General features: G+C 47.5%; 3 protein-coding genes and 1 long non-coding RNA gene across 13 annotated transcripts; 3 read left to right on the forward strand and 1 right to left on the reverse strand.

The window, feature by feature from the left end:
• Positions 1–2,043: 2,043 nt before the first annotated feature.
• On the forward strand, positions 2,044–97,232 carry ATP2B4 (ATPase plasma membrane Ca2+ transporting 4). 6 transcript variants are annotated; one of them, XM_064477066.1, is made up of 22 exons: positions 2,044–2,448; positions 45,076–45,743; positions 59,555–59,752; positions 60,377–60,634; positions 61,106–61,231; positions 61,669–61,791; positions 62,954–62,989; positions 64,534–64,695; positions 67,407–67,621; positions 67,961–68,203; positions 68,734–68,975; positions 69,913–70,141; positions 72,502–72,681; positions 73,385–73,472; positions 74,111–74,217; positions 79,022–79,213; positions 80,324–80,537; positions 81,143–81,354; positions 82,309–82,416; positions 84,374–84,550; positions 88,146–88,226; positions 93,417–97,232. In XM_064477066.1, exons 2-22 carry the CDS (start codon positions 45,551–45,553, stop codon positions 93,729–93,731), a joined length of 3,699 nt encoding a protein of 1,232 aa, XP_064333136.1. In that variant the 5' UTR covers positions 2,044–2,448; positions 45,076–45,550; the 3' UTR covers positions 93,732–97,232. The 6 variants fall into 6 exon arrangements, with proteins under 6 accessions (XP_064333136.1, XP_064333135.1, XP_064333134.1 ...); XM_064477061.1 differs by lacking the exon at positions 88,146–88,226 and having other exon boundaries at positions 2,046–2,448; XM_064477062.1 differs by lacking the exons at positions 2,044–2,448; positions 88,146–88,226 and adding an exon at positions 44,532–44,570.
• On the forward strand, positions 52,007–52,750 carry LOC135318746 (large ribosomal subunit protein eL34-like). The gene has a single exon (XM_064477002.1). The coding sequence runs from the start codon at positions 52,022–52,024 to the stop codon at positions 52,496–52,498; it is 477 nt and encodes a 158-aa protein (XP_064333072.1). The 5' UTR covers positions 52,007–52,021; the 3' UTR covers positions 52,499–52,750.
• A 134-nt stretch (positions 97,233–97,366) lies between the features above and the next one.
• LOC135318775 (uncharacterized) lies at positions 97,367–106,418 on the reverse strand. Its single transcript, XR_010377100.1, has 4 exons — positions 106,254–106,418; positions 105,099–105,340; positions 100,245–100,362; positions 97,367–97,530 (listed from the first exon to the last, which is right to left on the reverse strand). It is a non-coding gene; the product is annotated as an uncharacterized LOC135318775 (long non-coding RNA).
• Positions 106,419–106,581: 163 nt separating this feature from the next.
• LAX1 (lymphocyte transmembrane adaptor 1) lies at positions 106,582–119,955 on the forward strand. 5 transcript variants are annotated; one of them, XM_064477069.1, is made up of 7 exons: positions 106,582–106,837; positions 107,192–107,386; positions 109,811–109,968; positions 112,799–112,909; positions 113,574–113,659; positions 115,590–116,345; positions 119,370–119,955. In XM_064477069.1, exons 2-6 carry the CDS (start codon positions 107,238–107,240, stop codon positions 116,334–116,336), a joined length of 1,251 nt encoding a protein of 416 aa, XP_064333139.1. In that variant the 5' UTR covers positions 106,582–106,837; positions 107,192–107,237; the 3' UTR covers positions 116,337–116,345; positions 119,370–119,955. The 5 variants fall into 5 exon arrangements, with proteins under 5 accessions (XP_064333139.1, XP_064333138.1, XP_064333137.1 ...); XM_064477068.1 differs by lacking the exon at positions 119,370–119,955 and adding an exon at positions 118,307–118,599 and having other exon boundaries at positions 106,583–106,837; XM_064477067.1 differs by lacking the exon at positions 119,370–119,955 and having other exon boundaries at positions 106,584–106,837; positions 115,590–118,599.
• The last annotated feature ends 21,473 nt before the right edge of the window (positions 119,956–141,428 follow it).

The following is a 141,428-nucleotide window of genomic DNA, read 5'->3' on the forward strand; positions in this document are numbered from 1 at the left end:
GGCAGGAGCCTGATAAGCCATTAAATCTGAAGCTCTGTTCAGCTGATCCCTGTCCTTTTATTCCCCTGTCTTTCCCAACAATTGATCTGGGCTCCTGAAACTGACATTTTAATGGGAACTTCCAAACTCTAACAAGGTACCATCTCTATCCCAGCCATCAGTTCGTCCACTGAAATGCTCTGGGCAGTGGGGGGGGATGGACCAGGGGAGTTAAGGGAGAGGCAGGGAGTGAATGAGAACAAATCTCACGTTTGGTGCCCTCTAAATGCCAAGGAGAGTGAGACTTTCAATCCCAAGGAAGAAAGGAAGAAAGGACTGCATGGAAAACAATCCATGATGGCTTCCACAGAGGGTGACCCTAAACCCTCCTCTGCACCCCTGTAACCTTCAGCTGCGTGGGGCTGGGCTGGGCTGGGAGGAGAAGCACAAGGGCAGGCAGGGGTTTATTTGGGATTCGGTTCCCAAAACAGATGGCAGCAGGCGATCTCGAGCACCACATTAGGAAACTCTGAGCTCTGAGCCCAGCCCAACCACCCTAAAAAACTTTCTTTACTTTTGTCTGCTTAACTTTCCCTGGCTCAGAAATAGGACGTGGATGAGTTGTTGAGAAATAGCAGGACAGGAAAAAAAAGAGAGGAAAGAAAATACCCAAATGTTAGGAAATTGGGAAGGGTGCTCCTAAGCAGAGGGAAGCCAGACCCCAAGGGTCTAACTCACAGCTCTGTTTTACCACGTGCATGTGGTTCTTCATGGGGGGTAGGAAGGATGCATGGTAAAGGAGTGGTGTGAGGTGCTGGGTCAGGATGGGAGGGTCAAAGAGGTGTCTTCCCAAACTCCTGAAGCTGTGGTTGGTCCCTTCTAGCAGCACAGTTTACAACTCTAATCTGCGAGGTGTATGTTAACCGACTTTCCATTAGCCTATGAACACGAGTTTGTGTGTGAGTGTGTTGTGTGTGTGCGCGTGCGCGTGCACGGTGAGGTAGGTGTGGGAATGCATCAGTCAATGAAGACACGCAGGGTGAACCAGTTGATGGTGCATGTTTGCACTTGAAAGCCGTAAGGTTCTGCGCAAAATCTATGGGTGGCACTGTTGCACAATGCTGGTGGGTGTGTGGCTGCTGGGGTGTGGTTAACAGTTTATAGTCGGTGTATAAGTGTGCATGGATGTCTGAGTGTGCGCGAATTAAAATGGAAACATGTGTTGGAGTTATGATACAAGTGCAGGAAAGTACACCAGATTTGGAGTCAATCTGACTTGGCCTGGAATCCTTGCGCTGTTGTTAAGGAGATGCGTAACCTTGGGCAAGTTACTGATCCTCAATTTCCTCATCTCTGAAATGAAGATAATAAATACCTTTCAAGATTGCCACGAGCATTGTATAAAGCTTTTTGTGTCACAGCCCACACATAGTAGGACTCAAAAGTAGGCAGCCCTCATCATGTGCTGTGGATGTGTCCCTGGTGGGTACAGAGGCAAGGGGGCGCTTGACCCCCGGGGACTGTGGGTGAAATCTGGGTGAGGACTGTGAACTAAGCTGTGTGTATAAGCAAGCTGCCCAGGGCGGATGCACCCAAAGCAACTCCTTCTCTTCCTCCAGTGAGCCCCCTATTCAGACAGGGGCGGGAGGGTGGCAGGAGATGGTACAAGTTTCCGCAGACACCTTGGGTTTCTGGGTCCTGGGTTTAAGTGAGTAAGAGGTTGAGAGGAGCTGCGGGAAACCAGCTGCCTGCAGAAGCTTCCTTTTCCCCTCCACCCAGCAACCGTTGAATACCGCCACCCGCATCCCCTCCCACCCCCACCCCCCACCCGACTTTCCGTTCAACGGTGGAGAGCAAGGGCGGGGAGGGAACTCCCGCAGAAAAGAGGATTCCTCTCCTTCTTTTCCCATTCCTCCTTAACAAACCAGGAAGCGGCCGCGGCTCGCCCTCGGGCCACCTTAACGGTGGAGTAACGGTCGGGCCCCCCCCCCCCCCGCCAAGCCCCACCCCCACCCCAGCCCTCGCCCCTCCCCTTCTCCTCCCTCCCGGCAGAGCTCGTGTGCTGGAGCCCGGCCCGAGTTGGCGGGAGCCCTTGCCGTGACGAGCATTTTCTTAAGAAAGCTCTGCTGTGGAGACCGTCTAAAGCCGGGAGTTGAAGGGGCGGGCTGGGGGGCACGAACCTCCTGGGGAATAACCCCTCCGAGGAGAGCAAGGTCGGAGACAGCCGCCGGCTCCCCCGCGCCCGTTTCTTCAGGAGCCTGAGAGGTCCTTCCCTTTGGGAGGGCCGGGGGAGGAGACCCAGCCCACTCCCGGGCCGTAGCTGGGAAGGCAGGAGAGACCAGCCAGCATCTCCGGCGTGGTGGCCACACTGGGGAGACCGGTGGATGGCCATCCCCACCCTACTCCTGTCCACGGAAACCCGGAGGGAGAGTCCCGCGCGGAGAAGCCTGGATTTTGCTGGAAAGAGAGGTAGGATTGCAGAGAATGAATTGAATCTTGATTTGCAAACTTAGTTTCTTTCTTTTCTCTCCATGGCTTCTGAAACTCCCTGAATTTGCTCTTCCCTAGCGTATTTCTTGGGACTGGGTTTCGGGGGGGGGGGGTGCGCGCGTGTATGTGTGCTTGTGCACAGATTTGTTAAAGACTGTTTTCTCAGTTCTGAGAAACCATGTAATCAAACAAGTGATTTCTTCCCCCCTCCTAGTTTTTGTCATTCCTTGGCTGTGGGGGTAGGGAAGTGGAGGGACTGTATTTTTCATACCCAAACTGAGCTTTTGGAAAAAGCATTTATTTTCCCCATCCGTTCCTGCCCTCCCGCTCCCCCTTGGCTTGGTAATGAGACGCAGAATGGAAAACTGTTGCAAAAATATTTTCCGCGTCTGTTCCCTTTCTTGAAAGCCCCAAAGAGAGATGGAAAAAAAAAAAAAACCCCAAAACAACTGAGTAGGAAATCTTCAACAGGAAGGAGGAGCCGCAGTGGGGACCGGGAGAGGGGCTCACTGGGGGGTGGGTGGAGGTAGGAGCCCTGAGAAGTTGGTGGGGTTTGAGGAAGGGGAGTGCTCAAGTTAAATTTCTTTAGCTTGATAGAGAAACCTCAGCAGATTCTCTGCCGCTTGCAAAACGTCCTCAGACTTTCACGTCTATAATTAGCTGTGGAAAAAGCTGGGAGTTCCCTCCAAAGGCTGTTGTTTGAGTGTGTGCGGAGCGTCAAGAACCAACTGTACGAGTGTCTCTGAGGGCACCATCCCATACATCACTGGTCCCAAAGAGGAGAAAGGGAAGGGGTGAAGTTGGAAAGTTTGCAGTGTTAAGGCTGGTGACTGTGGGGCTGGTGAGTGTTTGGCGGCTGGAGGTTGGCCACAGGCATCCTCGGGAGGGCGCCTTGAGTCGTGTCGGGGGCGGCCGGGGGGAATCTCCTCGCAGCTGCGGCCCGGCCGGCGCTGCAGCAAACCCGCGGCCGCGTGACCTCGGCGGGGCCGCGTGCGCTCGGCGGGGCCCCCTCCCCTCGGCGGGGCCGCGTGCGCTCGGCGGGGCCCCCTCCCCTCGGCGGCCCCGCGGCCCCGCCCGGGCGCAGCCCTCGCGCAGCTTTGCTCCACCCTCCGGCTCTGCCCGAACCCGAGTACTCGGGGCACCGGGCGCTCGGAGCTGCAGCGGAGCTTTCCTGCCTCCGGGGGACCGTGCTGAGTGAGCCTCAGTCCCTTCCACTTCCAGTTACCATCCCCGTGTCCCTGGCTGGATTCAAGGTCAAGTCCAAGGAGCCCAATGCCGGGGACGATATAAAGCGCTTAGTCCATGTTTGTTGGAAGAAGGCGGTGGCATCAGGGAGGAGCCTGAGAGTCAACATCTGGGCATCCGCCTCATCCCGGGCTGATTCCGACCTTGCCCTGTGGTCTTCGGTTTCCCCCTAGCACAGTGAAAGCCCTCCCACAGTGATGGTGGGAGGGAGTGGCTGAGTCAGATTTGTTAGACTTCTGTTGTCTTTGGTGACAGAAGAAAGTCAAAATGGGAGGGCCCAGTTAGAGGGCAGAAGTGCAGCAATTAGAGTTTGCCCGAGGCGTGAGACCTGGAAGGGGCGGGGTCGTGTGGGGGAGGGGCGGAGGTCCTTGGGCGAGGATTTCGGGGAACCGTATTCTTCCCCGGTCTCACGGACTGCAGCGTTTTGAGAAAAAAGAGAGGTCCTGGGCTGCTCAGCCAGCGCTGACCTAGCTACCACCTGTCAGGAATTCGAGTATTTTGCAAGAAATTGCCTTTTACTTAAGAATTTAGCTTCTTTCAGTAACCCCCATGGGCCTCTTTCTCTTTTTTTCTGTTCCCCTGGCCTTGGACCCAGAACACAGAGACACTTACCCGCGAGGGCATTCCGGATCCACCAGGTCTTGGAGGGAGGAAGGGAGGATGTTCGTTCTCGGTCCCAGGACCTTAAGAAGTATGCTTTGCTGTAACTGACCCGGGTGTTTGATCTGACCTTGAAGAGAAAAGTCCTACCCTGGGCCTCACTGCCTTCCATGGAAGGATGAAATTCTTCCTGCCTTCTGACCTCTTTCCCACAGCCTACCCCCAGACAGGGCTCCCCTCCCAGCCAGTTCCCTGCTCCTCAGACGTGCACTGACTCCTGTCAGGGTGGGCAGGGGTGAGAGAGGGGGGGGGATGAGAAAGGTAAGGCCTCTGGGTCACAGGGAAGCAGAGCCCCTGGGCCAAGTCAACTGGGATGACATCCTTTCCCCACTCATGTCTCCACGTTATAGAATGCGTCATAGGAATAAAGCAGGCCCTGGGGTCGGAGTCCAAAAGGCTGATGTGGGATGTTTTGTACTTGGCTTCCTCTCCCAGCTTGTCTCTTTGTCTCCTCTTTCCCTTGTATGAGCCATTCTTGTTCCACTGACTTATTTCCTCTTCACATGTTAAAACAGAAATGACAGGGGACTTCTGCTTCCACCTTAAGCCAGTCCTCTGTTCAGCCAACGAAAAGAAAAAAAAAAAGTGGATTGAGGAGGGAAACCAGGCAGGATCTACTTGGAACCAGAGCCAAGGGCTCCCAGTCTGGGGAGGAGCTGGTGGAGGCAATTTGCACTGGGGGGAGGGAGGTCGTAGAGAGGCCAAAGCAGAGAAAAGGGAGGTAAGAATATGGATGTCAAGGGGCGAGGGTCCCCTCCTCTCTTCTGCCTCTCCCCCACTCTTGTTCTTTCCTGGCTGCAACTTTCAGCCTCATCGCTTCTCTCTGCCCTGGTTTCCCGAGTTAAGTATAGAAATCTCTGGGATAATTCAGGGAAATGGACTGGAATGGAATCAGTGAGACCCCTCTGCTTGCCTTCCTGCCAGATCACTAGGGCAGAGGGAGCTTGGGGTAGTGTGTTTATTGGTGGGGAGGTTAAGGACTGTCAGGTAGGCTTGGGGACACTCTCAGCTCAGAACACCTCCTAGCAAGATCCACGGGGGTTGCAAAATCAATTCCAGAAGCACAAACCAGTGCAACCCCCATGGAGGGGAAGTTAACGATATCTAACAAAACAACATATGCATTTACCTAACAGTTTTATTTCTAGGAGGTATCCAGAAAATGTGCACAAGGTGATTCTTTAAGGTGTATTTGTAATAAGAAAGGAAATCATTGGAAACTATCACTGCCCGTCCTTAGCAGACCAGTTGAATGAGCGGCAGCACATCCACACAGTGGGATACTATGCAGCCTAAACAAATGAGTAGGAGCCTTATGAACTGATATGACATGATTTCTAGGATATGTTATTAAGTAAAAAAAAAAAAAAAGCAAGAAGCAAAAGAGTGCATATAGTATGCCACCTTTGGGTTAAGAAAACAGGAGAAATAAGTTTTTTGTGTGTGCAAATTTACTTATACGTACGTATATACACAGGAAGGATAAAGTAGAAATTAATTAAAATGATTACCTATAGAAGGTGGGCAGAAGCAGGGTAAGGACATAGAGGTGGGCGTGCAGGTTTACTGATTATACCTTTTCAGACTGTTTTGATTTTTAAACCGAAATATTTTACATATTTACAACTTAAATTAGATCCAAAAGAAAGAAAAAAGCGAACTCTAAAAGCCAACCATTACAGAAACAATGAACCTAACTGAATATCGATTATATTACAAAGAAAAGAATTAATTCAAGTATTTCTTGAGTTTAACGCCCTGACTCTATATCCTTAGTGGAATCTATGTTCTAAGGATTAAAAGAATTGCAAAAAAAATCTTGAACTTTATTTTTTAGATGTGTTACTGATTATGGTATTGGTGTCATAAAATGGAAACTTCTGCTGATTGTAGAATAGATCAAAGGAATGACTATGCTGGTATTTTTGGAAATCAGGGTTTCACTATGGAAGACCAGAGACAAAAATGTGGAATGGGGGAAGGTGAGGCAGAACCCTGTGGTTCTTTATCCATCGAGGTCTAGAAGCGTCTAGAAGCAGCACTATACAGTAGCACTGATTGCACTTAGTGCCTGGATTTTTATTTCGAAGGACCACGTCTCACTAAAAGGAAAGTGCTCCTTGGAGAAATGGCTGATTCCAAGTGTGGGGCTAGGAAACTGCAAGTGAGTCATATCATTGCAGAAAGCTGGAACATGCTCTTTGACAAAAGGACATAGGAGTTGGCTTAAAGGAGCCACTGGACAAATTTGGGACACACTGAACATCACAAAGAATTAATAATAACAGATTGTAAGACACTGAATCAAAGGTTCCGTGAATCCATGCTGACAGATAAAAGGGAACAGGGAGGAGCAGGGAGACAATACCCTTAACAGATAGATGCCAGCTAACGAAGTGTAGAAGTGATGACAAGTGATGACAGAACTTTTAATTTACCAGCTTGCAGCCCTAATGTAAGAGCTGATTCAGGCTGGACTTACTGCTAATGGAAACTAAGACCAGTGGGTGGAAGTTTGGTCTCCATGTGCCATCTCGTGATTACGTACACCTTACAAAAGGAAAGACCTGTTTTTACGATGAGACGAGTCAGCTCAGACCAAGTAACCAAGTAGCCAAACATAGTAGTAATGGGACCACCTGGCACTAGTTCTTCCTGATGTGCGGTGAGGGTTCAACCATCTCACCTGTATTCATGTCAAAAATGTTGATCATGAATCCAGTCATGAGGAGACAGAAGACAAATCCAGAATGAGAGCCATTCTACATGGCAACTGACTGAGACTTTAAAACAGTGAATGTCATTTAAAAAACATTAAAACTGTGTGTTTGAAGAGAAGGACAGGGAGGCAGAAACCAGTCTAGATTTAAAGAAACTAAAGAGACATTATAGCCAAATGCGATGCATAAACCTTAATTGGATCTTGGGTCCAAAAAAAGAAGAGAAAAAAGACTATAAAAGACATCTTGGGACAACTGGGGAAGCTTTAATATTGATATTAGATGACGTATAGTTATTGTTAACTTTGAAAGGTGTGCTAATGGTCATGATAAAGGTTTTGTAAGAGAATGTCTTTATTTAGCAAAAGTATTTAGGGGCATAGTGTCTGCAAGTGATTTTCAAATGGTTCAGGAAAAAAATGTGAGCGTATATATACATTAAGGGGGCATACAAAATGCTGACAGGTGGTGAATTGAAGTGAAGGGTCTGGAGTTGCTTTTTGTACTCTTTTTTTCAAACTTTCAAATTTGAAATTATTCCGAATACTGTGTTGGGGAAAGGAACCCGTGCCGGGAAGGGTTCCTAGACTCCTCTCACTCATCCCCCTGACCCCTGACCCACAGGGACGCCTTTTCTCAGTTCCCCTACAGCTCACTCCCTGGGAGACTTCGTTCTCACTTCACTGCCATCAACCCCCAGCTTTTCCTTGTGGGTGGGAGCAGCTGGGGCACGATGGGTGGGCCAGCCAGGCCAGGAGCAACAGGTGGAAGCAGGCCTTTCCCCACCATGCTGTGGGCCTAGGGACAGAGGGTGGCCAGGATCACCCTCCTACCTTTGGAGGAGGGTCCCAGACGGTAAGAGGAGGAATCCATCAATAGTCCAGAAGTTGTTTCTGACCACCTTTCACATCCCTTCTTTTTTTAAAAAATATTTTATTTATTTAGTATTGTATTATTTTATATATTTTTTGGCAGGGGGGTAGATAATTAGGTTTATTTATTTATTTGTTTTATTGAAGTATAGTCAGTTTACAATGTTGTGTCAATTTCTGGGGTACAGCACAATGCTTCAGTCATATAGGAACATACATATATTCATTTTCATATTCTTTTTCACCGTAAGTTACTACAAGATGTTGAATACAGTTCCCTGTGCTGTACAGTAGAAACTTCTTGTTTATTATATGTATATTAGTATTTGCAAATCTCAAACTCCCAGTTTATCCCTTCCCACTCATTTCCTTCCCTGGTAACTGTAAGTTTGTTTTCTATGTCTGTGAGTCTGTTTCTGTTTTGCAAATAGTTCATTTGTCTTTTTTTTTTTTTTAGGTTCCACATATGAGTGATCTCATATGGTAGTTGTCTTTCTCTTTCTGGCTTTCTTCACTTACAATGACATTCTCCAGGTCCATCCATGTTGCTGCAAATGGCATTATTTCATTCTTTTTTATGGCTGAGTAGAATTCTATTGTATAAATAGACTAGTCATCTGTTGATAGACATTTAGATTGTTTCCATGTCTTGGCTATTGTTATTTATTTATTTTTTAATGGAGGTACTGGGGATTGAACCAGGATCTTGTGCATGCTAAATGCTCTGCCCGCTTCACATCCCTTCTGGATGCTGTAATTAGGAGATTCCGAGAGAACCTGGCTGTGCCAGGCTTGAGCCTTCATGTGTGGGCTAAGCAAGGAGCAAGGCCTTCTAAGCCCTCCCTTGCTGGAGACTGCATAGTGGCTGTACTGTCAGGGACCCCAATCACCATGCTGTCCACCGCTGCCTTCAGCCTGGTCCTAGCTCTGGAGAGAGATCAGATTTCCAGGGCTGCTCGCCTGTCTCTCTCTCTCTCTTTTCTCCCTGGAAACCCGGGGCTAGGCCCTGTGTAACTCAGGGCTCTTGTCATGTAGGAGAGGGCTATTGATCCATTAGTCAATTCCCCTTCTATCTTGCTTAGGGAGCCTGAAAGAGTGGGAGCCTGGAAGTTGGAAGGGGGCAGACAGGGCGGAGTTTGTGCTTGAGCACTGCCAGGCCTGCCAGAGGAACACGGGACTGAGAGTCAGAAAACTGGTGATCTGGGCTCCTGACTGCTGTGTGACCTTGACCGAGGCAGGTGATGTCTCTGGGCCTTCGTCTCCCCCACTGTAAAATGAAACCAAGCTTGGGCAAACAGGTATCTCTGGTTCAAGACTCCTTTACTACAAAAGAGAAAAACTCTCAATGCCCAAACCAAACTCTTGTTTACCATGGAATGTCATGGAGCACAATGTAACAGCCTGTAGCTAAGTTCCATCCCCCTTCCCAGGATGACCAGAAGTAAGGAGACCCAAAAGGATCTGCCTGGTGGACAGCCATACCCTCAAGGTTTGGGAGTAGAACAGATTCTTAGATTCCCCATCTCCACCTGTCTGAAAGTTCAGTTAAGTACCCGCTCAACACAGTCCAAGGCCACAATTCTGCTGTGTCCTAAGCCAGAAACTAAGAAAGATTGGCTCGAGATACAGAAATCTAAGGCTTCAGGGAATTTACTGTCTCCTAGGGAACTTGGTCCTCCAAAGAGTCATCAGGTCCGACAGTACGAAATTGCCAATGTGCAACCGCTTTTGACCTATAAAAGGCAATTTCATGTGGTTCACTTTAACGTTAACATCATTAGACATTGGAAATCAGAAACTACACTCAGTGCTGTGGGATGGAGATGAGGTTTCCGTGTGAACAATGGATTGGGTGTAGAGAAATTTGGGTAAAGCCACCAGCTGCTAGGCTGGCCTGCCCTCCCTCTCAATCCAGACTTTTGGCCCCTTTGGCCGAGCCCTTGTCCAGACTCTGGTTGAGATTTCAGCGTTAGCCTTTCTGGTTACTGGCCGGGGCAGCAGCCCATGGGTAGAGAGGAGTGTTCTGTCCATTTATGGCCCACCATTTCTGTGCCCTGAATGCCCTGCTTCACATCTTGGGAGCTGAGGATGGAGGAAACGAAGAAGGAGAGAAACAGAAAATACCCACCCTATTCTTTCCCCCATCTAGTGGCAGAAAGAGCTGGGACACACACTTGAAGCCTCATCTGGCACAGGGACATACGACCTAGTGATGCTGGGAGCTGAAGGGGTGTTGGTAGGAATGTGGGGACCAGAATTTGACAGGCTCACCTGCAGATTATTCTTGGAGGTGGTGATTGCCAAACAGGATTTGAATGAGGAGAGAAACAGATTTGATGGCAGAGGGGCATTGGGAGGAAAGGCTGTGCTGCTGTTTCTGGCCTCGCAGAGGGTCAAAGGCTCAGGCAGGTGAGGGAGGCTGCCTGCCCCGCGCCACCACCCCCCCCCCCCCCCGCTGGAATGCCTCCAGCCTTTGAGCCAGCACCCGGGACTCAAGCAGGACGGCATCTGGCCTCAGCAGCCGCAGGCTGCCTGCCTGCCTGCCTGCCTGCTCTCCTGGTGCTCATGGGCCGTTAGGGTGATTTTTTGATGTTTCCTCCCCACTGTCTGTACCACAGCCTTCTTTGTGGGGAGCACTCATAGGACACCTGTTAGAATGCTAGGATGGGCACAGCTAGCGTCCAAACTTCAGGGGCTTTCTGACCTTGGTACAGGGGATGTCGGTCACCAGGCTTTGGGCTGGTGGGAGGTAGCCAGAGCATTTGAGATGAATAGAGTTGGAGAAATGGTCCAGTTTCCCTTTATCACAAGTGAGAAAACTAAAACCTAGAGACTTGCCCAAGGACACCAGACTGGTTGGAGGCCGGGCAAGAGCTAGAGCCCAGTTCTCCCCACTCCGAGTTCGTGACGGGGCCCCTGACCCCTCACTGCATCACTGTGTGACCCAGATCAATGCCAAACCTCCTCAGTACCCAAATTTCTCTACCCACGTGACAGGGAGACTTATTCCAGCCCCTCCAGGGATAATGTGCAGCAGGCTGACCTCGTGTGCTAGAATCATTTTGGAAGAGAGAGGCTAGAAACCATAAAAGTGCTGTGCTGTGTTGCTATTGTTGCTGCTATGATTAACAATTAAGGTCATTAGTGCTAGAGAAAATGCAAAGGAGAAGCAGTCTTGGCACCACCCTCATCACTGTGTAGCTCCTAATGGACCTGGGTTTCTTCTCTTGGTCCTTCTCCCAGCCGCTCCCAGCCAGTTGGGCCTTGAGCTGGAAGAAGCAGGGTAATTGAGAGGGGAAGCAGGAGTCCTGGAAAGGGGAGGGCAGGGCCTTCCTCCTGCCTGGGTGCCCCTAACCCCGCCCTATCCCTGGTGTGTGGCCCGTCTGAAAGTCAGAGGGAGGAAGGAGGCAGGGCGCCTCTGCCCTTCATTCCTTCACCGGTGGCTGACTGACCCAGGTTGGTGGTGGAGATCTGGTTTGGGGACTGAGCATCAGCAGGGCTGGGCCACTGTAATGGGACAGTGCCCGTCGATTTTATTCCCAGAGCCAAACTGTCATTCATCTGCTTGTTCATGTATTCATTTGTTCATTCAGCAGACCCAAAGTAAGCACAGACTGTGTGCCAGGCGCTGCGTAGGACTGGGGGAGAAGCGGTTACCTAGAAGGCAGGGAAGGACTAAGAATCGCCTCCTTTCAGCTCAAGGACACGTGTCCTGAGCCTGGGTGCTCCCAGCAAGCCCTGATTGCAGCAGCTGTTACAGGGAACTTGCATTTGTGTCCTTGGAGAATACCATTAAGCCCTGCCCTCAGGAAGATAAGGCATAGATTCCAGACAGGATTAAGCTGGGAGGGGCCTTGGAGACCATTGCAGGGCAGCCCATGTGCAGCCAGTGAGACTGTGGCCTGATGGTGAAGGACTTGCCCTCGTCCTTTGCCAGAGGAAGCCTCCTCCCAGGCCAGGGCTTGGTGCTGAAGCTGGGTGGGTGTTCCTCCAGCCCAGTGTATCCCGTCCTTGGGCTGGCATCCCAGTGTTGTCCGACTTTGCAACCCCTTGCTTATGTTCTGGAGCCCCTGAATCTGATGGGGCAGAGACATTCTGTTGCCGGGAATTCTGTTGCAGAGGGCTCTGAATGGAACCTTGGAATGAAAAAATAAACTTCTGGAGAAATCCTCCAGTTTCCCCTCCAATCCTCATTTTAGCCCTTGCACCCTACTTTCCACAGACAGTGTGATATTGAAGGATAGAAGAGCGGATTTAGACTTGGTTGGTACACGTTGTATGCATCTTTATTGAGCCTCTGAGTTCCCATCTGTAAAGTGCCTTTCCTTATCTACCCTATGGAGTGTTGTGATGGACAAATGAGATATGGTAGATGAAAGCATTGCATAAACGCTGCCTTTCTTCTCGGTCTCCAGTTCGAGTTTCAGTCCCTTCTCTTTACTGCCCAGCCCTTTGACCCCACTTTCCAGCACATCCTTCTCTGTTCTCTCACTGTCCACTCCAGATCCTGCTCTGTGTCCTCTCCTTGCCTAGATCAAGACCTAACACAACACTTACTGCATCATAAATAATAAAAACAATAATGGAAATAGTCCAAGGTTACATTCATTAATTGCTCGGTATTCAACTTGGATTATCTCATTTAATATTCTCAGCAGACAATGAAGTCAATGCTAACATTATCTTCATTGTACAGATGAATAAAGATGTTCATAAAACATAAGGCTGAGGTCTAACCCTACTCTAGCCCGTTTTTGAATTTCCCCTTTCCGTTGCTGAATGACTGACTGGTTGACAAGAACATGGAAAGATCAACAGCATTTATTGAATGTCAACTAAATATCAGCCGCTTTCAAATTATGTCATAACCACCACCTTCTGAGACAGGTACTGGATTTGTCTTAGAGTTCGTCTGGTGGCAGAACAGAAATCAACTCAAAGAAGCAAAAGTAAAAAGGGGATTTATTAGAAGATTACAGAGAAATAACACATAATTTAGCATCGGGAGTGTCGCCCCGTGCAGACTGTGTCTTTCTCTGGGACTGTGAGCCCCCTCTTCTCTGCTCCCTTGTCCACGTGTGCAGCGCCCATTGTGGTTAACCAGGCAGCAGGCTCGGTCTGCACATCTGTGTGACCTTCCTGCCTAGCTCTCCAAAGTAAATTCACTCAGTTCCTCAGTCCAAATAGCAAGAGCGGCTGCTTTCCAGCTTGGGTCCGATGTCCACCCCTGCTTGAGGGGAGTGTGGATTAATTAAACATACCCACCCAGGCCTGTCCCTTCAACAGGGGCTACAGGTGTGCACAGGTGTTTCTGGAGGGGACACCCGTGACTTTGGGTGGATGCAAACCCGAGTATGCTTTTTACTGCACCAGCCTTGCCCTCAGGACATTGTGAAGATGATGCCCTGTTTGCAGCCCCTAAATAAGACAGCATGAAAAGAATATGAGAACGAATATATACGTGTATACGCATGACTGGGACATTATGCTGTACACCAGAAATTGACACATTGTAACTGACTATACTTCAATTTCAATGAAAAAAAAAAAGAACTGGGAGTTATCCCAGAATCTGTACATTCAGCTGGGCCTGGAAAAATAAGAATACCATTTTGAGCCCTGCTATATGCCAGGCCTTTTTTTGTACATTACCTTTCATCCTTAACAATGTCTCTCCAACAGTCATTGACTCCAATTTACAGATAAGAAAGCTAATCAGTGGGCTAAGTAGCTTGCCTAGAGGTCCTCCTGCTGGTTAGGGTTGGGCCCATACTTGACCCCGGCCTGTCTGACAGCAAGGCCTTTCTGTTAACCAACACTCACCAAATGAAGACTATTTTACATTGATTCTGCTGGAATGTATATTCCATGAGGGCAAGGTTCCAAGTCTTTTTGTTCACTGGTACATCAGAAGCACCTGGAATGGTACATGGCACATAGTGAGTGCTCAGTAAAAAATCATTGAGTAGATATTGTTTTTTGTTTGTTTGTTTGTTTTGTTTTTTCTTTTTTTAATGGAGGCACTGAGGATTGCACCCAGGACCCCTTGCATGCTAAGCATGTGCTCTACCACTGAGCTATACCCCCCCGCCTTAGATTTTGTTTTATCATCTTCTGTACCCTTGGCTTTCCACAGTCAGAGAAAAAAATGGTAATATTCTAACTGTTGGAGAATAGGCCACTGGAATAACTGGCGGAACCCTCTAGGTGTACCTCTGATCCCCACTCACCTCCCACAGCCTACTTTGATGGGAGACATTCAGAACAACCCCTCAACATGGAAGAGTCTAAAGGAAAGTATGGCTCTAGCTGTATTTCTTGTCTTGTACACCTGACCTCAGACACTTAGCCCTGTGAAGGGAGCAGGTGAAAGGAGATTTCTGAAATACTGGAAAATCTACCTGCTAGAACAGGAAATAGGATGCCAAGGTCCTCTATCCCTAGAGAAAAGAATGCTAATTTCCATTGGGTTTTCAGCCCCAGGGCTCAGAGTTTACCAAATCCTGAATCTTTCCCATGCCTTTCTCTATAGCAGTGCCCTGTGTATTCAATCACCCAGACAGCCTTCTCAATCCCAGATTTGGGAGAGTCAAATGGAACTGGGTTCCAGTCTGCCTTGCCAGCCATGGGACCATGGACAAATTCTCCATGTGACCAGACTCAATTTTCTCTGAAAATGGGTATAATACATTAATAAAGAGTGATACTTGTTCTGAGGGCCTGGCTTATAATAGATGTTAATTGAATTTTTTTTATTTTTATTTTTTTTAAATTTTTTTAACATTTTTTATTGATTTATAATCATTTTACAATGTTGTTTCAAATTCCAGTGTTCAGCACAATTTTTCATTCATGGACATATACACACTCATTGTCACATTTTTTTCTCTGTGAGTTATCATAACATTTTGTGTATATTTCCCTGTGCTATACAGTATAATCTTGTTTATCTATTCTACAATTTTGAAATCCCAGTCTGTCCCTTCCCACCCTCCACCCCCCTGGCAACCACAAGTCTGTATTCTCTGTCTATGAGTCTATTTCTGTCCTGTATTTATGCTTTGTTTTTGTTTGTTTGTTTGTTTTTGTTTTTTAGATTCCACATATGAGCAATCTCATATGGTATTTTTCTTTCTCTTTCTGGCTTACTTCACTTAGAATGACATTCTCCAGAAGCATCCATGTTGCTGCAAATGGCATTATGTTGTTGGTTTTTATGGCTGAGTAGTATTCCATTGTATAAATATACCACATCTTCTTTATCCAGTCACCTGTTGATGGACATTTAGGCTGTTTCCATGTTTTGGCTATTGTAAATAGTGCTGCTTTGAACATTGGAGGTGTTAATTGAATTTTAATGTTTCCTCTCCCTTCCCTCCAGTTCTCCCTTCCTCCTCCATGGATCCCGGCATGAACCTACCTGTCTGCTCCACTCTCTGCTACCCTTTGGGCTCAGTACATTTATAAAAGGGTCACAGTCCATTGTCTCCCAGTAACTGAAAGGCCCAGAGGCCCTAGCTTCCTGCAACTCTCCACCAAAGGGCTGCGGGGGTTGACCAGGGATTCCCACTGTTTGCACATGGCAGGTTATACCCTCTTGGTGCCAGTTCCAAGACTGTGTTTGATATTTGCACAACAAGAGTCCTGGCAAAATAAGGCAGTGGCAGGTGGAGAGCTGCAGTCACCTCACCTTGTTTCATCCTGCCCTGCAATCCTCCCCCGGGAGATAGATGCTGTAAGAGCCAAATGCTGGGAAATCTCTTGCTGATGCAGGGAGCCAGACCAGGTGACGATGCTCTACTTGCTTGCAGAAGCTGACGCCCGAGGATGTTGTTGCTATTTGGTCACCAGATCATCTACCAGCCGCCACTGGAAGTGAGCAGGCTACTTGATAAACAGGCAGGAGAGTCTCAGTCTGGGGTCTCCTCCTCTCTGCCCTCTACACACCCGCACAGAACCATTAGCTGCTATGAAGTGGCAGCTTGGCCAAGCTAATGCATGAACCAGAACTTGCCCTCCCAGAGCTGGAAGGGGCCTGGCAGTGAGAGCCTGGGTTCTTGCTCCTGCTTCCTGTGGATGACTTAAGTGCTCCCGGCTCTCTGAGATTCTCCAGCCCCCTCCCAGTTTCTCAGGGATGGCATCCAATGATGGGAGATGCTCTCAGAAGTGAGCACGTGAGCATTAACTGAGTTCGTGGGGGCAGGCCTATAGCAGTGTGGGTTAGTTGCCGGGATGCATCAGCTTGTCAGTGGGTCATGGCTATAGCATCAGCCCAGCCCACACAGCCTGTGAGCTACTTGAAGGGAGGAGTGGTGCCTTAGTCATCTGTGTTTAGCACAGTCCGTGGTTCAGGGAATGATCATCAGTAGACATTGGATGGATGGATGAACAGCTGAATAAAGAAACAAGAATTTTAATTTATTTTCATATGGGGGAGTTAATTTGGTTTACTTATTTATTTTTAGAGGAGGTGCTGGCGATTGAACCCAGGACCTTGTGTACGTTAAGCATGTGCTCTACCGCTAAGCTATACCCTCCTCACCTAAAGAAACAGAACTTTTTAAAATTAGAGTCAAGATCCCAGCAAAGTTTACCTTCTTCCTCCTAGGGTCACCATCCCTGTTCAGCACTTCGTCACCTCATGCTGACTAGTGGCAAAGGCCTCCTAGTGACAGGCAGGTGGTCTATAGGAACGAGTTCTAGATTAGAAGTTGGGAGACTTGGGATTTTAAACCATTTAAGTTGCTGTATCACTTTGGAGAAATCACTAAATCTAGGCTTCCATTTGTTCATGTATAAAATGAATAGTTTGGCCTAAATATACTTCAGGGACACTTCAACTCCCAAATTCTCTGCCCCTTCCTACCTAAACAACCCTGCAGATTAATTATAGCTGGTTACCAAATTTTTAAAATAAGATTTCCCATAGAAGTCCAAGTTTTCTTGCTTCTCAAAAATCTGAAGCTCTGACAATACTGGCCTACCTTTTTGCCATGGTAACGGTTAGCAGGAGCTAAGTCACTGCTGCCCATTCAGACAAGTGTATGCTTTCCTCCTCCCCCTGCTGCCCAGTGCCCAGCCTGCTTCCACCATGCCTGTGCCTGCCTGGTCCAGGTAGGCATTTGAATTTGCACACCTAGAACAGGGAAGACAAAACCACTCTAAGGGTGGAGGGAAGGGGACCTACGATGGGGTAACAGCCCTCTCTTGTTCAGCTGGGCTTAAGTGGCAGAGACTTGCGGAGGGGGGATCTTCCTGGGAGGTTGGTGACGGGTGTGAAAAGAAATCGTGCGCCAGGAGACTTAGTTTAGGGACTTGGCCTCCAAGAATTGCTAGGCCCCGGAGTGAAGAGGTGGCTCCTCCTTCGTCTGTTTCCTCTTCCTTGGACCCGTGTCTGTTTCCTTTTCCCTGGACCCGTGCTGGGAGTTTGTGAGGCTCCCTAGGGCCACCTCTGTGTAGCTTTATGTGGCCACTGTGGAGGGGCGAGGGAGCCAGGGCAATGGTGACAATTCCCTTTTCACCCCTTTCTGTTGTCCAGCCTCTACTAGTGTTTTTGGCACCAAATAGGTCAGACCATTGGGATAAATAACGACATGAGGCAATCCAGGATCCTAGCTATATTCAGATCGGCAAAGTGCACACTCCCCTGTTAACTTGTGCAGCGTATCTCGTGCACCTGTTGCTGTAAACAGCTGCACTGCAGGGCTCCCCGGGGGTGGCCGATCCCAAAGTCCCTTGTCTAACTGGGAGCTACCTCGTGCCCCAGTGTAAGTCAGAGCTGTTTCTCATTCAGCTCCTTAGTCATCCTGCCTGGGCCCTAGGCAACTCCGCTGCTGTTACCCTAAACAGTGGAACATCCCCTACATACCCGCTCACAGAATCTTCTTTCCATAGTTTCTGGTTTGCATACTTTTCTTAAGGGATAAGTAAGATTTCCATCAGTCCAGCGATTACTGTTAACATTCTGGTGTATTCTCTTTTACTCTTTTATATATAAGTGAGTCCATACATTTTTATTTTATTTACTTATTTTTATACTTTTATTCTTGGGCTTTCTTTGAATTGTTGCAGAATTCTTGGGAAGCCTCTAATTAGGAAATTTTATTTTATTTTATTTTATTTTATTTATTACTTTATTTATTTATTTATTCATTACTTTATTTATTTATTTATTTATTTATTTATTTATTTATTTATTTATTTATTTATTTACTTACTTACTTACTTACTTACTTACTTATTTACTTATTTATTTATTTAAATGGAGGTGCTGGGGATTGAACCCAGGACCTCATGCATGCTAAGCATGCACTCTACCACTGAACTATGCCTCCCCTAATCAGTCCGTACATTTTTTTTAAAACAAAATTGGGAATACGTTGAATATCAAATTTCTGATTCAAAAATTTTCCCTATGCAATACTATGTCATGAGCATTCTCCTACATCGTAAGGAATTGGTCATATGTCAGTCACAAGGATGGTCCGTGGAATCCAGTAACAGCAGGCAGCCAGGGGGGGAAAGGTTGGTGTGGTTTTTGAAAGGAAAAGAAAGATACCGATGCCTGCACCCTTTGCCTTGAAAGTTGAAAGTCTGGTGCCCACCTGGACGGGGCACAGGGTTCTGACCCCGGGATGAAGAGGTCAGAGGGGAGAAAGCTTGGAACCTTTGAGCTGCCTTCCAGGGTTCCTTCCCTCCCTCTGTGTGTCTGGACCCCACAAGAAGGTACAGGCCAACTTGTGTTTGAAGTGAGAGTTAGAAATGGTGGCAAGGTGGCTTTTACGCAGGCTCAGCTGAGGGCCAGGCTTTCTGGAAGAAGATGTGGAACCCCCTAAATCAAGCCTCCTACAAACCTGTGAGTGGCAGAGAGGCTGGCTCCTCTGCTGGGTCTCCCAGCCTCTGGTTGGGAAGAACCATGTGGCTTTCCTGCCTTCATTCTCTTAAATGTGAAAGAGGCTGAGCATATTTGTCTTGGGCTATATTTTTAAAGAAAAAACAAACAAACAAAAAAATCATCCAGGAATAGAACAGGGAGGGGCAGAGAGAAAGGAGTTAGGAGGAGCAAGAGGCTGGTACCACCCGGAAGAAAATTAGCAAATGTGGGGTGGGGACAAAGACAGGGTCTGGTGTATATGATGGAGACAGGGTGCCTGTGCTTTCAGTAGGCGACTCTACACTCCTTAGCAGTTAGGATGCTTTGGAATGACAGCCTGAGATGCCAGCCTCTTAGAGGTTGCACCAACCAGCTCTTATAAATCCGAGAGTGACAAAGAGTCTTGGTGACCTCCGTGACAGATATAAACTTGTCCAAAGAATGCTGGCTCATGTTCAGTGCAGACTTAAGGGCTGGGACGTGAAGTCTTGGGTTCACCCGTGAGCTGCTACTACTTCCCTGTGTGACTCTGGGGAAGCTTTCCACCACTCTGCCTGTACTCTGCCCCTGGGCCACAGGGCGGTTTCAGCCCTGTACCTTCCTCATTCCTAGGCCATCTTAGGGAGATGCTTTGGGTTTCCATTATGAAGCTAGAGGAATCTTCATTATTCCAGTGGTTACTCCAGAACCTCCTGCCATAACACAGGAAGATAATAAACTGGGTGTTATCCTTGCATGTGTCACCTAACTGCTAAGCTTCAGCCTTTTTAGCCTCCTTAAAATATCAAGTAATATAATTCTGAGTGCCTTACAGGGTTATCACAAGAATCACATGAGATAATGGATGCGAAAGTGCATTGTACAACACAGAGTGCCTACAAACATATAGATTACAATTTATGAAGATTCTTGAATGGGGAAGCCTCTCCTCACTCATTTGAGCCCTCTTTCTTGGGTAGGGTAGGTTCTCCATGCTGTAGGAGGAGGATGAATCCCAGCAGCTGTGAATGACTTGCTTAAAGTGGATGAAAATGCTGGGACTCTTGAGGCGTTAGAAGAGCCCCCTTATAATTGAGTTCCACTCTTGATCATGCCACTAGCTAGCAGCGTGACCTTGAGCAAGTCCCTTTTCCTCTGAACCTCAGTTTCCTCATTTCTCCTTTGTTTGAGGATTGTTATTAGCTAATCTGGGGTGAGAGTGTGCAATCTAAATAGAAGTGTTTTGAAAAGTTAAAGCACTGGACATGTGTGAAGATTAGAGCTCAGAGGTGCTCCAGTGGACCTTGAGATGAGCCAGTGTTTAAGACTAGAAGTCCTAGAATCCCATTATATCAGAACTAGAAGGGGCCATAACTCAACTCCCGCAATTTTACAGACCAGAAAAATTGAGTCCCAGGAATCCACATGGTCCCGACTTGTACTCCGACCAGGTCACGCTCCACTCTCTCCTCTAGGGCTCAGGTTCCCCACGTATGTGGGAGGGGGGGGCCCAATTTATCTCTCCGGCATCCCAGCGCTGCTGAGTGAGGACTAATGAGATCATTCATTCTGTCTGCACTGTAATGTCCTGTGTTAAAGCCTCAGATTTGCCACAGCCTTCTCTTCCGCGGGGATGTAAAGTGTCTTTCATGCTTGACATCTCAGAAATCACCCCAGTTTTTGTCCGTGTCCTCTGACATCATGCACTCGCTGATAATCAACATTCAAGACGCGTGCGTGCCAGGCAAAGTGGGGAGCTGGGGCTGTGCCAGGGGCCACGGCGGCGCAGGGACGGGGCTCTCCGGAGGAAACTGCGGAGAAGCCGGCTGAGCCATGGAAACCACGGGGTGTAGCGCTCGGGGTGTTCGGGAGGCCAGGTGAAGGGCGGGGGTGAGAACTGGAAGGGTTCCCGCAGCCTCCCGGGGCTAAAGGGTGGAGATGCCTCCCCGGGGTGTGGCGCGGCGAGGATGAGGGTCCTAGGGGAGGAACGGGGGCTGCCTGGCCTGCCAGGCACTGATGAGTCACTGCCCGCCCCGTGAGCAATCGCGGGCTGCAGGGTGGAGCCGCCCCCATCTTCTCCGGGCTTTGCTGCGGAGGAGCCAGACTTGGAAAAAAGGGCTGCGGCATTTATGGCCCTAGTGCTCTCAGGGCCCCGGGGGCCGGGGCCGGGCTGCGCTGGGAGCTGAGCTGCCCGGACGCGTAGGAACCTGGCCGGCCCCGGGCGAGGGCGAGGGCCAGGGTGAGGCGGCGCGGAGCCGGGCGGCCCGGCTAGCTGAAGGGGAGGCCCCGGGAGCCACGGAGAGCCGCCACCCCGGGGCCCCGCCCGCCCTCCCACGGGGCAGAGGCGGCGGGCAGCGGGGCGGGGGGCCATCGCCGGGGCCCTCGTGCCGGCTGGAGGCTCGGGCAGCTCAGCTCTGGCCTTCGGAGCCCAAAGCCTAGAGCTCCCTGTCTGAGTGGGGTTGGTGGCAGCAAGAGGAACCAGGAAGTCTCAGCGGAACGGGGTTAGGATTCTGTTCTCCCCGATTTGTTTTACTTTGGATCCAAGAGGAAACTGGCGCTTAGCCGTATGCCCCCAGGTGCTAACTGCGAGTCTCCCTTCCTTGAATGCATCTCCCTACCTTTCCCCACCCAAAGCGGGGGACAGGGTTGCTGCTGACTTCTCCCCCCGCCTTCCTTCTGTGCTGCTCTCCACTTCTGGCTCTCTGGTCCCTGGAGGAATAACGCAGATTGGCCCCTCTGCCCTGCTTCCCTTTACTCCCACCTCTACCTGCCCCGCCGCTCCAACCAGAAAATCAGAATGTCTAAGTTGGTTGTTGCGTTCTTATTAATATGGTCACATGCAGTGTATTGAGGACGTTGCTAAATGGCGATTTTCAACCATGAAATTGACAATAGGAGTTCTCATTTAAGAGTCTTGCTAACTTTTGGTGGATCCATGACTATCTTTGATCATGCAGATCGAAAAATGTTGCTGGCAGAAATAGTGGAAACCTGTTTTTCTTTCTTCTCTTCTTTTCTTTCTTCTCCTCTCTCTTATCTTTAGCTCTGTCTTTTTCTTTTATTTCTCAAGTGTACAAATTGGATGAATCAAAATCCATGGTTCATGATACATTTTCTTCACTGGTTTATGTGCCTCTCTCTTTTGCTACTTATTTATATAAGTTATTTATGTATTTTAATAGCCTGATGAAGACACCTGAACTCACCACTCAGTCCAAAAAATGAGATCACTACCATATTTTGCATCCACCTATAAGCCCTTTCTAGCCTGTCACCTCACCTTATCACCCATCCCAACCAGTATATGGAATTTTGTGTTTACCATTCTTTTGATAAACATATGGATGTCTAAACAAATATATTCTTTAATCTTGCTTTATAGTCTTTGTTAAACATACATACTGTGTACAGCCTTCTGGGGCTTGCTTATTTTCATTCAATATTATAATACTAAGATTTATCCCTATTGAGTGTAGCTGTGGTTCGTTCATTTTTCACTGCTGTATAATGTTCCATTAGTGAAGATATCACTCTTTTTCACCATAATGAAGAGTATTGCCATAAACTTTCCTGTTCATGTTTCCTGTGCAAGTCTCTCCTAGATAAAAATCTCAGAAGGGAATTGCTAGGTTTTGGCCTATGAATGTTCAATTTTACAAGATAATGACAGATTGTTTCCCAGTATGGTTGTAGTGGTTTTGCCCCTACCAGTAAAGTGTAAGAGATGCTGTTGGTCCATGTCCTGTCAAATACCTGGTATCATCAGACTTTTAAATTTTTGCCAGCTGAATGATGTGAATAGTATCTCTTAATAGTTTTGACTTGCATTTCCTTGATTTGAACAGCAGAAATAACACTTCACAGATCAGACCCATAAAAATTGCAGACATTGGAGTTATTGAATGTAGACAAAATTTAAATATATTTTAATATATTAAAAAAAATAGTAGGATATTGAAAGAATGATGCAGGGATAGAAAACTCAGTTAACCAGGTAGATATCCAAAGAGAGCTTCTGAAAATGAAAAAAATACAATGAAGGAGGTGGGGATGGGTAGTGCTCAGTGGTAGAGCACATGCTTAGCATGCAAAAGGTCCTGACTTCAATTCCCGGTACCTCCGTTAAAAAAAAAATACAATAAAGGAAATTAAAATTTCAATGAATAGGTTAAAACAGTATTTTGCGGCTGAAGATAAAAGTAATAAGTTGTAAAATATTTCTGAGAAAATTATATAGAAGATGGAAGAGATGAAAATGGAAAGTGTGGAAGAGGTACAGAGGCATAGAAAATAAAGCAGACATTGGCAATTTTTTTTCTGTAAAGGGCCAGATAGTAAATATTTTAGGCTTTGTGGCCGATATGGTCTCTGTCATCATTTCTCAGCTCTTATTGTAACATGAAAGCAGCCATAGACAGTATATAAATCGATGGGCATGGCTGTGTGCCAATAAAACTTTATTTATAAAAACAGGCAGCATGCCAGATTTGGCCCAGGTTGTATAATTTGCCCACCCCTGGAAAAGAATAAAAAGATCCCAATATATTCTTAATTAATGCTCCAGAAGGAGATAATAGAGAGGAGTATGACAGTGTTTGAAGAAGCAATGGTCAAGAATTGATGAAGTATGATTATAATATTTGTGAGGCCTAATGAATCCCAAGGGGGATAAATAAGATTCAGCATTAGACACACAATGATGGAACTATAAAACACCAGAGATAAGTAGTTTTAAAGTAACCCGAAAGATAAGTTACCTTCAAGGGAATGACAGTTAGACTGACAACAGATTTTTCAGCCTCAACAATAAAAGCCAGAAGATAGTGGAATAATATCTTCCAAGCACTGAAGCAAACAACTGCTGACACAGAATTCTGTCATCAGTGAATGTCCAAGAATGAGGACAAAATAAGGCCCTTTGCAAACAAAAACAGATTTCTACGAAGAGGTCTTCTTCCACCAAAGCAACATCTAAGGGAAATAGTTCAAGAAGAAAAATTACCCAAAAGGAAGATTCAAGAAGGAATGATGAGCAAAGGAAATTGTAAACATGGTGCTAAATCCAAATATGGATCACAAAGAAAATAAAGACAGAAATGTTTAGTCTATGACAGTGAAAAGAAGCTATAGTTTAAATCCCCAGGAATGATAGCATAAAAATTGGGAGATGGGTGGAGGTTAAGTCTTCTAAGATCCTAGTATTGTTTGGGAAGAGGTTAGAGATATTGATTATCAGAAGTCTTCAAGTTCAATATACAAGCTAGAATTCTTAAGATTTCTAGGCTAACCCTAAAAAACTAGGAATAATGTAACTTCCAAACAAGTGGAGGAGAAGACAATGGAAAGAAAGAAAAGAATGAAGACAACAGGAAATATGACAGTTAAAAAAGGTAAAGGCCCTGATATGGAAGAAAATAATAACCATGACCATTTCTTGAGTAGCTGCCATGTTAGTCACTCCGAATCATTCATCTTCACAATGTCGTGTAATATACGTAAGAGTGCCAGGCACAAAGTAGGCATTAAAATTTATAGTTTCTGTTACTGTGTCTCTGTGCTTAAAACAAGATCTGGAACTTAGTAAACACTCATTTACTGAAGAATGAATTAAATGAGAATGAGTACTGATTCCTGTCTAAAGATAAGCAAACTAAGGTTCTGAGAAACAGCATGATAAAAGGAAAAGACTCAGACAGCATGAGAATGAAACTTGCCTCTTCTAGTTAGAAACTGTGGTTTTGAGCAGAGATGCCCCTCAGTTTTCATATCTGTAAAAAGAAGTCAAACAGTGCTTGACACATAATAATGCTCATTAAATGCCAGAAGCTTACTAAATGATGGATGCTATTGGTGAGAAATTGGTGCAAAGTCACAGAGCTTGGATTCCAATCCAGCTATTTGGAATTCAACTGCAGCTACTTTCCCCTCTACCATGGGTCCCCTTTCCCTCTCATATAATTATATACAGCTGAGAGCATGAGCTTTGGAGTCAGGCAGACCTGGGTTCATGGCCTGGCTTGACCACTAGTTCACTGTAAGACTTTGGTCCTCAATTTCTTCAGCTGTTGAAAGGGGATAACAACAGCTATTAAAAAAAGTTGATTGTAAGATTGTGAGAAGGCATGCCAATCACTTTGGTGGTAGAGACCACAAGTTAGGTCCCAGTTTACTATAAGAGAGAGTAAGAACTAACGAGTAGTGCCAAAGCAACAATGAAGAGAAAGAATGAAGCTGGAGGACTAACCCTCCCAGACTTCAGACAGTACTACAGAGCTACAGTAATCAAAACAGCAAGGCACTGGCACAAAAACAGCCATATGGATCAACTGAACAGAATAGAGAGCCCAGAAATAAACCTACAGGCCTACGGTCAATTAATCTTTGACAAAGGAGGCAAGAATACACAATGGAGAGAAGACAATGTCTTCAGCAAGTAGCGCTGGGAAAACTGGACAGCCCCATGTAAATCAATGAAGTTGGAACACTTCCTCACAACATACACAAAAATAAACTCAAAATGATTTAAAGACTTAAATATAAGGCAAGACATTATAAACCTCCTAGAAGAAAACATAGGCAAAACATTCTCTGACATAAATCTTAGCAATGTTCTCCTAGGGCAGTCTACTCAGGTAACAGAAATAAAAGCAAAAATAAACAAATAGGACCTAATTAAACTTATAAGCATTTGCACAGCAAAGGAAACCATAAGCAAAACAAAACAACAACCTATGGAATGGGAGAAAATACTTGCAAATGATGCAGCTGACAAAGGGTTAATTTCCAGAATAGATAGAGTTCATACAACTCAATAACAAAAAAACCCCCCAAACAACCCAATCCAAAAATGGGCAGAAGACCTAAACAAGCAGTTCTCCAGTGAAGACATACAGATGGCCAATAGGCACATGAAAAAAATACTCAGTATTGCTAATTATCAGAGAAATGCAAGTCAAAACTACAATGAGGTATCACCTCACACCAGTCAGAATGGCCATCACCAAAGAGTCCACAAATGTAAGTGTTGGAGAAGGTGTGGAGAAAAGGGAACTCTCCTACACTGTTGGTGGGAATGTAGTGTGGTGAAGCCAATGTGGAAAATATATGGAGATTCCTCAAAAAGACTCAAAATAGATTTACCATATGATCCAGCAATCCCACTCCTGGGCATATATTCAGAGGGAACTTTAATTTGAAAAGATACCTGCACCCCAGTGTTCATAGCAGCACTATATACAATAGCTAAGACATGGAAGCAACCTAAATGTCCATCGACAGAGGACTGGATAAAGTTGTGGTATATTTATACAGTGGAAGACTACTTGGCCATAAGAAATAAAACAAAATAATGCCATTTACAGCAACATTGGATGGACCTGGAGATCGTCATTCTAAGTGAAGTAAGCCAGAAAAAGAAAAATACCATATGACATCACTCGTATGTGGAATCTGAAAAAAAAAAAAAAAGAAAAAAGAGGACACTAATGAACTCATCTACAAAACAGAAACAAACTCACAGGCATAGTAAACAATCTTATGGTTACCAGAGGAAAGGGGGTGGGAAGGGATAAATTTGGCAGTTTGAGATTTGCAAATGAATGATAACCACTATATATAAAAACAGATAAAAACCAAACTTCTGTAGAGCACAGGGAACTATATTCAATGTCGTGTAACCTTTAATGAAAAAGAATTTGAAAACGAATATATGTATATATGTATATATATGTGTGTACACACACGCACGCACACACACACACACACACACACACACGACTGGGACATTATGCTGTACACCAGAAATTGATACTTTGTAACTGACTATATTTCAGTTAAAAAAAAAACAGAGCTAATGAGCAGGCTCTTAGGAAGCAGTAAGAAGAGAACGGTTTCTAATATTGGAAAAGAAATTAGTCTGGATGACCTTAAATCCTTTCCCACCGTAAGGTGTTCATTTCTTCCTTACGCAGAAGCAAGGGAAATACTATAATACTTCTCCACTCACCTTCTGACTGGTGAGCAGTTTCCTAGTGATTCCAGAACCCAGTAGTTGAAATGGGCTGATTGATAGCATTAAATCATAATCACAATAATTATGTTTGAGTGCTTACTGCATGGCAGCACTGTGTGCTTTTCATGGATTATTTAATTATCTCAAAATCTCATGAAAAATTTTAAATAGAGTTACCAAAACAGAAGAGCAGAGACATTAACTTTCCCAAGGTCAAACAGGTAGTTACGGTGGATCTGGGATTTGGGTCCGTCTGGCCACAGAGCCAGCACTCTTGATCAGTGCCCTATATTTTCAAGGCGACTCGTCCCTGAGGAAAAAAGCCCCCGTTCCCCCTTCAGGACAATATTGTTTAAAAAGTGTGGCCTTTGTCAAACTTGGGTTTGGATTCTGACTCTGCTTTACTCTATGGTCCTAGACAAGGTATTTCCTAGTTTCCTTCTCTATAAAATGGGGGTGATGGTATCTGTTTCCCAAGTTTGTTGGGAGGATCAACTGAGATCATACATAATAAAGTGCTCAGAAAGACTGGAGACCACGTTTCCATCGTCCATCAGGCTGTCCTCAGCAGACGCCCGTGGGCTCTAAGCTGATGATGGGGTGACTTTGGGAGAGTGAGTAAATGAAAGCTGACTTTTTCCTCTGTTCCTTGAAAAGATGACTTGTCCATTGCCCTCAGTGCCCTTCTATCCCCCTCAACCCCACGCGCACACACAGACATACAGAACATGGTATTCAGAAAGCCCAGTCTGTTTCCCCTCCCCTTGGCCTTGCCTCTCAGCCTTGCCAGGTCACCTGTTGAGTTGTTTGATGTTGTGCCAGGCCCTCCGTGGGCTCTCAGCCCTGGGCATGTCTGAGATCACTGACCTCTGTGCCACTGGGCCTCCACCTCCGCCAGCAAGATGGGGCTGAGCTCCTGGTGACAGCCGCAGATGGCAGCTGGGTTCCACAGTCCTGAGCTGGGCTCTGTTCTCCCCTTCTCGCTTGTCTGTGCCAGCACTATTCCATTAGCTTTCCCATCTTCTTCATTAAAAAAAAAAAATATATATATATATATATATATACATATATATATATATAGTTAAAATACACAAAACGTTAACGTTTATCCTTTAAACCATTTTTAAGTGTACAGTTCAGTGGCATTAATTACGTTCACATTGTTGTGCTCTCCATTTCCAGAACTTTTTCATCATCCCCAATGGAAACTTCGCCCATCAGACCATAACCCCCATACACTTCCCGCCACCCCAACAAGCCCAGGCAACCTTTACGCTACTTCCAGTCTCTGATTTTGTGCCTGAAGTTCTTCATATAAGTGGAATCACACAATACTTGTGTTTTTGCTTCTGGCTTCTTTCATTTAGTATAATGTTTTCAAGGTTCATCCACGTTGTGGCATGTGTTAGAATTTCATTCCTTTTCAAGGTGGGATAGTATTTCATTGCGTGGATATGTGATGTTTTGCTGATCCATTCATTTGTTGATGAATGCTCTTCTTTTCTTTAATCAGACTTCTTTGGGCCTATGGTAATTTGCAATAATATAGAGAGGACAGTCTACTGTTTCCTTTGCAGCAGGACACGAGGGAGGGTTGCTGTCCAGAACGTGGGGGAAGGCGCAGCCGAGTGTGCTGTTTGTAAACTCTGCTCTTCTGCCTCTTCTGGGATTTCACCCTTCCAGGGGTCTCTCTTCCCAATAGATACTTACTGTGCGTGACGTCACCCGAACCCAGAAACGCTAGTGGGAGAGGACAGAAGGGATTACCTGGGGCTACAAGCTTGCCTTTGCCTGCCCTGCAGGTTCAGAGTTTACTGTTGCCCCAGGGGTGCTCTGTTCTCCCTGCTGTAGGCGCAGGGTCCAGAGACTCCATCCAGAGCAGCTTTTGTTTTCCTGTTTGTGTCTTTGAGATTTTGTTTGTATGTTTCTGTTTTGTATATTTCTTCTCATCAGTTGCTGTCATTTCTGGTCTCGTGCTTGGCACTTCAGGATGAACTATACTGTAATCATAGGGTTTCCTAACAGAGACGTGTCCTGTCTTCTTTATTTAGACTTCTGTGTCTGGGAGTTCCCTTAGGGAAGGACTCTCTTTCTCTGAATCTTCCTCCACCCCTTTTTTTCCCCTCCCTTCTCAGCTTCTCTCCCTTTTACACCCCCTCAATGCACCAGAGCTTCTGAGCCTCTATCTGGACCACAGTCTCTACTCTCAAGGTATCCACGGCTAAGACGATGACACACACCGTCAGCACACACACTCCCAGCGTGTCTCACGGTTACCTCTCAGAGGATGTAGGCGAACCTGCACTAACCCCCTGAGCTCATCAGACAGGAATCCCCCGTGAAATTACCTGCTTTACACAGCCTGCTCTTTCATTCTCTCGCTCCTATTTGTCTCCGCTTTCTTTATGGGAACTTGTAGCATGTAGGATGCCTGTTCTTCTAGGCCCTTCCCTGGGGTTGCATGGCCTTCACTGAGTCATGTCGCCTTTCAGACCACGTGTCATACAGTCTGTGGAAGGAATAGTATCGTCGGCCCTGTTATCTTCAAAGGCTGTCTCAAAGATCACACGTCGAAGTGCTCTGAAACTGAGGCAGTGCCCGGATGGGAGTTCTTACCACAGTCTTCTTGGACTCTCGTGAACTTGTCTGCCTTTCTCCTCAGTTTTCCTGATGTCCTGATGCCCCTTCAAAGAGCACCTCAGGCAGGCAGATTTCCCCAGATGTAGCTGCAAAAATTGGAGACGCTGGGATGTCCATGAATGGGAAGAACCAGCGTCTTCCTGGTGCAGGGAGCCAGGTCCAGATCCAGTACTGGGAAGTGTAGAAACAAGGTGGCCAGAGGCCCTGGGAACCTCAGGCAGAGGGCAGCCTTGATTGCCTCTCTTTGCAACAGCTTCTTTTTGTTTTGGGGAGAAGTAATTAGGTTTATTTATTTACTCATTTCTTTTAATGGAGGTACTGGGGATTGAACCCAGGGCCTCATGCATGCTAAGCACGCACTGTACCACTGAGCTATTGCAACAGCTTCTTAATGCAGTTGATCTCCATCCAAAGGCAAAAGAACTTCCTTCCATATGAGGCGGGTTACTCTCATTATCTCCTTTTTTTCAGGTGAGGAAATTGAGGCCTAGGAAGAACGGACCTGGAGGAGGGTGTGCTGAGGGGAAGGCAAGCCTAGTGCTACTTACTTGGGAAGAACTGTCAAGGGCGAGCCTATGAGCCGTGAGGGGCAGGAGCCCGGCCAGCAGTGGGCAGACCCGCCCCCAGGCAGAGCTCCAGCTGGGCCTGGACCCCCTGGGCTGGCTGCTTCTGGTGCATCCTCTGCTCAGAATAGGTTCACTTCTGGCTTTCTTCCTTTGCTGTTTCTTAGGGTCTCATGACCCAAGGCAGTGTGCCAGGCTGACAGTTAAGTGCAACGGCTGGCCCTTCAGGCCCCCTTGTTAAAGACGTTAGCAAGATGCCCCCTTCAGATGAACACAGCCCACGGGTGCGTAGCCTACCGGCAAAACTTAACGTGTTTCATCTCCCAGTCTCCTCCTTACCATGTGCTCACGTTCAGGGCACACCCTGCACACCTGTATGTAGAGCTCTGGAAAGACCTGAGAAAGCTCCCCTTTGCTCAGGATGTGGGCTGAGCCCAGAGTTAGGGATGTGGGTGCAATGAGCTCTCCCCGGCAGTTGCTTGATGCTCCTGGCTGGCTGCAGGGCAGACCCTGGGGGTATCGGGTACACACAGGTGCATGGGTAAGGGAGGTATTTCCGCCCTTCATTTGACTCATAGTACAGATTTCTTTGTATCACCTGCCTCCTCCTGTGTCCTGCTTTCCCATCTGGATTACTGTGTAGCGTTTTTGTCCCAGTGCTTAGCAGTGTTTGATTCATGGATGCTTCTCTGTAAAATGAAGGCGTTTGTATTGGGCTTTCCGCAAAGTTCCCTGCGGGGCTGTGACTCTGGAATTCTATGAGATGTTTGATATCGTTGGTAGGAAAAGGAGAGGTTCTGCTCCTTGGAAAGGCCAAGAACTTACTGGCGAGTGCATAACGAGTGATGAAATTGTGATTCGGTCTGGCCTGCCTCCTAGCTTGTGGCCAGTCAACCCCTGGCCTCTCTCTGCTTTGAGAAGGTAGCAGGGCGGCCGTGGTGATTCACCTACAAAGGTGCTGCTTCTGGGCAGAGTGGAGTCCTGAGGAGCTCTGTGTCCTTTCCATGTCTCCAGTGTGAGTCAAGCTGGCAGCAGCTCTAGAAGGGGCACCCAGGGGGCTCTTGTACAGTGCAGAGGGCTGCCCGTGAGCGGGAGAGGGAATTCCTTGGCCAGGTGGCCCCGTTCAGCCGGCTGCTCCTGCTGGAAAGACATGCAGCGTTTTGGCACTTGGCACTGTTCTGCCCCATCTGGCTCCTTTGGAACGAGAGTGAAAGAGCCCTGAGCAGGGCACCTGGGAAGGCAGAAGGATGATGCCAACGCAGGGCGTGGGCAGTGGGGGGGGCCTCAGTTCTGGGGAGCAGCAGCTCTGCGCGCCACTGCTGGTGAGTGGGCTCACCTGTCCTCTTGCAGACAAAACTCAGAGACTGGAGGTCCTTGCCTTTCCCAAAGCAGCTCAAGTTCAGCCTCTGTTCTCCCTGCCTCCTGGGTTAGGTTGGCTGCACGTTTGACATAGAAGCGAGGTTGCTGGTGTTCTTGTTTAAGTCCTAGGTTTATCTCCTCCCCTGTGCAGTCCCTTGTCACCCCAGCCTAGCCCCGGGATGGATGGGACTCTCAAGACTGTCCATTTTCTTTCCCCTGTAACCTTCTATAAACTTCTCTTCACTTTACCCCCTCTTGTCTTGACTCTGGAAACTCTTCCCATAGGAGGAAAAAGGCAGTTCACCCCCTACCCCTCTTTAGGGCCACACCTCTGTTTGTTCTCTTGGAAACCATGGCAACGTGGCCTAAGAGGCCACTTCTGCCACCTTGGAAGTTAATGTTCCAAAACCTTGTACTCACAGCTGCAAGCTCTCAAGCACTTTTTTTTTTCCAAAAGGGGCCAAGAGCCTCTGAATTTTCAGATCTGCTGAAAGTAGAAAGTCTCCAACCAACCAACCCCTATGTAATCCTTCTGCAAGCAGGTTAGGAGCGGGAGCCACGTGCTCTGTGGGACCTGGAGCAGGACCACGGGCACTGTTAGCTGGGCGTCCTGGGGAGCGTTCTGGAGTGTGGTCTACACTGAGATTTCTTCTTTTCCTTCTCACAATTATTCCGTGACTAAGCAGACCAGTGCTGGAGGTGGTTATCTTTCTGCTTTCTGGTTTTCCTTCTCCTTGACGTCTTTGCACTCCTTGCTCCGATGCTACCTTTTAAAGCCCCGAGTCGGGAGTCGGGGAGCGGTGATGATTAAGTGCAGGAGCCCGGCAGAAGAATTCCACAGCCTTAGACGGCAAAGTTTCCAGAGCCTCACGGCCATGGGACTTCCCCCGCAAAGGAGTCCTCTTTCTTGAGTTGGCTGTTGCAGGAGGGAGGGGAGAGAGCAGGCTGGCGTGTCCTCAGCTTCTCTTTGGACTTGGCTGCTTGCAGAGGGAGGGTTCAGTGACTGAAGCCCTGAAGGGAAGGCACTGATGCCTGCCCCACCCCCCCAAACTGCAAAGGATTGTTCTCTGGTGAGGGCGATCTGACTGCTTGGGAACAGCTGGCCAGGGCTTGTGAGCCTGGGGAAACTGGGACAAGAGCACGCTTGCAAACCTTTGCCGAAGCAGATGCTAGGCAAACAGTATGAGGTGCCTGCGAACGTCTGTCTCTGCTGGGTTCTGATGCCTTCTGTGACACCTCCTCTGGTCCCCTCTGCGAATCCTTGAGTACTTGCGTAGTGGTGGGGAGAGCTTAGAAGAAGGCAGCCATGTCACCAGGGAGTTAGTTGGAGGTGAGCCTCCATCTGTCTATCCCCAGCCCTAGTTTTGCAGGCTCAGAGTGGAATTCAGGGGGGACAGTGGAGCCACCTTGCAGCTTGTAGTTGGGGACGACTCCCTTATCACGTTCCGGTCTGAATTTTCAGCTTCGGGGGGCAGCGCTGAAAGGAGCCGGAGTCAGACTGTAGCCCAGGGGTCTTTTTACCACTCTGTCTAATCTCCCAGCCTTTTCCTCCCTCAGGCCACTTCCCTGTTTATGCCAGACTGGGGACTTGGCTGAGCATACTAAATCCCGGTGTTTGTAATCCATAGCAGTAGTCTTACATCCTTCCTCTCCCCCCATCTCTGTTAGGGCCCCTCACTTCTCAGTCCTCAGTGTCTGCCTCTGCTTCAGGCATAGTTAGATACTCCATATGTGGCTTGGCCAGGCAAGCTCCAGATGGATTTGGGAGAATTCAGATTGGTTCTCAGAGTTCATCCTGTGTGACCCATCATCCGTGACCCCAGTGACATGGATTGACCCTGTGTTGGTGCAGGCTGTGGCTGCCCCACAAGTGCCCGGTTTGCTTCTCAGCACTTCATACCCTTCACTGTCTGAGCCAGTGTGAACTAGACAGGGCCGACTGTGTCAGAAGTTACCGAGGTGGGGGGGAACGGAATTCTGTCCAATTAGGTTGTCCCTGGAGATGTGACAAAGAGAATGAGACAGGTTTTGAGATTGAGATAGATAAATAGATAGACAGACAGACAGATAGACAGGTAGATAGATTGTGGGGGTGAGAGGAAGAGAGAGAAAGAAGGAGGCAAGAAGAGAGGGAGAGATGGGGAAAGGGATATACATAGATAAGAACAAGCAGAAGCTTGGAGATGAGGCACACAGGGAAAAATGAGGAGGTGGAAAGAGATTAGTACTAGGTATTTTTCCCATGATTGCTGGCAGCTCAGTACTTCAGAAATAAACCAGAAAACATCCTTTTTTTTGTCACTTCCTACAGACCTCCCTCCCTCCCAGCTCCACCAGCATCACCGTGGTCCTCCTCCCAGGTTTTTCGTTGGGAGGTACAGCAGTGATGTTTAAGATGCTATGAGTGGGAGTTTAGAATCGAATGAGCATTAGGAGAGCTTAGATTCTTTATGTTTACCTTTGCTTCTCCCTAGAGAGGGGATGATTCCTGCCATGATGGCTGGTCTCCCTTCTGTCTGCACGAAAAGCCCTGGGACTGTGTCCTGGAGCACAGGGGTGATGTGCCTGCAATCCACTCAGCCCACCAATGTCATAGCCCCAAGAGGAAGGAGTGCTGGGGATGTGGTTCTGGGGACTACAAGCTGCAAGGTGGCGCCACTGTCCCTCCTGAACTCAGATGACTGATTCTCTGGAGACAGGGGTCCCTTTGGGTCTCCTCTCCTTCTCCTTCTCTTAGAAATGAAAGCACCCAGCCCAGAGAAGCGTGGTTCATTCATCAATTGCACACGTGAGGTCCGGCACGGGGGCAGACGAGCCGGGGAGAGGTGATACGTGCTTTCTGCTCACTCAGGAGAATACATGGTACCTTCCGCTCCCTCTCCCCTGAGACGTCCATAAACAACGACCAGCTGGGGCTGAGTCACCTCTTCACCTGCCCTTTGTCTCTTTCAACAATGGGTCCTGTGTCCGTCACCACGGATCTGAGCCCTTTTGAATAGATGCTCCTTCTAGCCCATGATTTTTGGAAGCTTACTCTGCCTTGGTTCTGAGATGTGTCTGCTTCTCTTTGTCCTTCTACATATTCCCAAGTAATGGCCACTCAGCCTGAGTAAACACCGTGAGATTTAGGAACGGAAGCACTGGGGTCGCCTGCACTAGCTTGCACGGTGCCTTTCTCTCTGCCTACTCGTGGCAGCCCAGGGCAGCAGTCCAGGGCGGCAGTCCAGGGCGGTGTTGAACCCTTTCCCGCCTCCCCTCTTCTCCCTTCCCACCCTGCAGGAACGATGGGATGCTGATGACAGTCGGTCTGACAAGCCTAGAAACCATGCCTGCTCTGCTCTTTTGACCTCAAGGTGCTGCCAAGGCTGATTTCTGTCCCAAGTTCTGATTTTCCCAGCAAGACTCTATCAGCTAACCGGGGCTGTCAGTCAGGACTCTGACCTCTCCTGGGGCAGCAGAGGGTGCGTCCCTCAGGGAATCCGCAGCAGCTTCCCCTTTCTGCCTCTCTCCTCCCCGTGGGGCTGGTTCTCACGGCTACCCTTCCTGAGCCATGGTGGCATCTGGGGGACATTCAGTTATAATCTGAGTTGGGAGGAATTGAACAATCTGTGGGATTTGCTCTTCTTAACTTTGCCCTAACTCTATTGCTAATCTGGTTAGTATGCCCATCGGCAGTGAGGCTTGCCTCCTACTAAGGGGATCTCATCCCGAAGGAACTGGAACGAGGAGGAGAAAGAGAAGCGATAAAGCCCTGCAGCATCCTTTGTGCTCCAACCAGCTGTTTCTGGAAGGTGACTCTCTGTTTGGTGCCTGGCTTATTTATCGGTTAGCGCACACTTCTGCTTAGTTGTGTGTGTGTGTGTGTGATGACTACAGGGGCTGGTTCCTCCGCTCTCCTGCCCGCCTTGAGTGGCCTATGCTCAGGGGCCCATTTCTTTCCTCTCACCTGTTGCTTCGTGTTTGGCTGGGCGAGTCGGGAGGGCAGAAGGAAGGCTGCGGTGCCCTGGCCAGAGCCTGACCTGACTGCTCCCCACTTCTACCAAAAACTCTTCTCTTGTGCCTGACGCCCTGGAGACACAGGCGTCCAAGGATGAATGAGCCTTCCTTTTGGTCATCCTTCAGCATCTGAACCTTGCATGGTGACTCCTTGGTGCTGGCCAGGGGTCCTCACCCCCCTGACTCAAACCTTGAATCTTGTTGAGAAGGCGTATCCCTTCTTCCCGGAGCTCCTCGAGGAGTAAGGATTGGATGGAAGGTCTCTGGACAAGTGGAGGAAACGTGTGTCCCTTCAGAGGCACCTCAGAGGCCACCTCCTGCAGACGTCCCGCCGGGGGTGGCCGGCTCCATGCCGGTGGCCCTGTACCCGCGGCGGACGGAGGTGGGGTTGCTTGGAGGCTCTCTTCCCATGAGCCTTGGTGGGAAGCCTCAGCGTCTTCATCCTGATGACACTGGCAGCCAGTAGGGACCGGTGGGGAGTTGGGGGGTGAGGAGTGCTGCTGGCTGGAGCCTGGCTTGGACAGGAAGGAAGAGGACAAAGCGGCTTTGTCTCGTCTCAGTGATGTGATGATGCAGAGGTGAGAAAGCCGTGTGTCTGGGCCTTTCCCCTCGGCGAGCTGAGGCGGAGGCATGCACGGGCAAGAAGCCAGACCTTCCCTGCTCTGAAGGACCCGACCCTCCTCCTCACTTCGGGTTTGCCTTTGCTGGCGCAAGTCCTAAGCTCTACTTTCTGGCTGTATATACCCTTTTCGTTCCCGACAAAGTTGTGGTGGGTCTTTTTTTTTTTTTTTTTTTTTTTTTTTTTTAAAGCTGTTTGAGGGGGTTGGGAAAGGAAAACTTTGAAAGTAAAATAATAAAAAACAGACCACTCTGCCTTGACAGGCACATAAATAGCTTCGCCACGGCCGGGCTGCGCACTGGCTTCGCCATAGCAACCCAAAGCCAGTGTTTACAGCAGCCCGTCGCCCCGACTGGGAAACAGCAGCTGCTCCTGCTCCGCCAGCCGCGCCACACTGCTGCCTTGGCCTCAGAGCAGTGGGCAGGCGCCCCCGGGAGGTGATGCCGAGAGGTGATGCCAGGCCGGGACCAGCCCTCCTGCGGGGGCTGTGGGAAAGGGCAGAGCGAAGGCAGCATGGGATTCAGATGTGCCAGCGGGGTGGTAATACTTGCAGAGCCTGGAGTGAGTGGGGGGGTGTCTTCTGTGTCCGCTGCCCCCCTCCCCTGTGAACTGCCCCATCCTCTGTCATCTCCTGCGGAGGTCGGAAACAGGAGGCAGAGGGTGCTTAGTTCCTGAACTCGAAAGGGGTCTGGGTGTTCCCCTGAATCTCACAGGGACACCCTCTCAGGCCTGTTACCTCAAGGACTCACAGGAGGGGGGCTTTCCTTGGGAAGATCACGGGTCTTTCCGGGAAAGCGGGCTGCCCTGAGATGAACAGAAGCAGACATCAGCATCCCGGAAGGACTACAGGAGGGAGAGAGGTGACAAGACCCTCCTGCGCCTCCCCTGACAGCCTGGATCCAGGGGCAGTGTCAGGAACAGGCCCCCACTCGAGGCTCTCAGTGCTTTAGCCTGGTGGGGTTGCAGCTTCTCATGATGTTGTTACAAAGATGCGTTGTCACCTCTGCGTCGTTCTCAAAGGGAGAGTGAAACTGGGGCAGGGAAGTGACGGGTTACTGGGGCGTGCGCCCTCTCTCTTTCCTGATAAACGTCATCTTCTCAGAATGGAGCCCTTGTCCATTTGCCTGGGACTTTCAGAAAGTAGTTGGGCTGAGAGATGGCTGGGCGGGCGGAGCTGGAAGGATGACTCTGTACTCTGTACAGGTGAGATGCTCGTGGAGCGGAGGGAGGCAACAGGAGGGCCCGCCAGGCCTGGTGTCCGGTGCATGGTCCTCTGGCTCATGCCCGGGTCACACAGGAAGGTAGTTTTGCTTCCTCTCTTACTGAGCCCCTGGGACAGCTGCCCACGGCACTCCCTTTTGGTGGATGGCCTGTGACCTCCTCATTCTGAGGCCGGGCTGCTTTCCTCTTTCCTCTCACCACTGAGGACTCCGCCGGAACCTGGGCCTGGGAGCCATGAGATCCTGACTCCAGCAGCCAAGGGAGGTTGACGCCCCGTCCCTCCCCATGAGCGAGGCATGAGTCTGCTGAAATTTGTTTCTAAAAACAGCACAGGATCCAATCCAGCTGTTGAAAAGCCCCTTTGTTCCCTTGGAACCAAAATGTGGGAAAACCGCGGCAGCCCCAAGAAAAGGCAATCTCTGTTGCCCCAGAGAGTGTGCGTGCTGCCGCCCCAGGGGCTGCCTCCTGTCTGCTGACCCAGTGGCTAACCATCCCGATTCCGAGGAGCTGCGCCTTACTCAGCGTGAGGCAGAGACCCTTGCTAACCCGTATCCTGAGCACTTCCCGTGAGCTGGTGGGAGGGATCAGGCGAGACTGCCAGCATCTCTTTCAGTAGGCAACAGACCTTCTAGCTGGCACTGTCACTCCCACCTGAAGTCGACTCTTGTCCTTAATCAGCTGAAGGAAATGATCAGTGTTGCCGTTTCATCCGCCACCTTTTTTTTTTTAATCTCTAGTTTGCTGTGAGCACTCCCTCTGCACCCCTTGACTCATAGGAGGCCGCAGAGGTGACCCGGGCCAGTATGACTCAGATTACTTGGAATGAGGGTACATTCCCTATGGCTCTGGGCCCAACGGAGTGCCCTTTTTTGTCTGGATATGTTAATACTATTTTAGGATGGAGCTGGGGTGGTGGTGACAATGCCCTCCTAGACACATTCCTGCTTCAGTTTCCTGACCCATGCCATGCAGATCCTGTCTTCATCTCGATGGTGCCTGGGGTCTCTGACATGGGCTGGATCAACAGGCCAGACGGTCAGGAACAGACTATCATCAGCCTTGGGTCAATCCTTGGTAACACTGTTTAGAGAAAGTATGTGCTATCTGTGTACCTGACCGTCCTCTGTCGCTGAAGGCATCTGGCCAGGACTGATACATTTTGTCATCATTGCCATTATGTGTCTTAGAAGGACAGCCTCTCCAGGTCTGAAAGGCTTTAGCACCATAGTATATTTTATTTTATTTATTTTATTTTATTTTATTTTATTTTATTTATTTGATTTTATTTTATTTATTTAATTTTATTTATTTATTTATTTATTTATTTATTTATTTATTTATTTATTTTATTTTATTTTATTTTATTTTATTTTATGGCCCTCAGGTGCAGACTACTGAGTCAGCCATAATAATGGAGTCATGGCCCAGGATTATCACTGGTCCGTGCAAGGCCCTTCCTGTGCCCAGTTTCCCCAGATCCCAGGTCTTTTCCTTTCCTTGCCTGTGAGCAACATTCTAATGTGATAATATGTATCTTTTTGGTTAAATACGTCCCTTAAAATGTATAGTATTGCTTTAGATGGGTGTGTTTTTAACTTTTGTTAAAGCACCCTTTTCACCCCCAGTAAGCACTGTTTTGGAGATCAGCAGTATTGCTGTGTGCACGTCTGATCTGTGCTTTTTATGGCTGCATAATATCCCCCGTTACCAAGCACACTCACTTTACCTGTCCATCCCTGGGAGGAGGGTCCCAGGTTGTCTTCTATTCCTGTCACCACAAATACTGCCCCAGTGAGCATCCTTGTACACTCCCCCTTCTGAACCTGTGGGAGCACCTTTGGGAGATGCACCCAGTAGATGACTGGGTCCAAGGTATGCATAGACTTGGTTCAGCCAAGTGCAAGGTGGCTCTGGGAAGTAGAGAAAAATTCTGGATCCCTAAGGCCCAGGGGGTTGAGGACGACACATTTTCTCCAGGTAGATGCTATGATTCTGGCACTGCATTTCTGCTGCTGAAGTGAAGGAGACACCTCAGGACAGCAGACTAGAGGAGGGGGAGGGCAAGCGAGGGCGCCTCGTGGGTACCACCTAACCAGCAAGTGACGTTCTCTGTGCAGGAAGGGAGTACTCACCAGAACCCAAGTCCTAGGGGCTGGCTGAGAATTAGCATCGGGTTCCAGGACCAGGGCCAGAATCACAGGCCACAGTGTGCCATCCTGGGGCCAGTGCAGAGGACTGATTTTGGTGCCTCACTTGGCTTCCTGGCATGGGCCTGGCTGTTGCTGATGACAGGTGGTGCCGCCCACCAGCTGAACTTTAGCCAACGTGCTCTGCCTCTGACCTTCTTCCCATATGCCTCCCAAGGGCCTGAGTAGATTGGAGGAGAGAGGATATGCTCAGGTCTGCTCTGCGAGCCAGCAGGCATCAGAGGAGCAATTAGGGCAGGGCAGGCATGGGAAGGGAAAGAACCTGGTTCCACGAGGATGGCTGCTAGACCTGAGTGGGAGGGACTGGCGCGGGATTGGGGGCGGGGGGCTAGAATCTGGGTCGTGGAAATAAGGGGCTTGTAGTGAGGAGGGAGCGGAGCAGCCTCTGTGCGGAGTTTAGGCCTTCAGGGAGAAGGGCCAGCCAGGGATGCGTCATGCTAGGCAGCCGGCCGTGTTTGATGCTTGCCGGCTTTCTTGAAAGGCCCTCTCAGAGGCATGGGAGTGCCCGCGAGAAGGAGTGAAGCTTAGGACACTGTAAGTAATGGTGCAGGAACTGCCCATGCTGGAGAAAGGAGACAGAGTAATCCAGGGCAGGATCTCTGTGCCTCTCCCAAGTCACTGCGGGTTCCACGGCCAGGGGTGTGAGATAGCAGAGTGGAGGCAGCCCTCATCCCCACTCCTGGGATCTCCAGGTGGAAATTGGGTATGTTTGGAATCACACCCGTCCAGAGCCAAGGGCATTCTGGTTGGGGGGGATGCGCACGTGGGGGCGGGGATGGGATGGAGCCGGAGTGTCAGCTGATAAGCTGTGGACCTACCCCTACACCTGCCGGGGAAGTTCAAAGAGGTAAGGAGGTCCTCTTTTAGAGCTTTTAGGGATCATGGGCCAGGAACAGATAGATAGGTACACGTGGGCTTTCTCGTCAATCCATAGCTTTGTTTCTCATAAGATTGTCCCTGTACTCGAGGCATGGTGGCTTTGGATTCAGACTAGGGCACAGACCCCGGCTCTCCGAATCTGTATTTCCCTACTGTAAAGCAGGGCGCCCTCCTTTACAGGGCTGTCAGTGAAGATTCAGTGAAACAGTATATGTAATAGTGACAGTAGCTTCTATGTAGGGACCCACCACTGCACATCCCCCGCCAGACGAGGCTGCTGCCTGGATAATGCGCACGTGTGTGTGTGCGTGTATACATATATGATCTCTCTCCGCATTTTCACCAAAAGTGCCTGCTGTGGTGCCTGGCTCATTGCAGGTGCTCCACAGATATTATTTCCCTCCCTCCACACCCCCACTCCACTCCCACCCCGACTCCTTCAAATAGGGAGCCACGGAGCCTTATTTGGGATGTGGAAGCCTCCGGATCAGAGAAAAGGGAACAGGTTTTGTGCAGGGAGGCGTAAGGATGGGGAAGGGTGAGCTTGAAGCAGGTTTCATATTTCAGTTTAGTGTTTCCTAAGGCGGGGCCAGCCTGCTCCCATGTGCACACACCCCACCTCCCCACCTCCCGCCCCCACCAGCTTTGCCCTTCTTTGCTTTCACATCCTCAGTGGCACTGACACTCCAACCAGAGCATCAGCAAGTGCTCCCAATTCACTTCTGAGCCGAAGTCCCAGCCCAGGGGGGGAGGGCAGGCACAAGAGTCTGCTCCACTGAGCAGCTGTGTCCGCAGCTCGGAGGCCACGGTTTAGAGTGGTTGCTTATTATTCCAGGCAGGTCCGGCTGCACCAGCCCGAAGCCCTCGGCCCCTGCCCCCTCTTTCCTTTCTCCTGTTTCCTTTCATACTTTATTTCCCATGCAGCCGCCAGATTCAACACGAGAAGGCAGAGGAGATTCACTGGGTGGGTTCCTTTCAGATTCTCAAAATCCCCCCACTTTAGCCCCTGCGGAGGGAGCACCCCTTTTTCTCCATCGTCTAGGGGTGTATCTCGCCTTCAGCACCCAGGCAAGTTTCTAAGAGTAAAGGATTTTTTTTTTTTTTTTACAAAATCGGGGGAAACTGTCTGACTATCGTTTACGGTCTGGTGGCTTAAGGAATGAGGTCTCCGTTCCTGACAGCTCCCCACTTGGGAGCTTGCTAGCGGGACCAGCTGCAGGCCGAGGTGTCGGGAAGTGCAGGGCGGCCCGCTTCTCAGGGGTGTCTGGGGCTCCCCTTCACCCCCATCGTCCGGGGTGTGATGGGGTTGATTCTGAAAGAGAAGGAGCACGTGTGAGAGCCAGCATTTCCCCTAAGCGGAGATGCTTATTCTCTGCACCCCAGAGACACCTGCTGTTAAAAGGCTTAACTAGACATTTGTCAGAAAATGAAGAGGTGCAGACTGGGGGAAGGAGTGCAGTGTGACGAACAGGCCAGCAGGCAGTCAGGGCCGCTGACTTGCCAAAGACCAAATTACTTTAAAAAAATTTTTTTATTTACTTTTTTGGGGGGGGTTATTATGTCTATTATATTTATTTTTAGAGGAGGTGCTGGGGATTGGGCCCAGGACCTCATGCACGCTAAGCATGCGCTCTGCCACTTGAGCTCTACCCTCCCCCTCAAACCGCTTTTTGTCTCCTTGGCCCTCAGTGTTTTCATCTGCGAGGTGGGAATCACAGCCGTCCCGTGTGACAGTGCTTTCACACGTCAAGTTGTAGAACAGATGTTACAGGACTTTAGGAGGGAAAAAAATTAAAATGATTTAATGATCACGTGAAGTATTCTGATGTCTTGCCCCTGCAGGAAGGGATGAGAGTTTGAACTTCCATCCCGTGGTCACTAGGCTGGCAAGATGCTAGAAACGGGCAGTGAGAACATACCTTACCCAGAATGCCCTGAGCCGAGTGACTAACCCTGACCCGCCTAGAGGTGGGACCTCCCAGGCCGCTGAGCATCGCGGCTGAGGCTGAGGCCATGTGAGCACTTACAGATTCTCCTTTGCCAGTTGCCTAATAAGGTTAGGGGCTAGGCAAGCCTAGCAGTCACGGAGAGCTCTTATTCGAAGAGATCAGAGCTCAGAGAGAAGTACTGGCACCTGCTACGCCTTTGAACTCCGGAAGAATTTTCACGGAGAGCCCACCTTAAACTGGGGTTCCAACTGGGCTCCGCCCCTTTGACTCTGTGCCAGAAGCTTAGTGCCTGACCTATGTACATGTCTGTAGAGCAGCCTGAAGCAGACAAACTTCATTCTTTTCCACGTGTCCCATGGGTTCTAATCTTAAGTGACCTTTTCTGATTCCCTGTGTGAGTGGAAGAATCTTTCCTATTTGATATCTTGAGCAGGGGTTCGAAGTAAGGAATTCTGACTCAGACTGCCCCTACTGTCTAGAGATCCAAGGCCGTGTAGTCTAGTGGTTACTGCTAATGGTTATACCCTAGCTAATGGTTATTGCTAATGGAGCTGCCCTGGAATTTTCATTCCCTTCGGGGTGCTAGGAGCTCCCCCCCGGCAAGGAAAGCTGGAGGGGCGCATGGGGCTTCTTGGTCTTCTGCTTCAAGGGCTAGAAGTTCGTTAAGATCAAATCAGGCTGTTTCGCCCATCACTTGAGACACTGGTCATCTTTCATTTAAGATTTCCAAGCACTGTTTCTGCTTATAACCCAATTCCTTTATCGCTTTCTTAGGATGGTGTGAAAAGGCAGGGTAGATTCTTTCCCCAGGTACAGTGGGAGAATCTGAGTCCTAAGAAAACTGAGTACTAACAAAGCGAAGTGACTTGTTCATAGGGTGCCTGGGAAGACGGTAAATCTGGTTCTATATCTACTACTGTTTATTCAACCAAAAAAATTAGCTGATACACCGGTTCTCTTCAAGGCACAGGGCATAAAGCAGTGAACTAGACATGCAAAAAATCCCTGCCTTCATGGAACAAACATTGCAGTGGGGAGAGATTAAAAAAAAAAGTAAAGTCTGATTTCCACTTCAGCGCTCTGTCGGCACTGTTCTGAGCATCCTCTTCAAAGGTTAAGGAGTTCTACTTAAGAGTCAAATGGGCTTCTTGCTGCTCTAGTCCTTCCCACTGCTTCTATGCCTGAAGGTGCGGAATCAGAGAGGAGACTCTGTGGTGCTGCCTGCCCCTCTGGCAGGAGGATTGAAGGGAGTTTGACTCACTGCCTCAGGTTCTTTATTGACCTCTTTGTTCCTCAGGATTCTCTGATGACGTCTAAAAAGAAAGGGAATGTGATGTTTAAAACAAATTGCAACAACAACAAAACTAAGTCCTGCTTGCATAACCCTTTGCAAGTCTGAGTAGCTCCAAAAGTGCAAGGTGAGAAGGAGGCGGCAGAGGGCATCCTGGGAGAGGAGGAGGTGTAACTGCCTGCATCCCAGGGCAACCTGCCGCGAGCAGGATGGATGGGAATCAGCAGGCACTCAGGCCATGTGTGAGTTTTGGAAAAGTGATGGATGAGAGCGTCAAGCCCTCATCCGATGGTCCGTGTACTTCCGTGTTTACCCTTTAGAAGCAAGGATGTCATCTATTTATTGGAGAGGGGCTGCTGACCAGAGAGACTTGGCTCCCCCAGTAACTGAACTCAAGTTGGTGGGGACTGTTTCACCAGAGCTGGACCCGCCGTGTTCGGGTGCCTCTTCCCACTTAGGTGGCTGGTGTGGGGCAGTCGCCCGTGCATGACACACAGCAGCCCCTCTCTGAAGCGGAGAGCAGGGCTCAGGATCAGCTTTGCCACCTTCAGTCCTCCGTATTCTCACCTGCACAGACTCCGCCCTCTCCCCCTCATCCACCTGCCTTCCTGAGGGGAGAAATGCTGATGTGAGACCCTCTGGTGTCACTCACGCACAGGCTAACTTTGCCCCCTGGCGACCTTGTGGTGGCCCTAGGCTCTAATCTGAATGACAGCCGTCTTATTCTGGCCACCCCAGAGAGCCTTTAACACTCATAGGCTTCAAACTCACTATCCTTCTCAGAGATCCCTCTGTGTCCTTTATGTAATGAGGTTCCACCCTGTATTGCCAACCACCGGAGGCTTTTACTCACTCCTTCCCGCTGACAGCTTTTTGGAGGCGGGTGGGGCTTGGCTCCAGGATCCGAGCTGAGCGCCTGACCTGTTGATAACCACAGCAGGCAGGCTGCAGACTTTCTGTACAGCATCAGGCCGAGTACTCAGAGGGGCCACAGGGGATTTGGGCATCTTCTATCAGGTTGGCCTTCTGGTCTGTAAGTGTGTGTTGGGGGTAGGGGAGGCTGATGGGGTGGGGGAAGGTGGCGGACCGCCCTGCAGCTCATTCTGGTCTGGGCTCCTTCTCCGCGCTCTCCTCACCTCTTAGAGGTGGGGTCAGACCAGAAGGCTCCGTCGCGGGCCCCTCAGACAGACAGGGAGAGTAGGAGAGCCCTTACTTCCAAGTTTCTGAAGCGGTGGGATTTGTGTTGCTAGGTTTGGAAGAGGTGAGCTATGAAGACTGCGGTGTATCTGAAGTTGTGTCTCTGCATTGGAGTCTACAGGCGGCTGGGGCCTCACAGGGAGAAAGGGGCCTCTCCTAGGTCAGTTCCCTCAGCTCGGGCCTCAGCTATCAGCTCGGCTCAGACATCAAATCAACTGTCACCTAAACCCTTATGCCAGAATGAGTACCTCTTGCCCGAGCAGATGCTGGCTCCCCATGCTGCTCTAATTGTTTCTTTTTGTCTGTCTTTGCCTCTTTATTGCAGAGATCCAGTTGTCTTCGGTATCCAAGGAGCCCTCCTCTTCCTCCTCCTTCTCCTGCCGCCTCTCTACCACGGCAGTTGCTGGTTGTTGCTTAGGTTGCCTCCATGGTAACGTGCACATCCTGTTTACCCCTCCATCTGGGCAAGTTGATCTCATAAGGAACCTACCTACCGTGGACAACCGCTGCCATCACCACCTGGGGACACCACTCATTGTGACACGTGGTCCGGCTTCCATTTAGTTCCCCCATCCTCTTCCTCCTCTCGCTGCCAAGCTTTTCACACACACCAAAAGGATCTGGGCTGGAGGCTGCTACTCTGAAGCTTATTGCACGAGATATAGTCGATCTATTTCCCAGCCGAGCTCCCAGAGAAGCAAGAAGTAGGAAGAAGTGAGGCGGAGAGTCAAGAGACCCCGACCAGTGGAAGGCAGACCTCACATTTTCTCTGGTCGAGGGGCTTGGTAACAGCAGGCAAAATGACGAACCCATCAGGACACGCCTTGCCAGCCAACTCGATAGCTGAGAGCCGTGACGGGGATTTTGGCTGCACAGTAATGGACCTGAGGAGGCTCATGGAGCTGCGGTCAACTGATGCAATAAACCACATCAGTGCCCACTACGGAGGTGTGATGGATCTCTGCGCCGAACTGAAAACCAACCCCGTGGAAGGTAAAGGCCATAGCAGGGGGTGGGGAATCGGAGGAAGATGGCTAGTGTTAAGGCAGACTGTTCTCCCAGCTTCTAGAAAAGGCGTATTTCCAGAAACCTGGCTGGTATGTCTGTGTCTGGTGGACAAAGTACGGATCTGAAGCACTGAAAGGGGGTGAGGCTCTGGAGGGAACTTCATTTCTTTCCCAGAGATGATGTTTAGGGACTGTGGGATTCTCTGAAGATCATTCTTTCCTCCTTTTTTCTATATCAAGGTACAGAAGAGAAATTATATATCTCTATTTTATAAATGTTTATGTTAGAGGTGCTTTTATCAGTAAATAATCATCAAGTCCTTTATTCTGTATCAGTCTTTGATTGCAAAGTGTTAAAGATAAAATTCCTCCCTGCACTGATCTTACAGTGTAAGAGGAGAGGATGGGCACAAAAAATGTGGATACGTCCATCCACCCAATGGAGCACTTCTCTACCAGACACAGAAATGGGACTGCAAATCAGTTGTACCCACCGTATCTTTGAGTTACCCACTCTGTTTTCTGTCAGGGAATTACTGATGACTTTTTCAGCTCTGTCTGATGTACTTTTAATACAGTTCTTCTTAATCTGTTCTTAATAGAGAATGAACAAATCCAGCTTCGTGCTGACCTGGCTCTGCCCAAGTGCCCAGTGAGCCGCATCACCATCAAAATGAAGAGCGAACAAAAGGACTCTTACTTTCTTACTTTTTGCCTGGTTCCAGCTTCTCTATTACAGGTCCTTGCTTGGTCCTGTGAGTCAGGCAGGCCATGGCTGAGTAGCTTGAGATTGAGCAAAGATCTTAGCCTTTTGAGGTAGACCATTTCTGACCGTTTCTTGGAGGCCACGTCACATTTCTTGCCAATTCTAGTAAGTTTTAGCCCCAAGCCAGTGCTTTAAGTTAGTGACTTGAAGTCCAGACTCTGGGATTAGAAAAAGGGAGAGAGAGATTCTTTTTTTTTTTTTTTTTTGTGGGGGAGGGAGTCTATTTTTGGAAGGGGGGTAAATTAGGTTTTTTTTTTTTTTTAATGGAGGTACTGGGGATTGACCCCAGGACCTTGTGCATGCTAAGCATGTGCTCTGCCACTGAGCTACACCCTCCCCTTGAGAGATTCTTATCTAGATATCTGTACATTGCTCGTGTCTTCTTTTCTTTGCAGAGAGAGCTGCCCTACATGGTCTCTTTACTTCTAGAATTCAGTTGCTTATCTCATAGGCTTTGACTTCAAATACCAGCTCTGGCATTTACTAGCTGAAAAGCATTGAACAGTTTACTCAGTCTCTGAGTAAACATCAGTTTCTTTGAGAACAGTGTTAATGTTCTAGCCTGTAGAGTTATTGGGATTAAATAATATAATGTATGTATAATCTCACACTTATAATGGGTATTCAGTAAATGAGTTGCCTCACATTAAAATGAAATCCATGTGTCTGAAGATATTTGTCAGAATATGAGACCCTCTGGAGTGCGATGCATTATTACATCTGGAGAGGTGGCTGCACGTCTAACCACAACCACTGTCCGTTTTCTCCATTCACCTCTTTGTGTCTAAAAGAGACCTGGTTAAGATGGCGGTGCTCAGTGGCTTTCACGTGGCTCACTCTTTGCCTTCTGTTTAGTACCTAATGACTGCCCTGCAGACAATGCCTACTTGCTGTCAGCGAGATTTCTGTATCCTGCCACCTTCACAGTAGTACTGACCTTAAAGAGAGGCTATTCCTGTTATGTTTTCACTGAGATCATGCAGTACTTGAGACACAACCATCAGAATTTAAGCATCTCTCTCCTTTTCCCTTCCTATACTGTTCTTTTTTTATTTAATTGAAGGACAGTCAGCTTACAATGTTGTGTCAATTTCTGGTGTACAGTGCAATGCTTCAGTCACACACGAGTATACATATATTCATTTTCATATTCCCTTTCACCGTAAGCTACTACAAGATATCGAATCTAGTTCCCTGTGCCGTACAGTAGAAACTTGTTAATCTATTTTTTATATACCGGTCAGTATCTCAAACTCCCAATTTATCCCTTCCTACCCCCTTCACCCCGGTAACCATAAGTTTGTTTTCTATGTCTGTGAGTCTGTTTTTGTTTTGTAAGTAAGTTTATTTGCCTTTTTTTTTTTCAGATTCCACATATAACTGATATTATATTTTTCTTTCTCTTTCTGGCTTACTTCACTTAGAATGACATTCTCCAGGGCCATCCATGTTGCTGCAAATGGCATTATTTTGTTATTTTTTATGGCTGAGTAGTGTTCCATTGTATAAATACACCATGGCTTCTTTATCCAGTCATCTGTCGATGGACATTTAGGTTGTTTCCATGTCTTGGCTGTTGTATATAGTGCTGCTATGAACATTGGGGTGCAGGCATCTTTTTGGATTAAGGTTCCCTCTGGATGTATGCCTGCTATACTGTTCTTGATCCCTTTGGTCAGTTGTTTCTCTCACAAAAGGGAACTGAGAAGCCCAAATAAGCTGGAATCTGGGAAACTCCTGATAGCAGGGTCCAGACTTTCCTCCCAATGTTCCATATCCTTTCTCACAGCTGCTGTTGTTTCCTTCCTGATTCCCAGAGAGCTTCCGTTCCCAAAGGCCAACATATACATCCTACTTTAATCTCAACATCAGCTATCAAATGTTACGTAGAGGCTCAGATTCTTGCCCAGTCCCGCTTTCAGACCTGTAGTTGAAAGCCGCCCCTGTCACGTCAGGTGCCTCTGTTGCTACAGACTCTGGCCACGCTCGCACCCCAGGTCCCCTACCACTGGCACAGGTGTCTATTGCCATGCCCCTGCTTCCTGGGTCACAAATACGTATCCCGTTTGTGTCACTACTGCAGTTGCCTCGGGGGTGCTCCTGCAGCTGGGGAGACGGGGCAAAAAACAGCGTTTCCATGAGTAGTTTTTAGCCCCCAGTGCCAATGGGGACCTCCTGGTGTGTGAGAAGAATAAAGGGATAGAAAAAGGAGACTCAGAAGAGTATCTCCCCAGACAAGGGCAGTGCCGAGCTGTTTAGTTGGGCAGGCGGAGAAAAGAGCGTGGATATCCAGGTGCCCCAAGGAGCAGATGCTATAAAAAGCCAGCCTGTTCACAGAAGACCGCACTGAGGTGCCTGACAGCCTAGCATAGCTTTGTCACCTGTGGGAGGCCCCCCGCAGACTCATAATTAAGAATAAAGACATTTACCTGGTCCTTGAATTCTGCTGGTTGGAACCCAAGGAGAAGAACGATTGGGGAACCTGGTTCCTAGGATACTTTCTGTTGGACCGGTAGCATCTTTAGTATAGGTTGGCAGATCGCTTTCAACCACAGCCGTAGCTACTAAGGGCCTTATGGAACTTGGAGTTTATGACGTTTCTGACGCTAACATGGTCTGATTATTCCAGATTTATACAATTCTAAAGGCAGATGAGACTTAATTTTAATTCATTCTCCTTCTCTCTCTCTGTCTCTCAACAGGCTAAGAGGTTTAAACGACTTGCCTGAAGTCTTACCACAGGATAGGACTCAATGGAATAGTCCATATTTTCTGATTCATGGTCCATTAATGCTCTGCTGCCTCTTCTGTTAGAGCAGAAAAGAACCTCAGAAGCACGGATAATTTTTACATTTGTTTTCTATTCCGATGCCTGACAACCTGTCTAACTGTGACCCAACGCTACTGTTAATTTACTTTGGGCTTGCGTTCCTTGAGTAGGCGAGGCTAGTCAGAGTAAGAGTAGGCACTCTAGTGGCCAAGACTTGGTTAGACCTGAAGACCTGGAGATGCTCGGCCTCCAGCATCCAGCAAGGAGCCAAAATGGGAAGGAAAGTCAGGGAAACAAAGAAGGGTGAGGGAGATGTGATAGAGATCTGCTTTCATCTAATGGACTAAAGGTTTCAGCCTTCATGGCCATGTTAAACAGAAGCAAAGAGGCAGGGGTGAGTTCCTGAAGGAGTGGGCCGTGTTGCGTAGGGTTTCTTGGTAGGGAAAAGCATTTTGCACCAATGGAATCTTTTGACTTTACTTGCTTCTTTCCTCATTCCAATTTCTTCATCCCCCCCTTCTTATTGTCTCTTCTTTCCCCGTTCCATCCCCACCCCAGCCAATCTCTCCAGTCCCCAAAGAGCAGAGCAGTTTGTATAATACCCACGAGAAGATAGTCTTTTATCTTCTTCTTCTTCTTCTTCTTCTTCTTCTTCTTCTTCTTCTTCTTCTCCTTCTCCTTCTCTTCTCCTTCTCCTTCTCTCTCCTCCTCCTCCTCCTTCTTCTTCTTCTCCTCTTTTTTTTTTTGGAAGTACTGGGGATTGAACCTGGAACCTTGTGCATGCTAAGCGCACGCTCTACCACTGAGCTGTACCCCAGCCCCCAACCTTTTATCTTCTGATCAGTTTTCCATGCCATCTCCTTGCTTCGGTGAGCAAGAGAAATCCTTGTGAGTGAGAATTACCTGTGGCTTAAGGGTAAGAAAGCAGAGGTATTTCCCTTAGTCTCGGTTTCCCTCTGTGTGCAGGAAGAAGAAGGGTTCCTGGAGGAGAGATTCTTTGGTCTAAATAGAAGGTTGTATGAACTCTCCTTTCCCCAGAGAACTTGTCCCCCCTGCTCCTCAGCTGTGTAACCCTTCATAGGAGGAAGAATGATGTTTTCTGAGGAGCTAGGCCAACAGTTAGGGGGAAGGTCTGGGCCCAGACCAGAGAGGGCAGGAGAACAGGAGCCTTGACCAAATAATAAGTCATTCCCCATGGACTTCTTTCAGAAAGCTGAAGGCTATTTATGTTGAATGTGGACCTAAAAATACGTTGGTGGGAATTTCTGTTTCATGTTCCCTCTGTTACTCTGCTAACTTCTTTTCTCTGCAGAGTTGAGGGTGTGACCGTGGGATACAGAGGGTTTCTAATTTCTTTTCAACCATTAAACAAATATTTAATGTCCAGCAGGTGCTGGGGACACAGTGGTGAACATGACAGGGACAGTTCTTTCCATAGAGCATATAAAAGGATACATGAAAATCAAGGCACTCTCAGAAATATTGGCACAGTGCTATGGTGGGGGAATGGGTGTTACGGGGGCACATAGCATGGGGGCACATAGCACGGGGACCTAAGCTGAAGGGATTGCGGGGGAGGGGGGGCTTAGGAGTTGGAGATGGGACTCCTCGGTCACGTGACTGCCTAGGGACGCTCTGGCCTGGCCATGCTCTGTGGTAACTGCTACCACTTACTGAATGTTCGTGGCACAAGACGCAAGCATCTTTGCCTTGCATAATTACTGCTCAGCTACTAGGTTTGGGGAGCTGAGATTCCTTGGGGAGTAAATGGCCAGAGGGGAAAGAGTCTGTTTTAAGACAGGCCAAATTTTCACTTTGGTTCCTTAACTGCAGGGTTTAGGTTAATTTCCCTTGCCACCTTAAGATCTCAGGTCTTGCCGTGTTCCTGTTGCCACGCCTTGGAGGTCAGGTGGCAGGTCCTTTCTCCCTCCAGCTGGAGCATGCTGAGACTGGGCTTTTCTTCAGTGTGGCAGATAGAAATTTCTAGTAGCATTGTCAGTCTAGCAGAAAATTGCACACATAGCCCCAGCAAATGTTCACCTACAGCACTGCTGTATTACTATTAGTACTTCCAACGCAAATATTATTTACGGAGTAGGATCTATAGGAAACAGAAATGGATGAAGTAATATAAAAAGTTCCGGTACCTTTCCCGTGCTCCAACAGACGGATGCACGCCCCCTGTTTAGAGACCGCTGCTTTAGGGAGTGTTGTTGTTGGGAGTGGATGCCAAGCGAGTATGGGATGGAACAGGTGTACGAAGAAGAGGGGCATCTGGCTTCTGGGAGATTTTTCTCCCTAGCCTCAGGGCTTATAGAATGTCCCCTTTTAGGAGTCCGTCAGTATCAGCCTAGAAGCATCGCCGAGCTGCTTCGTTCCCCCTGCCCTCTGCCCCAGAGCCATCACCTGGAACTCTGCTGAAGAGGCCAAATCAATCATCCTAAAAACAATTCATGGGGGCCCGACTGCAGAGATCAGCAGTCTGTGGTCCACTCTGCCCATCACACTTGGGCAGACGTATCGGCACTGGTTTAAGCTACGAGAGAGACTCATGCTAAAAGACTATCTTGGAGGTGGGGGAAGGGGCGGAGGTGGGCAGACCAGCTCAAACAGCCAGAGAGCAGCTGCACTGTGATGTGAGCAGCTGGGGCAAGTTCAGTAGCTTCTTAAAAGAGATACTTAATCTTTCTTTTTCTTCTTCTGGAGACGGTATCCAGAGGCATTCAGAATGGTCCAGTGTTTGACAAACCATCGTAGGCTGTCCTACAATGCAGCCTCTAACAAAACTAGGCTGTCCCGAACCCCTGGTAACAGAATTGTTTACCTTTATACCAAGAAAGTTGGGAAGGCATCAAAATCTGCATGTGGCGTGTGCCCAGGCCAACGTCGAGGAGCCCGCATCGTGAGACCTAACGTTCTTACACGACGGTCTAAAACAAGGAAGCACGTCAGCCGGGCTTGTGGTGGCTCCACGTGTGCTCCACGCGTCTGTGACAGGATCAAGGATGCTTTCCTTATTGACGAGCAGAAAGTCATTGTGAAAGTGTTGAGATCACGAGCACAGAGTCAGAAAGCTAAATTTAAAAATGAAGCTTTTTTGAGTAATAAAAAAGTGAAAAAGAGGGGGAAAAAAGAAACATTTAGTCCTTGGCAGAGGGGTGGGAAAGGTTTCCACAAAACCTGGGGGAAGCAGAATCAGCCGTGATGGAAGAAGGCAGGAGAGCTGAAAGCACCCTCCCTCAGCCCCTCCTCCCCCTGCAGGGGATTCCACGTTGCACCCTGGGAGTTCCCCGTCTGGTTCTGGGTTAAATGCCTGGGGCTGAATTAGGCCAACAGTGCGTGACAGATGTGAGCCTTCTCATCCGCGGGCCAGCCCCGGGCTCTGCGAACTCTTCTCTGCCCAGCTCCTCCTGGCCCAGAGCTGGAGGCTTAGCTGGCATAACGTTACCAAGCCGGGGGAGAGGGAAACCTGGAGGCTGGGAGAGTGATTATAGCTCCTGAACCTGAGAAGCCTCCCTGCTTTGTCCCCTTCCACCAGGCCTAGAACCTTCCGGGCTCATTCCCTTGACAGCTCAGCAGAAACTCTTGCGAGTTTCGTTTTGTTTTGAACCGTCTTGTTGTTGCCTTACGTTGACCCATCAGCTAAGAGGTGGGAAGAAGGACAGCGTTCCCTCCTTGTCTGCGGCAGCGTTGCATCTCCCCTCGGAAGTGGGGTTTTCACTCCTTTTATTTAGCGCTGAGCTGTGAGCACTGGGGAGTGTGACACTGGAGGGCGGCGTGTGTGTGCATGCAGCCTGGGAGAAGGCCCAGCGGAGGGCCGAGGAGGGCACTCTGGGCAGCGTTCTCTTCCCTGTGCCAGAGTGAGAGTGTTCAAAAAAGGCATAGACAGAGGGCCAGATAAAGAGCGACATCCCCTGAGGAGGCTGCCCGCCTCGGGCAGGGCTCTGGGACGGAGAGAGTGAAGGAAGGGGCATGCTTCTCTGAGTCCGTCATCCTCTTGCTGTGACCTTAAGGAGACTGCTTTCTCGGGGCTGGAAGTCCAGTAGGTAAAGAACACATGTCCAAGCTGCGGCTGTGTTAAGCTTGAGAAGCTGAAGTTGGGAAACTGCTCTGCGCCTTCGGAGCAGTGGCGCTGGGTGAGGAGCAGGAGGTGGCTACAGCCTGTCAGTCCCCGTGCTGATTTGAAGCCACTCTTTGCCAGCCCCCTACTCCAGGGTCTTTAAGGTAGGACTTGAAAGGCATTTGGATGTCTGTTCTTCTCATACGCCAAATGGGATCGCCTCCAAATCAACCCAGAGAAACCTCTCGCGCGTACTCTCTGTGTGGGAGAAGGTTCTGCTGTCTCTTTGGCAAGGTGTCAAAACCCAGACAGCTGGGAAGTCCCTCGTGATGTCTGACCTAGCCCCACCCTTTCTGGGCCTGAGCTGGCTCTGATAAGAGGTACCTCTTCGGGAAGCTGGCCCCAGCCCTTCCCTGCTGGAGCCAGGCCACTGAGGGCTGGGCTGCAGCTCTCCTCCCAAGCCCCGGGCCCCTGCACAGGCTCACAGCACACGCAGATTTTCCACAGCTGCTTATTCCGTGTCCCGCCAGCCGGGGCAGAGGCCGCACGACTCCCCAGCGTGGGGTGGGGGCGATGACCTCACAGCCTGACATTCTTGTCGCCTCTCCCAGCTCATGTGTTCAGTCTGGCTCTGGGGGCCAGAAGTACTCCCAACTTAGGTGGGGCGTCTCTCTTGTGTCCTTGGGGACAAGATTTCCTCTCATTTTCTTGATGTATTTCTAGGGGAAACCCTTTTCCAGCATTCTCTCCCTGCCAAGTCATCCTTCCCTTCTTCAGGAAGCTGTGTGTTTGAGAAGCCACTGCAGAGATGAGAGACTAAAACCCTCTCCTGGGCTGGACAAGTATTTATGTGAAATCACAGCCTCTGAGATCGGGGCCTGGGAGCATCTTGGGGACAGGAAGAATTGGATTGGAAAAGCCCCAGATAGGGGACTGGCCAAGCTCCCGGTCCCACATGGCTTTCCCGAGCCATGCCACATGTCAGAGAGGATTCCCAAGTTCCCAAGGCTACTGTGCTCACAGCCCCAAACTGCCCCTCCCTGCCCTCGGGCGTGCTGGGAGCTTGGTGCCGCCACTTGCCTTCTTCAGGGAGCTTATTGCAAGAGCTTAGGGTGACTTAAGGTGGAGCAGAGGAGAGAAAATGGCAAAAAGGAAGTAAAGGTATGACTTCTAAGGCATCTAGGCAAGAGCAGCGCATGACTTTTCTGTCTTCCATAATGTGTCTTATTTCATTTGCTTGGATCCAAAAAAAGGCTAATCATGGAACTTTAATCGAGTACAAAAATCATAGGTTGGACTCAGACATGGGGTCACCATCCCTGAGGACAGGAAAGAGACAGGACTCATTCACCTTAATGGTAAATAGAGAGTGTGGACAGGACGGACGGGCCTAGAGGTGCAGGGGAAGGCAGCACGTGAGCCTGCCCTGAGCTGAATAAAGGAGGGCGCCCGACCATCCCTGCTTGCCTGGGACTGAGGGCTGGTTGATTACAAGGAGCGTCAGTGCTGAGACCTGGAGGGTCCTAAGCAAACCAGGACAAGTTAGTGACAATAGAGAGAAGCCCGAGCTGCGTGCGGCTGCCTCCACACGGCTGCCCCCTCTGTGTGTAGGCTGGCATCCAGCTGCTTCCTGGGGAGCGGTAGAAACTCTGCCACATACTCGAGCAGTTACATAACCTCTCCTGGCCTTAGTTTGCTTGTATGTAAAATGGGTTAATAGCGGCCACCACATTGGGCTTTGCAGTGTTCAAGTGAGAAGACGCGAATGTGCCCGGGGAGGCATCTGGCCCAGAGTAATCACTTAAATGTGAACAGCCTTATTTATTACTCATTCATGCAGCTCATTCAACAAATTTGTGTGCGTGCTATGTGTCAGGCGCTGCTCTAGACCTTAGGAACAAAGATAAACATCCTGCCCTTTCGGAGGGGGATGGACAAACGGAGGATAAATATATCACATAATCTACTGGGGAGAAGACCCGTAGAGGGAAACGATGGAGCAGGAGAAGGGGGCGCGAAAGTACCGGGGCAGAGACGTCAGCATTCAACATGATGGTCAGGGTCTTCACTGAGATGGTGGCATTGGTGCAAAGGCGTGAGGGAGGTGAGGGAATGAGCCCTACCTGGTGAAGAGGAACCCGAGAAAGGAAACAACTGGGCAGGGGTCAGGAAAGAGAAGTGTGTCTAATGCATTCGGAGGATGGCAGGAAGGCGAGCTTGGCGGGATCTCAGTGAACAAGGGAATGCAGCAGGAGGTAAGGGGTGGGGGCTGGAGACTTCAGGGCCATCATAAGGTCTTTAGTGCCCTGTTTCACTCCAAGTGGAAGCCACCAGAGACTCTAAGTGAATGAGTGTCATGAGTTGGGCTTGGAAGAGATCATTCTGGCTACTATGTTGAGAAGAGACTGAGGACAGGAAGGCAAGGGTGGAAGAAACTCACCCGTCAGACAGTGGCAGTAACCGGGAGAGAGATGACCTGGCTTGGACCAGGATGGGAGCCTTGGGAAAGGGGAAGTGAGTGGACTTTGGGTATGTTTTGCAGGTAAAGCTGATCTGACTAAATGTATCCAGTAAGTGGATGAGAGAGAGAGGAGTCCAGGCTGATTACAGGGTACTAATACGAGAGCAGAGGGGCAGGGCTACCCCAGCTTCTAGCTTTGGCCTTCGTTAGGCTGTTGGGATGTCCTTACAGCGATCTCTAATATCTGATGTCTTGGTTTGCCCTTACAGTCAGCCATTCGCCCTTGTCAAGGAGGGAACAGCATCTCTTTCCTTTACACTGTGAGTCCCACTTCTCTGAGAAGCATCCCAGGGAGATTCACAGATGATGAGAACTCCTGCTTCCCTCGAGCGACTCTGGCCTCCAGCCCCGCAGCTCCAAGTTGGCACAGACTTGCTCTCGGGTACCTGGAGGAGAGAGCCAGCAAGGCCCTGCCCTCTGGCAACTCTGCCTCTGCCTGCCTGGGGACCAAGTGCGCTGCCCAGAAGCACTCCTTTCCCAGGCCCTGATTTTTCTTTCCTGCTGAGAATGGACTTCGCAAAGTGTTGGAGGCAGGAAGCCTCTGGGAAGCAGCCCAGCTGCTTCTAGTGCCTTGGCCAAACCCGCTCCCCTGCAGGGCTCTGCTGTGCCACTCCGCTGGAGGCCGGGGGTTGGGGGTGCTTAGGGGAACCAGGAGGCCGGAGGCCCGGGACAAGACCATCAGGCACCACTTTTCAGAACAGCTCCCTGCTTCCCTCTCCTGGGCGCTAGCGAGAGAATGTGGTCTCCAGTCCCCGTGTCCACAGTCGTGGATGCCAGTTCACACCCCCGCTTTACCCCCAGGCAGGATCCCCGGGTGGACCTTGGGTACCTCTCCTGATGGTTTCCGCTTTGGGTGGAGAAGTGGGGGCCGTCTCAGACCCTGCAAACAAGACTCCCTTGGTACCTATCTTCCCGTTTTCAAAATCTTTTTCCATCTGAATGACTTCCTTAGTTCTAGCCCAAATCTCTCTCCTTGCCATTTAAGGTAACACTCTTGGGTCCTATTCAGTGGAGATGGAGAACAGATGTTTGCCCTCATCCCCGCCATCGGAGCAGCCCTTCACGTAGACTAAAGCGTGAGGACGTCCTCTGGCAGCAACATCTGCATTTTCCCCTTGCAGCTTCCAGTCACCCGCTTTTCTTGCACCTCCCTCTGTGTGAAGCCTCATGGAGTGTCCCCGTCCTGAGTCTAATGCTCCTCGGCTGCTGGTCTTTTTTCCAAGACAAAGTTTGCCTCCCCCTGCCGGTGGGAGCCCATCAGACCGTGCGGCCAGCAGCTCCCAGGGCCAAAGCCAAGGTTAATTTGCTGCTGTGTGTGAACAACTTGATAAGTGCTACCCGGCATTAATTGAACTTACAAGATTTCTCCCCTTCCCTTAAAGTGCAACCCCCTTGGGGCCCGTTAGAGGGGCCTGAATATAAGGAAGGCACTGGGCCTAATTCTGCCTAGCTCTGTTTCTCTCTGGGCCATGCCTAGGAGATGTGGGTGTCGTCATGCATGCGTGTTAGGGGCGCTGATAATCAAGGACTGCGTACTCTCTAATGTAGTGGCTTCGTCTTTCTTCTCTTATTCAAGCTGAATACTAGTACTTAATATTAGTGCTTCCTTAGTACTCAATCTAAGTAGTACTTCTTAGTGCCTAGTACATCTGTAAGTCCTGTCGACTGAAATAAACGCACAGCCTGAAAGTTGTGGGTTATGTTTTATTTGGCGGACATTTCTGAGGACTCAAACCCCTTCCAGCCCAGGATGACAGCCTCTCAGGTCGCTCTGAGGCACTGCTCAGATGAGGTATGGGAGGAGCTAGGATATACAGGAGCTTTACAACAAAGACCAGGTAGTTGGAACAATAAAAGATCACTTGTTATCTAAAGAAAACCAGGCATCTCAAGTTAAAGAATTTAGAGCTTTTCTATGTATGGGAGGAAGCAAACATTTGGGCTCATTGAATTCATTCCTTTGGCTGTCTAGGGCCAGTGTCCTGTCCTTTCTTAGTCTGAGCCCCCTCAGGGTGCACCACTGTGAGTGGCTGCAGAGGCCGGGCTGCAGGCCTGTCCTCACTAGGGGGTGGCGGCAGCCGCTGATGACTCACTGGCTTCAGCGTTCTTTGTTTACTGATGTGGTTTGCAGTATTTTTCGTTCACAGTACGTAGTACTTAGTAGACCAGTAGTACCTTTTAGAGATCTATGCGTTTCTGTGGGTGTGTGTGTCTGTGTGAGTGTGCCTGCGTGTGTGACAGCCTAGGATGGATATGTGTGCTTAAAGGAGGTGCCCAAAGTTGGAGTCTCTGCTCTGTTGATCTCCCAAAGCCATTGGAACTTGGAACCAGCACAGCTGGTTGGGCTCTGTCCCCTGGCCTCCTCGTGTGACCTTGAGCAGATAGCTTATTCTTTCTGGCTCTTGCGTATGAGCCAGTGGGTGGAAGCCAGCTCAGTTGTTAAATCATGACCAGCATTTACATGTTAATGTGAGAGCAGAGTTCTGTGTGAGTCCCAGGAAAGCAGGTCAGTGTTTGTGTTCTCCCGCTGGAGCCTGGAGCGGACTCAGTGAGGAGGGGATGAAGGTTTAGGTCGGGGTTAGCTGACCCTGGAGACCAAGAGGAGTGAGTGGCTCTTGTGACCACCTTGTCTTGGTTTGCCTGGCTTTAGGCTGAAAACTGCACATCCCCCGAGTCTGGGGCATACTGGTGTGGATGGTCACCCCAACTGGATCTCATACTTGGGCAGATCAGGAAGCAAGGGATCTTTTTGTTTTTATTTTATTTTATTTTTCAATTTTATTAGGTAGAATTATTACAGGTCGACTGCACATGCACATTATATTGCATGTAAATACACATACACAGCATACTGCACAGTTTTTTTAGTTTACATATATGTACTGATTATTATTTCTAAGAACAGATTAGAGCTTTAGCTTTTTAAACTTACATAGTTATCGAAGGAATAAAGTCAACTACAAGACAAGAATCAGCAGAATGCAGTGATCCAGTCATAAAGGACAGGCAGACGTGCTTCCCTAACTGGATCTCGTACTTGGGCAGATCAGGAAGCAAAGGATCTTTTTAAAGGGATCTTTTAACTGGCTGCTGCTGCTGCTTTTTTTTTTTAAGCACCTTTATTGTGGTCTGGTTCCTGTACAGTGAACCACACAGATTTCAGATGTGCACTTTGATGAATTTTGATGGATGTCCACACAGTGAAATCACCGCCACGATCAAGATAGCTGACATCTCCATCACTCCCCAAGAGGGGCGTATTTCAAATCCCCAATTTACCCCTTCCCACCCTCTTTACCGCCGGTGACCATAAGTTTGTTCTCTATGTCTATGAGTCTGTCTCTGCCTTGCAGACAAGTTCATTTGTGTCATCCTTTCAGATTCCACAATGTAAGCGGTATCATATAGTATTTTTCTTTCTCTTTCTGGCTTACTTCACCTAGAATGACAATATCCAGGTCCATCCATGTTGCAGCAAATGACACTGTTTTATGCCCTTTTATGGCTGAGTAGTATTCCATTGAATACATACACCACATCCTCCCTACCCAGTCAGCAGTCAGTGGACATTTGGGTTGTCTCCATGTCTTGGCCACTGTAAAGAGTTAACTGCCTTCTTCTCTCATTCATCTCTTCCCCTCTTGTCTCGCTCATTCATCTGACTCCCATCTCTTTTTCAGGTCTATCTGGGAACCCTACAGACCTAGAAAAACGTAAACAAGTGTTCGGGCAGAACTTTATCCCCCCCAAAAAGCCCAAGACCTTCTTACAACTAGTGTGGGAAGCCCTTCAAGACGTCACACTCATCATCCTGGAGATCGCGGCCATCATCTCCCTGGTCCTGTCCTTCTACCGCCCCCCTGGGGAAGAGAACGAGCGTGAGTGTCTTCAGCAGCCCCGCGTGACTGTGCCCTGGGTGCCTCCCACTACCACCAAAGAGCACTTGGTATTGGTGCTGACAGATTGTAGCTTAAAAGTTTCTCACCATTACCCAGAGTGGGTTCCCCAAAGGAAACCAACAAGTAGCTAGTAAGCTATTCTTCCAACCCGTCCTGATTCCAGGTCTTTCCCCTCTTCTCCATGAAATCCTTGTTCAGAATGTCATGACTCCTGTACCCTCATTCAACCCACAAAGCCCTGCATCTCAGAGTTCCCCGTATCCCCCCATTTATCTGGCTTTATGGGAAGTAGCCGTGGGAGCCTGACCGTGTTGGCGAGTCATAAGTTCTTTATATGTGACTTGCTTGTAATTTGCTTTGACACATTTCATGCTGTTTACTCGTCTGATTCTTTTGAGTGTACATAGTTCCACTGGCGATGAGACACTGCCCAGCCATGCTGTCCTCTGGTGCCCTCGGAGGACAGCTGTTCTACCCAGAAGTTCTCTGTTGCTCTCTTTCCCTGACTTCCTGTTCTGGGGGATTGCAGAAGCACTACCCCCATTTTAAATGTCATCAAAAACCCCTCAGTGACCCTTCCTTTCTCTCCCTTCCCTGGGCTAGAGTGTGGTCTAGCCGTAAGTAGCTCAGAAGACGAAGGGGAGGCGGAAGCTGGCTGGATTGAGGGGGCAGCCATCCTGTTCTCTGTGATCATCGTGGTGCTAGTGACTGCCTTCAATGATTGGAGCAAAGAGAAGCAGTTCCGCGGGCTGCAGAACCGCATCGAAAAGGAGCAGAAATTCTCCATTATCCGAAATGGTCACATCATCCAGCTCCCGGTGGCTGAGATCGTGGTGGGTGACATTGCCCAAATCAAATACGGTGAGAGCTCTGTGTTTCTTGTACCCGTGCCACCTTCCCTATTTGAGGACTAGGTCCTTTGGCATAAGGGGACTGGGAATTACTGAGGACCCAAAAAGATAAGACCCCCAAATTGTGTTAGCTTCTAGGTTAGAGTTTAAGGAGGTTGTGGGAAAGAAATTCAAAGAAGGTGTAACTGAAACTCTTCCCAAAGATTGTGAGGTTATAGGTTAAAAGTATATAACATTCAGGCCATGGGAAAGTGTTTGGGGATCAGAAAGTGTTGGAATTTATAATACCTGGAAAGGAGTCTTATCCTGGATTGTCAGAGCTGAAGTTGTCTTTCAGAGGCTCCCCAGATACTCCCTGCACCGTTGCCCTGTAGGGAGGGCCTGTGGGAGCAGCCCTGAGATGGGGGTTGGATGGTCCTCGCCCTCCACCAGGCTCCTACCTACCCTCTGTCCCTGTTGCCCCTTCTGCTCTGTGTACTAGGCGACCTGCTGCCTGCAGACGGGATCCTGATCCAGGGTAATGATCTCAAGATTGACGAGAGCTCTCTGACCGGGGAATCGGAGCATGTCAAGAAGTCCCTGGAAGGAGACCCCATGTTGCTCTCAGGTGTGGCCTCTGGTGACCCCAGTTCCCTTTCTACCTCCCGCTAGACAGACCACAAAGACCTTATCCAGACCTGGCTCTCCCTTCTCACCCTGCCCCATCTCCCGCCCCAAGGTTCAGCTGGGACAGTGGCATATCAGTGGAAATGCTGCCAATACCAGAATACTGGGGGGCCTAAAGAGGCTGTCTGTGAGCCAAGTGCTGGAGGGGCCGTGGAAGGGCTCTGCTGGCGGGGGTGGAGGGTGAGGCAGGCGGCCTGCCCCTAGAGCGGTCAGGCACAGTGCTCTCCTTACCCACCAGCTGACCTCTCCCTACTGTCTGCTGAGTGTATCGCTGCCTGTGGGAGAGGAAGGGGGGCTGTTTTTCCCCTAAGTTCGTGTTTCACACTGAAGCGTGACTAGGTACAAAACAACGCCTCTCCCATCTTCTTCCTCGCGTAGGGACCCATGTCATGGAGGGTTCTGGCCGGATGGTAGTGACTGCTGTGGGTGTCAATTCCCAGACTGGAATCATCTTTACCCTCTTGGGGGCCAGTGAGGGAGAAGAGGAGAAGAAGAAAAAAGGTAAAGGGCTTTCAGGATGAGCATCTCTTCCCTTCCAGCCCCAAGGACAAACTAGGAAAGGGAACGGGTCTGAATGAAGTACCTAGCCGGAAGAACCTGCTGGAAGATGAGTACAGACATCCAAACCCTGTGCCAAGATAAAGGTGTCGTCCCTGGCTCCCCCAGTGCCCTAACGAAAACCAGATCCTGGCTCTAGGCTCCCAAATCAGGTTGCATTTGAGCCTCAATTCCTGTGTCTGTTGCTGGATAGTAAAGGGATGAGGTAGAAAGCCTGCCCCAAATGAGCTGGTGAGGTGCTCTGGCCCCAAACACCCGCTGTGTAGTCTTCCAAACCCCTCCCTTTCTTCCTAAGACATGAGGGATTATATGAACCATCAAAGCTAAGGGAAAACTGTCCAGGAGAAGAAACTGGGTTCCTGCTGAAACTATGGGCTGTCAGCGGAAGAGAGACATGGCCAGGAGAGTGAAAACAGAGAGGGGATGTCTGCCCCAAAGGCAGTCCTGTCTTTGCCATTCACTTGTTCCTGAAAGAAGGAAAACAGAAGGAATAAAAACCCCTGAACCAAATCTACACCTTCCCCTGTGCTTTCCTTCTTCCCTTGGAGGAGAGAAGGCACCCTCCTGCTTGGCTGGAGGGCCCTCCTGGGCTGCTTAGTGGAGGGCAGTTGATGAAAAGGAGACAAAACTCATTCGCTCAGGAGCTAGACTCCTCGTTTCTGTAGCTGCCGGCCAGTGAGTAAGGACGAGGCTGGCCCAGTGCTGGCGAACCCATGTGGAGGCACCTTTCAGGGCCTTTGCCATCAGGCAGAAACTGTTCAAACCTCTCGCTTCCTAACCCCCCACCCCGTTTCTCCAAGTGATGTGATGACGTCAGGCCAGGAGCACCCTCCCAGCAGCCACCGTGCTCCAGGAGAAAGCAGCTCAGAAGCGGGTGTGCGCTCACCCGCGTACCCACACGGGTCTGGCCCGCATTCCGGAGATCCGTGAGATCCTGTAATGAGATGGGTGTGAACAGAGATGTGAGCTTCCTTCACATTCCCCTCCCTGCGACTCACCCCCTTTCCTGTTCCCCTTTTGGGCTCTGAGCGGGACCAGCAAATTGGATATCTGATCTCTTAAGAGTCACTTTGGGTCTCCACTTTTTTCTTGCTTGTTCAAACAGGTAAAAAACAAGGAGTCCCTGAAAATCGCAACAAAGGTAACCTCTCCGCTCCCTCATTTACCATCTCTACCTGCTCACACGCAAACCAGACCTTTCCAGGCCATCTGCCGTCTCCCCTTTCCTCTCCATAAATCTGTTGTCCGCTGCTGTGGCCCAGATGCCCTGTCCTGAGGAAGGTGCAGAGATTTGGGGGAGGTGGCAAGCTCCCAAACCCAATCTAAGACGGGGCAACAGCACCCTCTGCTGTTGGCGCAAGGAACCTCATGTCAAGGTTTCTCTCGGGGAGCACACGGGATTGATCCCTCTTTGCAGGGTGCCGAGCTCCTTGCCTCACTGCCCTAGGCCGGATTCAAACACCAACGGTCATCAGCTTCTGGGCCGGTCATCAGCTTCTGGGCCGGAAGACTTCAGGGCCCTTGTGGTGGAGGGAGTTGGGATGGGCGGTCCCTGCACCCTCCTCTTGCCAGCTTCCTCGTTGGTGTCCTCTTCTTGTCCGGATTCCTTCTCTGCCCGTCTTCCCAGGGATGGAGAGAGCTCCTTTCTCTGTGACTTTCTCTCCACAGTCTGTTTTCTTCCTCCTAATCGGGTGTGTGTTTCTTTTTTGGAGGCTGTGTTTTACATCCTGTCTCTGTCTTGTTTGTGAGTCTGACAGCAGAGACATTATCTCAGGAAGGGCATCGAGCTCTGCAGGGGTGACGCTGGAGGGGGGTTTGGAACTAGCAAGAACTGCTCTCTTGAGACAGCTCGTGGAGATTTTTTCCCTTTTGTAACCCACATCATAGTAGTCCTTAGAAATAAAGTCATCCGTCGGAGGACCAGGACTCCACAGAAATAGTTCTTTAATTTTAGATCCCTTTAACTCTTCTTTTTAAAGCAAAATGGATTTATATGTCTGTCTTTATCCCTGCTTTCTCTTATTCTAGGGGGTCCCTCACACCAGCTTCTTCCCTTTCCCCCAAAAGATTTACCCCTAGGTCCTACTCTGCACCTCCCTGCCTTCGTCAGCCAGGGGAGAAAGGGGGTTTCCTTCCCCTATCGTTCAACTAATATAAGAAGGAACTGGAAAATGCCCTGTGTCTGAGATCTGTTTCTTCCATGGCAGTCTACAGAGAGAGAAGGATGAGCCATTCAAAGAGCAGAGTAGGACCCTTATGCTCTAAGAACATCTACCAGCCTTTCCCTTCAGCCCCTTTCTGCAGTAAAGATTCACTATTTTGAGCACTGAATTCCAGGAAGGATGGTTGTTGGTAATAGCATTTAGTGGTATGACTAATCCTCTTGCTGGAATAAACCTGGCTTGGGGCTCTGAGGTTGTGCCAGGAAGCTGCCACTGAAGAAGAAATCCATACCCTAAAAGCACCCATTTCCCCTCTAGTTGTTAGAGTATCATTCAAAAGGCCCTAGTAGAGGGTCGGAGGCAAGCTCCCGGTTAGGCAGGGGGTGGTGGTGGTCAGATCTGACGTCAGGGGTCCAAGACGTATTCCAGGAATAAGACAGAAAGGTTTGTTAGTTTCCACCCGCCTGCTACTCGCTGCTACTACTTTGCCCGCTCACCTGTCCTGTTTGTGTGTGCACTCTAGCAAAGACTCAGGATGGGGTGGCCTTGGAAATCCAACCACTCAACAGCCAAGAGGGGATCGACAATGAGGAAAAGGAGAAAAAGGCAGCCAAGCTGCCCAAAAAGGAGAAGTCGGTGCTGCAGGGCAAGCTGACGCACTTGGCTGTTCAGATTGGGAAAGCTGGTGAGTCGGAGAAGGGTGGAGCCTTCTCGGTGTCGTTTATCCGTCCTCTTCCAGATCCCCGCTGCTTTCATGGCCTTCTTTCTACGCCAGCCAGGTCTGGCAGAAAGAAACTGAAAATTCCCGAGTGGCTAGTGCAGTCCAGGTAGCCGTGTCCCTCTCTGCAACCATCTGGCCACTCCCTAGGCTTCTGCAGAGAGAAATGTTTTCCTACGTGTCAGGGTAAAAGGCCCAAACAGATGGGAAGTGGTGAGCTTGTATCACTCAGGGAAGATTCACATTAGCAAGAAGGAAGACTTTGATGACTAGTCACCTGTCTCGTGCATGACTGGGCTTGTAAATTCCCTAAGGGCAGAGAAGGCTGCTGTATGCCGAGGGCAGTTCCCTGGCCAGAGCGGTGGCATCTGGCCAGGCACGGAGCAATCAGCTCCAAACGAGGACTGGAGGGAAAAGGAAGGCAGTGACTAAAGAAGCTCTTTCCAGAGCGGAGGTCACTAAGGCACTCCTGTGTATCGTGAGAGGGAGTGGCTTCTCCGTCACTTGCTTCTACACTCTCTCCGGCCTTCTTTCAGTGTTGGGGTGGGCTGGCGAGGGGACTGCAGGAGGGAACAAAAGGAAGTTGGCCCCTTCGCTGGACGCGTCCCTTCAAGTACAGTCTTTTTCCACTATTTAATTATTTCCTGACCCCACCTCTCTGTTTATTACAATCAGTCTAGTCCAGTACATTTCTGTGTGTACAGTTCACCTGGGATCTTGTTAAAGTGCAGCCTCTGATTCAGGAGGTCTGGGCTTGGGATCCAGAGACTCTGCATTTGTAATAAGCTCCCCGGGCGAGGCAGGTGCCGCTGCTCTGCTAAGCACGCACTGAGCTAGCAGGAATCTCCACTGTCCACTACTGCAGCTGCTAACCGTGTGTGGCTGCTTCCATTTAAACGCAGGAAAGTTAAGTCCAATTAAACATTTAGCGCCTCAGTCACATGAGCCTACTTGAATTGGTCGATAAATACATGTGGCTGGTGGCTGCCATACTGGACAGCGTGAACAGAGAACATTTTAAGCGTCATAGGGAGTTACTGGACAGTGTGATTCTCACCCATTCATTCAGTTCCAGCCCCCAGCTCATTCTGACCTCCACCACATCTTTTGCATGTAGACGATGCACGGGTGAGAGGAATTACAAGTGTGGAGGCCAGTCACTGAGCCTGGCACACAGGTCTGAAACATTAAACAGCCCCTGCCTAACCCCTCCTGTTGTGCTCCTGATGCCTGCTTTGTTCTTTAGGGAGTCCAGGCCACCCGAGGGCTGGCCTCTGGTCCCCTCTGTTTGTTCATTTCACACACCAAGCGAGACCAGGACTCTGGGGCGGCAAGTGGGATGGCCTGCACCACCCTGAGAGTGAATGCCTCCTTAAATGTTGCATCCTAGATGCCTTGCTTGCCTCACCTTTTAGCCCTGACCCTGAGGATGCAAAGTACAAAAGAATATACTTTCGGAGGCAGGGAGGGCATAGCTCAGTAGTAGAGCATGTGCCCAGCACGCACGAGGTCCTGGGTGCAATCCCCAGGCCTCCATTAAAAAAGAAATAAATAAGCCTAATTGTGTAGCCCCCAACAACAAATAAGAAAAAGATAAAAATTTTTTAAAAAGAATGTGCTTTCATTGATATAATCACCTCTAGCCTTGCCCTCATTCCTCTGAATCATTGGACCCTTGGGAAAAGCAGGCAGAACTCAACGTATGGTTTGAATCAGAGCCCTTCCCAGGTATTGTGCCACAGGCAGGGACACCCATCCCCTCAGCACTCTGAGCGGCCAGGCAGCAACCGAGGCCGTCGGAGCCCCTGGGCCAGTTGTTTCTGACCGTGAGCGGATTCTTCCATTTTAGGATGTGTAGGGTGACCAGCTCTCCCAGTTCACTTGGGAACTTTCTTGGTGTTAGCACTGAAAGTCTTGTATCCCAGGAAATTGCTCAGTCTCAGGCAAACCAGGATGGCTGGTCCCCCTCCAGTGTACCATATCTAACCCTCTCCGTGCCCTAGTTTCCTTGTAAGAGAGGTTGACAATAGTAACTTATCTCACAGGGTTGTTATGAGGATTTGAAGTCCTTGCCTGACTCATAGGAACCGCTATACTGATATTTGCTATTGTTGTCTTCTGTCTGTACCGTACCAGGAGGGAGGTTGGGAAGCGCCGGTCTAAGAGTTAGTGGTGTAGGTGATGTGCTGACACCACAGGGGCATCGCTGGAAACAGGTCATGAATTGCCTGATGCTCTCCAGGCTACTAGGGGAGAAGTCCAAATTGACAGACTACTAGGAACAGGCAAAGACAGTCACTACATCATGATTTGTGGGAAGAAGGTAGGCCTGAGATAGAATCATAGAATGATGTTTTAGAAAACTAGACCAACCCCTTTATTTATGAATGAGGGAATAGACTGGGTTGGGGGCGGGGTTCAAAGCCCAGTCCAAAGCCACGAGTCGAGTTGGTGCAGTACTGAGACTAGAACCTAGTCTGCAGAGTGCAGAGTCATGTCTTTTCCCCTGCTCTGTAATGTGCAAGCACCAGAGGATGGATCGGCGCTTTTGGTGTGACTTCCTGGAGATGGTCGTTTTAAAACTTCATAGCAAAAGCTTCAATGTATGCCAGGCCATCTCTGGCTAGGGCCCTAGGCATACGCTTGAGCCTGGACTCATGTGCCTTGTCCCCGGGCAGGTCTGATCATGTCTGCAATCACAGTGATCATCCTGATTCTGTACTTTGTGATCGACAACTTTGTGATACATCGCAGACCGTGGCTAGCTGAGTGTACCGCCATCTACGTCCAGTATTTCGTCAAGTTCTTCATCATTGGCATCACTGTGCTGGTGGTGGCTGTGCCGGAGGGGCTGCCTCTGGCCGTCACCATTTCACTGGCTTACTCTGTGAAGGTGAGACTGGAACTCTCTTCCTGTAGGACAGAGACCGGAGGGGGAGGGTGCCATGTAACCTCTGGTAAAAGGATGGGCCACTCTGTCTTCACAAAGTCTGGGTGGTGTCTCCCAAGAGCAGAAGCCACTGACACTATGGAAGGACCATCTTGATCAGTTGCATCAATGTTTAAGTAACCCAGGAGAATCTTAGGAGGATTCACAAAAATGGCATCGTGCATTTTTGTGCAGGACAAGAGGATGAAATGTGGAGAGCTGTTAACTAGGAAACGGCCTTTGACCTGTATTTGGGAGCGCTCATTTGGTCCCCTCTCAAGACTTTTCCCTTCTCCCCTGTAGAAAATGATGAAAGACAATAACCTGGTGCGGCACTTGGATGCTTGTGAGACCATGGGCAACGCCACGGCCATTTGCTCTGACAAGACAGGCACGCTGACCATGAACCGCATGACTGTGGTGCAGGCTTATATCGGAGATACCCGTTACCATCAGGTCCCAAGCCCCGATGTCCTCGTGCCCAAGGTGCTGGACCTCATTGTCAATGGCATTTCTATCAACAGTGCCTATACCTCCAAGATTCTGGTGAGCTGTTCCTTTGCCAGGACACTTAAAACGGGTGGTTGGAGGGAACCACTGCTTTTCTCTTGTTTATTCGACCTGAATTGCCATCCCACATCCCATTTCCCGCTCCTCAGTGAACACGTTTGGGGTGAGACTAGGGAATAATCCACGGGAGTAGATGAGGTGGCGTGAGGCGGGTGGGACTCCACGGCTGTGAAATGCCCTGCAGTCACCATGTAAAGGCAGTATCTCGGAAGAGACCTCATGCTGGTAGCAGAATTGGGCTTATCGGGAGTAAACTACTCAGTTTCCGAAAACTAAGAGAGAGTGTTAGAATAAAACCCCCATACAGGGTGAGACACCAGCACCGCCCCCGGGGCGACGAAAAACCCGAAGCCCCAGGTGGCTCAGGGACCACAGTCACCACTGACCACTGTCCACCTACCCCACGGACTCTGGACAGAGGTGAAAGCTTTGTGGGGAAGTTCTCTCCTTCCTAAGTTCCCTTCTGTCTGGGGCATCTTCAGTAGTCCCACGTTTTTCCCTTCCAGCCTCCGGAGAAGGAGGGGGGCCTGCCGCGGCAGGTGGGCAACAAAACGGAGTGTGCGCTGCTGGGCTTTGTCACGGACCTGAAGCAGGACTACCACGCGGTGCGCAGTGAGGTGCCCGAGGAGAAGCTGTACAAGGTGTACACCTTCAACTCGGTGCGCAAGTCCATGAGCACCGTCATCCAGAAGCCTGGCGGCGGCTTCCGCATGTACAGCAAGGGCGCATCTGAGATCATCTTGCGCAAGTGAGTGCCCCTCCCTGCACTTCTCCTGCCCGCAGGAAGGTCTGGGTTCCGTGCTCTCCGCTGCACCCACGTGCACGACGAGCGAGCCCTTCTTCGAGGTGGCGGCACCGTGACTGACGACAGGCATTGTCCTTAAGTACCTCGGGTGGTTCCTGGTACTTTCCACAGCTCAGCGAGGTAGATGCGGTCATTACCCCTGTTTTAGAGATGAGAAAACAGACGTGCAGGGAAGCCGAGTAACTTGCTCGAGGTGATACAGCTAATAGAGGCACAGCCAGGATTCAGACCGAGGCCACCCAAGCTTCCCTTTCCTCCTCTGGAAAGAGAGGACCCGCCCATCTCACAGGGTCGGGCTGATTAAATGATCCAGTGCACGTAAGATGCCTTGCACACAGCAGGTACTAGAAATGTTAGTTCTGTGTTCCCTTTTCATTCTCAGTTCTCATCACAGGCAGTTGCATAACTTAAAGTGGTTAGACTCTCCACAGGTCATTAAAAGTTGACCTACGTGGATACAGGGCCAGCAGCTGAAAACCAATGCCCCAGCTCGGTGTTAGCCACCTTCTTTCAGTCAACGCATTCTTGTTGAGCACACCCTACGCACTGAGCCCTCTGGACACTGGGGATTGGGAAAGTCTCTCTACCTTTGGGAAGTTGAAAAGAGGAGGTGATCCACAAAGCACCTTGTTGGTGTTGCGTGCACGTGCGAGGAGGGACAGATGACATGGGAGAATCACATGCTCTGCCTGCCTTATCCACCTACCGGCTGCCCCACCTTGGGAAAAGGGGCTCAGCTTTGGGTGATGGATGGAGATCTATGACCGCGAAACAGTATCTTTGGAGGTGTGATGCAGAATTCCCAGAACGTCTGTAAATGACTGTGGGGGTGCAGTGGGTGGGGAGGGGGATGCTGCTTTCTGACTGTGTGCCTCCCCAGGTGTAACCGCATCCTGGACAAGAAAGGGGAAGCAGTGCCGTTCAAGAGTAAGGACCGAGATGAGATGATACGCGCTGTCATTGAGCCCATGGCCTCCGAGGGACTCCGGACGATCTGCATAGCTTACCGGGATTTCAGCGTAGAGCCCCTGTGGGACAACGAGGCCGAAATCCTCACTGAGCTGACCTGTATCGCAGTGGTGGGCATTGAGGACCCCGTGCGCCCGGAGGTGAGGCTTTGGCTGGGAAAAGGGCTAGGAGACGGGAATGGAAGTCTCCCAGTGGCCCTTGGCCCACGTGCAGGCCCACTGGGACCTAATGAGAAGCCACCTCGAAGTCACGGGAACTGGGGTACTAGTTTCTGTTTGTGACTTGACTTCCCTAAGTTTCCTAACTGCTTCTCATTTACAGGGATGGATGTCCCCGTGCTTCCGGCTTCACAGAGCTGCTGTGGAGCACTGGCCTCATAGAGAGTGGCATTCCTATGGTGAATGCTGTCTGGGGGTGAGAAGCGTAGGCTTCTGGGCTCATTGTTTGGCGATCAGGAACAGGCAGGTCGGCCAGGCTATTGCGCTCACACCGGAACTTGACACAGCATTGCAAACTGACTGTTTCAAATTAAAAAAAAAAAAAAAAAAAAAGAACGGGCAGGAGGCAGAACTAACTGGGACACCACCTTTGTCTCTAGCCACCTTTTTTCTTTTTTTTAGTTGAAATATAGTTGCTATACAATATTATAAAGTTACAGGTATACAGTACAGTGATTCACAATTTTTAAAGGTTATACTCCATTTATAGTTACTATAAAATACTGGCTTTATTCCCCACACTGTACAATACATCCTTGTAGCTTATTTTATACCTGAGAGTTTGTACCTCTCACTCCCCTGCCCTCATATTGCCCCTCCCCCCTCCCTTCCCCCCACTGGTAAACACTAGTTTGTTCTCTGTATCTGTGAGTCTGCTTCTTTATTGGTTGTATTTTTTAGATTCCACATAGAAGTGATATTGGACAGTATGCATCTTTCTCTGTCTGTTTATTTCACTTAGCACAATGCCCTCCAAACCCATCCATGTTGCTGCATATGGCAAACCTTTGTTCATTTTTATGACTGCATAGTATTCCGTTGCATAAATATACCACATCTTCTTTATCCAGTCTTCTGTTGGGGGACACTTAGGCTGCTTCCACATCTTGGCAATTGTAAATAATGCTGCTGTGAACATTGGGGTTCATGTATCTTTTTTAATCAGTGGGTTTTTTTGGTTTGTTTGTTTGTTTTTGGATATATACCCAGGTGTGGAATTGCTGCCTCATGTGGTAGTTCTATTTTAAGTTTTTTGAGAAACCTCCGTATTGTTTCCCACAGTGGCTGCACCAATTTACATTCCCAGCATTGACCGTCCGAGGGTTCCCTTTTCTCCACATTCTTGCCAGCATTTGTTATTTGTGTTCTTTTTGATGATGGCCATTCTGACAGGTGTGAGGTGATCTCTCATCGTGGTTCTGATTTGCATTTCTCTGCTGATGCGTGATGTTGAGCATCTTTTCATGTGCCTGTTGGCCATCAGCCTTTCCTCTTTAGAAAAATGTCTGACCGGTTCTTCTGCCCATTTTTCAGTCAGAATTTTGTTGTTGTTGTTGGGGTTTTTGTTTGTTTGTTTTTGGCTTTTTATTTTGGGGGGTAGGTAACATTGTTAGGTTTTTTGGTTCTGAGTTGTATGCACGGTTTATATGTTGGATATTAGTCCCTTATCAGTCACATCATTTGCAAATATTTTCTCCCATTCAGTAGGTTGTCTTTTCTTTTGTCAGTAGTTTCTTTCCCACGCAAAAGCTTTTAAGTTTAATTACACCCCATTTGTTTACTTTTGCTTTTATTTCCTTTCCTTTAGGAGACAGATCCAAAAAATGATTGCTGGGATTTATGTCAGAGAGTGTTCTGCCTATGTTTTGTTCTAGGAGTCTTACAGTATCCGGTCTTACATTTAGGTCTTTAATCCATTTTAAGTTAATTTTTAAATATTCTAGACACCTTCTTTCAATCAGCGTATTCGCACGAAGCACCCGCCCTCAGAATAGCTGAACGCTAATTTCAACTCTAGGGCATTGAAAAGTTTCTGCTTCTAAGAAGTTCTGACCAATGGGCTGTCAGTCGTCACGGCCCAGAGGCATGAGAGGTGTCACGCATTTGGGAAACTTAAAAAGAATTGATACGGTTGGAGGATGGGCCAGGGAGGTGGAAGGTGGTACAAACTTCTGCTAAAAAGGAAAGCGGTGGCAAAATCTCAAAGACCAGACATGCCCTGCTAAGAAATGTGGACTGTAATTGGGAGAGTAAGCTTTTTTCACACCTGACTCTTGAAGCAAATTTCCCCTTCAAGTCATGGTACAAGAAGCCAAATTCAAATGTGAGTATTGTAGGTAGGACAGAAGTGAGGACACCAAGCAATATAAAAAGGACCGGACTTGGGCTGCGCCCCGTGGTTCTGCTCCCCAGGGTGCCTCTCTCCCGTCCACAGTGAGGGGACATCCGAGCCTGAGCATCTTACCAGGCCTCACCACCCCCACCTCCTCCTCTCCTCTCAGGTACCAGAAGCAATTGCCAAATGCAAACGGGCAGGCATCACTGTCAGAATGGTGACGGGTGACAATATCAACACGGCCCGGGCCATCGCCACCAAATGTGGCATTCTGACACCTGGGGACGACTTACTGTGCTTAGAAGGCAAAGAATTCAATCGACTCATCCGCAATGAGAAGGGCGAGGTGGGTGTGGGTTGCGGGGGTCGGGTCCTCGGGATGAGAGAGGGGCAGGTTCTCGTGTGAGGCCTCTGGGACCCGTGGGAGAAAGTGGGTGGCTTTTAAACTAAAATCTCTTCGTAGTGAAACGTCCCTTTTCCCAAAGCTGCTCAGACGGTAGAACTGGAGTTTTCTTTCTTCTCATGCATTCACAAGCTACATTTTGAGACACTAACTTTTCATGTCTTTCCATTTTGTTCCATCACGGGATGATTTTGCACTGATTTCCCTCCACCTCAGCCCTCCAGTGTCACTGCCCTGTGACGGACAGTGGCACAGGTTAGGAAGAGGACGTGGTCTGGGTGTGGAGCAGACCAGCACTGCCTGATTTACATAGAAATCAAACCTCAGTCCTCAGGAGGTTTAGCTGCCTGAGCCAACAGCTGACCCTGGCCCACCTCCTGTCAAGGGTCTAAGACATAGGGATTGGCTGCCAGGTCGGGAACTGGGAGGAGAAAGCAGACAAGCAGGGCCTGAATGGTCACACATCAATGAATCTGCCTTTGGAGACTGAGTTGGCTGCCTCCTCTCCACTGGAGTCCGGAATAACAGTCCTACACGGGCCGTGGGACGCCAGGTCTCCCAGGAGCTCAGCATGTGTGGAGAAGTAACGTTTTCCTGGATGGCCGTTCTGGGCTTGACTGACTCAGGTGTGGTCTCGTGCTGGCAGGTAGAGCAAGAAGAGCTGGACAAAATCTGGCCGAGACTCCGAGTCCTGGCGCGATCTTCCCCCACTGACAAGCATACCCTGGTGAAAGGTGAGGTTGGCTCCTGAGCAGGCGCTGGGGGTAGAGGGAGGCAGGCCAGGGCGAGCGCAGGTAAGAACCCTCAGCCAAAGCAGCTGTCCTGTCCTGCACGGGGAGGTCCTAGGAGAGCTTCCCAGCTCGTGGCGGGAGCATTCAGTTCAGCAAACATCTGGGCCCCTGGTCGTAAGGCACGTAACACAGTTGCTTTTAAACGCGGTCGTGTCTTGTGGCCGGTAGCGCCATGAATTGGGCAGCGCGGGTTCAGCTGTTCCAATTTTTGCAAGTAAGGAAATTTGAGGCTGAAAAGACCAGTAACTTGCCCACATTGTCCAGCTGGGAAGTGGACGTGGTACCGTGCAACCCCTGGTCTCTGCCTTCGAATCAGCCAGTGCTTTTTGCTCCACATAGCAGCTGCCTGAGGGCACCAGACAGGATACCTGACGAGGCTAGATTTTCTTAGCTTAGAGTGCTACCCATGAAATAATTCACTGCTGTCGGGTGACAGTGTAGGACCTCCAGCAAAGGGAAAAAAAGAGTAGAAAGGGAGGTGGTGGCAGGGACCAAAGAGGAAGACTGGAAAAGCACCTTCCGTGGGGGGCAGGCCTCGGACGGCGTGTGTGGACTCACTGTGGTGTGTCTGTTTTCCCCAGGCATCATTGACAGCACTGTTGGGGAGCAGCGACAGGTGGTGGCTGTCACTGGTGATGGCACGAATGATGGGCCAGCTCTGAAGAAAGCAGATGTTGGCTTTGCCATGGTAAGCAGCTCAGCGTAGCATCTGTCCGACTGCAGCCTGCCTCCGCCATCAGGAAGCCAGGACAGGCCCCTGGGGACTCGCTGCCTCCTGAACCGAAACATCGCACTGTGTGCTCTTGCCTCTAACTCCGTCTCTCCTACCGACCTGGCCAGTGATGCGTAGAATGAGGGACCCATCAGGTACGAAGGCAGGGAAATCATGGCATATCATTGCCCGAGAAAGCAAGACCAGCTGAAACTACCCACGAACATGGTGATGTTGTCTGCCCAGGCACACGATGGAAAATCCATGTTCCGTGTGGAAAACGTGTGCTTCGTGGTCAGCACTGTTTATGACTCGAGAGGCCGGAAGCATCAGAGTCAACTTGGAAAGTTCACTTAAAATCACATATTCCAAGTTGGAGATCTTGATGCAGCAGCCTCTGGGCTGGATCCCAGAAATGTTTGGGTTTTCTTAGCAGGCACCCTTGTTGATTCTGACGTTTAGAAGCTCCCGGGTTACAAAGTACATCCTCACCCTCAAGTAGCTTATGATTGTAAGCTTTCCATATACACTGACCTCTTGGTGATTTTTAAGCAGTGGCAGGACATTCAGGACGTAATCTGTCTTTAGGGCTCTCTCTTTAACAGCAATAGAAAATTTTTTTATTCCAGGAAATTGCAAGAATATACAGAAGTAGAGAGAATAGTTTGTTGAATCCCTGTGCACCTGTCACCCAGCGTCAGACATCAACGCTTGGCCAGTCTTGTTTCACTGACACCCCAACACATACCCGCTTCCCCATCTCTAGCTGAATTATTGTGAAGCAAATCCAAGGCATTATGTCGTTTCCTCCTGTATGTGTGTCTGGAAGGTAAGTATGTATCAGTAACATATGTCTAAAAGAATCACAGCACTACTATCTCGTAACACAATTGATTCTTCACTGTCTGTTAGTATCCTGTTATTATTTATCCCATTATTAGTCCTATAATAATACGTTATTATTAATCCACAATAGTTAGTAATAGGATACTGTCATCAGGTATCTAGTCAGTGTTCACATTCCCCCAGTTGCTTCATAAATGCTGTTTTTATAGTTTATTTGTCCAAGGCAGAATCCAAATAAGACCCATACAGTGCAGTTGGTTGGTATATCCCTTAAATCTATTATTCTGTAACAGTAGTTCTTGAAGTGTGTGCCTCCTAGCCATACCTGGAAACCTACAGAAATGCAGGTTCTCAGGCCTTAGCCCAGATCTGCTGAATCAGAAAGCTTGGAGATGGGGCCCAACCATCTGTGTTTTAACAAGGCTTCTGGGTGATTCTGACACGTCCTAATGTTCAAGAACCACTGATCCTATAGGATCTCCGTGTTGGGGCCCCCAAGACCACCCTTTCCATTTGTGGGCTCACTAGAAGGACTTAGGAGACTCAGCATATGGTTGTGCTCGTGGCCAAGATGCCTCACATTGGTAAAGGAAGAATACAGTCAGGAGACAGTCACAGGCAGAGCCTGGAATCCTCACGCGGGCTCCCCGATGCTCCGTCTGCGAGGGTCACGAAGAGCACGCTCTTCCCCAGCAATGAAAATGCAGCAGCGCGTGTGTGATGTTTCTGTCCAGAGGACCCCATCAGAGACTTGGCGCCCAGGGTTTTTATTGGGGTTGGTCATACAGGCACCGTCTGCCTAGCACGTCCTAAGATTCCAGACTCCCAGAAGGAAAGCAAGTTTTCGATGGAAACCAAGGGCATAGCCTAGGCACAGTGAATCACTAACTAATTTTCAATTAATTGTTGACTGGGAGCATTCCGAGAGCCACGTTCCTAGATGCCAGCCGAGGGCCAGCCTTGCACACAGGCCTTTCTCAGGATAGCAGTCTCAGGCCTGGTATGTTAACTCTTTTCTGCACAATCCTCTTCCGTCGTTTTTTCCCTAGCTGTTTCATTTTGAAGGAGCCGGGTTGTTTGTCTGCAGACAATGTCCCACGGCCTGGGTTTTGTTGATTGCATCCCTGTAGTGTCCTTGACCGTGTTCTTTTACCCTTTGTATTTCCTGTAAACTTACACGTCTGTAAGCAGTCAGATTCTAGATCCCATCTTTCACTAGGGGCTGCAAAATGACAGTGTTCTGGGTTTCTCTATTTCTGTAAAAAGAAATTTGCCCTCATCGGCTGTTTGGTTACTCCGAGGTTCAGTTCCGACATGAAACACAGGTTAAGTGCTTGATTCTTTTCCTTTATTTACCAGTTTTCAAAATAATGAGTTGATTTTTTAGGATCCTCCAAAGGTAACGAATGAATTGTTGATTTTTTAAAATTCACTAAACTACTAAAAGTTAATAGTCTAATTTTTTTTCATGTATTATTATGAGCTCATGGATTTATGTATGCTCGCTGTTTCAATCCACTGCCCTTACTATTGTTTTGATGTGCATGTTGACCCATCACTAGCCCCTTTGGCACTGCTGAGTCCTCTTAGTACCACCTCAGTTGTCTATAACAGCCTTCCTGGTTTCTTGCACGATAAGACGTTCCAGATTCATCGCGCGTATTTCTTGTCCTGGATCTAGAATCATCCATGTCTCAAAGGAGTTCTGCTTCATTTTAGTGAGAAATGATATTTAGAGAACACAGTCTGACTTTCAAGATGTTCCTTACTTCTGACTAAATTACTGTTTCTAGAACTTTTCTGTCAACAAAGCTAGAAAGTCATATCTTTTATGTCTCTTTTTGCTTTGTGTTTCTTTGTTTTAAGATAGAGATAAAATACTGTGAATTCATATTGGCATTTCCAGTTGAAATTTGGAATTACAGAATTCTAACTTTCTAATTTTATTTATCTGCCCTGATTTGGGGGGTGGGCAGGAGACGGTAACTAGGTTTATTTATTTATTGAGGAGGTGCTGGGGATTGAACCCAGGACCTTGTGCATGCTAAGCATGTGCTCTACCACTTGAGCTATATCCCCCCCCCTTATCTTCCCTGATTTTATATTTATCTCTTAAGCTGAAAATTTTGATTCCTAATGGCATTAACATAATTATTTGCATCATCCTAAAATACATGTAATAGTCTCAAAATAGCAATAATAATACAACTACTCTATTTGAAACAGTTGATTTCTCTTGCAGCCCTTTTTCTCTGTAGGTGTATCCCACTGGGAAGGCACCATCAAGTTACTGTGTTTTTTAAAAAGTCACTTGGAATGTTTCCCTTTGTGTGGTTGTGCCACCAACTGGTTATACCAGTTCATTTATATCATGTTTTGTGGTTTTTTTCCCATTTTGGAGATTGCTTACTTAATCTTACATTTGTTTTATACTTGTGTGAAGTAGTTACATAATTCTAAAGTCAAATGTACAAAACAAGGTCTATTCATAGAAGTCCAGCTTCTATTCCTATAACTTCCACCCTGTTGCCTCCTTCTTAACCCCACAGGTAACTTCTCTGATTTTTGGTTTAGCCTTCTGTTTGTTTCTTTAAAATATAATCAAATGTATAATGTATTCATACCCTTACTCTCCTGGATAAGTGCTACTTTCCTATATTTATCTATATACACATTATACACTCTTTTTTCCATCTTGCTTATTTTTACTTAACAGCCTAACTTGGATATTATTCCATAGTAGTATCTCTATAAAGATACTCTTTTTTCTTCCCTTCCTTTCCTTCTTCCTTTCTTTCTTTTTCCCCTCCTTTCTTTTTACAGTGCATGGTACAGCATTGTGTGGATGTATTAGAGAATTTTTTTAAATACTTTTATTTGTTTATTGAATATTTTATTTTTTTATTTTGGGGGGAGATAATTAGGTTTTTTTTTTTTAATTAAAAAAATTTTGGTGGCGGGGAGATAATTAGGTTTTATTTATTTATCTTTGATGGAGGTACTGGGGATCGAACCCAGGACCTTATGCGTGTTCAGCATGCACTCTACCGCTGAGCTCTACCCTCCCCACTATTAGAGAACTTTTTGATGGGGTAACTGAATTGTATAGTCTATCAACAGATACTCATTTGTTGAATGGGGCCTTAAAGATAGGTGGGGCTTTAAATAGATGGGGAAAGAGGATGCTCTGGGTTCGGGCAGTAGTGAGCAGAAGTCCGGGCTCTAGATGTGAATGAGAGAGCCAGGGCATTGCGAGTAAGCCGGCAGGCTGTGCGCAGAAAGATCATGTGAGCACAGGCTGGAAACGAACCAGAGGTCGCTTGTTGAGGGCTTTGACTACCAGACGAGAAAGTTGATTGTTTTTAAAGCACTGCTTTCAACCACTGATACGTCTATTCAGAAACTTTTCGTGGTTCCCCAGTGACAGGATTGTGAAGAAGGATGGGACATCTGAACTGTGCTTCCAGACTACTCTGCTTAGAGAAAAAAATGTATGGTGACTTCAAGGTGTGGGGGAGATAGGGATTTAAATTAGATACTGGCAGTGGCCAAAGAAGGTTTTAAATTTGGTGGTTGAACAGTTAGGACTTGTTCCCTGCCTTTTATTTTCTAAGGTGGGGGAGTAGGAGGAGGGAAGGGAGAAAGGAGCAGCAAAGATATGTGTAATTCCAGTCTGAGTTCAGGAGCAGGTGGTGGCATCAGGACCCATCCCTCCCTTCCATACAGTGACAGTGACACATTTTCCCTGCATTTTCTTTGGGAGAGAAGACAAGGCAATGGATGGTGGTTTAGGCTGTAGAATTTGTGCGGTCATTGTGCCCCCTAGTGTTTATGCCGAGTTCTTGGAGGTCACACGATGGAGTCCGGGTTCAGAACGTAGCTAAACTCTGCTTTGTCCAGTTCCTCACTGTTTTCCTTCCCCTTCTTACCTCAGGGCATCGCAGGCACGGATGTGGCAAAGGAGGCATCAGACATCATCCTAACAGACGACAACTTCACCAGCATCGTGAAGGCCGTGATGTGGGGGCGGAACGTCTACGACAGCATCTCCAAGTTCCTGCAGTTCCAGCTGACTGTCAACGTGGTGGCCGTGATCGTGGCCTTCACTGGGGCCTGTATCACTCAGGTGAAGGGAGTGCGGGCTGAGCTAAGACAGGAGGGTTGAGGTGGGGGCTAAGGACCGTGGGATGTGGGGTACAGTATTGATACAGGGGAAGAAACGTAGGGCGAGAAGATGGCCGTGTCCCAGGCCTCAGTTGAATCCCTGGGACGTGCCCTGCCAAGTGTGGTCCTTGGCTTCGTGCAGGAAGGAACACAAGAGCGAGCCACAGTTAAGTAAAGATTTATTCAGAGAGATGCGCACGCCATAGACAGAGTGCAGGCTGTTTCAGGAGGCAAGAGAAAGGCCACGAGGTGTGGGGGTTGGGTGCTCAGTCTAAAGTAAAAATAGATCCACACTCCATAGTCAGAGAGGGGTCCTCTCACTCAGAAGGGGGAGCGGCCCCGAGGTGTGGGGGGGGGTTAGTTTTCATGGGCTTGGTAGCTTCACATGCTAACAAGTGGGAGGATTATTCCAACTACTTTGGGGCAGGGGCTGGGAATTTCCAAGAACTGGGCCATCACCCACTTTTTGACCTTTTATGGTCAGCCTCAGAACTGTCATGGCGCCTGTGGGCGTGCCATTTACCATGTTAATATTTACAATGAGTGTATAACGAAGCTCAAGGCCTACTGGGAGTCAAATCTCCCGCCCTCTTGGGCCTCAGGGCTGCTGGGAGTTGAGCCTTCCTCCGTCTTGGTGCTCATTGCCGGGTCGTTCTGTAAATGGCCGCGCCCTGCCCCCTTCCCTCCTGCCTCAGCAAGTTGACTGAGGAGCAAGGACCAGCGCTGCCGCAGTGGTGCGGGGGCAGGAGTCAGCCCTGCTCGGGCTCCCTCTGCTCGTGTGGGATGGTGACGATAAATCTACCGTTTAGCACCTACAGGTTAGCCAGCACAAGGGGCACAGAGCTGTACTGTCTCTGTTCTTCAGAAACAACCTTGCAAAGTAGGAACTATCCCCACTTTACAGGGGGAGAACCCAAGGCGCAAAGAGGGTAAATAAGTTTCTCAGTGTCACTCAGCTAATCAGAGGTGGCTGGCAGGAGGTGGGCCGTTTCAAGGGCAACGGTGTGTCTGGTGAGTGAGGAGGGGGCTGACCTCCAAGGGAAGCTAAGAGGGCTGGTGCTCTTCCCACCAGGACTCCCCCTTGAAAGCCGTGCAGATGCTGTGGGTTAATCTCATCATGGACACTTTCGCCTCGTTGGCCCTGGCCACCGAGCCCCCTACGGATTCTCTGCTGAAGCGTCGCCCCTACGGCCGGAACAAGCCTCTGATCTCGCGCACTATGATGAAGAACATTTTGGGCCACGCAGTCTATCAGCTCACTGTCATCTTCTTCCTCGTCTTTGCTGGTGAGCCGAGGGCGGGGAGGGGTCGGGGGCGGCAGCCGGAGTGTTAGATGGCGATGGGGACAGAGTGACCCGAGGAGAGAAAGTAGCACGAGACGGGGGAGTAACCGCAGCTTCGCTTGCTGCGCGCATCCTCGGTTCCCCCCGCGTGGTGCACTCTGCAGTTTTACGTTCTCCTCTTAAGGATCTCACAAGGGTGGCTTTGTGATACTGTTTGTTTTTTTTTTGTTTTTTTAGATCATAAAACTGAAGCTCAGGTCACATCATGAGTAAATAGTGGTACTAAGATTCAAATCTTGGTCTGCCTGACTCTAGGGCCCCTACTTCTGCCGCCATGGGCAGCAGTTAGCCCTGCTCGGGCTCCGTCTGCTCGTGTGGGATGGCAGTCATTTACCTACCATTTAGCGTTTCAGTGGAGCAGAGAGAGAGCACCAGATACGTGAGACCAGGACTAGCACTGAAACTGCTGGGCAACTGTTGTAGCTCAGATACTGACCTGCTAGCATGGACCCCAGCCCTAAGCCGCCAGTGAGGTCGGCGTGCTCTGACTCAGCCTGAGCCCTCACTGAGAGCTGCTTATCCTCCAATGCGTCCCTTCTCCCAACTAGGTGAGAAGTTTTTTGACATCGATAGTGGGAGGTTGGCACCCCTCCATTCACCTCCCAGCCAGCACTATACCATCGTCTTCAACACCTTCGTGCTGATGCAACTCTTCAATGAAATCAACTCCCGCAAGATCCACGGAGAGAGGAATGTCTTTTCAGGCATCTTCCACAACCTCATCTTCTGCTCTGTTGTCTTGGGCACATTTGTCAGCCAGGTGAGAGTCTGGCTCCATTTGAGCTAGTGGGTCTGGGATGATCCAGGCTGGATGCTGGGAGCCAGGATTCCCTAAGTGCCCAGGAAAAAGAGTAGGGGGGGGAATGGGGACTCGGGCTGTGGTTTGAACATGTTCCCGATTGGCTTCCATCTGTACATTGTTCTAGAATTGGACCCTGCTGTGCCAGGTGCTCCAGTGCAAGGCAGCATGTTGGTAGAAAATAAAATAAAACTCACAGAATCCTTTGATTATCTTTCTAAAAGAGGAATGTCATTCAGTGACCAGGAGGAAGGTCATGGTCTTCTAAACCCTTTCCATGTTTCCTGCCAGCATACTTGAAACATATGTGCATGTGCTGCGAGGATCCTCTCCCTGCCCCTGCCCCTTTGTTTTGAAAGGGCTTCATGATAGAAAATGCTACACAAGAAGAGATGGGATGGTGCGCGGGTGGTTGACAGATAAGCCTGGCCTGCGCTCTCCTGTGGGAACTGGGATCAAGGACGTGGCTGCCCCGGTGGTGAAAGGCTTGAGCCCCTTCCTTGTCCCTGTCACCAGGACATTTGCCGATTCAAGACAGTTTGACAGAAGAGCTGCCTCACCCCTCGGCGGGGTGACCCCTGATTGGCCCCCCTCCTAAATTCCTCTTCTCCATCACTGTCCCTTCTCTTTGTCACCCACTGGCTGCAGTCACAAGAAGCCCCCAGCCCTTGCATTAATAATGTTCATAGTAACTGGTCTGTTGCCCCATCAGAGTGCTCTGTTGGGACTGTGTGTGTCTGTCTTGCCTCCTCCCCACCTGGATCTCCTCTTTCTCCTTCCCCAACAAGCAGACCAGGGTTTGCACCACAGGGATCCTGGGCCAGGGAGCTGGCATGGCGTTGGTGGCCCTGACTGGAGGGCTGGCTTGCTGTCACTCACCTCTCTGATGCTGGGCTGCCTCCTCCTCTGTTCTAGATTCTCATTGTGGAATTCGGGGGGAAGCCCTTCAGCTGTACGAAGCTCACCCTGTCCCAGTGGCTCTGGTGTCTCTTCATCGGCATCGGAGAGCTGCTGTGGGCCCAGGTGAGTGCGCGCACGCGCTCCCTGCGCGCTCACACGGCCAGCGGACCTCCTCTCCTCTCCGTGAGATGGAACAAGCAGCCGTGGAGACTTGCGGCCCCTCGCTTCGTGTTCTCCTTCCTTCTCCTCTCCACCACCCAGCAATCGAGTTCTCTCCATCTCGTAGGACCCCAAAGTAGGAATGATCAGTACCCACCACTTCAGAGGCTCTGATCTCTTCCCTAATCCTGCCTGGGGACAGGCAAATCCCTTAGCTTCTCTGAGATGGCAATGGAAATTTTCAATGGAATTTTGCTTAAAAAAAGAGAAATCAAGGGTCTTAGAAGTAGAAAGCATATGTCTTTAATGAAGCCACAGTCTGGCCGTGGGCCGCCGGGCTGTCATAGTTTAGGGCTCTGTTGCTGCGTCTGTTTCTCACCGTAGCCTTATCTGGGATGGATGCCTGACTGTCACCTAAGATAAATCCAGACTCACAAGAGCTCTGGAGAAGCAGGATGGCATATGGTTCAAAGCACGGACTTTGGAACTGACTACTTCGGTTTGAATCCCAGTTCTCCTTTTCACACGTTGAGTCACGCTGAGCAAGTTTCTTAACAGCTCCGCCTCCGTGTCCTCAGCTTAGGAGAGCAGGGTCGTTGTCAGCCATTGTTAATCAGCAAAGTCGTTTCGATACAGAAATGACTTCAAACAATGTCTGGTTCTCTGTAAGTATTCGGTAAGTGTTAGCTATTAGTATTATAATCATATGATCAGCTTTGGTGAGAGTTTCATTCCTTCCCTAGTAACACTTTGCAAGTCTCCCTCATCCTCAGCGCTGGCCTGGGCTGTGTCTCTGCTTTGCAGACCCCACGTCTCTACTCACTGGGGCCCAGCTGGGCAATGGAGGCTTTGCTCTAACTGGCCCCAAAGGTCCCCCCCAGGACTGCAGGCTTTCCCCACAGACCCATTAGTTGTGTCTTTCATACCTCCTGGATGCCTCCATCATTAACCCCATCCCGGTTCCTAACGGAAGTCCCTCCACCCTGTTCTGTTTGCTGAAGTTTGCTTACCACTGGGTCCCCAAAGCACGTCTACACTTGGGTGAACTTTGGTTGTTTCTCTACTGTTGGGAACTCTGATCTCTAGGTCTAGTCTCACATGTGGCCATGTGGCCTTGATGCCAGCTAACAACTTCCTTCTGCATCACAACTGCTCCTTCCAACATCCAAAAGCAGAATTCTGGCATTCTTTCTCTTTCCAAGCACTTGGCTCCATACTAGACCGCTCATACAGTCCGTCCCTCCCACCCGCCCCGCCTACTCCTCATCCTGTCCGTGAGGGAGAACTGAGTGACTGACTTTGAATTGCAAGCCTGACCTACTGCACCACGTCTTCTGATAATACTTGTATGTCCCTTCATCCAGGGGCTGTCCCACCCACTTCCTCACCCCAGGCCCAAGAAGACATCTAGTATCCCCTTGCTATAGCTTCATAAAACAGGAATGACTTCGCACATGGTAACTAAGAAGAGGGTCGCTCCCCTTCAACACCCTGCTTTTCCTCCTGGCTGTACACGTGCACTGTGACCATCCTGTCCCCAGACTTGTTTCCTCCCAGGTTCTTGTCTCTGTCCCTTCCTGCTCTGTACCAGGCTCTATGGTCCTACTTCTCTTAAGAGACAGATGGCAAAATGAAAAGAAGATCTGAGCCAGAAGGAGGAGAATGAAGTCTATAACAAGGCGGATGGCTGGTCTAATGCTAGACTGTGAGTTCTCTTTTCTACGTCCACAGAAAACCTTCCTCAGGGCCTGATAGCTGGTAGGCACTTGGCAAATGCTTGCCTGAACCGGCTGGCACCCTCCTCACTGCTCCCGCAGTGGCGAGGGTGATAGGACAGAGAGAGACCTACGCAAGGGCCTGACGCACGTTAGTGAGCGCCAGCTCTTCTCACCCTGAGTCTGGTGTCTCCCCTTCTCCTCAGATCATCTCCACGATACCTACCCAATCCCTGAAGTTCCTGAAGGAAGCTGGGCATGGCACCACCAAAGAGGAGATCACCAAGGATGCTGAGGGGCTGGATGAGATTGACCACGCGGAGATGGAGCTACGCCGAGGCCAGATCCTCTGGTTCCGGGGCCTGAACCGCATCCAGACTCAGGTACTCCTCACCTGTCCTCGCCCTGTCTCTTTCGGGAGGTGTTAGGAGGGCAGCAGTTCTTGGTGGCCAACATCTCTCCCCTTCCCTTGCTTTGGGACAGACAGAGGGGCGTAGAGGTATGGGCTCCTTCGAGAGGAGAGTAATCATAGCGCCTAGAGCACAGGACACTTAACTGCTAGCGTAGTCCTTTAGCTTTGGGTTCGTCTAAAGCCCACTTCCCACCGTCCATCGGGTGGGCAAGCTTCCTGCATAAGGCCTCTTGCGAGCACCAAGCCTAACCTCAGGCGGAAAATGTTCAGGGTCTTTCCCGACCCTTCAAGGGGAAGGATTTAGACAGTGTCTCTCTGCCAGCATCCCCAGCTGACATTTGATGTACATCCTCAAGCTGCGGTTAGGGTAACGTAGTTGTCATCTGGAGGGATCTTTGTAAAAGACACTCACTCTCTTGTATCTTCCCCACTCAAAACTGAAGGCCATGGTGGGGAATCTGATGGATAAGTGTGTATAAATGACAGTGGTCTTTCAGTGCCTGAGTATCTTCTACAGGATTCAGCCTTGCTTCCCAGAAAGGAAGAAGCTATAATTTCCTCAAGCCTCTCCCCTTTTTGCAATTTCTGAAATGACACAGAAACTGCTCCTGCTGCCCTTGAGCCCCCTGCATGTGGCGCTACAGGGACCCCCCGCCCCACTTTCCACGCAGCGACCGCAACACCCTCTCCCGGGTGAATGGGCTGGGCGGGCGTTGATAATGCCGACACTTACCTACACACCTTGACTGTGTTAGTCCTGAGATTTCCCGTCTCAAGAAAGTGGAAACCCCCCAAGTTCTCAAGGGTGTTCTCCAGAGAACAGGTCTGTTCCTCTCTAGAGATCCCAGAAGTAAACTCCACTCTCTCAAGTCAGCCTTGCCGAGGGTTTTGAACATTCCCTCGTCAAGCCCACCACTTCCCAGGGAAGAGAGCTGAAACGAATAGTCTAAACACAGTGGTCCCCCACGTACCCGCGGCCCTGCCTTCCTTGGTTTCCGTTACCCACGGTCAACCGCAAGCTGAAGATATTAAATGAAAAATTCCAGAAATCAGTAACTCACCAGTTTTCAGTTGCATGCCGTTCTGAGTAACTGATGGACTCTCACGCCTCCCCACTCTGTCCTGCCCCGAACATGCGTCATTCCCATTGCCTACCGCACCCTCACTGTGTAAGCTGCCTGCCCCTTAGTCTAGGGGAAAAACATAGGATACACAGGGTTCAGTGCTGTCCACGGCATCAAGCATCCACCAGGGGTCTTGGACCGGCTCCCCCCCCCCCCCCCCGGAGAAGGGGAGATGGCTGTACCAGCGAGGAATCTGTAGACAAGACAACAGACGGAAATGGGAAAGCGGGTGCTGAAGCCCCTTTCCCCTCTCTTGAGTTCCTCCTACCAGAGAGGGACATCCCTATGGGACCTCAGAGCCTGGCCAGAGTCTCCACACCTCCCCCCACGCCCCTGCCCACCCTCCAGGCTGCTGAGTCCATCACAAGCAAAGGCCTCACTGCCCAGAATACTTGGCACCTTAGGGCCTTCCTTTAGGTCTGCTCTTTTCAAAATAACCTGTCTGCTTTTCTCCCCCTCAGGATCATCTGCCTCCTCTTCTACTGTGTAATTTTTTTCCTAGCCAGGATTTCCTCGTTCCAGTGTCTCCTGGCTCCTTGCCAGTCTCCTCTCCTGGGGCCTGAGATTCATGGATCTTCCTTCTCCTCCAACTGTCAATTCCCATTCCCTGACTCTATAACTCTCTGGTTTCACTGCCTACGTAGCTTTAGGTGTACCACCTCTCTCTGTTGGAGCGAGAGGCAGTTGGACCAGAATGGCATTAAAGCCTTAACTTAGGCAGCAAAGGCAACCTGTTAAAGATGCCATGATGAGCCGTCGCAGTGTGCACCTGACTGCACCAGCAGATGAGGCTGGCTGCTAGCGTGCATCCTGGACACCTAAAGCTCTCTCCTGGCGTCAGCTCTTCAGCCTCAGCAGGGCTCTAGCAAAACTCCCTGCCAGCTGTTGATCCTTGGCATTCTTATTGGAACACTTAGGGGTGGGAGGTGTCGCCAAGCTATTGTCCCATCCTGGGTCCCCTGAGTATGGGGAGAACTCAGCACTAGAAAGCAGAAGTTTGGGAAACCTGAGGGCTAGAATCCTGGGAAGGTAAATCTGGGGTCTAGTTTCGTTGTGGAAGCTGGGAACTTGTAACCCTAAGAAGCACTGAGGAAGGCGACTCCGCCACGCCTTCTGACATGTGGCTGAACCCGCCCCACATGCAAACCTCCTCCTCCAACAGGATCAGTCTCCTCCATCCCCCGGAACTGAAAACTGTCTTACGTGCCCAAGGGTGGTATTTTAGCTCAAATTTGGTCTGAATCCCGAATCTAGCCCTAAAGATTTCATGGCTTCTCAGGAAGCTTTATAAATGAGAACTTGTCACAAGGTACCTGCTTTCCTACCTCCTCATGTGGGGAAATGAAGTTAGGTGGGCGGGGTCAGCACCTGTCCTGCATGGCCTTCGGTATCAAGCATGGGGACACTTTCAGGATGATTCCACCAGATCCTGAAGGATAAAGGAATTCCTTTTGATGTGTTTCCTGCTGCTTAGAAGTCAGAAATGAGGATGGTAGGTTTGACTGAGGCCCCAGATCAAGACCATTGTAGGAAAACGAATGGCGTTAATTGCTTCTGTCTCTGAGGAGTAGGACCCTGAAAACCAGAGACAACTTGTGTGGGGCTAGACTCGCAGCTGCTGACCACCACCACCACCACCACCATCAGCCAACAGTTCTCCCCCCCACCCCCCAACTGCTGAGTTCCTGTCTACACCGCTGCCAGACATTTCAGGGTCTCCAGCACACAATGCTTGTAGTGGCGTTCTCCCTGAAGAGCCTGGCCACGGGGTTCCTGAGCTCCGCTCTCAGGGGCCCTGTCCACTTCCACCCAAGGAAAGGGTGTCTCAGAGAAGAACCTGGAAGACGATGAGCCTGGCAGCTCATGGGCCAGAAGCCTTCCCACCATGGGCTGCTACAGTGCCTCTGTTTAAACACGAGTTTTTTCCCTGGAAAATCTGCAAAAATACGTAGTCAATCTAGTCAGTTTAGAGGTTCCTGAGCCTCAAAATTCAGTAATATATCCTTTACCTTCTATCTTAAATTGCATACCTTATTTTTTTTTTTCAAGAGTGTAGGTCAAAGCAGGTAATGAGCTGTCACTCTGTCAGGAGTCATGAGGTGGGGAAGTCTCTTTAAATTTTAGATACTTCTGGACACCAGTACACCTAAAACATCCATCGTAGGCTAAAAGGCACGAGAAGACTGGATTCTGGCTGGGTATTTAGATAGACCCCATGGCAAAATTGTTCCTTAAATGAAGTGTGATGTGCAATTAACATTTTTTCTCCCCTTTCCTCACCATTGCTTTATGTGTGAGGGGATTTCTCTCTTTCGCTTTCCATCTCCTTTTCCCAGCTCTTTCCATCCCCCTCCTTCACCCTCCTGGACCTTCCCTTTCTCCTTTTTCTTCACCTCTTTCTGCCTGTGGAGCAAAGCTGTCTTACTCTCTGATTCTTTGCAGATCGACGTAATTAACAGATTCCAGATGGGAGCCTCTTTTCAGGGAGTCCCAAAGTGCCAGACCATGAGTCAACACCTTGGTGTAAAACGTATTCGTGTTCGTAGATCCTCTGTCACAGTTGCACCAGTCAGATCTTCCCCCAGCACTTCTGGCGCTGCCGCTGTTTCATCTTCTACTCTAGGCAGTGAGTGATAGTCTCTTATGATGCATGATTTGCTGAAATGACCACAAGAGAGCACGTGGCATCCACTTTAACCAACTGTGGTTAGCTTTTTCTTTTGTTTTTTTCCCTTTAACCTTTGACTTAAGGAAAGAAAAGTGGGGCCAAAATCCCACTCCAAAACCTTTTGATGTTGAAAAGCTATTAAACTGTTACCATTTTAAAGACAATAGTCCTGTTTTCTGACTTTTCCTTTGCATTGCATTCCTTCCTTGAGTTTTTTGTTTGTTTTACTTTACTTTGTTTTTAGCTTTGTTTGAGTATGTTGTCATTTCTCTCCTCTCTCCCGTCCTGTCCTCCTGCTCCTTTGAGTCTAAACTCAGTCTTCTAAGGTTAGGTGCAGGGTTAAGCCAAATGACCCGTCAAGAACTCTCTTCACTGGGGGACACATTTGAGATCTCCTGAAAAAAGAGAAAAAAAAAAGCATGAAGGGAGCTACTGTTTCCATGGGGCTGTTTGATTTTGTTATTGTTGTGGGGGTTTTTTTGTTGTTGTTGTTTGTTTTTTTGTTTTTGTTTGTTTCTTTTTTTACCAGTAGAGCTGTCATAATTGAGTCATTGTTGAACTTGGCCAATAATAATAGTCCTTTTGGCTGCCCTCCTACTGTTGGCTGACAATATTGGCCTCAAAGTTGTAGCTGGCTGTGAAGAAAAGCTGTTCAGTTCAGATGCCCAGTGCTGAGCATCCCCATTATTTTACTTTTCAGGGACTTTAAACCAAGCTCTGGTTTAAGAATCAATTCATTCACATCTGGATAGGAGAAATACATGGAAAGATCAAAATAACTTCTTTTCCTTCACTTGTTGAACTTTTTTTTTTTTTAGGAATTTCTGAAGAGCAACCTTTTTTCTTCTTTCTTCCTTCCTTCCTTTCTCCTTTTGCTTCTTTCTTTCATTCTTCCCCTTTCCTTCCTTCCTTCTTTCCTTCCTTCCTTCCTTCCTTCCATCCTCCCTCCCTCCCTCCCTCCCTCTCTCTCTCTCTCTCTTTCTTTCTTTCTTTCTTTTCTTTTCTTTTCTTTTCTCTCTCTTTTCTTTCTTTTCTCTCTCTTTTCTTTCTTCTTTTCTCCTTTCTTCCAGTTGATTGTTTCACCTATAGCCAGCACTTCATTTCTTATTTCACACAGAAAGCTTTAGGAACCCCCTTCTCAGCCAGTCAGCTGGAATGCTGCCAGAGCGCTACCTAAGATCTGGTGGATGGTTGGTAGATTATTAGGTTCTTGGTAATGCTTACGCCTTCCTATTTCTGGTCATTTTACCTTCCTAAAGTGGGACGCAGGTTCTTTGCTGACAGTGCTATTAAGATACTTGGTGAAGGAGCCTCTCTGTATGAAGTGTATTGTGGGCTTCAAATATCTGAGTGTTTAGTCTATTTCTCCCTCCCCTAGTTCCAGCGACCCCCGCCCCAGGGTTGGCAGGTGGGGCAGAGAAAGAACAGCTGCGTTGTCTGCGGGTCACTTGATTGTGCGTGTGGAGGTTGACAGACTTAGACTATCTGCTGTCTTTTTGGCCGATTCTAAGTGTTCTCATGTGAGGGGCAGAGGGAGAGGACATTTATATAGATACATATGTAGGCCCAAAGGCAGTCAAAGAACTAAGTAAGTCTTACTCTGCAAATAGGCAAGGTTTTCTCTCCCTAATCCTTCCATATTCCTCTCCTGTTGCCCTTTTTCCTCCAGCTTTGCCCTATCCTTCCAACTGGTTTCTGTTCTTTTTTTTGTCATGCCTCTCTGTTAGGAAGGGTTAGTGTCAGCTGCCTTCTTGATTTGAAGGTGGAAGGAGACTAAGCAGCAGACAGCCCACTGGGCGCACGTGGATTTGCTGGTGGAGGGTGTGGCTCCAACCCTCAGAGACTGGGAAATCAGGGGAGGCCGGCCACACCCGCCCTTCCTCCAGCTCGGCCTCCTTGCTTGGAGGGCCTAGGAGTTACAGGCGTGCACCTGAAAACCCCCTTTCCCACTCCAGACTTCCAAACGAGTTCAGTTATTTATCTAACCTTCAGAAGATAAATCTCTTAAGATTTCGCTCTATAAGAAGGTCCCCAAACCCTTCTCTTCCCCTGGTTTCTGAAAGAGGAGCAGAAAACTACAGAATTTCAGCTGCGGAAATGGAGTCCTCATCTGCCCATTCATTGAGCTCCAGAGAGTGGCCCTGAGCGCTCATACCTAACCTGAGGTCCAGCCTGCTTGGGGAGAGTCATGAGAAAGAACTGCCCTTCCGTCATCCACTCTCATCTGTAGGACAGGGACCCCAAAAAGGCATCTCCCAGAGACTTGGGAAGATGACGACCGGGGAAGGAAGGTTTGATTGGCTGAGTGGAGAGTGCCTGAAACTTTCACAGCACCCGCCTCACTGTCTGTGTCTTGTTTCCCATACGCTGCTCATGCATCCGGCGCCATGCATCGGGGAGGGTAGATGTCACCACCTGGGGTGGGTTGGTGGCGATGTAGCTGTATGACAGCTCATCAGCATGTGTTATGTAGTCTCTGGACCAGTGCTGGAGTTGAGCACAACCCACGGCCTATACGCACCTCACCCTTCTCTCCACCCGCCCAGCCACCAGATGGTTCTCCTTAGCTCACTGACTCCTCTTCCCGTGAGCTTCCTGAAGTCCTGCAATCTAGCTGGATGGCTGTTCCTTGCTCCCCCAAAGAAGAAATTGTCCCCATTTTTTCCATCTCCATCCCCAGCTCACTTTCATGTCCCTTATGTTTGCCTGTGCCGGTGTTACTGATCGCCCCAGCAGATGAGAGGAAGAGCCAGCAAACGGGGCCCCAGACCCTCACTCCAACCCGTTTTTAAAAATCTGTTTTCTAGAGTGGGCTGCACATGTAATTGTGTTAACAAAGTATTCAATTACTTCAAAAAAATAGAAGCAGGAAGTTTGAAAAATCACTGACATTGAAGATGATCAACTGATGGTATTAAGGCGCCTGTTGTCCTGTAGCATTTGTTAGCAATGCTGAGATCTCAGGAGTGAGTGAGAAGCATGAGCTGTGTTACCAGCCCTACAGGCGCCAGCATGGCTTTGGGTCCATCTCTTGACCCAGGCAAGGGAAGAGGGCCCTGGGTTTGGGCTCCCTGAATCCAAGGTGCCTTGCTCCATGATTTGACATCGATCAATGAAAACTTGGGACCTCCTAAAAACCAGATGGAACCCATATTCCATCTGATCTCACCTAACGAGGACAAGTAGGTCCTTACTTTCTGTGCAGCATGGTCACTGTGTGCCCGGGTTCCTTGAGTCTTCTTAGTGGAAGGTGCTGAGCTGATTCAGTTGAATCGCAAAGAGTCCTTTGCCTTCTGAGCTCTGAGCACCCTCCGTCCTGGGTGGGGCAGCCAGTGTGTTGTGGAGTGAGGCAAGGTCAGGCAAGCCTTAGCGACAGGGACACAACTTCAGTGCACCTGCCTTGTGCATTGTTCTGGAGGTTTTCTACAGTGATAGGAAACACTGGGACAAGCGATCCAGCCGGCGTATCTGCCTGCCGCTTTGTGTGCTCTGCTGTCTCCACATTCCTGCCTCTTCTCCAGGAACATGCTCTTTGCTTAAAGAGCAGAGTCATGAAAGATGTGCCCTGCCCCAGCCCTCATCATGGCTCCGTAGCTCCGTCCTCACCTCCACAGCTTCTCCTGTGTCACTTCCATTTCTTTTCTGAGGGAAGAACTTTGGGACCAGACTAGGATCGGCCACCTCCCAACAACCAACACAGCCCCACAACCGCTTTCTTCTCCCCTGGCCTCTCTCCCCGACCTCTCAAGATCCAGCCTTCTCCCCCACCTCAATTCTGCCAACTCAAGTTCTAAACCATACCTCAGAGAGACCTGCAGGTCCGAAATGCAGCTCCCAAAGGAGCTGGAACCTGTGGGTAAGGCAGAGGCTGGGCACAGGGATTAATTACGGTCCATTCTCCCCTCTTCTCTAAAGTGACTCAACCCCTTCCTCTGTTGTGCAGTAGAACAAAGGTTTTGACACTTATAGGGCAGTGCATTTCCCTTTTCCCAGCCGACAAATTGTTTCCTCCGTCCTCTTGGACCACCCCATCAGGAAAGCCCCTTGTGTGGAGCACTGACTCCCGGATCGGGTGGTTTCTCTCCTGGTGCCATCCTTTCCCTTCCCCACATAAGATCACGTTCGTCTTCACCATTTACAAACAGCTGGAGAAATCTGCACGACCGGGCACAGCTGCTACGCGTCAGGGACGGGGACACACGCGTCCAGCCTCGTCTGGGCTGAGAGCACGAGCCTTCCGTCAGTGCCGGGAGGAAGGCATCTTCTGATGCCTGTGTCTTACCCGCCTCTTCCGGGGGAGGGGCGGAAGGAGCGGAGTCCTGCTTTCTCCGGGGGAGGAGAACGTGGCGGAGAGTGTGGGACTGTGAGCACGTGCATGCTTCCTGACTGAAACAGCAATTGTTGGGAGCGCGCACGAGAGCTCTGCTTCCTCGCATCTGCTGACACGAGTGAGGGTCGGCTTGTCTGCCTTGCTGCTCGGTGTTCATGGCCACTTACCACCCAAAGTGTATTGTGTGCAAACTGATACGTGTTTGGCTCTTCGAGGGTTTTCAAACAGATAACTAAACTGCAATGTGTGATTTTTCCATTCCACATTCACAAAATGTTTGGCCTCAACACGGAAGCCCACGTGTCAGAATCATCTTTTAAGTTTGGCTATTAACTTGCACCTGGTTCTAATGTCCTTGCCCTCCATCCAAAAGAACTAACGAATCTTTTGTTTTCTGTTCCGTTTTAAGAGTGGATTGTTTGGGAATGCTAACTTTGCTTTGGATTTTCTACTTTTTGTTTTAATGCAGCTTTTGAAATATTCTAGTTGTTTGCCATGCCTCACCTTCCCCACCCCACCTCAGTGCTTGAAATTTGAGCCACGTGACATTTCTAGTGTTTCATGATCTCTTCTCATACGTTTGGTTTTGGTTTTTTGAGCAGTAGTGTTTTGTAGTTTGGGTTTTGTTTCTCTCTTCAAACCACCCAGTTCCTTGTTCTACGAGCCAATTCTCACCTCCGTGTTTTCTCACCCTCCTTTTCCTTCCCTGGCGTAGATCAAAGTGGTCAAAGCGTTCCATAGTTCCCTCCACGAAAGCATTCAGAAACCCATGAACCAGAACTCCATCCACAACTTCATGACCCACCCTGAATTCACCATAGATGAGGAGGGGCCACGGACACCACTCATGGATGAGCAAGAAGAGGAAGGTCTTGAGAAGTTTTCTAAGCCTGGGACTAGCATGGCCCCGTTGGATGGTGAGGTCACTCCATATGCCAACAGAAACAACAACGCGGTGGACTGCAGCCAAGTGCAGGTTGCTGCCTCCCACTCGGACAGCCCTCTGCACAGCCTGGAGACGTCAGTTTGAACTGGGTTCTCTGACTCCCGTTCCTGCTCACCCTGTTGCCCTTTGTATCTCTCCCTTCAGTACGGTGAGAATGGGACTTCTCACTGTCATGTCAGCTGCTCCCAAGCGTGTCTGAACCCCCACCTGACCGTGAGGAGGGAAGAGCACAGACCTACAAGGATTTTGACTTAAACTTGAGTTGGGGTTTGTACCAGGACCCTGTTCGACCCCAAGTAGGTAACGAATGGTAGAACCGACTCTAGGTCTATCAGTTGTCACTTTTGAAGAAGTGGTGACAATTGTCTTGGCATCTACCTCAGCCCAGATGCTCCCCAGTATTCACATCTATGTCACCAGTCTCCTGACGTCTGGGTTTTTGACCCTATGCGTCTGCGCCATTTACAAGCTCATTTAAGGGTTCAGAGCCACAAACATCCTCACATGAAATGTGTTCAGGTAGGAATGGAAGGTGTAGATGCAGCTGAGGGAGTGATTGTTTTAAAACAATTTTTCCATTTTGAAAACTTACACCTAGAGTGCTTCACCTTTCCTGCCCTTCCAGCCCGACCTCCCCGCAGCCTCTCGGTCTCTTGTGACCATTGTTTTCCTTGGCTTCCTTCTTTTTTTTTTTTTTTTTTTTAAAGTTGTAATGATTCAGAAAATGGAAAGGGCGTGGATGAATGGAGTAGACTTTAACCATCCTCCCTTATGGCCCCAGTGGAACCCTTGATTTAGTGCTAGAGGCAAATAGGTTTCTTTGCTAACAGGGTCTTTGGAAGCAATTGAGAGCTGGTAAGAATGTGTTCCTGCTGTTGCCAGGTTATCTACTTTTAAAACATTTTGATTTTGAAAATATGCATCCAAAGTGGGAAGCTCCAGTGACACTTTGCTGACTTAAAGGAGCAAAGGACCCACCCTGAGAAGCCCCTCTCCTCCCTCCCTCCCTCAGTGGGGTGAGGTGGAGCCACGTCTGCAGGACCTCTAATGTTCCTCCTTGCTGATGGTGATGTGCGCTCTCCTGTGCAGGGGTCAACTCATGTCTGCCAATTCCTGTCTCCTACGAGATAAGTGAAGCCTGCCCTGCTCTTCCTTGAGTGGTGGGAGTAGGGAGAAGGGGCTCGAGGCTCTTACGAACTGCCATGTTTCCATCTGGGAGAGTCAGGTGCCCGAAACCTATCCTCTCCAGCCTTTTCTTCCTCCTCCCTCACCCTTTTCATCTGAGCTGTCCTAGGATGGAAGAATTAAAGGAGCAGTCCCCCCGACACATCCCATTACTACACAATCCACCAGATTTGATTTGGGTTGTAAAGGTTCCATGCTTCAGTGATCTTTTCTCTGTCTTAAATGCTCATGGGGGAAAAGACAGCTCAACCCAAGCTGTTAGGTGTTCACATATATATTTATTAATTACATTGGAAGATTTAGTTCTGTCGAGTCTTGTATTACCTCAGATCAGTTTTTAGAATAAACTCTGGAGGCTGTTTTTTCATTCCTGCTCCCAAAAGACTCTCATGGTGCCTGTTTAAAGTCAATGGTTATGTGTGTGTATTCTAGTTTCCATAGTAAGAGAGAAAACAGAAATATGCAAAAAATAGTTTTCTTTAGATCAGAAACTGATATTTTTTGAGTTAGCCATATGTGTTTTGTTTAAAGGAATTAAAATAAAGTGCTGTCGTGTAAGCCTGGGGAGGGGCGCACATAACCAGCTGTTAGACATGACAGGTTTTGTCATTTTGTCATTGGTTTTAAAACCAATGCACCATATTCCTTTTCTCCAAACAGCCATCTTTATACTGAAGGGGAAAAAAAAATTCGTTGGGTTCTAGAATTTTTTAATATAAATTTTGTTGACATGGAATTAAGTTGAAGTGTTTATGTGCATGTTTTTTTATGTAAGTTTTTTTTTTTTCTATTTAGTTTCAGTGATCCAGCTGACAGTAAATAAATATGGAAGAAGTTAATAAAGCTTCCCCCCAAAATGGTGCTTTGGATCTGAAAAGAGTCTGATGGGGAAAAGGGAAAAATATTATCCTAGAGTCTTCTCTTGAAAAACCTAGAAAAATGGGCAGTAGATCACTGCTGGGAAGGAATGCATCCAGGAAGAAGGGACAGCCGGCAGGAAGCGAGTGTGCACCCCCATGGAGATGGGTACCAGGCACTAGTGATCAGGACCAGGGACCTCGGTTAGACTTGCAGTTTGTGAACAGCTGTCAGAGTGGTACCCACGACACCGGCTGCCAGGATGCTCTGATTGGGGGTTTGCATTTTTTATGGTTCTTTTACCTCCTGTTGCCCCTGGATTTTTCCATTAGTGATTTTTTTTTTTTTTTTTTTTGGCAAGGATCTGATTTGAGATTTCTTCCCCTCCCCTAGAAAAGTTTCATACAATCTATTAGACGAGAGATAGAACTCTAAGTGGAAAAATAAAGGCTGGTTCTAGCCCTAGATGACAGTATGGGGGCTAGGTCCTTCCCAGAGGTGTCCTCTGCCCTCTGAAATGACTCCCTCATGTCTAAGGCGGTAGAGACACCACTGAGAAGTCCCTCTGGCACTTGTAAGTTCTTTGAGGCTTGGCTTTCTTCTCCCAGCTGAGCTTCAGAAGGGAGAGCTTGCCCAGTGAAATCTGAGTGATTACCTCACTGCCGAAAACCCAGAGGGCCGTGGCAAGCTCACGTGTGCCGGACACCTCTAAATACATCACCTCCTTTCTCGCTTGCTTTCCTTGCCTAGTGATCGAAGCAGCCTATGATACCAACACAGGGTGCACCCTTCCTCACTCCTCACTCCTCGGAACTGGGGACCACCTCACTGTGGGGGGGGGGGCGGGGAGGTGAGGGGCACTTCTAAATGCCTGCTCTTCTTAAGCCATTCCAGCCTCTTCCTCAGAATAGACCAGACACCCTTGCGCTGAGCTCAGCGCCGGCCTTTACCTTCCCGGCCCTGCCGTCAGGTCTGCGGTCCGCTTTCCTCCGAGACGGAGGGAGGGGGGCCCCCCCGATGGAACTGGCCTTTGGTTCATGTCTTCTCCCCATATGTGAATGTGCCGTGTGTATGTGCCAACAAACCTCGCTCTGTTCTTTTCAAATCAGCACGCAGATAGGAATTTTGAGTTTCTTTCTTTCTTTCTTTTTTTAAGTAACTAGTATAACAAGCACTGGTATTTTTGTATAAAAGGGAAAAACAAGACAAAAGATTGGCCTTTGTGGTCTGCATGACTTAACAAACAAATGATGACATCAAAGCAATGCGTACCCCAGTGTGTGTTGCCATAATTTGCAGTTCAGGCAAACAGGGCGCCCCACCTGCATTTGCATTTTGATATTATTTAAGCTCTCTGTATAATGTTTTGCATGTAGTTATATGATTCTTAGGAAAAAAATATGCTATAAATTGGCAAATCTGAAATTCAAATATGTTGTTCCACTGAGACGGGAAAAATAGAAGGGGAGTTTTAAAAGAAAAGGGGAAAAAAAAGATACATTTTTTGGAACCAATAAAGCTGTTGCTGATGAGCAAAAACAACACTGTTGTGCACTGAGAATAAAACCCATGCCCACTTGTAACTGTGCTGTCCTCAGTGTGTGCCCCACTCGGCTGATGGCACTGGCTGTCGAAGTGGAGAAGGGGTCTGCCACAGGCAGGCCGAGAGCCCATCTTTGCGAGCCCGGAACTCAGCTTGTCACGGGCCCCTGGTATGCTTCTCGGCCGCTGTTTCCCTCTGGTGACTTGCAGCCCTGGTGCCGGCTTCCTTCCCTTGGGGGACGGCTATGCTTTGCCCTCCTTGGTTAGAATCTACAGTCAGGGCCTTGTGAAGCTGGAGCTTTTGAGAAAGGATGAATGTGGAAGGGTGAGAAAGCTCTTGGTGGTCCTATCTTTTTTTTTTTTTTCCTTTGCTTTATTTTTATTATTGTTGTTGTTATTAACAAAATGCCTGTTGGGAAAATTGGTTTCCCTTATATTAGCCGCTGTTTCCTGCCTTTCTTCTGGGGCTCTCCAGTCCCCATCTTCCCAAAGGTGCTTTTGGGGGAGGTTCTTTGTTTTGTTTTGTTTGAGGGGTTTTTGCTTTATTTGCCTGTTTGGGTTTTATCTGTGTGCGTGTCTGTTTCAGTCGCTCCATGTTCCCTGGGTCTCTAGCATGACTGATATGAGGCCTTAGTTTCAGGTCAAAACAGCTTCCTGGCAGGTCATTTGGGTTCTGAGCTTTCATATCGCCTTCCCAGTACCCAGAACGCCTTCCAGCAATTCTCACCTAGATGCACAGTCAAGTTCCCTACTCTGTTTGAAAACATAAGGAAAGAAAGAACTTCGTCAGCTTGCCAGGATCTTTTAGGAAAGTATGATGTTGAAGAAGAACACAGACTCTCCCAGCTGTTTGAACAGGCTGGTTCCAAAGGAGCCATCAGCCTTGATTGAAAAGTCTTCTGTAGTGAGAAGTCTTAGCCCCGCGTTTCTTCACTGTCCCAGGCTGCCCTCCACAGGCACAGCCACCCTGCCCGCTTAGTTTCTTTGAAATATATGAGGGAGAAAATAATTAATAACCAAACAAACAAACGGGGCTGGGACTTACTGACAACAGAAATCATTCACAATACAGAACTGACGTCTTGTTAATTCCATTGTAGCTTCCCTCCCAAATACCGTCCCTAAAAAAGGGGTGCAGAACACGCACACACATATGCACACACAATACACACGCGCGCGCGTGCACACACACCCCCCCTTACAGTCTTTTCTAAAGTCGGGCCGTGTATTTCTCCTCTTAGTCTCACCTTGCCTTTCTTGGGCCTGTGTCTCTCTGCTGTGCCAAACAGGATCTTAAGAATCCATGCCTCCTAACTCCAGCATGTGCAGTAAAGCGTGGAGAAAAGTGAGCTTTAAAGTAGCCTTCTGGCAGAGACCAGCGCATCCTAAGGCGTTGGTTTAATGGGGTGTGAAGCCAGCTCAGCTCCTCAGGCCTGAGTAACCATGTGGAAAAAAGCAGGCTCCTTTCTTCCATCTTTCCCTCCCCACAATTCTAAAAAATATTATTTCTTTGCCCTCCATCTTTTTTTTTCCTTTTTTTTTAAATTATTTTTTAATTTGCCTTCTTTTTTTTAATTGAAGTATAGTCATTTTACAATGTTGTGTCAATTTCTGGCTTACAGCATAATGTTTTAGTCATACATACACATATGTATATTCATTTTCATATTCTTTTTCATCAGAAGTTACCACAAGATACTGACTACAGCTCTCTGTGCCGTACAGCATAAACTTGCTGTTCATCTGTTTTATATACAGTAGTTGGTATCTGCAAATCTCGAACTCCCAGTGCCCTCAGTCTTTAATAATCGCTTCAGAGTCTCCCTTTCTCAGCTACCGTATCTTCCCACTGCTGTCTCTGGGTTCCTCTGAAGCTCTCCACCAAGACTGACTGATTCTCCCTCAAGTGTACACACAACCAGGCAACTCCCTGTCTTACTCTGGCAAATACGAGGATGACTCATTGAGTACCAGTAAGCTGGGTACCAACTCCTGACCCGGGTCTCTTAGGGCCTGGCCTCCAAGTCACTGAAAGCAGGATGGAGGATACAAATGGTATGTCCTTTACAAGCAAACTTGGAAACTGTTTTGTAAATAAAACACGTGCATCTGTTACATATCTTTCAGTGTGGTGCCATTAACATCCAGTTGTCCCCAGTATGAACCTAAGCCACGAGACGTAATAACCTGCTAGTTCGTAGGTCGGAATACTTTTAGCCTTGAAAGACAGTGACTTCTAGGTTCTGGGCTTGCCCATGTCCTGATGGAACTAATCATAAGTTCTTCTCTAAAATTTGTTTCAAAGAACACTTCCCAATCTCCAAAAGACGCACACACAGAAGGGAGCGGGAGTGTCCTCCCAGTGTCATCTCCCGAGAGGCTGATGTCAAAACCAGGATGCCACCTCACACTTAATTACAATGAGAATTTCAATGATTAACATGTTTGGGAGCCTCAGTTACAACCAGAAGTTTGACTTATGCTCATGAAATCAAGTATTTTCATGACTTCTGCTTATGAAATACGTGATCTGAGTGGCCAGTGCCTTCACACTCAGAGCCAGGTGTCCCCGTCTCTACTCTCAGACAGACCTGGTCCCTGAGTTCAGGCTCAGGCACGACTTGGTTTCTCTGATGTCCCCTGAGCTGAAGGCCACACAGACCATCTTCCAAGCAGCACAACTGATCAAGTTAAATTTTCTTGCTGCACTAGACCCAAGAATACCATATTGAAAGACTGTGGTCTGTTTTGTTTGTTTGTTTGTTTGTTTTTAACTCCAGACTGTCATATTCTTGGCTCTAGTTAAACCAAATATATATGACATCTTTTTTGAAAGAGGAAGTGAAAGCGGGGAGGGAAGGGCTGGGAACTAGTGGTCGCCTTCAGCCATGGTAATTCAGAGCCCTTCATTTGAGTCAAGAATTCCTGCGTCTACTTGTCATTAAACCTTTGAACTGAAACTGCTGCTGATCAGTTAGGAGAGAGAAGGGGTTAGAATGTTTTTCTGCTCACCTTTGGTGGAAGAGCTTAAACAGAAAAATTGGATGGAGTAAAATCCTGATGCATGGCCGCCTGGAAGGCAGGAGACACGTGTCCTGAACTGCTTCTTGACTGGCTTGATTTTCCACCCCTACAACGAGACAGTTGAATTACATCGATGATTTTTAAACTACACTTTGAACACGTTGAAGACCTGAAAGGGAATCCTTAGCAGTGATTCAGAGCCCACAGGTGTTCAAACAAAAGTAGCTTTTTTTTTTTTAACTGTTTGGCTTCCAGTTTAGCTGTAGCTTTAAAAAAAAAAAAAAAAAGACTTAAAATCACCATGAACCAAAAAAAAAAAAAAATAGAGCCCTATGAACTAGACATCCTTAAATCCACTGGTTTGGAAATGTTAAGGTTCTAATTAATAAACCAAATAATCAGCGCAGAAATGATCCCAACTTGGGTGACAATGTAACAACGAGTTGTGGTTAAACACACAAGCAAGCCTAATTTGGATCCTGTCTTGATTGCCTCCCATTATAATGATCAATGTAAGCCCAAATAATATAGAGTAAAACTTAGCAGTTGTAGTCCATCCTGCTGAGAGTGTTATCTGGCCAGTTCTGCTTTGGAATGTGTTTTGGAAACAGTAGTCGTTTGGGAATCCAGAGATCTAACCCACTGGAATGGCACGAGATTAGAGAGAAGAAAGACGGCTCATCTGGGCTTTGGTGGGAGGAGCTGGTCTGCGAATTAGAAGACCTGGGTTATAATCCTGACGCTGCTGCTCGTTTGCTGTGTGGCCTGAGTCCCTCCAACTCTGACACTCTCCATTCTTGTGCTGGTGTCTAAAAGGGCTATTACTACCAGTGGGGGATGGCTAGAGGGTGTCGCTCCCTCCGTGCTCTGTCTCCCTGGACAGCAGCAGTACTGTGTGTGAACTGAGCACCACCACACCCTGACGCAGTGCCAGCAGGCTTCACTCGGACGTCAGACCCTTACACCTGCAGCAAAGAAATCGTTCTGCAGCCCTTAACGTACAAGACATCTGTTTCTCCTTTTTTCTAAATCAAACCATATCTAGCAGCAAGATAGCTGGCACTCACGAAGATCTCTGAGAGGCCCCTGCTAGTCATTTTTTCAGGTCTCATCTTCTCTACTTGGATATTGGTCCATTCATTCATTCAACAAGTATTTATTGTGCCAGGCACTGTGGTATATGCCCTGGGGCTACAACAGGGAACAAAACAAAAAGTCCCAGACCTCTTTGAATTTAGTCTTGTGGAGGAGGAACAAAATAAACAAGTAAATACATAGCATGTTGAATGGTGACAAGGACCAAAGAGAAAAGTAAAGTGGGGCACGGGAAACAGGACAGGGCAGGAGAGTTGCTCTTTTGTAGAGTGGTCAGGGAAGGCCTCTGACAAAGGGACTTTTCTGAAGAGAAGTGAAGGAAGTAAAAGAGTGAGCTAGGTAAGTACGTGGAGGAAAGGGGTTCCAGGGAAGGGGCACAACAAGTGCAAAGGCCCTGAGGCAGGCCATATTGCTTTGTTTGAGGACATGCATGGAAGCCAGGGATTGGAACTGAGTGACGAAGTGGGAAAGTGAAGAAGATAAGTTCAGGGATGGAGGGTTGGAAATGGACACAGAAACTGTACGCCCATAAGAGGTTGGCTTTCATGTAATAGGAATTCATTGAAGGGTTTTAACCGAGGACGGCAATGATGGATCTTACAGTTTAAGGGGCTTCCTCTGGCTCTTGTGTGGCTGTGATCCAGGGAGGGGTGGAAGAACAACAGTGCAGCTGTAGCCACACACAGGCCACATGTGGGCCTAGCTTAACACTAAGGGACACAGAGACGCTCAAGCCCTGCTGTCATGCTGCTGTCCTATGACACAAAAGAGTGGGAAGAAAATGCCTTCTCAAAAAAATTAAGATATATTGCTTGCCACCCCCGCTCGCTCAGGATGCCCTGGTTAATGAAATGACTGAAATGGTATTTAATTCACTCACACAAGCAGGGAACAAAGGAAAAGCCATCTGGACCTGCGCCTTCTCAGTCCTGTGGTCATGCAGGCTGGCCCTCGGCCGGCGGGTCCTCCTCTGAGATGCGCTGTGACCTCATCTGACTCCTAGTGCGCCTCCCCGCCCTGCTCCCTCTGCTGCGGAGTGGCTCCTCCAGCTGGAGCCTCTCTGCTCGCAGGGGCTTGGGGGATGAAGCCAGCTCCCTCACAGCTCTGGGGCTGAGGGAAGACCGGGCTGTCACTGGGCATTTGCTCAGAGCTGCCAGGACTAAAGAGGAAGCAGCCAAATGTGGAATTCCAGAAGGACCAAGTAGGCTGAGGTCTGCCAGCCCTCAGGACACCAGCCTTAACGAAAGGGCTCTCTTACCCGTCCTCAAGGCCACCCCGCCTTCTCCACTGGGGCTTAGCCCAGGGAGCAAAAACTAGCCCTAGTCTGGTCACACTCCTTGCTTCCAAGTCCTCCTCACTCTTCCCAAGGTCCTTGGTCGGAGTGGTGGCAGGGAGCTGGGAAGTAAAAGAAATCTTTGTCCTTTCTAAATCTTTCCGTCCTAACCCTGCTCTCTCACAACTTTAACTTAAAAGGAGGGTCCTGGCTGTCTTTGTTTGCTGTTTCAGACTTGCCTGGACTGGAGAAGGCCTCCAGGACACAAGCAAATGAGGGAGGAGGGGGTGAGGGGTGCTGTCATCCAGGCTCTAGCTGTCATCCCGTGCAGCTGTCTGAGCTCCCAGACCTTCAAAACCAAAGTCTGGCTACAGCTGTCTTTCACACAGGGCAATCTGGGTGTTTTCTTTTTCTTTTTTCTTTCTTTTCTATTTTTTTGTTGTTTTTTAGTTTTTTTATTTTTTGCCCAGAAATACAAAAGCCACTGTTAACTCCTTCCTAGGGCAAAGAAGGCCCAACACAGGACCTCAGGTTGCCCTTCCTAGGAGGGAGGCAGGGAGGGCAGTGCAGAGTCGGCCTTTGCCTCTGGCCCAGGAGTGCGCAGGAGGCAGAAAAGACTAGGGCACTGATTTCTTTCTCAATATCTCGCCCTGTTACGCACTTAGGTCATAAATTCACAGCAGCAATAAGCACCTAAGAGAACAATGTCTCGAGGGACCCAGTTAACTCTTACAGTCAGGCAGGCACTGCAAGAACTAACCCAGTCCCCGCCCGAGGGAGGGCTTCAAAGTCAAGTCAGGGAGACAAACGTTTAAACAACAAATCCCAACAACTGAGAGGTGCTGTCACACATGGTGCCGTGGGGACAAAGAGGAACAAGAATCCAGTTCCAGGAGCAAAGGGAAGCTCCACAGAAGTGGCGATGTTTCGGGCAAATTTTTTAAATAACAATTTTGGGTTTGTTTATTTTTTTAATAAATATGACACTTGATCTTTGCAATAATTCAAACAATGGGCTCAAAGAAGGAAGTAACAAAATACCACAAGCCCTTCAACCCAGAAATAAGCAGTATAAACTGCTTATAATGTGGATTTTAGTAGAATCTGACAAGAGAAAAGGAAACTGCAGTTAAAATGAAGGAACTGGTGCAAAGGCCCAGAGTATGAACGTGGCAACTGAGCTGGGTCTGCTTGGAACGCAAAGCGCCTGCGAGGGGGTGGCCATCGGACACCCATCACTGCGGGAGGGCTGGGACCACGTATTTTATGTGCAAAGCCAGTGCCTAGTACAGCATGGTGGGAGAAGTCCCAGAGATGTGTGCTCTGAAGAAAGGACTCGTGGCAAGCTTAGCATCAAGAGAGGAAGACAGACAGACCTAAGGCAGCAGTCTGTTAAGTGTAAAGAAACAAGCCTGAGCCATAAAGAGATGATCACATGAGAGCTGCCCCATTTAATGAGCTCTTGAAAACGCCAAGCCCTAAGCCAAGCACTTTTCTTTGTTTGACCAATTAATTCTCACAGCAGCATTACCTAAATAGTGTCATTAACATCATTTCACATCCGAGGAAATATCTGAGAAGATTAGAGGACCTGCCCGACATTACTCAGGCAGCAATCTGAGATCTGACTCTTAACTCAGAGCTTGTCTCTCCAAAGAGGATTCTGAAAGGTTTTGGTGTTAGCAACAATGTTGCATTAGTGTGTAGCTTTGCTGGCCTGGATGCTGAAGTTTTGTCTATTTAAACCAATCTTAATACTTTAGAATCATATGTCACATTCAACCTCTGAAATCATTAAAAGCTGTTAAAATGAAACACTAGAGAAATCAGGTTTAAAACGTACCGTTTTAAAACATATGCACAGGAGTGAGCGGTTTTCTTCCACTATTCTGATGAGCAACTTCAGCTGCCTGTTTTGTGTTTTGATTGGTGGGTTTGGTTGGTTTATGGGGAGGGATGCAGCCAGAGCCTGGAACGCTCAGTCTGAGGCCTTGGAGCCTCCTGTGCGGAGGTTGTTTCCCTCAAGTGTGGGGCAGGAGAAACTCAGAAGACCAGAGAGATCTGTCTGACTCAGGCAGATTGTGTAGACAAGATAAGATAAGACCTTGAGATGATCACAGACAGGGGGAAGTTCTTGAAAACATAAAATAATATTTTAAAAGTAGCAGTCAGGGTTCTGAGGTTTGGTTCTATCTGCCCTTCCGGTGTATCATCTCCAAGTTCCCAGTTCACATACCATCCCTTTGAAGGGGCAAAGCCTGCAAAGGGACCAGCAAGACCTCCTAGGCAGGGCCATTGCCTTCCTGCTTTTGTGCTTCTGTATAAAGGCTTGCTTCTAGGAAAATGAAACTTACCCCTAAAATTCTGTTGGTTCCTGAAGCTCACTCCAGATTGGTCCATTTCTAATACCTCATTTGAATATGGCATGAACTTACTCAAAATTTAAAACCCTATAAAAGCCTGTGTAAACTTACAGATGGGGTCCAGAGCTTGTAGGGTTAACTCCTCTGGGCCCGTGGTCATAATAAACCTGAGTTCTCCAACCCTCCAAGTGTCGCTTGGTCTCTCCACAGGATTCAGGTTGCTGTAACACCCTGTTGGTACCAACAGCTCAGGACAGGCCTGGTGAGTCCTCTCTCTTCCTCCAGCGCCAGCCACGAGTGTGATGCAGCGATGAATCTCTTTCCCCGTGAGGAGTCCTAGTTCTTATTTGGACCTATCCAAAGGAGAAGTGGGCAGAGACCCAGGTTCCAGCTCTAGAACCAGCTGCCTCTGAGCCTTCTCTGCCCCCTGCAGGTAAAGCTACCTGGAGCGGAGGCAGCCAGGATCCGGAGTGGCAGAGCCCAGGGGAAAGCCGCCAGAGCCAACCTGCAGCCCCCTCCTCCCCTGGGGGCCCTGTGGGAGCCTGGATGCAGGGCATGGGCTGGCACCCCAGGGAAGCCCTGGCCTCAGCATCCACTGGGAAGGGATAAGAGAGAGACACGGGATGAGGGACTGGCTGGCTTCTCTGCCATCCACCTGGGATTCCAGTTCTTTGTGGAAAGTGAGGTCAGAGGCTCTCCTTCCCACCCCCATAGTAATCTTACTGGCCCCTTTCCCTGTCTCCCAAGATGAAAGAGACTGTCGGGAAACTGGTGACAGGAAGAGGGGGAGGATGCGAGAAGAAAACTGAACAGTCTTCAAAGTTTGGGACACTTTCGTTAGACGTGGAGGATGAATTCTCCGGCTTCTGAAACAGGTGCACAACAAGCCAGACGGGGATGGATCTTCTCAGAAGAGCCCTGTGAGCAAGACAGCCAGCAGGGCAGGCCTCGAGGGCTCTGCTAAGCCTGCATTAGCTCCACTCTGGGGGTAATACCCAGAGCAGAGGATCTCAAAATCTGAAACGCAGGCCAGCTCTGTCAAAATCACCTGGGAAAGGGGGGAGGGTGTAGCTCAGCGGTAGTGTGTGCTGAGCAACTATGAGGTCCTGGGTTCAATCCCCAGTATGTCCGTTAAAATAAATTAATAAACCTAATCACCTCCCCCCAAAATAAAAATAAATAACATAAAAAGTAAAAAAAAAAAAAAAAAAAGCTGGACCCACCCCCAAATGTTTTAATCACCTGGGAAATGTTTATGAAACCCACCTGTCCCCCTCCGCACCCTCCACCCACGAATCAGCAGCGGGTCCCAGAGATCTGCATTTGCTTCCCTGAGCACCTTCCAGCTCTCTTCAGACCTGCTCAAAACAAACAAACATTTAAACCTGGAGGACTTACAAAACTCCCCAGGTCTCAGCAACCCAGGACGAGCAATCAGACCCCCCCCCCCCCGGCCACCGTGCCCATCCGGAACCCCGCCCCCCCGCAGCCCACCGCAGCCCCGCGGCCCGGGAGGGGCGCAGGAGGCGCCTGCGCTTCTGTCTAATTGAGAGCCCAGCAGCATTTCCGGGGCCCCTGGCTTCATTAACACGTTGGTGGTGCTGCTTCCTGTAGCTGACTCTCTGTTTCCATTCTGGCAAAGTGTTTTGTTCTCTTTTCTCCCCGCTTTGGGGGTTGGGGGAAGATGAGCTTCTCACGGATCCCGCCGCCCGCCTCTCGGCAGGTGGCTCCGCGCCCCTCTCGCCGCCCCGACAGGGCAGAGACCCGGGCTGCTCCCTGAGCCGCCGCGCCGGGAGCATCAACGCCGAGGCGCCCTCCCCTCCTGCCCTGCACATCGTGGCCACATCCAGGTAGAACCAGCCCTGCTTTGCATTCTGGGTCAACTCGGCCTGACATTTCCAGGATGGACGCAAGGGAGGGAGTTTGGGGGAGAGAAAGTTCTAGAAAGAAAGATGGGAAGCTTTACAAAGGAAGAAATAAAAACCAAGAGACGTGTGTGTGTGCGCGTGTGTGTGTGTGAGGCTTCGCTGAATCAAGATCTAAGAGGAAATTTTGAGAGTAAAAGAAAAGTTACATGGTAAGGAGTGTTTGGAAGACGTGGAGGCCAGAAGGGTTTCTGTCCTTCTTACCTACTGGAAGTGGTTATAGCACACAGGATTGTATGTGGAACACCAGCTTATTTTGCCTTCTCTCCTGGGAGTCAGCAATTAAGGAAGAGTCAGGAAAAGTGGCAGGCATGCTGGGTAGCTGATGATTGATAAAAGAGGAAGCTTGGAAGGAGAAGCTGCAGCTGGAGAGGCCCCTGTGAGGATGGAGGTCACCACTCAGACCCTTTCAGAAATCAGAGGGAGAACCTCGGAGCCCAGCACTCTGCAGGTAACCCCCGGCGGCCTGGACAGGTGAGTGGCCGGGGTGGTGAGCTCTCCCCTCTCCTGACTTACAGGGCCCTGGGCTACCCTGGAAGGCCTCTACCCTAGCAGCGGCCCTCGCAACCAGGCTCAGATCCCGAGACCACTAAGCTCTAGGCGCAGAGAGGTTTGCTCGGAACTGCTGGGAGGAAAGGGGTGCGTATGGAGATGGAGAAGGAGTGGTCAGTGGGAGAGGAAGTGTGCCTGGCCCGGTTGAGTTTCTCACTCTCAGAAATCCTGACAGCTGCCTTCCCTCTTTCCTGTCTCCGATCTCACTGATCACACCTCAGCAAAACAAAAACAAAAACTAGTTCCCACCCTGATGGAAACAAAAGGCCCACTTTTCCCAAAGATGTGTCCTTAGGTCCTAACAACTTGCCATGAATAAAAATGTCATCATAGATATGATAAAGGTACGTCTTTAGGACATAAAAAGCTCACAGAACTAATTGTAGTTGTAAATTTTACTGCTAAAACTTTCAGTGACATATTGACAAAAATTAAAAGTCCATCAGCAATTGAAACTTTACCAGTGGGAGGTGTACATTTCAATGCTATGATAACAGTACAACTCAACAGTAGTAAATTTAGAATCACTGTAGTTTGGGACGGTAAATGTTACTACTATGACGAACAAATTCACGTCATTTGCAGGCAGACAGGGGCATTGATGCAGAATGATTTCATAAAGTGTCAGAACCCTGCAGCCCTCCCCTGCCGAAAAAACTATTTCTATATTCATTCGTTTGTCAATTCACTCATGCATTCATTTAACAAATATTCATCAGGTCCCTACTGAGTACCAGGCACTGTTCCAGGCACCAGGTGAACAGGACAGACAAGTCCGTGACCTCCTGGAGCCAAGTGGGAGAGTCACCTATAAACAGAGAAACAAATGCATGTGTAATATAATGTCTGTCACTCATAAGTGCTAAGGAGAAAAACCAGAGCAGAGTAAGGGGGCTGAGAGTGTGGCCAGGGAGGACCTGTCCAAGGGGGTGACACTTCACAAGAAACCTGCTTGAAATGAGGGGCTGAGCCGTAGGAAAGGGAGCAGCAGCTCTGAGACAGGGCTGTGCTCTGCAGGGAGCAGGAAGGAGTCCTGGCCTTCAAGTCAGAGGGGAAGTGGTGGGCAGCGAGGCCAGAGGCAGGCAGAGGCCAGAACCGCAGATGCTGTGCGGTCCTCGCTGGGTAGGGACTGTGGCTGCTATCCCAAGTGTGATGGGAGGCGTGGGGGGCTGAAAACAGAGGAAGGACACGATCTGATTTACTGTGCAGAGGATCACGTGTGGAGACAGTGTGTTGGGGCCAAGAGTGAAAGCGAGGAGACCCTTTAGGGAAGTTATTGCAAAGGTCCCTGTGGAACTCATGGTGGCTCGGACCAGGGTGGTGGCAATGGAGGAACTAGAAGTGATTGGTTTGGGATAGATGCCCAGGGTTGAGTAGACGGAATCTGCTGGTTAACTGGAAGTGAAAGAAAGAAAACGTTCAAGGATGTCTCCATGGTTTTTGGCCGAGCCATTAGGTGACGGGACACAGCCATCAGATGGCTCCACAGGGGAGCAGACTTATGCGGAAGAACAGGAGTTCTGTTACAGGCATATTTGGTCTGAGATGTGTCTCAGACCCAGTAGAAATGTCCAGTATAAGGTGGGTGAACACACCTAGAACTCAGGAGGACGAAAGCCTTCCCTGATAGGTGACTGGGTTTCTAGCATTCGCGGGAGCAGGTCTGCTAACGATTCCTTCTGTGGCCTCTGCTGGTTGGTTCCTGTTACAGGAGGCAAAGCAGAGTGGTGCCTCCAGCCCTCCCTGAAAATTACAAGTAGCACACAGCTTGCTCCATGCGTTTGCACTGGTTAAATTCCACAGAACAGCGGAGTGTGGCTTGGAGACCAGTTCCGCAAGTTGGTGCTGTGGGGGTTATTCAAGTGCAGGCAATCCGGACTCTTGTCACCAGGCCACTTCCTAGTTGTAAGCTGGGTAACCTCCGATCAAGGCAGGAAGCCCAGGAACAGGGAACGAGGCAAAACGGGGCAGACGGACTTGACTTTACAAGTTTGAAAGACAGTGTGAAGTAGCGGAAAGGGCACGATCGTTGGACCCAAACAGACCTAGACGCAGTCCATCTTTGCATCTTCCCACTGTGTGACCTTTGCCTTGCTGCTCTGTCTTTCTGAATCTAATTCGCTGGCTCCTTGGCTGCAAAGAGAGATGGGATTGTTGCAAAGATTAAATGAGGATCCCAGGCAAGCCACTGGCATCCAGTTGGCGTTCAAAAGGGACGGGTCCCTTCTGCCACGTCCCAGTTCCCTCTGTCCACGAGGAGATGGCCGTCTCTTCCACCACGCTGCCCACCCCGCCTCTGCTTTCCATCACTGGGGCCCCACCTCCTAAAGGAAGCATCTTCTCCAGCCCACCCCCCACCCATGGCTGGGGCACGGCCCTTGGTTTTCCTCGCAGAGCTAAAGACCAGAGCAGCAACATCTTTTCGGGGTTTGCGGGACTCCTCGCCATCCTCCTGGTCGTCGCAGTTTTCTGCATCCTGTGGAACTGGAATAAACGGAAAAAGCGTGAGTCCCGTGTTTGTCCAAAGTTGAGACGCCCGAGGGTCGATAATCTAGCCTGGCATTTAAAGCCCAGTTTACCCTCCAGAGATAAGCTGTTACGCTGGGGAGTCCTCCGTCCTTACCCGACACCACGTCATTGTCTCGCTCAGGATTCCAAGTTGTGGCTCCAAAAGGCTCGATGCTGAGTCAAGTTCTTTTTTTTTTTTTTTAACTTTTTTTTTTTATTGAGTTACAGTCATTTTACAATGTGGTGTCAAATTCCAGTGTAGAGCACAATTTTTCAGTTATACATGAACATACGTACATTCATTGTCACCTTCTCTTTCTCTGTGATCCTCCACAGGATCCTGTATGTATTTCCCTGTGCTACACAGTACAATCTTGTTTATCTATTCTACATTTTGAAATCCCAGTCTGTCCCTTCCCACCACCCCTGTCCCCCTGGCAACCACAAGTTTGTATTCTGTGTCTATGAATCTGTTTCTGTTTTGTATTTATGTTTCTGTTCGTTTGTTTTGGTTTTTTTAATTTCCGCATGTGAGCGATCTCATATGGTATTTTTCTTTCTCTTTCTGGCTTACTTCACTTAGAATGACATTCTCCAGGAGCATCCATGTTGCTGCAAATGGCATTATGTTGCCAGTTATTATGGCTGAATAGTATTCCATCATATAAATATACCACCTCTTCTTTATCCAGTCATCTGTTGATGGACATTTAGGCTGTTTCCATGTCTTGGCTATTGTAAATAGTGCTGCTATGAACATTGGGGTGCAGGTGTCATTTTGAAGTAGGGTTCCTTCTGGATATATGCCCAGGAGCGGGATTCCTGGGTCATATGGTAAGTCTATTCCTAGTCTTTTGAGGAATCACCATACTGTTTTCCACAGTGGCTGCACCAAACTGCATTCCCACCAGCAGTGTAGGAGGGTTCCCCTTTCTCCACAGCCTCTCCAGCATTTGTCATTTGTGTACTTTTGAATGATGGCCATTCTGACTGGTGTGAGGTGATACCTCATTGTAGTTTTGATTTGCATTTCTCTGATAATTAGTGATATTGAGCATTTTTTCATGTGCCTATTGATCATTTGTATGTCTTCCTTGGAGAATTGCTTGTTTAGGTCTTCTGGCCCATTTTTGGATTGGGTTGTTAGTTTTTTTCTTATTAAGTCGTATGAGCTGCTTATATATTCCGGAGATCAAGCCTTTGTCGGTTTCATTTGGAAAAATTTTCTCCCATTCTTAGGTTGTTGTTTTGTTTTACTTATGGTTTCCTTTGCTGTGTAGAAGCTTGTAAGTTTCATTAGGTCCCATTTGTTTATTCTTGCTTTTATTTCTATTGCTTGGGTAGACTGCCCTAGGAGAACATTTTTGAGATGTATGTGAGATAATATTTTGCCTGTATTTTCTTCTAGGAGGTTTATTGTATCTTGTCTTATGTTTAAGTCTTTGATCCATTTTGAGTTTACTTTTGTGTATGGTGTAAGGGAGTGCTCTAGCTTCACTGTTTTACATGCTGCTGTCCAGTTTTCCCAACACCGTTTGCTGAAGAGACTGTGTTTACTCCATTGTATGTTCTTGCCTCCTTTGTCGAAGATTAGCTGACCAAAAGTTTGTGGGCTCGTTTCTGGGCTTTCTATTCTGTTCCATTGGTCCATATGTCTGCTTTTGTGCCAGTACCATGCTGTGTTGATGACTGTAGCTCTGTAGTATTGTCTGAAGTCTGGGAGAGTTATTCCTCCAGCCTCTTTCTTTCTGTTCAGTAATGCTTTGGCAATTCTAGGTCTTTTGTGGTTCCATATAAATTTTATTATGATTTGTTCTAGTTCTGTGAAATATGTCCTGGGTCATTTGATAGGGATTGCATTAAATCTGTCGATTGCCTAGGGCAGTGTGACCATTTTAACAATATTGATTCTTCCTATCCAGAAGTGTGGGATATCTTTCCATTTTTTTAAATCTTCTTTAATTTCCTTAATCAATGTTTAATAATTCTACGTGTATAAGTCTTTAACCTCCTTGGTTAGATTTATTCCTAGGTATTTTATTACTTTGGGTGCTATTTTAAGGGGGATTGTTTATTTACTTTCTTTTTCTGTTGATTCATCATTAGTGTAAAGAAATGCAACTGATTTTTGAATGTTAATCTTGTAACCTGCTGCCTTGCTGAATTCTTCGACTATTTCTAGTAGTTTTTGTGTGGACCTTTTAGGGTTTTCTATACATAGTATCATGTCATCTGCATATAGTGACACTTTTACCTCTTCTTTTCCAATTTGGATCCTTTTATTTCTCTCTCTTGCCTGATTGCTGTGGCTAGGACTTCCAGGACTATGTTGAATAGGAGAGGGGATAGTGGGCAGCCTTGTCTTGTCCCAGATTTTAGTGGGAAGCTTTTGAGTTTTTCACTATTGACTACTATGCTGGCTGTAGGTTTGTCATATATAGCTTTTATTATGTTGAGATATGTTCCCTCTATACCCACTTTGGTGAGAGTTTTTATATAAATGGGTGTTGAATTTTATCAAAAGCTTTTTCTGCATCTATTGAGATGATCATGTGGTTTTTGTCCTTTCTCTTGTTGATGTGAGAGTCAAGTTCCATTTTGAAAGTCATTGCCCTAGTACCCCTGTGCCCGGGGTTTCTCCTCCTGCTGCTGGCCACCAAGTCCCTGATTCTTCTAGATCAAAGGGAGTTGGTCAAGTCCGAAAATGCCTCTTTGTTATGATATGTGGCGAGGGTGGGGAATATTTTCAGGGCATCTCATCCCTGAGTCCCCGAATTCTGTGCTGCTGGGCCCTGCCACCACTCCATGTCTCTCATTGCCTTGCAGAGCGAGTTCCTTACTTCCGAGTTACCGTCATGCCCTTACTGACTCTGCCTCGACCCAGACAACGAGCCAAAAATATTTATGACCTCTTGCCCCGAAGACAAGAAGAGCTGGGTAGGTTTTTCTTTCTAATCTACCGAGTCCAGACCTACAGAACTTCTGCCTCCTGAATGTACCTCTCAGCACCTGGAAGCAACTTTGTCTAACCTTCCAGAACTTTCTGCCTTTTGGGGAGCGTGGGAGAGAATGGGATAGACAGACTGCCAAGATGCAACTCCAGTGTGGGCCCTGGGAGCTGTAAGAAGAGAGCAGGGGTCATCTGGGGGGGGGAGGTGTTTGTTTTCCAGTTTCATTGAAAAAATAATTGACACTGTATGACTGAAGTTTATGGAGTACGGCATGATGGTTTGATTCACATATATTGCGGTTTTGTTTTTTCCTGATAAAGTTAGCAGAGGACAGCTGGGTAAGTCTAGGGTTGGGAAAGACATACAGAAGGAGAACCCGGCCTCCAGCCTCGCAGGCAGGGAGGGTTCCCAGCTTCCTTCCCCGCCTCCCCAGCTCCTGTGCTGGTGTCCTTTGTCCTCAGCTGGCTGGGGAGGGTTCCAGGTCTCAGAGCACACCAGCCCTGTGGCTCTGACCCTCTCCCCACAGAACGCCAGGCCCCAGGTACCAGGCGTCACACAAAGCCGCTTCGCGCAGGGTGCGGGGATGGCTGGGGCGGAAGCCCTCGGAGGACTGGGTGACTACGTTCAGGGTCTGTTCTCCGTCTTTTCAGGAAGACATCCATCAAGGAGTATCCGTATTTTCAGTACCGAGAGCCTCCTCTCCAGAAACTCTGACAGCCCTCCCTCCGAGTATGTGGTAAGAGTCAGGTGGAAATGGCAGCCCCCTCGGGAGGAATGACGAGTCCCAGGCAGAAGAGGCGAAGGGAGAGAGCTCTAGGTCTCAGGGCTCATTTCACTGCAGCAGCTTGCCTTCAGCCCTCCTCCTGAGGAGCGGTTAGTAGCCTGGGAAGACTAGCCCCAGGACCTCCCTACTGCCCAAGGCAAAAAATTGAGACAGGTCAGAGCAGAGGGAAGGGTTAGCTCCGTGGTAGAGTGCGTGCTTAGCATGCGTGAGGTCCTGGGTTCAATTCCCAGTAGTACATTCATTAAAAATACATAAATAAGTAAACCTGATTACCACACACATGCAAAAAACATTTTAAAAAGAAAGAAAGAAAGATAGACCCAAAAGCTTGGGTTTAAGAAAGGCACCAGGGCATGTGTATTCAAGAACATGGTGTTGGAACTGAAATAGATTATTTTAACAGAGATATGATCATGTATGTTTCCAAAGGCATGTTGTCCCCTTCAAAGTAATGACCTTGGGAGAATACACACATATTCCAACAGTGCTGTTGGTGCTCAAAACACTCCTAAAACCCTGCTCTGGGAATTACTCCTAGGACCTGTGTTTGTTTCAGTTCTCCTCCAGAACAGAAGTGCTCGTAAGTCATTCAGCGCGGTAGCTGGTGTAGCAAGTGATCACATGGGGGATACCCTTTGAGGCTACAAGGGGAGTGTTACATTTAATAACAATAACCTTGTGTGTCTTATAAGGGAGGAGACACGTGACAGTGTAGGTGAGAAGCACCAGGCACAGTAGAGGGACTCTTTTGAAGATCAGGATGCTTGTTTCCATAGATAAGTTCTCGTCTGCTTGCTGAGAGTCAGTTCCCTTGGTTCTGTGGCCATCCTTGGCCACTGATGACGATTCTTTTGTACCCAGCCTTTCTCTATCCAGAGACTTAGGTTCGATTACCATGCAGCCACATTCGCTTCCTCCTTCTCTTGCATGTCCCATCCTTGGGCTCGACTCCCGCCTCTAAGAATTCCTGAGGCAGCAAGACTAAGTAGCTGATAAAAGGCAGGGCAAAGGAAACCCCATGGCAAAAGCTAGTTCCAGGACTTGGGTGGTCCCTGAGGGGATTTTTGCATCTAATGTTTAGATCCCAAACTGCTGTAAGCCTGCAATCATGTTTGGCTTGTACTTTGCAGTGTTTGAAGGACATTTGGAATCAGTTGCCAACATTTAAAAATCTAAAAGATTTCACGTGAAAGTCCAGATGTCCAGCCTTTCTTGAAAACTCAGAAGTTCTGGAAACATCAGACCAGCATTCCTGAACGGCCGTGATCAGCTGAGTCTGGGTGTCAGCTGCCTCTTTACTAATGACACCAAGCATTTTTTAAGTGTTTTCTTTGTGCCAGGAGCCACTCTAAACATTTTACATGCGGTGATCCATTTACTTCTCACAAAAACCTCATGGTGGGGATATTATTATGATTATCCCCATTTTATAAGTTAGGAAACCAGGGCACAGTGAGCTTAGGTAACTCGCCCAAACTCAGCACAGAGAGGTGAGGCCAGGACTTGCACCCTCAGTCTGAGCCCAAGCCTCTGCCTTTAGGTAAAGATGCGGTCGCCTCTCATGTGCTCTGGGGTAGCGGCAGGCTCTCTCCAGTTCATACTACTTCCCCCAGCTCGCCACTGAACCCCCACATTGTGGCCAAAAGCCAGTTGTGATTTATTATCACACTTACACTCTTGCTTTCCTTCAACTCAGCGCACTTCCCTCATACTTAGCATCTGAAGCCTTGCCGTCTGAGACCCCTGCTTTAGAGCTTTTCTCTGAAAGTGGAGAACTGAGTGGAGGAACCATTAGACGGAGCAGTCCTGGGCAGGAAAGAAGAAAGGCTTTGTCTGTATTTCTATTTCTGTCCTCTCACCGGCTTTCTCTTCTTCCTCATAGCCCTCCCGAGCAGGCAATGCCCTCCCCGTGCACGGAGCCCACGCTCACGCCATGGGGTACGCGGTGGGCATCTACGACAACGCCGTGGGGCACCAGATGCATGGACACGCCGCTCCCCCCGCGCACTACGTCAATGTCAGAGCGCCCACAGGTTGCCCCAGCACTTCCTCAGAGGATTCAAGGGATTATGTCAATGTCCCCACAGCAAAAGAGGTTGCCGAGCATTCAGCCTCCACCAGCAGTCCCCCTGGGAGCCTCTTTGTCTTCTCAGGTGCCGAGGAGCTGGAGTTCACTGGAGAAAGAGGGGAGGGCTGTGGGAATGCCAGTGACTGCACCAGTTTTTGGTCTCCAGGAGCTGAGGACAGTGATCCACTCAGCGACGGGGAAGATTCTTCTCAGACCTCAAATGACTATGTCAACATGGTCGGGCTGGATCTCGGGGCTGTCCAAGGGAAGCAGCCCTGGGTGGCTTTTCAGTGCCGCAGAGATTATGAAAATATACCTCCGGCAGATCCCAGTGGCAACCAGCAGCAGGAGGAGGAAGACATGACATCCTCAAATGCAGACCAGGTAGCGAGCAGGACAGATGGTCCAAGGACCCACACCCAGCCTGTCACAGAGTCAGGGAGTCTCCTGGCTTTGAAGGATTGTGTGGCCTGTCAGTCATCTGCCCAGAGTGAGAAGAGTCAGATGGAGCCTGGAGGAGAGCTGTCAGATGAAGACTCCAACGACTATGAGAACGTGTGAGCTGCCAAGGTAGGAGTCAGGGACTCTGAGGAAGGGCCTGAAACACGGCTCCTTCTTCATGAATTGAGACTCAGGTACCCAGCTGCAAACCATATGACGTGGTCTATCCTGCCAGATTCGTAGCCACTGCAGGGTCTAGTGAAGACCCTTGATCACCGTTATATTTCGGTGGATTCATTTGGTTAGGCTAAAAAGAGGCAGAAATGAGTGGGAGCTAAGAGGCCCACAAAAGCAGAGGTTTGAGGAAGCCAGAAAGAAATTCTTCTCAAGCAGGTTGCTGTTCTCTCTCGTATCAGCTTAAGAATGTTTGCTGAAACTGCCTTATAGGACTGTTAGGAGGTGAAAAATGGGAGAGTCCTTTAGCTCACAGTGGATACATGTAGTCCAAAATCATTGCCTTTACTGATACCAGCAGGCTGCAAAGCCAGAATACAGATTAGTTTGTAATCCAGGAAGAGGCAGAAGGAAGGAAGAAGGTGGGATGGGGTGGGGGGACAACTTCCACTTGAAAATGAGTGTGGACAACCAAATGCGGGGGAAAACACAGAATAATAGGAACTCTCACTCATTGCTGAAGGAGTTGCAAAGCATGATAGCATCCACTCTGGAAAACTTGTTTGGCAGTTTCTTATGAATATACACTTACTAGACAACCCAGCCATTCCTCGATTAGGTATTTACTCAAGTGAATGGAAAGCTTGTGTTCACACACACACACACACACACACACAAAACCCATGCATGACTGTTTATAGCAGCTTTATTCATAATTCCCAAAACCTAGAAATAATTCAGATGTCCTTCAACAGGTGAATGGGTCAGCAGGCTGTCCTATATCCACACAGTGAGTTTATCCATACTCAGCAGCAAAAAGGAGTAAAGTATTGGTTCATGCAACAGCATGGGCAGATTTTAAATGCATGTTGCTGAGTGAAAGAAGCTAGACCTAAAAACCTAAATATTGTATGATTCCATTTCTATGATATCATAGAATAGGCAAAATTAAAGGAATGGTGGTGGGGAGGGTATAGCTCAGTGGTAGAGTGCATGCCTAGCATATGCATAAGGCCCTGGGTTCAATCCCCAGTACCGCCATTAGAAATAAATAAACAAATAAACAAACAAACAAGCCTAATTACCTCTAACCCTTCCCCACCCCCCAAAAAATTAAAGGGTTGGAAAACAGAGCAGTGGTTGGCAAGTTTGGGGAAAGGGGAGCGGTTTATAACAAAGGAGCTATACAGGGGAACATTTGGGATGATGGAGCTCTTCTGTGTGGTATTATGGTGAAGGCTTCATGACTGTATTTGTCAAAACAGACACACATACACAAAGTATAGGGCACAAAGAGTGACTTTTATCGTATGCAAATTTTTGAAAAATTCACCAAACTGTCAGGGGAACCCACGATAAAATGCAGATTGTAAAAAAAATAAATCAAGCTGTATTACAAATGTTTGACATAATTTCACTGATGGGAGTGGGGAAAGCAAATAAGCTGGCCTAATTAACTTTGGAAAACAGTGTTTCTCCTCGAAACTGTAAGATAAAGACACAAAGAACTGGAACACCAGCACTGCAGCCTAGTTGGCCAATTTGTATCTCATGGGAGTATAGTTTAGCAATTCTGAAACTATTTAAATGTGTACTTGGGTTGAACAAATAAGTAAATATATAATAGGTAAGGAGAGGCAGGTCTCCTACTGTCAGAGAAAAGTGACAATAAGCAAGTAGGAAAGGAAATACAGACGTGTGTGCATACAGGCTGGCATACATACATATTTCCTAACTGTCCATTAGATCATCTGGAAGCAGTGAGCGCACTTAGCACTCAGATCTTGGTTTCTTAACTTGGCACACATCACCTTGACCATGTGGTCAAGGTTAACTCACCAGTAACAAGTCATGTTGCTGTATGATCAAGGACGTGGGTGCTTAACCTCTGTGGTATTCTTCCCCCAAATCCACAGCCCTAGTCTTATCATGAGAAGCATCAGAACACTGGCTGACATTTTACAAATACTGACCAGAACACTTAAAAGTGTTAAGAGTTGTGAAAGACGAGGGAAGACTGAGAAGCTGTCAGACTGGAGGAGACCAGGGAGGCATGACGACTAAATATAACATGGTGTCATGGATGGGATCCTCGTACAGAAAAAGAACATTGTGGGGAAAATGTGAAATGAAAAAAAAAAAAAGAAGAAGAAGGTTCATATTTTAGTTAATAGTATTGTATCAGTGTTAATTTCTTGGTTTTGATAAACGTACCATGGTTATGTAATTTACATTAGGGGAAGCTGGGTGAAAGGTATACCAGAACTCTCTGTACTATTTTTGCAACTCTTCTGTAAGTTATGTCAAAGTAAAAATAATTTTTCTGTAAGTTATGTCAAAGTAAGAATAATTTTAAAGCATGGACAAAGCTGGAAGCTCAGGGTGAAGATGTCTAGGCTCATTCCACTTAAATAAATGTGCCTTCTGCAAAATGGACAGAAAATAAAGCACATTATATAATCAGTCTGGATATTTGTCTGTCTGTTTCTTGCGTTGTTTCGTTAACGTACGTACTCTGTCTTCTGCTATCAATCAGAAATCATGCTGCTTATTGGAAAATACAATTAAATCCCTTATATTTAATCCCTGGTTCTTAGCACAGGGCCCAAGGTAAAATGAGGTTATTGATAATTGATGGTTGATGATATGGTTTCAGTGCATGTCCTCTTAAAATATTGAGTGAGGTTTTCTGTCGTTCAGGAATGGAGGCTAAAGCTTAGTACCAAAGGTGTAAAACACCCTACATTCTGAGTTCAAAGCACCCAGCTGGTAGGGGTCAGTCAGCACCCCTCAGGGCTTACCGAAAGTAGGAAGGTTAGTCCTACCAAAAGCTGCTCTCCCTGGCACCACATCCCTGCTCCACAGGAGAGAACTGAGAGGTGACTGAGGCTAGGCTTTGAGGAGTATGCTGGTCAGGAAGACAGGGTCTTTCCTCCTTCTCTGCCCCATCCCCAGAGATGGTAACTGTCTCTTCTGCAGGGTGTCTGTCTGATGCCCTGGGAAAAGGAGAAAGAAGAATGCATTGCCAGAACTGAGAGAAAGGGCTGCGAAGCAGCTGGCCACCCACCGTCGGCATGGCAACTAAGTGTCACCTGGGAGAGGCCACAGGACCTGGGTCATTGTGTTGGCACCATCTCAACAAGGGTCCCAAGGCAAGGGTTCTCTTGGGAAAACGTGAGGTGTAGACCGTCTGAGGTTGAAAGAAAACTAACAAGACGGCCGTTGAGCTGTCCAGGCCTGTGCTTTCAGCTAAACAGATCCTATGACAAGCACGCTCCCCTCCCCGTGCACTCTTCTCTTAGAATAACTTATCCTTTTACCTTAGATGTCTTAAAAGAAGGTCAGGCACTGAACCTCAAGAAAATGGACAGAGCCTCCTAAATTCCTCCGTAACAACAAGTTCTTATCAAGATGAAAAGAATGTAACACCCCGCAAAGCGCCCTGATTGTTACAGCCTTTTTTTCTGTTCCATCCAGCTTTTCTATAAAACCTCAAGGCCCCAACCCCAAGAGGGGCTCACCGCCTCTAAGGCATGAGGCTGCCGTGGCTCCCCTCGCCTGGCAAGGCAATAAAGCGGTTCTTTTCTGTCCTCCCCAAACTCTGCCTCCGATTCTCAATTTGGCCATCCTGGTGTAGAGGCCGGTTTTTTTTTTTTGCAGTAAGGCGGCTTCACAAGCACTTGGGTGGGTGCTGATCATTTGTGTGCCCCCAAAATTCATATGTTGAAATCCAGTCCTCACTGTGACAGTGTTAGAAGGCGAGGCCTTTGGAAGTGGCTAGGTCGTGACAGTGGAGCTGTCATGAATGAGATGAGCATCCTTGTAAAACAGCCCCAGAGAGCTCCCTCGTCCCTTCTGCCCTGTGAAGACACAGCAAGAAGATGACTGTCTACGAACCAGGAATCAGGCTCTCCCAGGCACCGAATCCACGAGCACCTTGATCTTGGACTCCCCAGCCTCCAGAACTGTGAGAAATAAGTGTTTGCTATGTAAGTCCCCCATGATGTTGTCACAGCAGCCCGAGTGGATTAAGACAGTGGGATAAAGGCAGGTGTTCGCAGGTGCAGGCACTAGCTCCCTTGTGTCTGGTGGCTATATTTTGAGTAGATTTCTTCATTGCTCTCAGATTCGCTCAAGTGACTGGCATTTAAATTCCTGCCATGCAGCGGGTGCCACGTCAGTCTGTTATTGATGGTCAGTAAGGATTAGCCTGGAGAGTAACACAAGTCTCTCTCTAGAGGGTGACAATCTCACCTAGTCACTTAAGGAGGGAGTTCTACCAGAGGTGAGATGAAGAGTCAAACAGAACTGAATCTTAAACACTGACATAAAAGAATTCTCATAACTGGGAGAGATGTTTATGTTGTTGAAGCCAAGTCCATGTGCCCGATGCACCATGAGGCCAGACTGAAGTATCAGAGTTTGGAGCGGAGGGAGGGCCAAGCAAGGAGAATGAGTGGCTCATGCTCAAAAAACCTGAACTCCACATTGGTTGTCAGGGAAGAGGTTTTAAAGGCAACCTTTGGGGTGAGGGCTGCAGGGTGCATGACTTTCTTCTGCTTGGTTGGTGCTGAGGTACCAGGGTGATGCTCCAGGAATCTCAATCATCAGCCTGCTGGCTCTGACTGGGTGAGATGGGAAGGAAGGGGGCAAGACACAGCCATTAAAAGAATGACACAGCAGTTAGCACCAAGATGGCGGAAGATTCAACTCCCAGTAGACCTTGAGCGTCAATATAGGCTCACTGTAATACAGTAGCATGCTCAACGACACTCCCACAGGTGCCAGGACAGTTTCTAGGCTGACCATAAAAGGTCAAAAAGTGGGTGATTCCTGGGACTCCCAGCCCTGTACCCAAAGTAGTTGGAATAGTCCTCTCACTTCTTAGCATATGAAGTTACCAAGCCCATTAAAAACTAGCAACCCCCATGCCTCATGGCCGATTGCATTATTCCTAGCCAACTCCATGCTCTGAGTTCACGCTCTCCCTTCTGGAATAAGATGACCTTCATGCTGCCTTTCTCTTGCCTTCTGAGACAGCCCTCACTCTATCTATGGCATGTACATCTCTCTGAATAAATCTACTTTTACTCAGCTATGGCTGGCTCTTGAATTCTTTCATGCATAAAGCCAAGGGCCCTCACTGGGTGGAGCACATCCCAGGGACTCGATCAAGACCTGGGACATGGCCATCCTCTTGTGCCCCATTTTTTCTGTGTATCATGGGGTCTCAGCATGTAGTCACCATTCTCCACCTGGGTGGGGGCCTTCATTCCTGCAGAACAACTCAAAGATCTGTACCCAGTGGTTAAGCATGTCCCTGGAGGAGGAATTAGGATTCTGTTTCATTGCTGAACTATTATTGTTTCTTGACTGCTTTTCCTTCGTTCCTGCATTCGCTCACTTCTCTAATTAGTAACTGCTTGAATCTGAATCTGCTCTTTGGAATCCGGAGGGGGCCTAGCAGACCAAAGACTTTTTCCACAAATAAGAAAGGGAAGGACACAGGGCATAGAGGGGCTTTGTATCCAGGAAAGCCCCACAGGGTCCGGCCCAGGGTCGATTCCCCCTTTTCTTTGATACTCCTCAATTCCGAGGGAAACAGGGATGGAACAAGAAAGGCTTTTGGATAGAAAAGTTAATTATAAGCTCAGCAAAGAAACTCAGTTTTAGGGAGAGTCGGTTTCAGTTATGAGATAAAAAAATATGGGATCAAAATAAGTTGTTAAGAGGGCTATCACTCAGGAAGAGAGGTTCAACCTACCACAGTTTTAGGGAAGTTTGGGGGAAAAATAAAGCCAGTTCATGCTTATACCCCAATGAGTTGGATACCTCAGTAAATCAGTGTTAAAAAGAAATAACAAGCCCAAATTGAGTCATTTGCCCCCCGCTACAACAAACCAAGACTTCATTGCTATTTCAGTTCCTCTCAGAAACGTGACCTTTAAAACAGACAATCTGAAATCCCCTGATCAACACAAGTGAGGTAACCTGGACGATAAAGACCCTTGCCGCAGTCTTGTCCCAGTTATTTCCAGCGACCAGCTTCCTGAAGGTGGGCTTGGTCCTTTTTTTCTCATTTCATGTTTTAAAATTGAAGTATAGTCAGTAGGATCCACACAATCAGGTGATAAGCACACGCAGGGGATTAGAGGTTATGAACGGACCACTCCTGGAACACGGGGAGATGAGCATTCATCTCACTGGGAGAAGTAAGAAGGGGATGCCAACCAGGAGACACTTCCGGGGTGGAATTAGCAAAAGTCTACGTGCACAGAAGAGAAAAATGCTTTCTATGCAGCTATCATCTGAGACAGGGTGAGAGGAGAAAAAGCAGGCTTTGCACATGGTACATTAAAGTTATTCAATAAGTCTTCACTGAGTAAAGGAGAAAAAGAAAAGAAAAAGAAAACTTGCTACTCCCTTCTCCTCAAAAACAAGATGCCGTGGCCCAAAGTAACCCTTTTCCTTTGCTAGTAACTTTCTTGCCCCGCCCTCCGCTCCGTAAAACCTTCCGTTTTGTGCCACTCCTGGAGCCCCTTTCTGGTTGTTAGATGGGACACTGCCTGATTCATGAGTCACCTAATAAGGCCAGCTAGGTCCCCAATTTGCTTGGTTGAGTTTTGTTTTGTATTTTTTGTTTTGTTTTTAAACATTTTTTTTAATGAATTATAGTCATTTTACAATGTCGTGTCAAATGAGTTTTGTTTTTTAAACACTAGTTACACTTACATACATTCTCCCAAACTGAGAATAATTAACAAGTAGTATACTCAGGATGGTAACCTTTCTGTTTATTTCTTTTTCTGAGAATTTTTACAAATGAATGGATGAAAGACTTTATTATAAATTCTTTCTTCCCCTCTTATAGCTTTATTTTCTCACATTAGTTGCCAGGAATTTTGAGTTAAATTGAATGCGTTAAATTGAATGCCCAGTTGCGGTCATTTTTCATTTCGTATGCCTAATGATGCTAAATATAAAGAAATGTTCTCAAAATCAGGATGAGACAGGAGATATAAAGATAGCTAATTCATTATGACTCCTTAATTAGTTAAATGTAGTAAATGAATCACTCCGACTTGTAGTGTACAGATCGTGGCCTCATTCAGAGTGCTGTTTGGTATCAAACACAGAGCTTGGCCAGGTCTCCTGCTCTCGCTCCTTCACCCTCTGATGGTGAGCAGAGGACAGGGCTCTGCTGTCCCTCTGGCACATCTCTTTCCTGAACACTCCACTGGCATCACTGTGCTTTACCATCACTTCTGGTTTTCCTGTGGGCCGAGATCCTATACTCTCTTGCAGATACTTACAAAAACTCTGAGTCTTAAACTGGTCAGTAAGCTGGTGCCATAGAAAGAAGGCAGGGGTGTCCTGGGAAGCACAAACCACCACGGACACTTGTCACAGCCTTTCTTATTTCTGTTACTGTTACCGAAAAACTTGATTTGCCTCTTGGTGGGTCTCGAGCCAAAAGACACAACCAAACCAGACTGGGAGAAGGAAGCATTTATTACTTTCAGCAAGTTAGGAGAACACCAAGGGATCTTTCCCAAAGCAGTGTCTCCCCGAACAACAAAACTGGGGAAGTTTGAAGCTAAGGGTACCTGCATATTCATGAAGGGGCTTGGGCAGTGTGTGCATATTCATGAGGGGGCTGGAGCAGAGGAGAATTCAGCCTAGAAGTGGGGCAAAGGTTGATAGAGTCCAAGCTCCAGTTGATTGAAATCACGAGGTCCAGAAAAGGTCAACATCGTCATCCCTTAGGTTCTGACCATTCTGGGGTCTTAGGATGTAGCTACCATCCTCCATCTGGGTGGGAGCCTTAGTTTCTGTGGAATAACTCAACGATATGTATCACGTTGTTATGTATGTCCCTTGAGAAGGAACTAGGGCTCTGGTTTTATTGCTGAATTATTGTTTCTTGGCTGCTTTTCCTCTGTTCCTTTAGGACGGTTAATTTCTGAAACTTGTTCAAGAGCAAGCATTGTAGCCGGACTTAGATCACAAAATGCCTTCGACCAAAATGGCTTCTTTTATGTCAAAAAGCTGTATCTGGTTCTTTTCCCCCTGGAACCCTCTACCCTATCTGCTTTCATTACTTCCTTGTGTTAGGTACCCACTTACGGTTGCAGGGGAGCAGAATTTTGCCACCCCAAAATATGCCTTTTTGACATGAGGATTATTTTAAACTGGTTATTTTAAAGAAATTGTGGACACAGGAGAGCTCTGAAAACTGAGTAAAAGTTACCCTTTTTAAAGAGACATTTACATGTAGAAGGGAAATCTCCATTTGTAAGGGTGTCTCCCTTGCTGCACCAGGAAGAGGGGACGACTAAATCCTTAGACACTCATCCTGAGAGAAGGCAGGAACTTAAATCTGCAGAACAACCTTACCCTTGTTTACTGTGCTTTTCCTGGTGACTGCCTGTCAACTGAAAAAAAATATGCACGACCTACAAGTTGAGAGTTGTGTTTTACTTGGCAGACTTTCTGAGGACTTGAGCCTGGGAAGCCTCTCAGATCACGCTAAGAACTTGTTCCAAAGAGGCGGGGGAGGAGCCAGGGTATGTTACAGCAGGCAGATAGCTAGATATGAGCAGAGAAAGGAGGATGCGGGCCAAATGTCAGGAATTGGGCAAAAAAGGAGAGGGGCACGGGCCAAATGCAGGAAACCACACATCATGTAAACAACAGGGGTCCCTGGGCAGAGAAAGAAAAGCAGGAGCCTCTGGGCTGATAAGCGATCACACGTTTCGGGGTAACAGGGGGCCTGGAGGCTGACAAAGAAAGATGGGAAAAGGCAGGAATCTTCAATGTCCAAATGTAACATTTTGTTCATTATGTCCCTATTACAATAAAATTTGCCTTGCAGCTTAGAAGCACCAATGCCATGACACTTCCAATCCAGACTAAATAAGGACCAAAATCCCTTCCTTCGGGAAGTTACAGTTGGAATGAAAATCAGGGAGTATGACCCCACACTGTTCCCTCCCCAATGAATATTCTGTCTATTCATTTTTACACTATAGACCCAACTTACCAATGAAACTCAGGGCAGCTGCTCACCTCAGCCTGCCTGCTCTCCCCTTGAGTGTACCATATAACCCTTAATAAATCTTTACTTTCTTGACCTCCACATCTCATCTCTGAATTCTTTCTGCAATGAGACAAGAACCTAGTCACCAGCAATAGGTATGTAGGAGTTTTGTCTCAGAGAGTAGGTTGTCAGAACATCAAAAGATTACTATTCATTAGGGAGGGTACAGCTCAGTGGTAGAGCACAGGCTTAGCATGCACAAGGTCCTGGGTTCGATTCCCCATGCTTTCATTAAAAAAATAAAAAACTAAACCCAATTACCCCACCTCCAATTAAAAAAAAACAAAACCAAAAAGATTAGTGTTAATTAAAGAAAACCAGATATTCCAAGTGAAGGAATTTAGCCCTTTTCTCTATATGGGAAGGTACAAAATTCTGGGCTCTTTGAAGTCATTCCTTTGATATGCACCCAGCAATCTAAGGCCAGTAACCTCTTCTTTAACATCCTGAGTTCCCTCCACTCACTGTCAGGGGCGGAGGTAGCGGCTGATGTGGTAGCGGCCACAGCATCCTTTGTTTACTGATATGGCTGGCAATATTTTTCATTCACAGCCCATAACTGACTCCCCACCCCCAATGTCCTTTGTGTTTAACTGAAGATGGTATTTAAGGGGACAGTTTCCACCATTTGGGGAAGTTACTGAGTTTTCCTGGGGCTTGCCCATGTATACATGTTAATAAATGTTTGTGTTTTTTTCTCTCCTATTAATCTGTCTTATGTCAATTTAATTATTAGGGCAGCCAAAGAACCTAGAAGGGTAGAAGAAAAAAATTTTCTCCCCAACATACTGAAAAAAATGACATAGCAAGAAAGGGAAAAATAAAGGAGTCCATAATTTATTCTTGTCTTCCCTTCCTCATGGATAAGTTGAACATGGAGAGTGTTGGTAGAATGTCCATCTATCAAGCAGTGGAGTTAACAATTTGATCACTAATTACAGCATGTGGGGAGTTTCTACACCCAACCAAGCTATTTTCCAACACAGCTGGGTGTCCTACAATTCAACTCTTTTCCTGACACTATCTACCCTGATGTAGCATCAAATTCCACAGGTTAAGGGCTCTGTATGGCCAGGCCACTCAAGGTGTGTGTCCTCTTGCTCTCTGTCCATCCCCTGCTTCTCCGGTGCCTGCTTCACCTACACCCTGCTCGCATGACTGACATACTCGCCCCCAGGACTCAGCTAATGATTGTTCTTATCAAAGGTGTGGTGAAGGGCATGCCCGTCTGCTGCTTTCCCTGGTAACAAATGAGCCAACCAGACATTAATTCCCCCATAACTGCTAACCTGTCCCTGCCCCCCAGAGCAAATACTGTCTGTTGTCCACAGCACATGGAGGGGTGTCGCTCCAGGACCTTGCTTCGCACATGTAAGCTTCCCCACCCATTAAGCCATGGATGTCTCTGTCACTGACCCTGGGGTCTCTCTTCAGTCTTGAAGCTGGGTGAGTGTAGGCCTTGTAGACCTGGGAGGTGCTGCCCTCCATTTCCAATGCCAATTGCAAGTCCAGGTTTTTACCTGTGCTTCTGACCTACTGGTTATAAACCAGAGATTCTCATGAACCCCTTTTGGGTTTGATTAATTTGCTAGAGCTGCTAAATGGACTCAAGAAACAAGTTTACTCTGTGGATTACAAATTTATTACCAAAGGTACTAAAGGCTATGCACCGATAAACAGATGAAGAGATATGTCAACTAAAGAAGGTCACTCACCATCCAGTTCTACAAGAATTAAGTCATTAGCCACTGAGTAACTGACCTTCAACATACCCTGAAAGAAATTCGAGGTGGAGATCAGGAATGAGGCATTCTGTACTGGCAAAACAGGCCTGCAGATATTTAGATATTTTCAAGAGAAATTTTTTTTATGAATCTGCATTCTTGCATCTCCCCATACTTAGAAAAGCACTAAAACCCTTAACTAAGCTATCTGTTCCTCATGACTAGCAGCAGCTTTCTACCAAAATGTGTGCTTGATTGCATGCACTGGTTTTAAACTGGTTATTTTAAAGAAACTGCAGACACAGGAGAAGCTCTGAAAATAGTCAGAGTTACCCTTTTTAAAGAGACATTTACATATATAAGAGAAGTCTCCATTTGTAGGGATGTCTCCCTCACTGTACCAGGAAGAGGAAGATGACTGAGTCTTTAGACATTCATCATAGGAGAAATCACATACATACTGACCTCCCCCTTTACCTCTTTGGAACAGCTTCTCAGAACTATCTGACAGGCTGTCTCCCAGGCCATAGTCCTCAGTAAGACACTGAGTAAATTCGACTCATAGTTTTTATGTTGTGTGCCTTTTTGCAGCTGACAAATGCATTAGGTGATGTCCCAAACAAAGGAGCTTCTATCCTTATGGTAGAAATGCTCTGGTTCACCAACCTGGAAGCTCTCTGAACTCTGTCCTTTTGAAGTTTTATGGAGGTTTCATTACACAGGCAGATTAATCAGATCATTGGTGACTGGTGATTAATTCAACCTCCAGCCCTTCCTCCTTCCCTGAAGGTCAGGGAAGGAAGTTCCAAACCTCTAATCACGTGATTGGATCTCCTGGCAACCAGCCCTCTTCCATAGTGGGGCCCAAAAGACACCTCATTAACATAACAGAGAGTGTCTTTGTCACTCTCATCACTTAGGAAATACCAAAGATTTTAGGAGCTCTGTGCCAGAAATGAGGACAAAGACCAAATACATATTTCTTTAAGTCATAATATCACAGGAGTAAAAACAACTGAGTTTAGCTTTGTACAGTGCTTCCACTGTTCTGGTAAGAACAAAACACAATTGATTCTTGTTATTCATGGCAATTATGGTCTAGAAAGTCACCACAAACACTGAATTGGTGACTCCTAAACCACACTGCTCATGAGGGAAATAGAGTTGGGCTTCTGATCACATGTTCATCAACCAATCAATACATAACCTTATTGTGGGGCCAACTGACATCCTTCAACGTTCAATGACTCCACAACAAGTTTCTATTGTATAGCACAGGGGACTATATTCAATATCTTGTAGTAACCTATGGAGAAAAAGAATATTAAATGTCTGTATGAGATATAAAATATGTGATGTTCATGTATGACTGAAACATACTGTACACCAGAAATTGACACAATATTGTAAACTAACTGTACTTCAATTAAAAAAAAAATATATATATATAAAAAAAAAAAGGCCAATGACCCCCATTTCTGGGCACTTAGATGTCTGCCTGTGATTCCTAAACAGATAAAGTACATTCTTTACTGGGCCTGTTTCCCCTAACAAACTAATAGCCCTAGGTAGTGCCTAACCTCACAGTAGCTGGGCTGGCTTGCTTCAGCCCACCTTACCAGAATCATAAACCTCACCACCCTTCATGGACCCTAAACTTCTTACCTCACCTACAACCAATCAGAGACTTGTGCACAAACTGATCAGGCACCTTGTGACCCGACCTTATAAAAGACCCCAACAACCAGCCCTCAGTGTCACACAGGCATCTCTCGTCTCTGTGGCCCGCTGTTACTTGCAGCAGTGTAACCTGATAAATTCCTTTACCACGATCCTCCTTCATCTCTGGTAAATTCTTTTACCAACCCATATGTCACTGCGTCACCAATCTGCCGCCATTGTGTCCACAACACTTGTTTTATGTATGTTTCTCTTTATTTAACACACACTACTGATTCATTAACATTTGAACTCAGTCAACTGCACTATAACTCATGTCTGAAGGAGGCTTATCTAGCACACACATTTTCTCTGTAAGTCACACCCACAGCTTTCCTACCCTTTGAACACTAGACCGCACTTCAGCGCTATGCTTGGGGGTCATTTGAAACCGTGAGATCATCAACAAGAAACATAAAAATGCAAAAAATATGGCACTAAATAAGCCACAAGATATACTTGTTTACTGTTTGAGAGCTGAAACAAGAAAGCCGAATTTCACTTCCTTCAACCTGTAAAAAAATTAATAAACAGAAACCTAAATTGAATAGAGTGGGAGACCAGAAGGGGGCGCTCTCACAGCCTGGGAGGATTGCAGAGCCCAACCGGAGGAAGAAAGACTCCTCTTCTTTCCTGGTGAGGACTCAGCCAATGAAAAACCATGGACTCTGTTTACTAGAGCCCTCCCAGCTTCCTTTTCCTCCCTATGAAAGTATCTTTCCCTTGCCATGTGGGGACGCGCATGTAGCTCACCATGGTCGCAGACCTCAAATTGCAATTCTCTGCTGATTCTGAATAAGCCTATCTTGACTGGAGTCTATTTGTTTCAGGTCAGCAAACCTGGGGTGGGAATATGCATGTTGTTCAATTCCAATTTTTCCCAGTCTGTGTGTTGGCAAAGAGTAGGATCTTGTCTCGCCCAGGAAGGAATTCAAGAGCGAGGCATGGGAAAGGGAAAGTAAGTTTATTCAGAGAGAATCACACTCCCTAGGCAGAGTGGGGTCCGTCTCACTCAGAAGGGAGAGCAGCTGAGGAGATACATACTCCACAGGCAGAATGCGGGCATCTCAAAAGGTGAGCAGGCAAAAGACCAAGAGGTGTGGGAGCGTTTAAGGTAAAAGTTGATACACACTCCATAGACAGAGTGCAGGCCATCTCAGAAGGCAAGAGAGAGAGAGAAAGAGAGAGACCATGAGGTGTGGAGTGTAGTTTTTATGGGCTGGATAATTTCATATGCTAATGAATAAGATGATTATTCCAATTATTTTGGGAAATGGATTTCCAGGAATTGGACCCCTCCACTTTTTGGCCTTTTACAGTCAGCCTGGGAGCTGTCACGGCAGCTGTGCGTGTGCCGTGAGGCTCAAGGTCTACTGGAAGTCAAACCTTCTGCCATCTTGGTTCTAGCCAGTTTGTCCTGTCCTCAGTGGCTGTGTCTTTTCTTCACTGGCTGTGCCCTGTCTCCTTCCCTCCTGTCTCATGTACGTGCACAAGTCCATGAATGACCAAAGGTGCTGAGCCTATTTACTGATTCTGCAGTTACAAATAAATTGTAGCTAGTAGGCAAATTCACAAACACAGAATCTACAAATAGTGAGGACTGACTGTATGTGTACATGTACAAGTTACAAAATATAAATTGTGCAATTTTGGTGATTCCAGAGATGAGTTAAATGTTGACGTATTTACATTTGAAACTGGCATTTGTACGATATAAAGTTGAATGGTAAAATTCATATTAACAATTTAAAATTCAAACTTAGAATGATATTAAACAGGAAGTAAAAAAACAGAAGTCAAAAGACTAGAAGAAAGGAAAATTCTTTCTATTTTAGTACTTTTAACAGCACTTTTCCCCCTATTTTTTGAATTAGGGGCCCCACTTTTTCCTTTTGCGTTGGGCCCCACAGATGATCTATCTGGCCCTGTTCCCAGGGGCCTTCCTTCCTTGTCCTCCTGTTACGCACTTGCCCCAGTGCTGTCTGTTGGCTTGACATGACTTCAAATCCACGTGTTTATGACTTCAGTGAAATTGTTTCAATCCACTTGTTTATGACTAAGGCAAAAAAAAATTTGTTTTTAGAAGTAAAGTTATTTTGATATGAGAATGAAGTAAATCATGTCAGGATGTGTTCATCTTGTATGTTGTTGGTGAGCACTCAGTATCTTAGCAGCTGGGGAATCCAGATGTGGGCTTATCCGTAAGAAAATGTGGAGAAGCAACTACAGCAAGGGGACATCTGACTATAAACACCAAGATTTTTGTCTGGGCAAAGCTCCTCTTTACTAACCTAGCTCCTCAAAGACCTTGCATTGGCTCCTGCTTTGGTAAAGGCGGCTCGGCTGTGGTGACGAACAGAGCAGGGGCTGGGAGACCAGCCAGCTGGCCAACACAGGCACCACCGTTCCCTAGCAACGTGCTCTAGCAACAAGGGACTTTTATTTTTGCACTGGCAGCCAAACGTCAGCTCTCCAGAGAAACCACAATTCACGGAAAACATATACTTCAACTAAATTTGGACTTTCTTTCTTTCACCTCCCCTTGCCTGGAGCAAGAGTGTGATTAATCTGTCATTGGTCTGGAGTGTGTTGTTCCTTTACTGGCTGATTAAGAGACGTTCTCTTGTATGCTACTGGTTTGTGGAATAATTGTAATTCCTGCAGTGAACCTGTGTTAAATAAAATATTGGCAAAAACAATCTCTGTCTCTGAGAATAATTTGCCACCCCCTAAACAAAGCACTGAGTCTCTTCACAGGAATATGGGACATTCCTCCTCCCCACTCCAACCTCAAAAACACATTTCTTCTCACAAGAAGAACTCTGACTCCGTCAGTGTCTTCAGCACACTGTGTCCCAAAACTAAGTTTTGCAGGCCTGAGTGTCAGCAGGATAGGCAATAAACGGCCATCCCTACCTATGCCAGCAGAATCCTGTAGGGAAAGACAGGCTCCAGTCCAAAGGTCAAATGGATAAAGATTCTTCCATCCATTTCTATTCTTATCAGTGCAAGATATAGACCTCTGTCTGGTTCCTTTAATTTGTCGATCTATTAAAGTAATAAAATCTAGAACGATGGAAGTTCCAAAAAGAGACATGGGGGGAGAAGGTTTATAATCTCAGAGTGGTAAATTTCTTTCTAAACATGAATCCAAGCCTAGAAAACTAGAAATAGAAAGGTTGATAAATTTCACTACTGTATTAGTTTTCTGAGGCCATAAACTTAGTGGCTTAAAACAACAAGTTTATTGTGTTACAGTTCTAGAAGTCAGAAGTCTGAAATGTGGCTCATAGGACTAAAACCAGATGTCCGCAGAGCTGTATTCCTTCAGGAGGCTCCTCGCCTTTTCCAGCTTCTGGAGGTTGCCTGCCTGGTTCACAGCCCCTTTCCTTCGTCTTCAGAGCACACATTCCAACCTCCAATGCTGTTGTTGCACCTCCTCTTTTGACTCTCACCTTTCTTGTCTCCCTCTTGTAAGGACCCTTATGCTTACATTGGGCCTTCTCAGAAAATCCAGGATAATTCCTCCATCTCAAAATTCTTAACTTAGTCACATCTCAAAGCCCTTTTTACCATGTGAGGTAACATATTCACAAATTCCAAGGATAAAGACGTAACCATCTTTCATGGATGGACCTAGAGATGATCACAGTAAGTGAAGTAAGCCAGACGGAGAAAGACAAATACCATATGATGTCACTTTTATGTGGAATCTAAAACAAAACAAATAAATGAAGATTTTATTTACAAACCAGAAATAGACTCACAGACATAGAAAACAAACTGTGGTAACCAATGGGGGAAGAAGAGGGAGGGATAGATTAGGAGCTTGGGATTAATAGGTATACATTACTACATATAACATAGGTAAATAACAAGGATCTACTGTATAGCACAGGGAACTATACCCAATTTCTTGTAATGAGTTGTAATGGAAAGAGTGAGTAAAAAAAGATATGATTATCTTTGGGAGGGGCATTATTTTGTCTACCACAACTACATAACAGATAAATGTACCTGATGGTAGATGAACCTGATAATATCTGAAGCCCTGTTATGAGATTCAGAGAAGTAAAAAGATATGTGCAGATAAAAAACACATTTCTTCTGTATAGCACAGGGAACTATATTCAATATCTTGTAATAATCTTTAATGAAAATATGAAAACAAATATATATATGTATATACATATATATATACATGACTGAGACATTATGCTGTACAACAGAAAGTAATACATTGTAACTGACTATTCTTCAATTAATAAAACTATGCTAATGGAGGTCAGGAATTAAGAATTACAAACTACCATGTATATAAAATAAATAAGCTACAAGTGTATGTTGTACAGCACAAAGAATACAGCCAGTATTTTATAATGACTTTAATGACTATAATCTATAAAATTCTGAATCACACACAAAAAAGATAATGTGCACACACATCTGGTTTTCAAAAGAAGAAATGAGAGAGTGGGAAGGAGGCTGCTAGGTCTGGCACATTTACTGGTTTCTTGATAAGCAGATTTAGATTATGTACCAGATGTGGTATTATTAATTTAGGGGAGGTGCTTCCTTTCCTGGAAGTCACAGCAAATATCAAAGAAGAAGGCAACCAAATAGACCCACCAATGCCCTGGAATTACTAGGCAGACTCATTAAGGGAGATCTCGAGTTGGCTAACTTTATACAAGATTCCTGAATAACTTGCACTCAGACGCTGAACATCTCTGACAGAATCTTGGATTGGTCTCAGGTGTCCTGGAGAGCCATGACTCCCTATAAATAGAGGGATATATTCTTGATAATCTCAGATCAAAGCATAAATCTCTAAGTGAGTTCTAATTTTGCAGAATCTCACACACACAAAAATATGTATTCAACTGCTGTTGAGTGGAATGCTCTGAAAAATGTCAGGTCAAATTTGTTAACAGTGTTGTTCAGGTCATACATATCCTTACTGATTTTGCTTCTACTAGTTCTAGGATCAGAGAGGAGCATTGAAGTCTTCAAATGTAATTGTGGATCTGTCTGTTCACTCTTTCAGTTCTACCCATCTTTTCTTCATGTATTTTGAAGCTATACTGTTAGTTGCATGCACATTTAGGATTGTTATATCTTCTTGGTGAATTGACTCTTGTCTTTATTAAATGTTCCTCTTTATTGTTGGTAATGAGCCTTGTTCTGAAGTCTACTTTATCTGACATTAATATAGCCACTTCCTTCCTTCTTCCTTCCTTCCTTCCTTTTTTCTTTCTTTCCTTCCTTTCACTTAGAAAAATGTTTAACTCTTTTTATTTTGAAGTAATTTTAGACTTACAGAAAAGTTCCAAAAATAAGACAGAGATTTCTCACATAGACTTCACCTAACATTCCCTAATGTTAACATCTTGCATAACTATGATACGGCGATGAAAACTGAGACATTAACACTGGTACAATATTACTAGCTAAACTATACACTTTATTTGGATTTTACCAGCCTTTGGCCAATGTCCTTTTTCTGTTCCAGGTTCCATTCCAGGATCTCACGTAACATTTAACTGCATATCTTCTTAGTCTTCTCCAATCTGTGGCAGTTCCTCATTCTTGCCTTTTCTTTTAAGACTTTAACACTGAACAGTACCAGTTATTTTAAAAACATTTATTGATTTGTGTTTGATGTTTTCTCATGATTAGACTACGGCTAAGCATCTTTGAGCATGATAAGCCCTCCTCAGTACATTACATGTGCAGGTACCTCATGGCCATGTGTCTTAAGACTGATGATGTCTAACTTGATAACTTGATTAAGGTGCTATCTGCAAGACTTCTCCACTGAAAAGTGACTATTCTTCCCTTTGTAATAAATAAATGTCTAGGGGGAGATACTTTGAAACTATTCAAATGCCCAATTTCTCCTCAGATTTTCTCCCATTAATTTTAGCACCTACTGGTTCATTCCCCAGTACCTCCATTAAAATAAATAAAAACCTAATTACCTCATAAAAAAAAAATAGCATCTACTGGTGAGTCTTGTCTGTGACAATTAATACAGTGGCCTCATATGATAATTTTCTATTTCCTTCATTTCCTCTACATTTATAAGCTGGAATTTATCTGTAAGGAAGAGCTGTTCCTTTTCTCCTACCACTTTTTTTTTTTCTTTTTGATTAGTGTTTTCAGGTTATAGCCTTCTTCCATTTTTTTACTTTTAAGCTATCTACATCTTTATGTTTCAAGTGGGTTGCAGTTGACCCTTGAACAATGCATGTTTGAACTGCATGCATCCACTTATACACAGATAACTTTCAGTAATAAATACTGCAGTACTATGGTGGTCCAAAATTGGTTGAATCCATTTATATGTATGACCAACTCTGTTATACCCTGATTAACACCCTCATTGTTCAAGTGTCAACTGTACTTGTATATAGCCTATGTTGTGGTGTTTTTAAAAAATCATTTATTGAAGTAAAATACAATAACATAAAATAAACACTTTTAAAGTAAACAATTCGGTGGTATTTAGTACAATTACAATGTTGCGGTCTTTTTAAAGCCCAGTCTGACGACTTCTTCCTTTTAATTGATATATATAGACAATTTACATATAATGTAACTATTAATGTGATTGGACTTAAGGCTATCATTTTATTGTTTGTTTTCTGTTTTTCCTTCTTATTCCTTTTGTTGTTTTTGTCCAACATTTTCTGCCTTCTTTTTGATTACCTGAATATTTTTTAAATTTTATTTTAACTTATCTATTAGCTTTTTGGCTTTATCTTTTTGGATTATTATTCTAGGTGTTGCTCTAGGGAACACAGTATATATATCTAACTTTTCAGTTTACTCAGAGCTAATATTTTACTACCCCAAGTAATATATGGAAGCTTTAACCATATAGGCCTCCTTTACTCTTCCCCCTTCATATTATAGCTGTCATATGTATTATATGAACATTAAAAACTCCAGCAGACAATAATTTTTTCTTCCATTCAGTCATACATAGTAAAGAAACATGAGAGAAGAAAAACAGACTTTATATTTTCTTTTCTATTTACCACTTCTCTTGCTCTTCCTTTCTTCCTGAAGTTCCAAGTTTCCCTCTGATATTGTTTCCCTTAAGCTCGAAAATCATCCTGTAGCATTTCTTTTAGAATAGGTATGTTGATGACAAATATTCTCAGTTTTCTTTCATTTGAAAATGTATTTAGCCTTCATTCCTTTCTTTTTTTTTTTTGACTGAAGTATAGTCAGTTACAATGTTGTGTCAATTTCTGGTGTACACCATAATGTTTCAGTCATGCACATACATACATATATTTCTTTTGATGTTCTTTTTCATTATAGATTACTACAAGATTTTGAATATAGTTCCCCATGCTATACAGAAGAAATTTGGTTTTTATCTATTTTATATATTGTAGTTAGTATTAGCCTTCATTCCTGAAGAGTATTTTTGTTGAATATAAGATTCTGGGTTGGCATATACTTTCTCTTAGCATTTTAAAGATTTTGTTCCACTGTTTCCTGGCCTCCACAGTTTCTGAAACAGGGGATAATGAACCTGACTCCCTGTTGAATTTATTCCTTTAGCTATAAACTTTGTATTTTGTTGCCTGTGCTTAAGCATGCTGCCTCTGTACCTTTTGTAAAAGAATACAAAATGTTGTCTATAGCCTGAAATATACATGGCAGTCCTTTCTCAAGGCTTTGACTTCTAAAGGTATAACACATTTTCATTAAAAAGTTGTTGCAGAACAGAGAACAGCATTTGTCTTGTTGGAGGTTTATAGAACCGTTGTGACCAGACCTCCATGGATAACTGCAAGAACAAAGGATTCCCACACCAAGAAATTTGCAACAACCACACACACTCCCTCCCCTTTTAGATGAAAGAATCCTGAATTCTAAGTCAGGTAAGATGGTTCTTTGGGACACTAGTCTACCATCTTCTCAGTCTGTTGGCTTTCCAAATAAAGACATTACTCCTTGCCCCAACACATAGTCTCTGACTTATTGGCCTGTTGTGCAGTGAGCAGTACAAACTTGGACTTGGTAACATTTCTCTTGAGAAATCTGTTGTAATTCAAATCATTGTTCACCTGTGTGTCCCCTATATTTCAGTTTTCTCTAGCTGCTTTCAAGAATTTTCTTTATCTTTTGTTTTCAGCAGCTTAACTATAATATGTCTTTATGTGTGGGGTTGGCTTTATTTTTATTTTTTATTTTTTCCTGTTTGGGGTTCACCAAACTTCTTGAATCTGTAAATTTATGTCTTTCATTAAATTTGGAAAGTTTTAACCTATTATTTCTTCTAACATATTTCTGCATCAATCTGTCTCTCCTATTCTTTGGAAGTCCAATGTCATAAACATTAGAACTTCTGATATTTTTCCACAGGTCCCTGAGATTCTGTTCATCTTTTATCCCATCTGGTTTTCTCCTTGTTCTTCAGATTGAATACATTCTATTGATCTATTTTCATATTCATTGATTCTCTCTTTTGTCATCTCCATTCTGCTATTAGCCCATCAAATGAATTTTTAAAATTTCGCATATTATATTTTTTCAATTTAAAAATTTTTCTATTTGGATCTTTTTTACAGTTTCTATTTCTCTGCCAAGAACTTCTTTCTTTCCATTCACTTCAGAATTGTTTACCATTAGCCCTTGAAGCATAGTTACCATAACTGCTTTAAAATCTGTGGGATAATTCCAACATCTTGGTCATCTTGGGGTTAGCATTTTTTCACTGTCCCTTGAGAACTGATCACACTTTCCTGTTCTTTTTATATCAAGTAATTTTATATTATATCCTAGACATTTTAAATATTATGCTGTATACGGTCTGGGTTCAGTTAAAGCCCTCTGAAGAATGTTGATTTTTTTTTTTTTTTATTACAGCAGACAATCAGCCCAGTTAGTTTCAGACTTCTCATTCGGTTTCACCTTCTGTGATCCGTAGTTTCACTCTCAGTCCAGTTATCAAAGCCTTTGCTGTACTGACTTGGATCTGGCCCATGCAAGTATAGTTCAGGTATCAGCCCATGACATACATAGGCTCATACACAGAATTAGATGACCCCTTCTCCAGCTCTCTCCTCCTGCTGAGTCCTCTCACACGCTCAGGCCCTCAGGGCCACCTTTTCCAGTTCCTCTGGCCAGATGAGATTTCTATTGGAATTTTAATTGCCTGCATTACCATCAAAACACAGCTCCACAAGTAGGGCTCAATTTCAGAGAAAAGCCAAGGGAGTTAAAAACTGAGGGTTACATATGCACACTACCTTCAGTCCTCTTTTCTTCGTTCTTCTTTTTAGAAAGATGGGGTCTCTTCTACAAGTTTAGCCTCTTCCCCCTTCACTATACACTTTTGTAACTAGTACCTGCTCTCAGGTATCTCAGGTCAAAGTTATGAGGAAAAGGAGAGAATTTCCTAAAAAACAAGAAACTCACCTCTCTATGGCTCCCTTCTCTAAGTTTTGACTTCTCTCCACAATTTGTCTTCTTTTGTTTACTTTCAAAATCCTCATGTAGTTGTTTTTATGTTGTGTTCAGAGTTTGTAGTTGTAATCCATAGGAGACAGGGGCTGTAGTGGTCTTATTCCATCTTGGAAAAAAAAAGACAGAAGCCTCACTTTGATTATTTTTTAGGTTTGAATTATTTGATTAAAAAGAAAAATGTTCTGGCTTATTCAGCCTGTCACAGAGTTCACTTTGGAGACTCTTTTATCTTCTGTCAGAAGGAATTTCTCCCAAGGATTTATCCCAAGCAGGTTGGATAATACTCTTTGAAATATGATGGTTGGGGTGTTGACATAGGAAGGTTGAGGACCACTGATCGGACAAGTTTCAGCGCATCTTCAGTTAGTTCTGTCTCTGTTAGCCAACAGTCAGCAGAAAACACACTCAGCTGGCCACATCACTAGGGTCTGGACAAGCGTTGATTTTTTTGTAATGCTATTCTCAGCAGGCTTAGCCTCTTAATTAATTAGAGAATTTTTTTAATTGTGTGTTTCCCCCTGTTTTCTATATCTCATAAGTCTTACAAGATTGCATTGCCTGTGTGCCCAGGGATACTAAGCAGTTCTCAAAGCAAACAAACAAAAATAATTATTTAATTAATCCTTAGTTGACTCCCAGAAGCCCACGTAAGGAAGAGAGTCTGTTTAATGCCTTTGCACAGTTACTCTTAGCCTACCTTCATTCAGATCTAGATTCTTTACTTGCTCAGATACAAGAAAGAAAAGCAGATGATGGAGGGAGAAAAGATTCTTCACGTATCAAACAATCCAGTTCAATCAGCAGACCCCACCAATACTGCATAAGTCATCTGATGCTTAGTCTCCCACATGATACTTCAGCAATACATGGATAGGTGTGAGGGCTTAGAAGCTGGCTCCTGGTAGATCCCTCTTGCATCCTTGGGGTATGGCAGAGCAGTCTCAAGCCCCCTTCACCATCATGCTTCCCCAGGCACTGTAGTGGGCACTTTTAAGGCACAAATTAGTAGGCACAAATAATACCTTTTTCATCTGGATGCCAATCTGGGGGCTTTGGATGGCCTTGGGCCACTTCACAGTTGAAATATTCACTTGATCTAATATGAAAATTGACAGTCAACTCATGGAGAGTTTTTTTTTTTTTTTTTTTTGCCATTCTTTTCACCAAAGATTCTTTAATCTCTTAACTGTGGGAAAAGTCTCCACCTTCAGCACAAAGTTCTCCAAGAAACCATCTGCCTTTGGCAGAGTCTGTATTCTAACTGGTTTCCAAGCATACTGACACATCTGCTGTATAAAGAAGGTCTTAAAATGCGAAGTCCAGTAAAGAAGATTTCTCTATCTAAACCATACTGTCATCAAGCCCTGCTATAGACTGAGTGTCTGTATTCAACTGAAACTCCTATATTGAAATCTAGTCCCCACCGTAATGGTATTGGGGTGATTAGGTCATGAGGGTGGAGTCCTCATGAATGGAATTAGTGCCCTTACAAAAGTGACTACAGAGAGCCCCCTTGTCCTTCTGCCATTCAAGGATACAACAAGAAGACAGCCATCTAAGGACCAGAAAGCAGGCCCTTACCAGACACCATATCTCTTGGATCCTTGGCCTTGGGCTGCCCAGCCTCCAAAACTGTGAGAAACAATGTTTGTCGTTGATAAGCCACAAATCTATTTTATTTTTTGAGCAAAAGTAGATTTATACAGAGAAATACATACTCCATAGACAGAGTGCAGGCCATCTCAGAAGACCTGACAGATCATGAGGCATGGAGGTGGATGTTTGTTTAAAGTAAAAGTAGACACACAGTCCGCAGACAGGGTGTGGTCTGTCTTACTCAGAAGGAAGAGCGGCCACGAGGTGTGGGGTACTTAGTTTTTATGGGCTTGGTAGCTTCATATGCTAACAAGTGGGAGGATTATTCCAACTACTTTGGGGGAAGGGGTGGGGATCCCCAGGAACTGGGCCACTGCCCTTTTTCTGACCTTTTATGGTCAGCCTCAGAGCTGTCATGGCACCTGTGGGAGTGCTATTTACCATGTTAATATTTACAATGAGCATATAATGAAGCTCAAGTCTACTGGGAAGTTAAATGTCCTGCCATCTTGGGCCTCAAGGTCTATTGGGAGTCGACTTCTCCATCATCTTGGTGCCAACTGCTGTGTCATTCTTTTAATGGCTGTGCCCCACCCCCTTCCTTCCTGTCTCATTCCCCTCTCAGAGATTTTATTCCCATATTCCTACAGGAGTGCAGAGGGGTGGTGGTCCATCTTCCGTAGCTACTTAAGGCATGAGTAGGGGCATTGACTCTGCCTGTCAGGGAGTAAAAAATCTCTGCATGCCTAATCTAGGGACCCCAGGGGCAGGAAAGCTTCTTGGTTTTGAGTCACAGGGTGATATGGGCTGGAATCCCTGCATTAACATCATCTTGACATGGAACTGTTGTAACCTGGAAGACATAAACTTCACAAAGAGGTTAAAGAGGTGCAGTCCGAGGAGGAAGAGCAGGAGTATGATCATTAACTGTAAATGAGAGCAAATGTCCTAATGTACAGGATCCCTCATGCCACACATTATTGATCTAAAGATACGCATATTTATAGGAGCCGAGTTTTCCCTGTGGTGCGCTTGTCTTTGCGTCCTCGTTCTGCAGAGTGCCACCTATCCAGATACACCCCAAGGTGCAATAAGAGATCTGGGGGCAGACAAAGTTTAACAAGGAAGCAGCCATCTGGGTTCACGAAAGAGGCAAGTTATAAACCCAGTGTGGGGATGACAACGGTCCATGAGTATCAAGTAGTTAAGTCCAGGTGATTTCATGGCCTGGGCTTAGATGAGATGGTGTGTACATGGTTTTTACCCATCACTTCCATAGCCTTCTTATGAGTCTTCCTGAAGACGAGGCACTTTTGTAACAGCAGTTTAACTGTCTATAAATGACAAAAGACTTAAAAAGACACTGTTAAACACCTGATTACAATGTAATCGATAAAGAAACTTGGTTAT

Source organism: Camelus dromedarius, chromosome 21 (genome assembly GCF_036321535.1).
Source record: "Camelus dromedarius isolate mCamDro1 chromosome 21, mCamDro1.pat, whole genome shotgun sequence".
NCBI classification, from domain to species: Eukaryota; Metazoa; Chordata; class Mammalia; order Artiodactyla; family Camelidae; genus Camelus; species Camelus dromedarius.

Coding starts and splice junctions, on each gene's coding strand:
- ATP2B4 (XM_064477066.1), top strand. CDS start 45,551: ATGACGAACCCATCAGGACACGCCTTGCCAGCCAACTCGATAGCTGAG. Junction 67,622..67,960: donor CACTGGCTTACTCTGTGAAG/GTGAGACTGGAA, acceptor TCTCCCCTGTAG/AAAATGATGAAAGACAATAA. Junction 84,551..88,145: donor TGAACCGCATCCAGACTCAG/GTACTCCTCACC, acceptor GATTCTTTGCAG/ATCGACGTAATTAACAGATT.
- LOC135318746 (XM_064477002.1), top strand. CDS start 52,022: ATGGTCCAGTGTTTGACAAACCATCGTAGGCTGTCCTACAATGCAGCC.
- LAX1 (XM_064477069.1), top strand. CDS start 107,238: ATGATTGATAAAAGAGGAAGCTTGGAAGGAGAAGCTGCAGCTGGAGAG. Junction 112,910..113,573: donor CCGAAGACAAGAAGAGCTGG/GTAGGTTTTTCT, acceptor CCGTCTTTTCAG/GAAGACATCCATCAAGGAGT. Junction 113,660..115,589: donor GCCCTCCCTCCGAGTATGTG/GTAAGAGTCAGG, acceptor TCTTCCTCATAG/CCCTCCCGAGCAGGCAATGC.